This window comes from Perca fluviatilis, chromosome 20 (genome assembly GCF_010015445.1).
Source record: "Perca fluviatilis chromosome 20, GENO_Pfluv_1.0, whole genome shotgun sequence".
Classification (NCBI taxonomy): Eukaryota; Metazoa; Chordata; class Actinopteri; order Perciformes; family Percidae; genus Perca; species Perca fluviatilis.
The window spans coordinates 30,695,618-30,838,887 of record NC_053131.1 but is presented as its reverse complement, the minus strand read 5'-3'; the positions used below and the strand labels follow the sequence as shown (position 1 = coordinate 30,838,887).

At 40.9% G+C, this 143,270-nt stretch overlaps 10 protein-coding genes across 16 annotated transcripts in view; 5 read left to right on the top strand and 5 right to left on the bottom strand.

The window, feature by feature from the left end:
• Positions 1–713, bottom strand: part of LOC120549185 (mitogen-activated protein kinase kinase kinase 7-like) — a 19,993-nt gene extending 19,280 nt beyond the window's left edge. The window contains exon 1 of the mRNA XM_039785895.1: positions 435–713. Within this exon, the coding sequence (XP_039641829.1) occupies positions 435–500 (66 nt within the window). The 5' untranslated portion in view covers positions 501–713. The remainder of the gene's footprint in view (positions 1–434) is intronic.
• A 974-nt stretch (positions 714–1,687) lies between these two features.
• Positions 1,688–32,616, bottom strand: daam1a (dishevelled associated activator of morphogenesis 1a). Of its 2 annotated transcripts, XM_039785893.1 has the most exons (26): positions 31,913–32,615; positions 23,833–24,037; positions 23,594–23,683; positions 22,471–22,542; positions 22,096–22,190; positions 20,391–20,610; positions 18,988–19,101; positions 18,521–18,631; positions 18,053–18,156; positions 17,847–17,913; positions 16,694–16,811; positions 16,459–16,597; positions 15,284–15,342; positions 14,492–14,679; positions 13,705–13,968; positions 12,230–12,337; positions 10,916–11,013; positions 9,635–9,719; positions 9,119–9,225; positions 7,684–7,772; positions 7,279–7,447; positions 7,051–7,158; positions 6,586–6,646; positions 6,297–6,431; positions 5,394–5,564; positions 1,688–4,279 (listed from the first exon to the last, which is right to left on the bottom strand). In XM_039785893.1, exons 2-26 carry the CDS (start codon positions 24,013–24,015, stop codon positions 4,076–4,078), a joined length of 3,159 nt encoding a protein of 1,052 aa, XP_039641827.1. In that variant the 5' UTR covers positions 24,016–24,037; positions 31,913–32,615; the 3' UTR covers positions 1,688–4,075. The 2 variants fall into 2 exon arrangements, with proteins under 2 accessions (XP_039641827.1, XP_039641828.1); XM_039785894.1 differs by lacking the exon at positions 13,705–13,968 and having other exon boundaries at positions 31,913–32,616.
• A 10,232-nt stretch (positions 32,617–42,848) lies between these two features.
• On the bottom strand, positions 42,849–48,168 carry LOC120548655 (G-protein coupled receptor 135). Of its 4 annotated transcripts, none has more exons than XM_039785014.1 (3): positions 48,150–48,168; positions 46,216–46,464; positions 42,849–44,606 (listed from the first exon to the last, which is right to left on the bottom strand). In XM_039785014.1, exons 2-3 carry the CDS (start codon positions 46,374–46,376, stop codon positions 43,253–43,255), a joined length of 1,515 nt encoding a protein of 504 aa, XP_039640948.1. In that variant the 5' UTR covers positions 46,377–46,464; positions 48,150–48,168; the 3' UTR covers positions 42,849–43,252. The 4 variants fall into 4 exon arrangements, with proteins under 4 accessions (XP_039640948.1, XP_039640945.1, XP_039640946.1 ...); XM_039785011.1 differs by lacking the exon at positions 48,150–48,168 and adding an exon at positions 47,318–48,111; XM_039785012.1 differs by lacking the exon at positions 48,150–48,168 and adding an exon at positions 47,354–48,111.
• Positions 48,169–51,030: 2,862 nt separating this feature from the next.
• On the top strand, positions 51,031–61,084 carry LOC120548738 (jnk1/mapk8 associated membrane protein). The gene is made up of 7 exons (XM_039785175.1): positions 51,031–51,137; positions 52,914–52,993; positions 54,313–54,467; positions 56,764–56,970; positions 58,214–58,395; positions 59,229–59,305; positions 59,801–61,084. Exons 1-7 carry the CDS (start codon positions 51,134–51,136, stop codon positions 60,017–60,019), a joined length of 924 nt encoding a protein of 307 aa, XP_039641109.1. The 5' UTR covers positions 51,031–51,133; the 3' UTR covers positions 60,020–61,084.
• A 9,529-nt stretch (positions 61,085–70,613) lies between these two features.
• Positions 70,614–74,780, bottom strand: fam241a (family with sequence similarity 241 member A). The gene is made up of 2 exons (XM_039785169.1): positions 74,535–74,780; positions 70,614–71,423 (listed from the first exon to the last, which is right to left on the bottom strand). The coding sequence occupies exons 1-2, from the start codon at positions 74,682–74,684 to the stop codon at positions 71,127–71,129; spliced, it is 447 nt and encodes a 148-aa protein (XP_039641103.1). The 5' UTR covers positions 74,685–74,780; the 3' UTR covers positions 70,614–71,126.
• A 3,265-nt stretch (positions 74,781–78,045) lies between these two features.
• lrit3b (leucine-rich repeat, immunoglobulin-like and transmembrane domains 3b) lies at positions 78,046–88,657 on the top strand. Of its 2 annotated transcripts, none has more exons than XM_039785179.1 (6): positions 78,046–78,258; positions 78,649–79,023; positions 80,659–80,744; positions 81,020–81,313; positions 82,298–82,357; positions 87,983–88,657. In XM_039785179.1, exons 1-6 carry the CDS (start codon positions 78,173–78,175, stop codon positions 88,453–88,455), a joined length of 1,374 nt encoding a protein of 457 aa, XP_039641113.1. In that variant the 5' UTR covers positions 78,046–78,172; the 3' UTR covers positions 88,456–88,657. The 2 variants fall into 2 exon arrangements, with proteins under 2 accessions (XP_039641113.1, XP_039641112.1); XM_039785178.1 differs by having other exon boundaries at positions 78,046–78,282.
• A 6,528-nt stretch (positions 88,658–95,185) lies between these two features.
• On the top strand, positions 95,186–124,085 carry LOC120549389 (glutamyl aminopeptidase). The gene is made up of 20 exons (XM_039786273.1): positions 95,186–96,124; positions 100,292–100,433; positions 101,331–101,465; positions 101,594–101,714; positions 102,985–103,139; positions 104,498–104,611; positions 104,725–104,859; positions 104,964–105,029; positions 105,153–105,218; positions 105,914–106,074; positions 108,081–108,163; positions 109,690–109,826; positions 110,714–110,769; positions 110,859–111,009; positions 112,564–112,637; positions 113,806–113,910; positions 115,728–115,901; positions 120,833–120,973; positions 121,047–121,128; positions 122,226–124,085. The coding sequence occupies exons 1-20, from the start codon at positions 95,496–95,498 to the stop codon at positions 122,370–122,372; spliced, it is 2,874 nt and encodes a 957-aa protein (XP_039642207.1). The 5' UTR covers positions 95,186–95,495; the 3' UTR covers positions 122,373–124,085.
• A 689-nt stretch (positions 124,086–124,774) lies between these two features.
• Positions 124,775–132,187, bottom strand: rrh (retinal pigment epithelium-derived rhodopsin homolog). Its single transcript, XM_039786272.1, has 7 exons — positions 131,868–132,187; positions 129,754–129,944; positions 129,357–129,456; positions 128,619–128,772; positions 127,267–127,435; positions 125,978–126,156; positions 124,775–125,067 (listed from the first exon to the last, which is right to left on the bottom strand). The coding sequence occupies exons 1-7, from the start codon at positions 131,977–131,979 to the stop codon at positions 124,962–124,964; spliced, it is 1,011 nt and encodes a 336-aa protein (XP_039642206.1). The 5' UTR covers positions 131,980–132,187; the 3' UTR covers positions 124,775–124,961.
• A 3,423-nt stretch (positions 132,188–135,610) lies between these two features.
• Positions 135,611–139,965, top strand: LOC120549387 (cytochrome c oxidase subunit 8A, mitochondrial). Its single transcript, XM_039786271.1, has 2 exons — positions 135,611–135,811; positions 139,616–139,965. The coding sequence occupies exons 1-2, from the start codon at positions 135,695–135,697 to the stop codon at positions 139,709–139,711; spliced, it is 213 nt and encodes a 70-aa protein (XP_039642205.1). The 5' UTR covers positions 135,611–135,694; the 3' UTR covers positions 139,712–139,965.
• A 1,676-nt stretch (positions 139,966–141,641) lies between these two features.
• The window catches only part of LOC120549895 (glucosamine-6-phosphate isomerase 2), a 7,269-nt gene continuing 5,640 nt past the window's right edge, over positions 141,642–143,270 (top strand). For both annotated transcript variants that reach the window (XM_039787095.1, XM_039787094.1), the window contains exons 1-3: positions 141,642–141,776; positions 142,465–142,600; positions 142,709–142,810. In XM_039787095.1, coding sequence (XP_039643029.1) covers positions 142,477–142,600; positions 142,709–142,810 — 226 coding nt within the window. In that variant the 5' untranslated portion in view covers positions 141,642–141,776; positions 142,465–142,476. The remainder of the gene's footprint in view (positions 141,777–142,464; positions 142,601–142,708; positions 142,811–143,270) is intronic.

Here is a 143,270-nt window from a genome sequence, read left to right as displayed (position 1 = left end):
AACTGTATTTTCACTGCACTTTTAGAAGCAGCTACAATTGAGTTTTACCAGTGCACATTTTACGACTAACAGTCTGCCCTTTAACAAACTGAGGCCTTGCACTGCTTGTTAAAGTAACGTTACATGTAGGTTCAACAGCAGATGCTCTGATGTGTCTAAAGGGTTTGCTCGGACCTCAACTCTCACTGTATGTCACATTAAAGGACAGTAAACGGCACAATGTTAGCAGCAGAGTATAGCCTCCTGTGTCTCTCTTTTACCCCAGCGTTGCTCATAAACACAAACAAGAACGTTACAAAAACGTTAGCTAGCTAGCTAGTTGTATTTTAACTCCGAGTAACGTTACCGGAACATTCCCCCCCCCCCCCCCCCTCAGCAATGCAAAGCTAACGTTAATGCCCTCTCTCGGGCTTGTTGTCGGGTCATAAGTTTACCGCTTCAACTTGGATGTCTTCATACTGGATGTCTTCAAACAGACAGCCCGCTGGAGTCTCCACCATCGCAGCACAGCGGAGACACTCCTCGACGCAAGCCGACAACGCTGGAGTTCAAAAGCCCCGAAGCTTATCTTGTGGTTATCGGGACAAAATGATAACGCTGCGATGTCAGTTTTTAGTTGGCTCCTGTTGCTGTGAATTCAGGAAGTGGGGAAACTGCAGGCTGCTTGCGCAGCGCTGTTGCCTAGAGCGGTGAACATCCGGGCACTTTCATCGCCGTTAGCGGACTGCGCTCACATACCGCTGTTCTCATAGGGAATGAATTGAATCGCTCCGCTCCGCAGCAGCTGCCTGTTGAAAAACCGAAACCCAACGGCAGGGCGCTGGGGAACGTCCCACCGAAACGGAGGGGAAGAAAAGGAGCGCAAATGAAGCATTTCTGACACGTTAAACCGTGACTTTGGATTGATTTAAAACTACCGAGCAGACCGTATCGTAAGCCTGTGACCTGCGGTATACATTTTTTTCGTTTTACAGTGGGGTAAATTAGCTTTTTCATCCGAGCGCGCTGCTGAGGCGTGTTCTTGAATGCAGCTTTGTTTTGTTTCTGCATGCACAAGAGCCCCCACAAGGGGCGACAAACAATGTTTCCATAGCTAATTTACTGTACGACACGCACGCACGCACACACACACACAGATACACGCATACACACACACAAAGACACACACAGAGGCACACGCACACACAGACACCCACAGACACACACGTTTGCCTTTAGAATTGCGCAGATCAGTATTTATTCACTTTAATACCATTTCATTTTCCGAGTAAATATTTAACATTATTCAGCAGCTTATAGGCTTATAAGGTTAATTCATCATACATCTTGTTTTAGTTTCAGTCTTGTCTCTCCCTCCCCCTCTCTCTCTCTCTCTCTCTCTCTCTCTCTCTCTCAATTTTAATTTCAATTTGCTTTATTGGCTTGACAAAACCTAGGATACATCTGTGTTGCCAAAGCATAGAAAAACAATAACAGTACAAGTAAATACATGTGTATGCTATTTATATATTTCTGTCTGTTACTTATTTAATTCTTTAAAAATGAAACAGTGAAAACACATCAGTAGATATATGTTGTTATGCACGTTTCCTGACATTAGACATTTCCGTGACATTTAGTGAGCTTAATTGACATTGACAATGGCATTAATTGTTGCCAACAGCACAACATTTTAAACAGACAAAACAAGCATTATATTGTTTTATTTACATTCAATCAAATAGTCCAAATGTCTTACACAGTTGAGCAAGTCGTTCACAATACAAAACAGGTTTTGGACACATTTGGAAAACATTCACTCCTCAGAAAGAAGCATCTTGATCCTGCCTTGGATGCAGGCAGTCTTAAAGCTATAGTGCATAGTTCCTGTGTCCCCCATAAGGAATTCTAAGTAATGACGCAGTTGCTAGTAGCCAAGGAGGACACGGAGGAATAAAAAAAAACATGTTGGACTCTTCAGAAGAGGTCATTATCTTCACTCGATTTTCTGCACGCGAAAGTCGCCGGACGACACCAGTTTCTGAACATAGTGATACTGGGAAATACAGAGAAAGAGTTTTAAAGACGGATAAGTGGATCTAACGCTGACTTGAAGAGGTCTCAAAATGCACCCAGGTGAGTTCTGTTCACAATCAAACCCAGGGCATCATACTCATTGGCAAAATAAGCAGCAACGCAAAAATTCCTCAGCTTTTTCACCAACACACGCAGAGAACTTTACATAACGCCAAGGCCCTGCCCTTTTTGGGGGGATAGAAAACTGAAGCTCCTGCTCCGGGATTTGAAACCAATTTGACATAGCGGCCAAACAATGGAATTACAACTTCCGTGTCCGTCACGTGGTGCCATTGGGGCCAAAAATATTTTTACATGGCGAAAGAGAAGTTTGTAAGTCACTCTCAGAATTTGATCCGTTCGGTCCGATAACATTTGGAAAGTCTAGAAGAGCCGCACAAATAAATAATTTAATCCCCATTTAAGTTAGCAAAGCGCTAAACCGGAGGTAGCCGGCCTGGCCGGCGGGGGTCTCTAGTGCGCCTGCTTTACGGACGAATGCAAGTTGATGTTTTTTGGCTTTATTCGCCACTGAGCAACTCTCATAGGAATGAACGGGGCTCCGCCTCGAACGCTGTGGATCAGTGACCCACTCAATGGCCGCCTATTGGTTATCTGGCCATCTATACATATTTGATTGAAACGCTAGGTAGCGTTAGACGCTTGATGTCTGGTCTGTGGACAGGCTACAGCTGCTGGTGAACAAGCCTTGTTAGGGGACTGTAATTCTTATAAGTAACACACCTGGACTTTTGTATATACTCGTATCAACTGATAATACTGATCCTTGGTTAAGAACCGTCCACACCAAGAACTATAACAATAAATATATTCCTAGACGGCATTACAACGATTTTGCAAAGTGAATCAATGTTTATATAGCAACGTTGTTCTTTTCAAAGTCGTACCATTTAACATGGGTAAATGAAAGTTGTGCCGCAATGTTCAATCACTGTGTGAATTTGGTTAAAATTTTGCAAAGCCAATCGACGTCGATATAGCGGCGTTGTTCAAACGTCTTACTTTTAACATTACATAAACTATAGATTGAGTGTTCTTTTCATTCTACACTGTACACAGTTATGCGTAGTAATACATAGTTTGCAAATGGATCAACATATTCTCAACTCTCCCTGATTCATGGGATTTTCACCTTATATGCATTGTATTGCTTGAAAAATAGTTCTAACTCAAATGAATGGTGGAGTCCACACCCCAACAATAACGACGGCAGTTGGGATCAGTTTCAGAGCAATTTGAAAAAGAAAAAACAAACACTGACCGCCAATCAAAATCCATCTGAACTCTGAGTAGAATCGTTCATCCGTGAGGACGCTCACATCGTTTTCGTATTAGCTAATGTTCTTGGTGTGGACGTCCCTCTAGAGAAAAACAATTATAATTAATATTCTTTTTTATATGCAATCCACCCCAAAAACAAAAAAGTGTTTGGTTCAAAATGATTTGAAATATTAAAAATGAATACATCAACTTTAGTGCAATTAAAATGCAATTTCTGCAGGACACAATTGTGTAGATATTTACAAACTGTTGTTTAAAGTCACTTTAATATGACAGTTACTATATTATAGTTTCTTTATTTGGTAGGTTATAAATTTGATATTGACCAGTTCATGTTTTTAGAGGATGAACAGACAGATTTGCTTTTGTTTACAATTCTGAAAGAACTCACAAATGAACCAGAGGTGCAAACTAGTGCAAATATACTATAAGACGATAAGTTATCACATATCTGAGAACATATATGTCTTTTTGTTACTATTCTCTTTTCTCTTTTTTTAAAAAAAAACATGTATTATTAAAAGAACATAAAAACCCTAAAAACTGTATAATTATTATTCAATAATTATAAAAGAACAAAAAGGAACAGTGTTCTGCTTCATGTCAATACATTAAGATACATTCATGACGGTTCATAAATTACATTGTAACAGCTCCAGTGTCTGCTTTTCACTGTACTAACGAACACAACACATTCAAAGGGTAAAATGGTGTCCTGTTACTGGTTCAGTTTGGTTACGGGTCTCTCCCGGCTGATGTCCACCAAGTTACCTCTCCTCTGTCTCCTACGGTCCATTTTGGACAGATCCTTATCAAACACCTCTCCAGAGCGCAGAGCGGACACCAAGTCATCGAACTCACCGCCCTCCTCCTCTTCATTGGCTTTGGCTTTCCTCGCCTTCTGTTCCCTGTCTTTCTTCAGCTGGAAAGAAAGACACAGATCATGACGGGAGAGGATGGATGGATGCTGTACATGTATCCACGAAAAGAGGTGATCATCAGGCTTTGTATCCGTTTATATAAGCAGGGAAAAGGGGCGATGTCGACTGTCAGAAGTTGGTGTCAAATATTTTCAATATTTTTCTAATGACTGAGTGAAAAGGGTACAACACTTTTTGGTTACACTTAACTTGAAGCTACATAAGAGTGACATGACACTGTCATGAACGTGTCATAAATGGTTATGACATAACGCTTCTTTTAGTTAAGCGTCATTCAGTTTTTGTCATGACAAGTTATGGTTAGGGTTAGAGTTAGAGTTAGGGTTCATGTGTCATACTGTGACATGTCACTCTTATGTAGATACCTTCAAGTAAAGTGTTACCCACTTTTTTTATTCATCTAACAACTGCAACCATGCCTGCAACGCATTCTCATCAACGGGTTCGTGTGATATCGTCTGAAAATTTCGTAGGTTCCAATTTGTTTGATATCCCAAGAAATTAGGCGACCGCCGCGGTCTTTACAGTTAAATTTAGCCGGCAAGTGGTTACTTTCAGCCGCATACCAGTTACCATGAGGTGCCAGTTGTTTCAGGGCCCGTTGCTAGTTGAGCCGACAAAAGGTCACTGGGAGCCGGCTACAGGGCGCCGCGAGCAGCTGCAAGATGACTGTCCGATCGGGGGCTGTGGCAGTTGAGTTTAGCCGACAAAAAGTGAGCGTCATGCGGCGGCGACAGTTATTATTATTACTATTTATTATTAGTTATTTTTAGGCACCAAAAACGACTAGTTAAGTTTAGGGAAAAGGTCGTGGTTTGGATTAAAACACTCCCAATGAATGAACACGCGTTACCCGGGTGAAAGTCTTTTGTTTTCCCCAGGTAAGCGAACTCTGCTCACCGGCTTGAAAGCGTGTTTTTTATACGACCCACCTCCCTACGCGGTCCTCAGCGTTCTTACAGGAGCAGTACATGTGGGGCATACAGCAAGAAATACATGGCATACATACAAATTACAGTGCTTAACTTTTACTTCCGTAGTTATATGTAGGAATGGGTCATCTCTCTCTTATCTGAGCTGATAATGTCTTCTAACCTGTGCCTCCATGAGTGCCCGTCTCTCCTCTTCTTCCTTGCGTCTGGCCATGTTCTCGTTGTCCTGCTCGGCCTCTGAGAAAGCTGTGAGGAAAGTGTCGAAGATCCCAAAGAACGTATCCGGCTGCAGGTTGGACGGGTCTTCTCCAAAATGTCTCAGTGCCTTTTCAAACTTTAAGAAGAGAAAGAATATCTTTATTCTTTTAAAATAGTAAATGGGCCATGGCAATAAAGTGGCTTAGAGTTAAAACATTATAAAAAGTAACTGACAGTAATTTAAATAGTGTATATAACTTTGATGTGAAATGCAGTATTAAAACCTAAACAGAAGTTATCTCAGGACACTTTACAGATAGAGTAGGTCTAGACCACACTCTATAATTTACAGAGACCCAACAATACCCCCCAAAAGCAAGCATTTGGTGCGACCTTGCTACTTTAGCCCAGATGATTCCCAGTTTAGGATCAATTAAGTCATCCATACATATATCCATTTATCCATATACACATCCATATATCCATTCATCCATATATCCATGATCCATATATCTGTCCTTCCATATATCCATCCATATATCCATCCATTATATATCAATCCATCCATCAATATATCCATCCATATATATTGTATATCCATCCCTATATACAGTATATATCCATATATATATATAAATATATCCATCCATCCATCCATCCATCCATTCATCCATCCATCCATCCGTCCATGCTCTTGACCTAATGATGGTGGTGGAGAGCATTGTCTAACACATCATTCAAAATCTCCCATAGATGTTTAATTACTGAGTGAATTTACAGCTTGAGACTGCTTAGTCTTGTGATGGTGCAGAAAATGCGACAAAGGGAACGTGAATAACATAATAAATGTCATCTGTTGGCCACTCACCACTTCTTTGGCCTCACTGAGAGACTCCTCTACATCAGAGAAGCTGAAGGAGGCCACAGTGATGAACTGACTGACCACAGGGACAAACTTATCGGCAGGACTCCGAGAGGATTGACCCTGCTGGTACTGTAGCTCCTGGACACAGAGAGACAGACACATTGATTTGAATATTTTTTTCATACATGTATCTTTTGCGCAGTCTTCACAACGGATTTACAGGTTGTCTGTCTATTAAACATGCTCAGATGATAATGAACAACTTTCAAAGCACTCTACTGAGCTCACTCACCGCCTCAACACTTTTTAGGCCAGATCTCAGATTGCCAATGTCCTTCTCCAACTCTGTCATACTGAATAGACGGGAGGAGAGGTAGAGAGACACAAGGCACATTTTTTAACTGCTTTTTGTTCAAATTTGGAGTTTTAGCTGGGGTAGAAACCGAACAATTTCTTGGGGCACAATCAGGTCAGTGAGTCTTGTTGTCACAGTGAGGTTGCCAGGTTTTGTACCGTCCCATTGATGCTGTAAAGAGCCTGTACACTTAGTTAAAAAGGTGGGATGGTTAAATAGACTGCTTCTAAATATGACTACAACAGGTTCACAATATTTTTTAAAACCAAATTATTTGAACAGACTTCATTGTGCCTGTATTACTTCAAAAATGTGTGTGTGTGTGTGTGTGTGTGTGTGTGTGTGTGTGTGTGTGTGTGTGTGTGTGTGTGTGTGTGTGTGTGTGTGTGTGCGTTTTCTTACTTGACTTTAGCAGCTTCTGGCACACTTTGCAGATCTTGGCTGAAAGCTGCCACCTTAGGGAACGTCTTTTTCACTACAGTGATCATGTAGTGGAGCAGAGTGACGTTTCTACAAAAACATACACACCACATAGTGAACATTTAACTTCACAGGTCCCTGGTTTTGTTAATGCTGGTTTTGCTTTTTTTAAAAGGCCTACGATGTACAGAGCCATGTTGTGAACTGCACCTGTCAGTGCTTGACTTGGTGTCAGCTATCTTGTTGAGACTGGACACTTGAAATCCGTAGGCGTTTCCCCGTTGTCCTTTGTTCATGTAGTTCCCGAAGGCCAGAACCACCTCTAGGAGCTGACGCAGCGTCCCGCTCTGTAGCAACTCCCTGGACGCAAGACTCAGAGCTGAAACCAAGGAGACAAGGAGGGAATGTCATATATGTTCACAGACAGCACTCAAACCAATACTGTAATAGTGAATATCTTATAATATGTTAAGCAGGGAATACAAAACAGACTTTAAAGAAACTTTAAGAGAGAAATGCATGCATCCATATTCATAACATCTACCTTAATTTCAAATGTAACACTCCTCTCAAACATTTTATGTGAACGAATGACCCTTAGGACTAGAAGAGTACCTTTGATTTTAGGTTTGACGTCAGCTACTCTTTCAGCAAACTTCTTCTTGAAGTAGAGAGACTGGAGCCTCTGTTGATAGTGGTTGATGCTGGGTGAAGACAGAAGTTATATGGCAAACCGTGAATGTCATTGGCAACTGTAGGGGGTGAAATATTTTGTACATCACATAATATAAATACCTATGTGATGAAACTAACAAACTTCTTTGCAGATCCTACATCAAATGTTTGTTTAGTTTAACCCTTAAATGCTTGCCTCAGGTCTTTGGCAACCTGCAACTTTATCGCACTCAGTCTGATTCATTCATTTTACTCAACTAAACTACCTGGTATTTCTCAAACCCCCCCTTCACCTCCTTTGTTCGTGACAGCTGGCGTGTAGCGTGTGCAGTTGATTTTGAAGAACTGCCCGATTGATTTTTGTTACGTACCCACTTAAAATTCACTGTTACTCCCTAATTCCTACTTGCGACGCAACATATTTCGTAACACATATATCGCGGATGAGCCTCCAAATATGTTATGCCCTGAATAGGAATTGAGTGTGTAATCGTGGATGTTAAGTGGGTTAAGAGAACAGAAAAATATGTAACAAAAATGTATCAGGCAGAACTTCAAAACCAAAATCAACTACACACGAGACATGCCAGGCGTCAAAAACAAAGAAGGAGAAGAGGGAGTCGTGGGGTCTCCTCCCTTCTTTATCGTACGTGACATATTTGGGGGCTCGTCCGGGATATACTGTATGCAGGGCTTTAAATTGACACCCGCCGGGTAACATTGTGAAGTTATTAGCCAATTTGGCCGGGGATGAATGAGCAAACAACACTGCATCTGTTTGAATCGGTCGGCTGCAGAAACAATGCGACAAGTCACTGTTGCCTGATTGGTCTGTTTTCCGCCAAAAAAATTCAGGCGGTTTTGTGTGTGTGTTTGGCTTGGAAATGTAATCTTTATCTTTACCACCTTTATCTTTATCTTTTAGTACTCATCCTACATTTCCCATGAACACTTTGTTGTGACGTGTGATACAACCGTTGGCTACGTGCCTGGTGTGCGTGGAATCGATTACGAGCTACGCTGAAACGGAGAAGACGAACAAAATGGCACAAAACAAACCAGAAGAGCTGAAATTTTGTTGTAAAGTTAGACAAACGTGTGGCTAGTGGAAAATCTGATTGGCTGGTAACTTAAAAATCTACTAACTATGTTGGCTGGTGATCAAAAAAGTAAATTTAAAGCCCTGACTGTATGTGTAAAGGAATGTGTTATTCCTAGGGACCTGAGTGAACACAGCAGACCTGGAGAAAAGAGGGAGGAGGTACACATACACATCAAAAAATACAAAACCCTAGGTAGGTGTGTGTGTGTGTGTGTGTGTGTGTGTGTGTGTGTGTGTGTGTGTGTGTGTGTGTGTGTGTGTGTGTGTGTGTACCTGCTCATGTCATAGAGGAAGCGGTCAGCTTTGGCCATACGTTCCAGCTCATGCTTGTGTTCTTCTAACAGCTCAATGTCACTCTTCTCAGGAACAAACTTCAGGAGCTTCACACAGACACATAAACACACAACAACTGTCAAATGTGCATTTCATTTCGAAAAGTTCTTGTATGTATTTATTTATCAGACATAAAAATAATAATAAAAATGTTTCAGTCAGAAACAGGCATCATAGTGGCTAAACTGATCCAATATTATCCCCAAATCTTAAAGTGAATTACGCTGCTAAAAGCGTCTACCATGGAACATGTAGTTTTATATCACATTATCAATATATTGTGATGAAGTACATCAGTACAAAAGCCAGTCACCTGACATTGTCTATGGGGAAAAATAAATTGGACTTTTACAGCTGGAACTCTCAACAGCTGACGTGGCCACTTTCTCCCAATATATTGATCAAAATGGAAATGGCCTTTCCATTGTGTTCTAAGATTGTGTTGTGTGCGTGTACCTGCTCCAGCATGTCTTTAGGTAAGTCTTCCTGTTCATCCATGGTCAGGATGGCATGGCGGATCTCCTCATTGGTCAGCCTCAGCCTGTAACACAGACACTGGGATGTTTGTTTTTGTGTGTTTTCTTTCTACTTTTTATTTTTTACATTTCAATGTTCTTTTATACAGCACCTTAGTGGTTTTTGTACAGTAATAGGGATAGGGATCTATCAGAGAGGAGTTTATTAAACTATAAAAGACGGATTAACTAGTTTCTGCTGCTGAGGCTTTTAAGTTCGACTGTAAGGAAATGGTTCAATCAACAACAAAAAGCCTGTTTTTGTTTTTTAATAACTTTTTTAATAACCTCTTTTTTCTTTCCTACTCCTCCCCAACAAAAAAAAAACCACCCCACCCACACCCCAAAATGTTACTGTTGAAAAAACAAATACCATGGCCACTTGGCCTTATAGACACCAAAAGTAGTAGTGCATTGAGGTTGCTCATAAAGTTGCAATTTATTGGCAGGAAATTCCCCTTAAACAGCCAACAATAAGGTAAATACCAAAGGTAAACAAAGGCAAGTTCATAATATCCAAGTTTACGATGATGTTTCACTTCAATATATAATGTGCCTGTAATTTATTGCTGTATCTATTCATTTAAAGTGCTCATATTATGATTTTTGGCTTTTTCCCTTTCCTTTACTGTGTCATATATCTTTTTTGTGCACATTATTTACAAAGTGAAAAAGCCCAAAGTCCCCCCCAAAGGGACTTAGCATCTCCAACAGAAAACCCTGTTCACCAACTGCTCCAAACAGCTCTATTGTAGTCCAGCCTTTACTTCAGAGACAAACGTGGTCACTTTGTAACACATGTTCTAATGCTCGCCTAGCTGCTAGCGTGGCACTCCCTCATACTCTGCTTCTGACTGGCTAGTAGTCCTTACCTAGGTACTGTCAGGGCACGCCCTCATACTCTGCTTCTGACTGGCTAGTAGTCCTTACCTAGCTACTGCGCATGTGTGACTCCCAACAAAGATGGAACAGAAGTGAGATGTCTCACACTGTAGCTAAAACAGAGAGCTCAACACACAGGGTAAAATGAGGAGCTGCAGCAATGTGCAGTACAACAAAAATATGGTGTATATTAAACAATGTAAACTTATTTTAATATAACCTCTAAAGACAATTATGAACCTGAAAATGAGCATAAAATGAGCATTTTAACTCCGATTCCCCTGGAAAACAACCCACATTTAGTTTTTTTCATTCATTCCTAACCCTTTCATCCACTGACCGTGAGAGCAGGATGTTACAGTTCTGTGCTCGGCGACCATCGATTACTGACAGTTCCTTGACCTTCTTAGCTAAAGCGAGGTCGTCCCCTGCCTCCTTCTGTTAATACACACAACAGAGTTAGAAGGCAAAAAGAATGCAATACAATATAGGCTATAGGCTAACATAAGACTGGGAACATTTGAATCATGACAAAATGATCATCTGAAGATAACCGTTTTGAAAAATAAACATTAATGCAACAAAATAGGATACTTTATTCATGAATAGATTGTTTCACTAAGGGGGCTTTCACACCTGCCTCATATAGTTCGGTTGGATCGCACTAGAGTTTGTTTTCCCCCTTGGTGCGGTTCGTTTGGGCAGATGTGAAGGCAGCAATTGCACTCGGATGCGCACCAAAACGTGGACCAAACAAACAAAACTGAACCAAGGGAAAAACGCTCCTCTACAAACTCATCAACTAATTTGGACTAGAGCAAACGAACTACAGGTGTGAAAACACCCCAAGAAGAGAGAAAATGCTGATAAACTCGAGTAAAGCATCTAAAAGAAAACGCACAGAAACCTTGCACACTGATTCTGAAGCGTAGTGATTAATCTTTTGCGAAGATGTTCGCAAAACAAAACAAAATGCGACGCTGATGTCGCTCTGCCTCTCTCTCCTTCTCCCTCATTTCATTCCTCGCTTCTCTCGTTGACAGGATTGTTGCGCTGCTCTCGCTCTCCGTCTCCATCACTACACTATTGCTCTCCTTTTTCTGTCTGCGTTCTCATCTTCCCGTCTTCCATGCTCCTCCTCATCATCATCCTGGATATTACCATCAAAACGTGAGGTCGGATTCCTTTTTTTAAACGTACGAATATTTCGGACTCAGTGTGCAAAGGAGTTTATTTGTGTTTTAAGCCCCCAATGTATCTAGGACTAAGATTAGGCAATGGTTATGGTTATGGTTAAGGTTAGGGTTAGACGCCTTGAAGTCAATGGTCGCACCGCTGCCTTGAAGTCAATTAGGCAATGGTTATGGTTAGGGTTAGATGCCTTGAAGTCAATGGTCGCAGCGCTGCCTGGAATGTGACGTTGGGTTGACTTAAAACACCATTGAGCGTGCAAGGAACCTTAAGTCTTCTCTTGTGTCACAGTGCATTGCTTGGACTTATGTTTGAATTAGTGTGAAGTCTGAATATCTGTGACACAATTAAAAGGCATATATGAATGGATGGATAGATGTGCCAAAGACACAAAGAATGAATGAAAATCAAGAGAGAAGGGCAGTGTTGCTGAAGTCATGGCAGGGATGTCAGGGTGTAATACTTGTGGTTTCTGGTAAGCTGAGAAGGTCCTCTGGAGCTCGTCCAAATCCAGGACTTTAAACACCTTGGCATCGTCGATCTCTTTCCATATGGTTCCATTTATCTTGTTCTGAAACAAACAAGAATGCAGTTTGCCAACATAATGTTAATTCAGGGTCCAATTGACATTTTTTTTTTCCAGAGATTTCAACTGCATCTCACAGCTGTTTACTCCCAATGGAGATTGCCAGCTGCTGTTTGGAGTTCGCTGATTAGAGGATCAGTCTGATGTTGTACTTTCTTACTGTCATTTAATTCCATGAAAAGACCAAAGGCTTTTTCCTAATTTCCAGTTTGTACATCCCTGATTCCTCTCCTCGCCTCCCGCAGTCAATCTTCGCCAGATAAAGCAGGGGATGCTTGTCAACCAGGACAGAAGTTTAGCAATGCTAACCATGGCGCTGTTTACATTAAAATAGACCGGAACCTGTTTTGGGGTGGTACTTTGGGTGTACTTTGACGCTCTCACTGTGTGTTTTCACTTCATCAAAGTTATAAAAATTACGGAGGTCCGCGTCTACTCGCCGCTAAAGGGTTGGGTATACTCGAGCACGACACCGTGCGGGGGCCGCCGTAGATGGTGCGCGCACTACGAGCATGCACGGAGACGTTTAACCTCAACGCATTGTTTGTTGCAGTATTCTCCGAAACACTAGGGGGCGTACAAACAAAATAATCTGTGAATAAGCAAGAAGTAGTAGAGAAGACAAAGAGACCAGAAGAAGTAGTAAAGAAGTAGTAGAGAAGACAAAGAGACCAGAAGTAAAGGAAAGCAGGCTGCCTGGCAACAGTAGTTAGGCGCACATAAATGGAGATTTATGCATTGACATAGAAGGTCCACGGTTGGAGTCCGACCTGTGATGGTTTCCTGGATGTCTTCCACGTCTCTCTCCCCTTTCATATCTAGCTGTCCATTAAAGTGGCAAATTGAATTGAAATTGAATTAAAAATGCCCAAAAATAATCTTAAAAACACCTGGCTTAAAACTCCACTAGATGACTCCCTTCAGAAGGGTTGAAAATCAGCAACCCCCCCCCCCCCTCAATGGTTGTGATTGGTGTAAAGCCCGTATCAGTGGTTGTGATTGGTGCCTCGATTTTGGGGACATTGGAAATGGGTTTCAATGGGCTCTTCGCCAGACTGACTTGCAGAGCAAATCTCAAATTTGCTGGAAGTTGGTCAGGGTTTACCCAGGCCACCACAGCTGGACCCTCTTGTTAGAAAACCGTCACGTCCGGTTTCAAAAAACCAAGATGGTGTCATCCGAATTGCCAAACTCGAGGCTTCAAAACAGCAGTTCACAAACCAACGGGTGACATCACTGATGGTACGTCCAATCATTTTACAGTCTATGTTCGTTATGTAAAACCGATATGTGTAAAAGTATAATGACAGCAGTGACATCAGCACCAATAGACCTGGCAGCAGGAAGTGTACCTCGGGCAGTTTGCTCCAGTTGAACGACTTCAGTGGGTTAGACGGCTGAGGAATATTCTTCTTCTGGGCACTTCCTAGTGAAACCCCGAGTGGAAGAGGTGGAGCAAGAGGAGCCACGCCAAAACCTGGTGGGCCTCCTGGAGGAGGAGGAGGAGGAGGAGGTGGTGGAGGAGGAAGAGAAGAGGAGGAAGACGGGACATGACCAGGACCAGGAGGAAATAAACTACCGGAAGTCACAGGAGGTCCTCCTGGAACACTAGAAATCTGACAAGAAAACATAACATTATTCATTATGAACGGATGACCAAGGCGTGATCATTGTGAAGCTGGGATCTTGTAAGGAAATAAAAAGAAAATATTTTCAACTTTTGTACAAAAGCCTTAAAGGCAGGGTTGGTGATGTTGAAAAGCCAGCAAGATTTGAAAGTAGCATCTCCTCGGGGCTCTGTCTAACCCCTGCGTCGCTACTTCAGAGCGGAAAAAGGGCCGCAATTTTTCTCTACACCCAATATTATCATACCGAATGATGGGAAAAAAAAACTTAGCTTTTGCATTTTTGTTGTGGCTTTTGCATTGGTGTTGTGGCTTTTGCATTGGTGTTGTGGCTTTTGCATTGGTGTTGTGGCTTTTGCATTGGTGTTGTGGCTTTTGCATTGGTGTTGTGGCTTATGCGTTCATGTTGTAGCTTTTGTAATTGCATTGTGGCTTTTGTGTTTGTGTCGTGCCTTCTGCATTTGTGTTTTAGCTTTTGCGTTTGTGTCAAACCTTCTCGGCCACCGTAACTCACCAAGTTGAGCTGCTGCAGCCGAGCCGACAGTTCTTCCACTTGTAGTCGGGCTTGCTTGTGGTCGTTGCTCTCTCGCTCCAGTTTGTCTTTCATCTTGTTCAGCATCGCCACAAGCTCTTCTTTCTCCTCATTCTTGGCCTCACACTCCCTCTCTTTCTTTTCCAGACGCTGCTGTAAGTTCTGATGCTCTAGAGAGAAGAGAAGGGGAGACAGCTAGTAACAAGTGACCTCTGGGAAGTTGAGTCATTCAAAGTAAACGGTCATTCTTGAAGGCAGAGCTGCAGAGCTACAGATAATAGACCTACAAGCATTGTGACTTTCTGCATCTTGACCTAATTACCGTGATGTGTTCTTCTAGATCACATTGCGTGCTTGGACCTTAATGTACCAACTTGCAGGTCTAGTTTGTGTTGTTGATTACATCGTAAAATTAGCAAAGCACTTTCTAAGCATTTATTGTCAGCTGAGTGAGTAAGCAAAATTTTGGGGTGACTTAATTACAACCAAAAGAAAGGATTGTCTTGTTTTTGAGCATTCTTTTGTACACAGTGACCTGCAGTGATTATGGGAGAAAAAACATAGCTTCAAACTGAACAGTCCAGCCAAGCTCTCCATCTTCACCTTGTTCACATGACAGGATGCGTCCGACTGAGACACTAAAGGAGACTTTGTGCATCACTAACCAACGCCAAAGACCCCTGACCAAGCGTTGATTTTTGACGCGATGGGAGCGAGACTGTGTTGGATGTCACAGTCTGATCCCCTCTGGACATGTACAGTGGATGTGTTTACCTTTCCTCATTTTATCAGCTTGTTCTTTCCATTGTTTGACCTCGTTCTCCTGGCTGAGCCTATAGGCACACAAACAGACAGAAAACACACCTAAGTTTTTGGGCTACATCATATGCTGGGGAAATGAACTGCACACGTCACATATTTTCACGTTTCCTTTTATGGGTGCGCTGTAACGGTTTATGGTGCCCGTTTGCTTACTTCTTTACTTTTGCACTGAAACTGAGCAACCATGCTGTACTTATGCCGCGTTCTATTTACCTCGGAACTCGGTCAAAGTCGGAAACACGCCCCCTGACCTTGGATATCCCAGCTCAACAGTTACAGCTGTGAAAGCTGCTGTAACATAATGTTATAAGCACTTCTGTCTTATTTGTGTCAATCAGTCGTTCACACAGGCATGTCCAACTTCTATCTGTGGATATGTTGTTACGCTGTTTGCATGCACAAAAAACGGCGTAATGCGTTGTTATCAACTGGTTGCTAACAATAGCTAACCGGGCTAGAGCTAATGAAAACAATGAAAAGCCGACTTTTAAATAGAACGCATTCAACTCGGGTATGACGTCATTGGCTTCCGAGTTCCGAGGTAAATAGAACGTGGCATGTGGCATGTGTGCGTGCACACGGCCATTCAGTGCCCTTTTATGTGGATAGGCGGGGCGTTTATGCTAATTATGCTCAACTGTCACACTCCTTGAATTATCGAGCACAACAGGATTCATCACTATAGGAACACGTCATGAATCTAGGGCCGCGTGTGATAAATTGTATTTGAGTTCTGAGTTTAAAGTCAGATTTCAGATTTTTTTTCTTTATAAGAATTTTGACTTTATTTTCATAATTCTAACTTGAAACTTTTTTTCACATGTGGCCCTAATCCTCTTCCGTATAAATCTGATAGAGAACTTTTCTGAAGAACAAAAAAATAAAAACTTAGGGAACTTGGTAAATGACGCCCAATAGTTACAGTACAGTTTCTGTCTCTATGTTAGACTTATTCATATGTATAATGTACTTACTTATTATAAACATATCATCAAAAATAACAAAACAATTTGTCTTAGATAGCTATAAGTTTATTCAAATCAATGTTGGGTTGTCTAACTGCAACAGCTGTAGATTTTGGGCACTAATGCTCATTTCCCAAAAGTTAGGAACCCCCGGAAACTTACATGCGTACAATGTTTTTTACGTTGAAGTCCTCCAGCGGAGCCACATCAGGGTTTTCACCTTTGTCCGTCTGCAGAACCAGCTGCTGAATTATCCGATCCAACAACACCCAGTACTGAAGGGTGTTGCGGTGCTGCTTACCTGCAGACAGACGGAGAGATGAAGTCGAGGATCATTTAACGGACATTTAACACAAGGGTTAAAAAAACAAGCAAGGAGGCAGACAGGCGGTCTTACGTGTCATAATGAGACAGTGCTGCAGGGCAGACAGCAGGTGAGGGTAAGCTTCAGTGTGGCTCAGATTTCTCTTTATCAGCTCAAACATCTGGCTGGCACTTTTAGTTTCTATATGGAGCTGACAGGAAAAAAAGACATTTATCAGCAGGTTCATAACTGATTTGCATTTTCACATTCTATTGACATAAAAAAGAAATGTAATGATAAAGATAAGCTTGTAACACATGTGCTTTATTATAAAGGAACACTGGAATATACTATATATATATATATAGTAGTAGTAGAGCTGGGCGGTATGGAGAAAATCAGATTTCACAATATTCTTGACCAAAAACATCGATATTGATATTGTAGGGTTGACTTGAATTGGTGCTTTCACAAAATATTTTTTAGATTTTAGACAAATAATCTTCAATAATGTGGTAAACAGATTCAAGTGAAATTATGGAGACAAAATTAAAAAAAATTCCTGTTATGTACTGACTGTGTTTACATGCGTGCACAAAATTAGTGTGATGTTAAAAAAAATCTGCAATTCTTCAAATGATTATTCCCTCAAAATTTTTCACAACTGATTTTCTGCGAAATTTGAGTTAAAATGTGCTCGTTATTATCAATTTAGACAACGTAGATGTATATCACGATATGTGATTTTATCACGATATGATTCCATTGAAAGACGATGAATTATATTGAGGGTGCCTGGGCAGCTCGCTTGGTAGAGCGTGCACCCATATACAGAGGCTTGCGCCTTGACGCAGCAGCTGCGGGTTCAATTCCGACCTGCGGCCCATTTCTGCATGTCGTTTCCCCTCTCTCTCATGTCTAAAGCTGTCCTATATAAAAATGCCACACAAATTATCTTAAAAAAATAAATAAAAAATGATCATATTGAATTATTGCCCAGCCATACTTATCAGTGCATAGTTGTGAAACTTGGAGCAGTATTATATGCAGCATGTGTTAATATGTTATTTTGATTTCTAAGAATTCATAAAATCCCCCTTAAGGTTGTGTTGTTTATCCAAACTAATGTAATGTTGTTAAAAATCATGTATGTGTTAAGAGCTTGGATTTCAGCTTAGTTACTGAATCTAAAGGATGTAAAGAGAAAACCTTTGGACAGTATAAAGGTTTGTCTAAAATGACTTACAACATCAAACTGTTTGGACATCTGATGCTCGTCTTCGTTCCTCAACATCTCAAAGAAGTCCAGATGTCTGGAAACAACACACACGCAACAAATTCAACTCAAAGTCTGTCAAAGTACACGTACGTTCCCCTGACCTGTTGGTTACTTGTTAGTTCCGCGACACAGTATTCATGTTTCAAAATGCTCCTTCTGGTGCAGCTGTGTACCTGTTCAGGGTGGCGTTGTCATTGGAGTGTAGTTTGTCAATGATCGGCTGAATGCCCAACATCAGAAACTCGTAGCGCAAATGGATACGGAACTCCAGACTGGTCTGAAAACACACACACACATGCACAATGTAATCATCATATTCATCTATTTGGTAGACAATATGTAAAGATAGGACAGGTAAAGAAAGATACTATGAGAAGTTGGTTGAGACAAACACAAAGGCAAATATTAAAACATGATGTCACTCAAAGATACAGTAGTTAGAGCTCACCTACCCTGATGTTTGCTCAGCAGTTATTATTTCAGCTTTTAAAGTACTTGCCATTCAGAAGATTTATAGAGCAGACAAAAAAATATATCATATGGTGTTATGGTGCATCACAAACCAAGTCCTAAAAGAGATTTGACATGAGAAAATGATTGTTTTTAGAAACCGAGAGAGAGACATGTAGATGGTTCTTCACCTCTCCTGCTCCCTGGCTGAGCACAGCATTGATGAAGGACATAATGGCAGTCTTCAGACTGACTTCATCTCTGTAGCGGCCTGTGGATCTGTCCAAGTCTGTCAGCAGGGTCTGCGCACAAAACCAGAACAGAACCGAAAGTTACCCCTTTATAAAACATATGCGTATGGATATGGACAAATGCTTTCGCTGCTGGTTGTGGATTCAAATAGAATGATGTCAATCACTTTCTGTCCTTAGGGGATGATTCCTAATGTTATTGTTGATTAATATAATCATTGCCCACCTAACAGTGATGATATTTCCAGTAATTAAGATAACAATTAAGAACATTTTGTCTATGGGAAGCCTAGAGAATTCTCCTCCCACGGGTCTTCGTGTCAAGAAATGAGAACCCGTTTCATCCACACTTCCATGTCGTTTGTAAAATATTAAATGAAGCACACACAAACAAATCAAAAGCAGACCTGAAAGCGCGTTCTCTCCGAGGCATATTTCTGGTAGTGCATCATGGCTTCCAGTACTTTCTTGTGGCCTCCTGGCACCAAACATACTGCACCAAGGATCTCTAACACCGCAACCTAGGGAGAGAAAGAAGAACAGACAATTACAAATGAGAAGTAGAAAGAATTTCATGATTAATAACTGCAACATGGTGATTTTAAAGGGCCAAGTACAAGTTTGACCTTAAAGAAACAACAAGTCCTCCAAACCACACGACCACATAGGTTGTGTGTTCCTAACTCTAAGGGTGCCAATTGCCTCGGGGGGTGGTAAGGGGTGCGTGGGGGTGAAGGGGTGCGTGGGATTTCCCCCTTTCTGGTCTACATATCCCTGCCTCTGCTGAATTATTTTTTATCCCTGGTGGGAAGTGATTAATGCTACTTCACCAATAGACCATATACCTAAAATAGAAGTATTTTAAACTAAGTAAAGCGCTGTAACGTGAACACATAGTGCCATAGAACGATAAAATCAGAGCGGCAATTGCTGGTTTGGCCGCTACAGAGCTCCAGGACGCCGGCTACCAGCGGCAGTTGTATAGCCACCAATAGGTGACTGCGATCTGGCTACAGGCACCTCCAGATGACGCTCCTTTCAGGGGCCATGGTAGTGGAGTTTAGCCGGAAAAAGTGAGTGTCATGCGGTGATGACAGATAAGTTTAGGCACCAAAAGGACTCATTAAGTTTAGGGGAAAGATCATGGTTTGGATTAAAACACTCCCGAGAAACGAACAAGCATGAAAATATTTTTTGTTTTCGCTGCGAAGTGAAATCCGCTCACCGGCTTGAAAGCGCTGTGTTTTATGTTGACACCACGTTGTGCTATTTCATTTCGAGATTATTTTTCATTGAATATTGAAGTTAAAGCAACACTATGTAACTTTTCCCGCTTCGGTCCCCCTACAGGTTGTTTGCTAGATCGGGTAGCGGATCTGTAGTTCGAATGAACTGGACAATGTAATGTAATGGACAATTCCGTTTCCAACCTGTAGGGGGACCGAAGCGGGAGAAGTTACATAGTGTTGCTTTAATAAATAAGTGTTTTGGCATGGCCGGCCAAGTCGTAATCAAAGGGGGCTTTCATTCTTGCACGTTTTGTTTTGCATGATCATAATCGCACCCTGCCTACCTCCGTAATACGACTCACTGGATCGTTTCATAAATTAGCGCCCCCTAGCGGTGTCAAAGATGATTAGGTGAAATGGGAGGTGCCTGAGCTAAATGTCAAGTGTCATAGCAAATGGTCTGAATACTTGTGTCAATGTGATATTTCAGTATTTTTTTTCTTTTTAATGGATTTGGAAAGAATTCCAAGATCCTGTTCTTTGTTTTGTCATTATGTTGGTACTGAATGCACGGTATGTACCTTGGTTTTGATGCTTTCAGTGGTGAGACTTTGTGCGATGATATTAATGCTCTCGCAGTGACCCAGGACATGAGCTCTGCCCTGAGAGTTGTTCATCAGAGCTTTGATGCAGCCGATCAGGGACGTGTGGACCTGAGAGTTGCTGGTCTCGTAGTCCATCGACTTCAGGAAATTCAGGATGCAAGACAGGCCATCCAGGTCGATGAATCGCGTCACAAACCTGGTGGACATACATCAGAATGGCAGATTAAGATTCTTTAGGTCACTGCAGTCACGGGAATGTGAAATTAAGTTTTGGTGAATCTCTACAAATACAATACAAGAGTGTTGTGTTGATCTTTTGCACCAAAGGGAATCAAATGATGGATGATGATGATATTTACAGGCAGTGCTGTAAGATTTATGCACACGTCAAATATCCTCACATGTAAGTTAAGTATGTGTTCTGATGCTGTAAAAATGTCTTTGTTTAAAGGTCCCATGGCATGAAAATGTCACTTTATGAGGTTTTTTAACATTAATATGAGTTCCCCCAGCCTGCCTATGGTCCCCCAGTGGCTAGAAATGGTGATAGGTGTAAACCGAGCCCTGGGTATCCTGCTCTGCCTTTGAGAAAATGAAAGCTCAGATGGGCCGATCTGGAATCTTCTCCTTATGAGGTCATAAGGAGCAAGGTTACCTTCCCTTTCTCTGCTTTGCCCTCCCAGATAATTTGGCCCACCCATGAGAGAGAGAGAGAGACATCATGGCTTTCAAATGAGCAAAGTGGCAGTTGGTCAAGGCCACACACCCACCCTCCACCTTGCCCCCCCCCTCTATCCTCATCAATAGCTACAGACACAGAAATGGCACATCCTAAGGAAAGCTCATTGTAGGACTGGATCTAGTGGCTGTAATTCTACACCAATGCTGAATTTCGGGAAAGAGACTTCAGTATACAGTACAGTATTAGGGGACCACTAAGGTCTATATAAAAGAGACTTCAGATACAGTATTAGGGGACCACTAAGGTCTATATAAAAGAGACTTCAGATACAGTATTAGGGGACCACTAAGGTCTATATAAAAGATACTTCAGATACAGTATTAGGGGACCACTAAGATCTATATAAAAGAGACTTCAGATACAGTATTAGGGGACCACTAAGGTCTATATAAAAGAGACTTCAGATACAGTATTAGGGGACCACTAAGGTCTATATAAAAGATACTTCAGATACAGTATTAGGGGACCACTAAGGTCTATATAAAAGAGACTTCAGATACAGTATTAGGGGACCACTAAGGTCTATATAAAAGAGACTTCAGATACAGTATTAGGGGACCACTAAGGTCTATATAAAAGAGACTTCAGATACAGTATTAGGGGACCACTAAGGCCTATATAAAAGCATCCAAAGAGCACCATGTCATGGGACCTTTAAAGCGTGTTATCCAACATCAGATTCAGTACTGTTTTTTGTCAGTATCAGATATGAAGACAGTGGCACAAATGTTTTTAACATTAAAGATGATGGATATATTTATATATATTTATTTTTAGATATTTTTATTTTATTATGAAATTGTACTATGCCCCTGGGTTTATATATGTTTTAAGTGTTGTATTGTATTGTGCTGTCATTTTATTGGACCATGAGCCCGTAATAAAGTCTTATGTATGTCTACATTTTCAGAATAACGTGTGTTAGAGCAGGAATTGTACCTCATTGGCTGCGTCCGCAGCGCTGTCTTTAGACCGTCTACGATAGTATGTCTCCCCTGCTCCCCCTCATCCTCCAGTGCCAGCAGAGTCCTCCTCTGGAAAAGAGAAGGGGTCAAACTAAATAATGCCTCACAACTCTTCACATATGAGGCAATAATGAAGAGCGCTGGGCTCTTTCCCTTTGGCTCCTGGAACTAAATGTTGGTTTATAATGTAGGATTGTTGCACTCTGTGATATCAGCTGAAATAAAGATACAATAAACTACAATAGCATTTAAATTAACATTTTCATCAATGTGTTTAATGTTTTTTTAAAGGAAATTGGTAATAAAGCAAAATCTGTGAATCTGTGTCTGTGAATAAACTGTTACTCACAGCAGCCATGGACCTGAGCTGGTCAATGTAATACTCTGGCCATCTGGTTGCTCCTTTATTCTCCTCTGCCTCCTGCAACACACACACACACACACACACACACACACACACAGGTCAGGGTTGTTAATTTCCACGATATTCGCAGGATGTTGCGCAGGATGTCCCTCACCTTCCTCTCTCTATGTGGCGGCGTTCTTAAACTCTGTTCGCTTCGGGAAACAACAATAAATTTCGAGCCAGCAAGCTACACGCTGAAAAGTCTTGGCAAGATTTGAAGAAAATTTGGATGGTGCAACAAGGCAGGCCTACTTGGTTCTGTTGGGGAATGATTCTAAAGATTTACAAAGACTATGTTTACGGCACTTACTCTCTAAGTAGGGCTGCACGATGTGAAGAAAATATCTAATTGTGATTATTTTGACTGATATTACGATTGCAATATGATCCACAATGGAGAGAATTTTATTTTTGTATCATTATTCTTATTTTCCTAGAAAAATATTAAAATATATATGTATTTTTTTAAATGATTATAGTGTGATTTTTTTTCAAGGATCTGTACAAAATAAAGATTTTTTTTCTTTAGTCCGTAGGATACAATTTGTAGGCTGGAGCACCACAATACTTACGTAATTCAGAAGTGTTTGACACGTTATGCCTTAAACAAACATTGCACCCCCCCCTTGCGATATTACTACTATTACTACATATTGCGTTTTCGTTAAAATTGCGGTTAATTAATCTCTAACTGGGACGTTTTGGGACCGATTGGCAGAGATTGCTATGGGCAAACTACACACTCCAAAATAGTCTCGGAAAGATGTATCACTGCTCTCACCTCTCTCTGACTTCAGGCTTTTCACCCCGCGCCTTCCGGTGTGACCATTTATATTCAATTCAATGTTCAATTTGTTCAATAAAAGAATGCTGGATATGATTTCCTTTCATTTGTTTTAAATTCCACAAGAAATGTGTTGTATCTGAGCAGAATACTGAAAGCAACAGAACTGAGCACTTTTATTATCGGTTTATTACTCGCATGTAATATCGTTATCGCGATATTCAACAACGTTATCTCATATTTTCCTTATGTAATGCAGCCCTAGTAGTTTAAGTTTCTTACCATTTTCTTACTACAGTAGAGCTGCCATTTCTTCTCTGCTGGCAAAGAAAACATGGTAGCTCTGTGCTCATCTGTAAGGTCCAGTTCATCCTGAATAAAGAAAGAAAGAAAGAAAGAAAGAATGAAAGAAAGAAAGGATGGGAAGATAGAGTGATGAACATAAGAAAAAAGCTGTTTGAATGGATTTTTGAAGGCACATAAGAATAATGTTCGCAGTAGGAACACGGACTTGTACTCACCACCAGCTCAGTGAACATAGAGTCCAGCTCTTGAAGGGGGGGCATGGGCAGGGTGGGCTCCAGTGCAGCCATAGTGTTCATGTCATCACACACGGTGATCTCTGGTTGGTCACTGTCTTTGTAGCAGCAAGGAAACAGAAAGGACAGGCCACGCCCCTGGCTGGGCTTCCCTCGGGACGCCATGGTTACTTTGGTGAAGTATTGACTTAAAGAGGAAGACATAAAGGACAAATCAAATGTGCTGTCATTAACTCCCTAGTCTCACATTACCAGACCTATCTCTGCGAAGTAAGGTCTGGCTACAACACAGTTACATTCTGGGATAGGAGAAAAAAAAACACTCTGGGTTGTTTGCATTTCTTTAAACCAGGGATGCACCGAATCCAAGATTCGGCTTCGGATTCGGCCGAATATTTTCCCCCGAACCGAACCCTACGCTTGCACTACGCTCGCTGCGCTGTTCGTCGTAATGACGTAATGTTTATGTAGGTGGAGCGTTCAGTGCAGTAGGCTGTGAGAAAGTGAAAATGGAACTGGTGAGCAGAAAATGTGTTGTTTGGCAGTTCTTTTTTCAGTCAAAAGAAGGCCGTTCAAGTCCAGCTACATGTTCAATTTGCAACGCCGATTTGTCTCGTGGTGGCGAGGACCCTAAACTATACACAACATCGCCGCTGTTAAAACATTTGGTATGAAACATCCGAAAGAATATGAGTTGTGCAATGTTGTTTACTTCATTAATGTGTTTACTGTGTTAATGGACTGAGGATGGAGCCGAACCCCAAAAATCTGGATTCGGTGCATCCCTACTTTAAAGGGATACTTCACCGATTAGCATTAAGCTTTGTATCAGTAGAAACAAGGTAGTATTTTTGAACAACCGTGCTTCCCTCCCTCATGTCCCCCTGAGACGAGAGATCTCTGTATTGTGGGTCTGGAAAAAAACCTCAGATGACGGAGACACCCAATACAGAGATCTCTCGTATCACGGGGACATGAGGGAGGGAAGCACGGTCATTCAAAAATACTACCTGGTCTCTACTGATACAAAGGAGGAGTGTTTTGGAGGAACAAATTGGCTCTGACTTTGAATGAAGTGTTGATAAGCTGCTAAAAAAATGTAAGAAAAACAAACTGAGCTAAAGGAGCACACCCACGAACATGCCTCTAACGCTGTGAATGCTGCACAAACAGTTGTCTCCTATCCGTCATCACAAACATGATCAATCACACACACACACACACACACACACACACACACACACACACACACACACACACACTCATTTGGGTGCCACAACTGGAACAGGTCTTGTACACAGCTGAGTCATAAGGTGTGGTTTTGTGCACTTCTTTCTCACAGTCCTCCTGCGTCTGATCATTTATTTTAGGGTTTGAAACAGCACTTTGGTATGTTGGACCACGAAAAATAGTTTCAGCGTAGCTGTGTGAAGAACAGCAACATCCTCAGGTCATACAGCAAGTGCTCAGAGTCCCAAATGAATACCTTTTCCCGTACATTTTCTATCACATCCTGTAGACGGAATGACACAGACTGTGTCCCTGATTAAAATGACTTCTCTGGGTTTGAACATTGTTGGAAACATTTGGACAATGTAAGTACACAACTCAACAACATATATAAGAGGGGTCTATTCGTTTTCAGGCATTTTAATGCGGAAATGTTACATATTAAATTAAAAAGTACAGTACAGTGAATGCGAGTGAATGTACTTGAACCACCGCTGGATATTTCTGCAATAAAATGGAAATAGAGAAAAGGTCGGGAATCTCCACAATCAGTAACATTGATCCATAGTCATCCATAGTCTGGATCAACGGAAGTACATTTCCAGGATAATTGCCTGACATCCGGCGCCGGATGTCCCTCTCCTTCCGCTCTATGTGGCTCCATTTACATTGCTTCGATTTGGTTTAAAAACTAATATCTATATCTATATATCCCCACTGCTCTGGCGTTTCCGAGCCCCTAAATCGGAGACCTTTGGAAACACTTCTGACCCGTTATGGTTTGGAATCTGCGGGGTGGTGTTGCAGTCTCAACGGCCGCAAACGGAGACCTTTGACAACACCGGCACTGACGCCAGCGTTTCACCACCTGATTGGGTCTTATCGGTCATGACGTCTCATTCTCTGAGACTAAGCTACTAATGTTACCATGGCAACTACCAACAACAGGCAGAGTATACATGCTGCCTCCTGTTTACCCCCGCACGCACATGCCCAGCATACCAGAATGTTGATGAGATGTGCGGTTTAGGCGTGTTAGTTTAAACAGAGATTAGTTCTTCTACTGGAGCCTTAAAACACGTGAATGCACGGAGATTGCTTTTGGCTCAATTCAATTTCAATTAAATTCAATTCAATTTTATTTATAGTATCAAATCATAACAGAGTTATCTCGAGACACTTTACAGATAGAGTAGGTCTAGACCACACTCTATAAATTCCAAAACCCCAACAATTACAGTAATTCCCTCAAGAGCAAGAATTAGCAGTGGCTATTGCGACAGTGGCGAGGAAAAACTCCCTTTTAGGAAGAAACCTCGGCAGACCCAGACTCTTGGTAGGCGGTGTCTGACGGGCCGGTTGGGGGGTGATGAACAGTGGCGATAATAGTCACATTAAAGATAATGGAACAGTGACTTCGAAGGTCAAAAGGAGCTCAAAACTCGGCTTAAAAACCAAAACGTAGCGATGTAAATGTAGACTGTGTGTTGCCGTTCTTAAACTCTGTTCGCTTCACGAAAAAACAATAGACTTCGAGCTATCAAGCTACACGCTAAAAATGACAAGTTTTTAAGAAAATTTGGATTGTTCAACAAGGAAGGTCTGCTTGGTTCTTTCGGGGAATGATTGTAAAGATTTACAAAGAATATGTTTACGGCATTTCCTCTAACTGGGACATTTTGGGACCGATTGGTGGGATTGCACTGGTAAGTACACTGGTAAGAGCTGATGAGGTTGAACCATGTATCCACAGCGCTGTGGAAATGGGTCTGGCAATGCGAGACTAGAACTGAGTCGACATGAGATGGCGCTGTGCTCTAATTGCTTCACATCGGACACTAAAGTAGTGCAAAGATTAAACATTAAACACCATGTCTATTCATCATGTCTATACTGTGCATGTGTAGCTATACATACTGTACTTCTGAAACATTGTACCTGTACCCTTACAAAAAACAAACTAAAACTAAATATATAAAAACTAAAACTAAACTTTTCTGAAAAGCTGAAAACTAAACTAAAACTAACAAACACACTCTGAAAAAACTATCTTAAATTGATCACAAATGAAATCCAAAAGAGAAAACTAAAAGAAAAGAAAAAATAATTGAAAATTCAAAACTATTACATGCTGGAACTCGTAGAACTGATGCCCACACTGTGAACCTTTGAATTTACAGCTAACGTCTCGCAGTATCGTACTGTTTTAATGTTATACAAGATCATACTGTAAATGGCAATGCATTCTGGGAGAATATAAAAATATTACAGTGCTATGCGAATGTTACAAATTACAGGTATTTTCTGTTAAAGATCCATTTGGTAAGACTTATAAAACTAACTTTCTGTCATATTTGCTGAAACTGACCCTATGTTCCAGTAGAACTACATGAAGCAGGTCATTAAAAATAAAGAATCCGGCTCCTCTAGCACCACCTACAGCCTGTAGTGCAATTTGCAAAAATCCACAGCTCCCTGTTCAGATGCACCAATCAGGGCCAGGGGGGGTGTGTAACTACGTGTAAATCACTGCTCATGCACACGCATTCATTCTCCCTTGTGGGGGGAGGGGATTAGGAGACCGTTTTGGGCTTCAGCAAAAAGGGGGGGAGGGACTGAGAAGTTGTCGATGTTCAAATTTTTTCGCTAAGTCCTGGATCTTCGCAATCCTACCTACAGCACCTTTAATACCTATGCATCTTGGGAAAATAAAGGAAAAGGCGGGAATTACACTGCAGCCAGTATATTACTGTAAATTCAAATAATACAGTAAGAAACTATGTCTATTTACAGCAAAATAGCTAAAATTTAAATGTAAAAACAGTAGTTTACTGGCCAAGCTGCTGCCAGTATAGTACTGTAAATGTGTCAGTGTCCTTGCCTCAGTCACATAACTGTGTCAAAGTAAGACTAGCAATGGTTGCTACAGGGCTCTAATAACGATCAGCACTGTGTGTGTGTGTGTGTGTGTGTGTGTGTGTGTGTGTGTGTGTGTCCGTGGTCATGTTGTGTATAGAGATCGATGAACTGGTCAGCTCAGAGTTCAAAGGGTTTAATCAATACTTTATGGATCCCTGGAGGGAGATTGTGTTCTCTCTCTGGCCTCGCTTCCACGCGGAGGTCAAAGGTCAGTGTCAGCGTCAGAACAGCACGGTCTCACTCAGGGACAACTGCAGTTAGACAATGTCTGCTTCCCAACAACGATGTGGGTTGTTCAGCGGTGGAAGAAGTATTCAGATCCTTTACTTAAGTAAAAGTACTAATACCACATTGTAAAAATACTCTGTTACAAGTCCTGCATTGAAAATGTTACTTAAGTAAAAGTATGTAAGTATCATCAGGAAGATGAACTTAAAGTATTAAAAGTAAAAGTAGTCGATGCAGAAAAATCCTCCCATTTTAAATACTGGAAACAATCCAAACAGTTGTGTCAATCAACTACAGTGTATAATCGTCTAATCATTTCAGCTGGACTTGTAGGCCGTTATATTGTTGGGTAGTTTCAGTTATAATACAACATCGTGTTTTATAAACTACATGTGTTTTGTGTGCAAAAATCTTAATTTGTAAAGTAACTAGTAACTAAAGCTATGTTTAGACGGAAACAATCTGAAGAGAAAACGAAAATGTGGCGTTGCGCTCTCACTTTTTCTTCCGCGTTTAGACAAGCGTTTTGGAAGGGAAATCTGCGTGCATATGGTGACGCAAAAAGAGACACAACACGACTACAAAAAGACGCAAAAACCCACAAAGAGACACAAAATGTATGGGGAAATTGCATCTTTGTTTATTGAAAAACGTCACATTTTCTTGAGGAAGGACGCCTAAACCCCCTTCTAAAAAGTCTTCCACAAAGCTAGGGAAGACACTGCAATGAGTCATATTTTAGTTACTGTCAACAAATCCAACGAAAAGCCCCAAACCAACACTCTGTGAGTCCGTCCCTCAATACTTTCTGACTTCCCTTCCTTGTCTGTGGCTCACAGCTGGACACCCCAGTTGTTTTTTTTGGCAAATGTTACTTAAACAGGGAAGGAATAATGTATTTTTTGGGCACTATTTTCTAGGGATGTTCCGACACCGATACCAGTATCGGAAAAGCCTCCGATACTGCTTAAAAGCTGGTATCGACAAGTACTCCGACAAGCACCGAACCGATACCATGTAATGTAGACCCGAAGAACAAATCAGTTAAATTAGTTTATTTAGGTTCTTTTTGCCGTTGTGACTGACTGTCAAACTGGATAGTAAAAGAAAGTTCTACGGTTCATTGGTTGTGCTTGTTCATGTTTCACAAAAGGTTTAACCTGAGCCCCGCCAACAACATTTAAAATGAGCATTTAGTTTTTTGTAAAAGAGTAGTAGTAGTAGATAACTTTATTGTCCCCGTGGGGCAGTTGGGTTTGCGGCACAATCGCAAGGCACTTCATGACAAGACATCAGACATATGATACAAACAAATAGTCCTTACATCAGATACCGACAGACATAACATGAAGAATATACATCACACACTACCATACACTATACACCCTTGGGTATGGTCAGGCCAGCTGGACGACTAGCTTATTCTGACCGATTTAAGGCTTTTATGGCTTGTGGTACGAAAGAGAATTTGGATCTGTTCTTGGTCAGAAGGGGTGGGCAGAAACGACGCATAGATGGCAGTAAAGTAAGTAAGTAGTGGGTTGTGCTGGGGGGATTTGGACTGATGATGCCTATATTCCTGAGGTCGTCATTCTCACACACACACACTCTAAAACAGGGGGCCTCAACTTTTTTAAGCCAAGGACCCCTTAACCCTTGTGTTGTCTTCCCGTCAACCTGCAACTTTTAGTTTTTCTGGGTCAAAATTGGTCGACTTTTCCCGACGTTTTTGTCATTTTTTTCCAAGTTTTTTGTCACTTTTTCAGTTTTTCTCAGTTTTTTTGTGCTTTTTGGACTTTTCACACTTTTTTTCATCCTTTTTTTAGACATTTTGTTGTTCTTGTATAATTTTTTGTCTTCAAAATGCTATAAAATTGAAAAAAAAACACCCAAGTTCAATGAAAGTAGTGAACTGATCATTTATTTTACAGAACCATCCACGTTATTTTAAATTATTTTGAAAATGTGGTTGAAAGAAACCCAAATTCTCTGATATAGAAACTTTTTGAAAATGGGTCAAATTTGACCTGAGAACAACAGGAGGGTTAGAGTTATTACTATAAGAGAGACAGAGCAGAACTGGGACCCCTACAATATATATTGTATAAAATTAAGTTGCATATTAAATTGAGCCTATACAATAACATGTAGGGCGGCCTAAAGCCTTTATACATACATGTTTTGTGTGTATGCATAGAATGCTAAGCTATTAAAATAAGAATTGTTGGCATGATTTTATAAATCATGTTTTAAAAAATAAAAAACAAATAATAAAAAATAAAAAAACATCGGAAATAAATTACAAAATGTAGACAAAAATGTTGACAAAATGTCGACAAAAAGCACCAAACGGCGAAAAAAAGTGACAAAAGTGGACAATAATCTCCTGAAGAGTTGTCGGAGCACAAAATGATGCAATTCAAAATGTTAAAAAACAAAAATACAAACCGTCTATGGACAGTTTCTCTTAAAATATACAGTCATAAAACTGATATTTCTTACAATAATAATAATAATTTATACTTTTTATTAATCCCAGTGGGGAAATTAAAATTTCCCTTTGTGAATTGGAATGGAATTGATTCAGCAAATAATTGGTGATACCCAGCCCTAAAGATTATTATTAAAATGTTAAAATGAGACAAAAAAATGAATGAAATGAAAAAAGGTGGGTTGTGCTGGGGGAATTTGGACTGATAATAGTTCTATTCCTCAGGTCGTCATTCTGTACATCAGAGGGGTCAAACTCACTTTCACTGAGGGCCACACTGGACAAATGGCAACTCTAAGGGCCAGACATGTAGTTTATTGACATGCTTTATTTCATCGAAAAAGTCAAATATTTTTGACTGTATGATTGCATTTTCCATATATTTTTACTTACAGTAAAAACAGTTACAGTTACTTACTGTGTACCACACAGCCGACCCACAGCCTGAATATGAAAACTCTCTGCTTCTGTGGGAGTCTCATGCTACATTCCAGACACAATTTTTAGCCCGTAAGTTACGACTTCAAGTCACGACTCAGCGTTCCAGCATGTCACCATCCAGATAAACTGAGATTGAGTTAAAGTCGGTTTAGTTACGTTTATGTGCAGCAGATTTGTGCGTCTGATGATGAAAATAATGACATTTGGCACACCGTCAAAGCTGGCCTGCTAAACATTGTGCCGTTGGCAGGGTTCAGGTTAGGCTAACTAACGTTAACGCTAGCGCTAGCTGATACTAGCGATTTCTAGTCGCCGACATATTTTGGGCTTCATTTAATAAACATAACCTGTAGTAGCACACAATCGTATGTGTATTTTTTGATTACAATGTGCGGAATTACTTTACGTTGCCGTTTTATGTCTATTTATTTCTATTTCTCACCGTTAATCACCGGCGTCTGTACAGCATCAACAGGGGTAGTAAGTTACGCGTTTGACTGCCGTTCCAGAACATGCCATCAAAGTCGACAAATTCAGTTTGAAGTGTTGCACAAATGCAGTTTTAAAAAACACAGTTTTCCATCTTTTTGGTTTGGCGCACATCTAGGTTGACCAAAACGGTATTGTGAAGCTAAAGTGATATTGCGGGCCGCATCAAAACGTGCGAGGGGCCGGATTTGGCCCGCGGACCTTGAGTTTGACCCATGTGCTCTACATTTAATAAAGTGTGTGGGATCATCATGGGTCTCTTACCTTTGTGATCCACTTCTATGCGACGCGGTGAGACGCCGTGTTCAGCTCCGGGCGGTGTGTGTAGTCCATTCACATCAGATCAGATCAGATCAGTCACTCTGCTCTCACTGAAACTCTGATGTCATTCCCAACATTAAAACAGCCGGTCATCACCGAAGACTACTCTGAGTTTCTTCTGAGAACATGTTTGACATGTTCTACATTATGCAACAAATGGATAAAAGATAGAGAGTATGAAACGAGGAAATAAAAAGTCAGAAAGTTGTACTGAAATCTTCCACTCCAAAGACACTGATTTAAACTTTCATAAGATGACAATTACGACGAAAAATAAACACAGATACCAAATCTGGAACTAAAAATCAGCTGGTGGCACTTTCACTTAGAGCTGGAGTTGAATTCAAAATGTCCAAAGAGAAGAGTCTTCAGTTATAATCCACAAGACGTTTGTTCAGTTAGAAAGTGTGTAGCCTAAATACAAAATCCAGAGTTGATTTCTTTTAAAGTTTTGGCAGAAACTTGCAGGTAGGTGTCCAAGAAAAATGTAAATCCTCTTAAATTTAACTCCATGCTATCCGTACAACACCTGCTCTGGTCTCTGTATTCTTCTACTTCTTCCTTTTTCCATTTTTTGGAGTTTGAATCAGTGTCTGCGGTGTGTGTCTCTCTGTCCCTGTCAGGCAGAAACTGACAGTCTGGGCGAGAGAGTGGATTCCTAGTCCCGCCCAGACCTCACCCACTGCGTTCTGTGTGTGTGTGTGTGTGTGTGTGTGTGTGTGTGTGTGTGTGTGTGTGTGTGTGTGTGTGTGTGTGTGTGAGAGAGAGAGAGAGAGAGAGAGAGAGAGACATACGTGACAGACTCTGGACTCCAAAGTATTCAGATCCTTTACTAAAAGTAGGCCTACTAATACCACACTGTAAAAAAAAAAAAAGACTGCTAAAAGTAAACATCCCACATATTTCTCTCTGAAATGTAGCGGAGTAGAAGTAGAAAGTGGCATGAAAACAAAAGACTCAAGTAAAGTACAAGTATCTAATATTTGTAAGTACAGTACTTGAGTAAATATACTTTCTTACATTCCAGAACTGTGCATATCTATTTGTTTTTTTCTGTAATAATATGAAATTGGGAAGAAGGGTGCAGGATAACATAGGCTAGGCATTATGCTTCTGCTTGATCCTTCTTGAACTTATCCTGTTTTCTTTTTCTTTGGTGAAATCGGATTGATTGGTCTACGTTTGTGTTTTTATCTTTGTGTTTTATCTGCTTTTGTTTTCTTTTACAACGTACTGTTGATTGTTGGAGAGAAATACAAAAAAAAAATCAAATTGTTCAGCCTGCTCTCATGTGACCCAGTTGTAATCATCAAACTGCGAGTGATGAAACTGTCATGGGAACAGACTGTCAGTGAGGAAAGAGGAAATGTCTGTCATTCAAAAACTTGTCTGGGCAGCTATGAAGTGTAACGATTGTGCCTCTCCCTTTTTTCCCCCCAGGCCAATAATCTCATTGTTCTGTTCTATTTTAGTCTTGCATAGCCAGACCTTCCTCCCCCGCGCTGCGGAGGAGGGTCTGGCTAGTCGGCACAGCATTCCCGGGATACAAAATTACGAATCCCACTATGGCCACGACAAGACCCGCCCTTCAATAGCATTTATTGGCCAGGCATCCATGCTTACGCAGGGCAACGTAACCTGATTTGTACAGGTCCTATCCCCTGACCAATCGGCTACCCTAACCTTAACCACTCAAGGTGAAATGCCTAACCCCAACCAATCAAGCTGCTTCCGGGATGGGAGAAAAACGTGCTCTGGTTTATTGGCATTTCTTTAAACCAATCACAATGGTCTTGGGCGGTGGTAAACGCTGGACGGAGCCACGGTCTCTTTGCAAAAAAGCCTCGGGAAGGAACTTGTTTTGGTGGAACGTGTGTACGTTCAAAAGTAGTTTTAGTCGTGCAACAGAAAACTCTGATTGGACAGATAGTCTAGCTAGCTGTCTGGATTTACCCTGCAGAGATCTGAGGAGCAGTTAACCATAGTCCTCAGAAATCCACCAGAGTTTAAAATTCCAACATAAAGATAGAGGAAGGTAACGGGACATCCAACCTAAATGAGTGATATCCGGCGGAATATCCATCGGCAACGGAGCAATCCCGGAAGTGGAACGTCGTGGAAGTAGACTACATTTTCATTAACACTTTCTGGACATTTCCTACCAAAAAAAAAATCAATTCAGGTCACGTCATGACAGCTATAATGCCTCCATGAGAATTAAGCAAAAATCCATCTGCAGATAAAGACATCTGACATAGAGCGTGAGCCACGCGCCGGATGTCAGGCAGTTATCCTGGAAATGTACATCCGTTGATCCAGACTAACGCTTTGCTATCTTCAATCAAATGGAAAATAAAATCTGTAAGAACCACTTTTTGTAAGAACCACCATTTTTTCATTTCATTTTGGGTTTAGGGCGCCAGGGTAGCTCACCCGGTAGCGCGTGCGCCCATATGCAGAGGGTCAGTCCTCGACGCAGCGGCTCAGGGTTTGAGTACAACCTGTGGCCATTTGCTACATCTCTTCACCCTCTCTCCCCCCTTTCCTGTCTACAGCTGTCCTGTCTATTAAAGGCTAAAATGGCCCAACATTTTTATTTTTTGGGGTTTAGGCTCAGTGACTGTCGAAGGTATCGAAGGAAGTTGAAAGTAATGAAGGTTATTTTCACTCATTTAGTACCTTATTTTTTATTCATCTGTTCCTCATAAATGCATTATTTCATGTTAAGATTCAGCTGTTTGAATCACTTCTTTTATTTCAAAAGTCATAAGTCTGTATATGTGTATTTATCTGTATATATGGATATGAGTTCATTTTGTATGTCACAACCTGGCTCATGGAAGGACACAGAAAGGGGAGACCACACATGAATTGCAACTTTGAAGATGTATTCTGAGACTATATTCTGAGAAGCCACAAACCAAAGTGAAAACTCTGTAGAGATGGGTCACATTGCAGTGTCTGTGATGCATGATTGAGAGGAATGTTGTATGGTGTAAATATGGAAACTAAATGTTACCAAAACAAATATAGTGGAGGCAGTCAGACCATGTGAGTTAAATTCTGCCCGATGACCCGCAACTCAGCTTTCCATTCTGACAATTGTGTTTCTTCTTATTTGTTTTTTTTAGTCACGTGAAAAAAACAATAACAGAAGTAATCGTTGGCAATGGAAATCTGATAGGCCTCAGGCTCCGCGAACTACGTTCATTAAATAACTAAAAAGAAAATCACACAAGTAAAAGCAAAATCTGAATCTAAGACAAAAAAATAGGATGTTAAAGGGTAACTACTGTTTTTTTTTTCAACCTAGACCCTATTTTCCTATGTTTTTGTGTCTAAGTGACTGATGGGAACAACAATCTTTGACATTGGTCCAGTATTAAGTGAGATCGCTGCAGTCGGCAGCGGAGAAACAAGCTACATGAATGAATGAATGAAGATTAGTATTAATTAGATTCATAGTCTAAGTGTCTGACAACATTATGGAAAGGATTTCTAAGGAGGTCGACCTTTCTGTTAAAGAGTAAGATCCTTTTTTTAAACATAAAAACATCCGCGAAATTGCGTTCGCTAAACCCACCAGACTCCATGTAAATAAACAGTAATTTTAGCATCGTAAAATACACTTCATTCAAAGTCAACAGAAACTAAACATCTTTCCACTTTTTCAAACCATCACAACAAGTTCTGGATGAAATAAACACATAGTACCGGTTTACATGTGAAAATATGTTGGCTCTATACACGCTAAAAGTATTGCTTTTGTTAAATGGAGTCTGGTGGGTTTAGCGCTAGCGACTTCAGAGCTGTTTTTGGTTAAACAGAAAGGTCTCAAAGATGTTTTAAAGGTCTATCTCTGAAGGGATCATTTCCATAATGTTGTCAGACACTTAAAATATTAATCTGAGCCTGTCAGTGGCAAAACGAGCACTTTTGTGAAGGTACAAACAGTACAATTGCCCTATTATTACATTGTAGCTTGTTTCGCTGCTGCCGACTGCAGCGATCTTGCTTAATACTAGACCAATTTCAAAGATTGTTGATCCCATCAGACACTTACACACAAAAACATAGGAAAATAGTCCAGATTAAAAGAAAAATAAACGGTAGTTACCCTTTAAGTTGACTTTGTTTGTTGTGGCCGTAACAGCGTTCATGAGAATGCGTTGCAGGTGCGAAAAATTAATGAAACAGAATGTAAAAAGGATTCCCGTTTCTACACATAGTTTGCCGAATCTACAGTATTTATGTAGACTTTGATATATGTGGGCTTTTGCAAGGCAGGGAATGTCTGATGAAAATCAAATTGCAGTGCTTTGGGAGATTGACCCATACTAGAGAGTAAAAGTTAGAAATTTTTGGCCTCCACTCTTTCAACTTTATCAACATTTTCTTTTACAACTGTCTCTTGCAAGTCTCTCATCTTCATGGAAGTGTAATGGTAAATCACTCTCCTTCTGCTTTATGTTTTTCTGTTGGATGCTGGATTATCATTTCACATATCACACGGGTCCGTTCTGCATAGTGAGCATTTTCAGAAGCATTTTTAATGCAAGACTTTAACTTAAGCATCTTAACACTTCCTCCATAACACATGACTTGGGGATGTACGGGGAATGAGAGAGGAGAGAGGAGGTGGATTTCGTAAGCAGTTCCCAAAATGTTGACTCTTTAACCAAGGCCCTATGGTGAGTGGACACTGACGTCTCACACACACACACACACACACACACACACACACACACACACACACACACACACACACACACACACACACACACACACACACACACACACATACCTTGATGATTCACTCTGCGTGTGTGTTTGTGTGTGGTATGGTATGAAGCCAGGTGACATTCCAACACACTTGTTATACTGATACAGTTGGCTGTTGCAGAGCAGTGCAGGGTGTTCTTCCTTTGTCTCCAGGCTGGGTAATGTCAGCTTACATCGGGTGAACCCATTATCTCTGAACCTGTCACAGAAACATGATGTAGATACTTTACTGTCCTGGGCTAATGGTCTGGTTGTATAACTGCTAAAAAGAAGAAGAAAAAAATATTCTGGCTAAACATGCATTAACTGCAGCTGCTGAAAAATGAGCACAGCAAACTGTTCAAACTGTTGGTATTAGAAAGAGCATTACTATCAAACTGGTCTGCTACTCTTCAAGTTGATTAAGACTGAAAGGCTAAATTCCCCACTAGCGCCCCCTGAAGGACACAGTTTTCATTACAGCCCAAATTACAAAAGTGTTGGGCCAATGCACAACCACAAGCTCGTATATATAAAATATGTAATTGTGCTCTTTTGTTGCATGCAGCATACCTTGCACAAATATTAACATTTGTACTAACATTTGTATTAGACCAGAGATCTTCAACAGGGGGTCCACAGAGTTGCTATATATATATATATGTATGTATATGTGTGTGTGTCTGAAAATGGCATCAACATGAATCCAACATATTATTAGTAAAGATAAAACTATTTTTTACGTACACATTGATCATAGGCTTATTGGCCTATAGCTATGGTAGCCATAAGGTAGCCATCCACAGATACAGTTAAGCTTAAGGATTCACTCTTCCACATTTTAAAATATGATAAATAAATTATAAATATATGAATATGCCAACAGTTTTTATTTTCAAAGCTTAGTATTGTATGCACCATAAAAAGGTAAGCGTAAAGGCTCCAGGCCGCCCTGCACTTTGTTGTAGACCCAAGTTTAACTTGGGAACTCAATTTTATCCAATAAATATAGTAAGGGGTCCCTGCTCCATTTCATTTTTAGTTAAGGGGTCCTTGGCCTAAAAAATGTTGAAGACCCCAGTATTAGACTGTCATTGATAAATCCAGTGCTTGAGTTAAGTCAGAGCAGGCCACTCTGATCCAGCAGCTGCACAAGTGGGTTTTTAAATGAGAGAACATATCCTGGTAGGACTACTGGCCATCCCATGTGAAATGTAGCATACTTTTAATTGTATAACAAGTAAATGTCTTGCACAGTTGGGCAGTTAACTCACAACATGCAGTATGGCATAACAGTACAGCACATGCTTTATAAAGGGTTGCCCACATACATTTTTGCAAGCAGGCTTCAACAAAGGCAAATGAGAACATGTCATTATTTGTTGGTTAGTTACTACAAGTTAGTTAATGTCATTAATAGTCATTCCAATTAGAAAGATTGCTACTAAAGGCAGGGCCAATGTTCAGAAATGTGTGAAAGCAAAAAGGATGTCCTCTTGAATTCCAGTGCGTGAACACTGTACACATATTACCGCACAACATTCACAGGAAACATTTTCTGCATTTTCTTTTATTCACATTTGATACTTTTCGAATCAACTTTAGTAAATAGTTTGGTGATTCTACTTCTGTACTTCTACTTGTGTGTGTGACAATCAGAACAGGTTCAGTTTGACTTGTAATGGGAGTATTTTACCATTGCAGTATACCTGCTTTTATTACTTAAGCAAAGGAACTGAATAAAACAGTGTGCTGTCCTTTTCCGTCCTCTCTCAGATCTCATGTCCTGGCTGGGTTTGTCTTTAAATAACCCTGTTGGGTATGGTCTTCAAAGACAGATGACCTTTAGGGTTCAGTACAGGATGATAAAACAGTTTTCATGACACAGGACAAAAAGTGCTGTCCCTGATCGGGCCTTTCTTATTATTATATTAGTTTGAAATAGTTATGACTTTTAATTTTGGAGCTCCCTAATTCCATTTCTTCATATGCTGTATGTGTGCTGTTTCCCACACATGAAGTGAAAACAATGGGCATGCAAAAGACTGCACCAAAATATCCTTAACATTTCTTAATGTAACTGTTTATTTAACCTTTGATTTTCAGTTTCCTAGTTCCCTGGACTTTAACATTATAACAAACTATATAATTTGGTACCAGGTATCAGGAAAGACAAAGACAAAGTTCGGAGGCAGTTATTAGTTGAGTTCAAAAGCAGCTGTTGATTTAAGAAAAATATAAATTATTGACTTGTTATTATATATGTGTGTGCTTCCCTTTACACAAAATGTACATTCTGCATGTTAGTCAAAGGCTCTTTAGATTATGCAAGCAATTAACTTAAATCAGTTCACTGTAAATCTACCCATTGGACCCTATCTCGTGTACGAAAGTAAAAAGAAAATCGATCAGGAACTTCTGTCTTCTAAGGACATATAAGTAAGTTTTACGCATACTCTTAATTTAAAGTATTACCTATTTTCCATGGTAAGGAGGAATACAAAATTGAACAATCTCTTTATTTTTGACAAAAAAACTTGAGATGAAAATGCATTCAGACCAAAGTGATGACAACATGAATCCCTCTCCCTGCAGCAGTGGCGCAGACAGTGGAGCTAGATACGGTACAGTACGGATACAATGCATGAATACTACAAAAAAGCTTGGTTGAAAAAAACAGACATTCAGGTAAGCCCTACTCTTTTTGGACGGTTGTAATCAGTGTTGTAGTCAAGACCACCTAAACCGAGACCAAGTCATCACCAAGACCAGAGTGTATCCAGACGGAGACAAGACCTAGACTTTGAGGGGTTGAGACTAATGCTGAATCCCAAGTCTCCTATTTCATATTTCCTCGCTTGAACCGAAAGCCGTTCTGGCCCTCTTTCGTGAAGGCCGTCTCAAAGCTCATATTCCTGGCCCGAGGAGCTAGGAGCGAGGATGGAGGAGGGATCTCTGAGGAGCTATGAGCGAGGATACACGAGAGCAGCCTTCCCGAAAGCCGTGCAGCTGAAAGCCGTTGCTAACTCTGCCCAAACAACATAAACCGGAAAACGCACAGGTCATATCCCTGCAGTTGTTGTCTAGAAATAAAATCCCAAATCCTCTTTATCTAAGACAAGACCTTCAAAAAGTGGTCTTAAGACCAAAAACCGATCTCGAGTACGACAACACTGATCCTTCCTGAATCTTAATACTTTTTGCCACTGTGGCCAGATGAGGTCACTAACTCACATAAAGAAATGTAGCCAATCTTTCTTTGGTGTCCTCTAAAAAAATACTTGTTCTTTTGCAGCACAGCCATTGACATCTCCCACACTCTCCTCCATCATGTCTTGGTATCATACATATTAGAACATGGAGATGACCTTATAATGAATCACTCTCACAGCAGACTTTTTCTTTTTTAGACTTGTTTAACTAAACACATTAGTGTGCTGCAGCTATGGAACAGCACATGATGCTCGCTCATTGAACAACAGAGCCATCATCAGTTGTTTTATTTACACCTCTGCTTTTCCTGCTGTGACAAATGATGGAAAATGCTAACCTTTAAAACTTCATCTCTTCATTACATCAAAGTCACAGCAAGACAAGAGACAAAAGAGAGTAACACTACTGCTGGATGGTTGTAAAATGCAAAAAGAAAAGTGATGCTGTGGTGAGCCAGTGTTGCATCAAGCTGAAACATTAGCTTCTATAGCTACTGTTTCCTGCAGCCTGTATAATTCCAACTCTGCATTTTAAATGAAGTTTATTCAGAATCTGAAGCTCTCTCCACCTTTTAGATGGTGTGCTGATGTTCAATAACAGAAGAGGTGTTCAGGATGTGAACAAACATTGGACCATTCTTACATATAGCTACGAAAAGTAAAACAATGTAAATTGGACGGCTGGGTCATACAACACAGGGCTTTCAACTCTGGGAGAAGAGTTTGTAACGCGTGTTCATGTCCTGGGAGTGTTTTAATTCAAACCACGATCTTTTTTCTAATCTTAACTAGTTTGGTGTTTAAACTTAACTGTCGCCGCCGCATGACTCTCACTAATTGTTGGCTAAACTTTACAATATACTGCAGCTCTTGGTGCCATGTACCAGGCTCAAAGTCACCATTTGTCGCCTAAACTTAACTTTAGACTGCCACAGTTCTTGTTGCCCTGTATCTGGCTCAAAGTCACCGTTTATTGGCTAAACTCAACTAGCAACAGCCTCCCAAATATCTGCCAGCGCGCAGTGCTCTGATGCCAGCTCACAGTAACCTTTTTATCGGCTAAATTTAACTGTAAAGACGATTAAACTTAACTGTCATCACAAGACCGGCCGGCAGTCGCCCAATTTCGTAGGATATCATTCGAATGGGTGTGTGCATGGGTTTTCGAACGATATCATCCAAACCCATTCACGAGAATGTGACAGGACAAACTAATCTTTCAAAATGAATCTTCAAGCTGAACTGAATCATCATCACTGACAAAATCAGTAGCTTTCAACATAGGGGAGCTCCATGTCAGCTTGCCTCCACTTAATAATGTATACAGTTATTTCCTGGTTAAAACCATAAAATCGATGATGGCCATATGATGGGATAGCTTTGCTGCAGGTGGTTGCTGAGCCATCTAACGTAATTAACAAAGCTTATCGGCTGAACTGAACAAAACATTTGAACAGTCCTCACATCTTGACTCACAATGTTCAATCTTTCACCGTATTTGTGAGAAGGTCACTCAAAACCTGTTGAGACATATTCAAGCTGACACCTTTACACAGATTAATAATCATAAATGCAATAAACATTAATTTTTACCTAATAAATACAAAATAATGCAACAACAGGCTAACATACAGACATGCATGGTAAATGCAACAAGTCGTAATACCTAAATGACAAAATATGTAGTTAGTTGCTGCCTTCTGAAACGATCCATATGACTGTTTACATGCACAGCTTCTGATCTACAACCTTTAAGGTTAACGTCTCGGCTACGGCATCGCTCCTACGGCGTCGTGACCCTTTCAGAATTCTGCGTCGGGGTTGCTTTGCATCGCGGTGCCTTTCACCGCCATAACGCTACGGGGGTGTCGCCTGTGTCTGGGTCGCTTACCACCGAAACGGAACTCAGAATGGCAAACCCCATAGACTGTCGTGCTAAAATATTAATCTTATTTGTTTGGCCTTTTCTTGCTTAGATTTTGTAACAGACACAGTAAAATCCATTGTCCTAGTTACTGTAACCAGAAAATAAGTCTGAGGTTATCTGCGAGGTGTCTGCCAGCCAGTTTATGATATGTTAGCAAGCAAACTTTAGCACAACTGCCCACAAAGTACTGCTTGCTTGCTTTACAAATGGATAACCCCGTCATTGTAACCAAAATATGTCTGAGTTTATTTGCAAAGGTTAGAGGCCAATGAACTAGCATGTTGCTACTCCCCACAGTAGGCTGCTTAAAACACTGACTATCAACAGACAGGACCAGTTGACCAATCACAGTCCTTGCGGTCTGCGTCGCCTCGACGCGAAGTTACACGTTTTTGGAGGTGCACGTCGAGCTATGGCGGAGGGCTCGGAGAGGGGTTCCAAACACTGCCTCGCGGTCCGCTTGAAAAGAACCAATGAAATGCCTCCAATGAAATGTGCGTACTCTACCCCGCCCGTGTACGAGCCTGAGCCTAACCCTAACCCAAATGACATGTACAGAACATATATGTTCTAAGCATGTTAAGGTTTAGGATTAAAGGATTAAGGAAATGCTCGATCCTTCATAGTTTTCCATATCCATATGCTGCATTTACATATGATATGACATCAAGCCCTTTTTTTTAAAGGAATACGCCACCGTTTGTTGAAATAGGGCTTATCGCGGTCTACCCTGGCTGTAGATAGGTGGGCCAATGCATTTTTTGTCTCAGCGCAAGTAATTAGGTTGTTTTTTTGTCTTTTGTTGGCTCACTTTTACTCACAAAATGCTAACCGGCAACATAGGATTCCATTCACTACGCTAAGCTAACTAGCGGCGGCACTGCCGGTGTTGCACCGGACTAAAACAATGCATGCACAAAAAATGCGTTGGCCCACCTATCTACAGCTAGGGGAGACTGTGATAAGCCCTATTTCAACAAATGGTGGCGTATCCCTTTAACACAAGCCCAAACTCGTCACAGTTTTCTACAGAAATGTTTTGCATTCCCTTCCATTAATCATTGAGGGGTTTCCAGGGGTCCGTCAGGTGGTCCTGTGGATCCTTGAGAGGACTTAATGGCGTCCTCCAAAATTAGGAAGGAATTTCTTTGACCCCATCTATCGTACAACAGCTGCTTAAATTAAGTTTTCACCGTCATAACTTGTTGTCCTCCCACATAGTTCTGTAAATGATCCTTTTGATTCCTGACAAAAGATTTGATTCCTAAACATTGTGATCTGAAAGACACATGAATACTATCAGGTATTTCGTCTCTAGATCCACAACAACATATTAGAGAAGATGAAAACAATCGTTAGATGGTTCAGCGCTCTTCCAGAACGTCACAGGCTGGTGTCCGCTGTCTTCATCTTTGGCCCAATGACAGAGTTAGGAAGTGTTACAGTGTCAGGCTGGGCGTCCCTGCAGAAGAACACGGCAGGGTTTTTACAGGCCCACATTGCCACCTCTCCTCCCCCTCCTCCTTTTCCAGGACTTGAATTTGACAGCCGGCTGTTATTATTCACCCCTACACGACTCACGTAGCGGTCCCTGATCCTCTCCGCTTGGTTAAGCCGAACCTCGCGGTTCTGGGTTTGGCTGGAGAGGTACGCGGCGATATTTCTGGTCCGATAGCCCTCCTCTCTGCTCCGCCCCAGTAACATGGATATATTGGGGTTCCGCAGGGCGTAGATCAGAGGGTTGATGGCTCCGTTTGCCCAGGCTAGCCAGATGGCCACTGTGTCCATTGCCGGGTTGAACGTGTAGTCCCCCAATGCTGTAACCAACCCCATTAAACAATAAGGCCCCCAACAAAAAATTATGAAAACAATCATAATCAGAACTGTGGTGGCTGTTCGCATTTCACTGTAGAATCGCAGTAAGTATGCGTACGTGGTCACCGGCCGGACTCGGATTTCAGAGAGACGAACTGTCTTACAGATGTTGTAATGACAAAAACACATGAGGGCGAAGGGCAGTAAGTAACATACGACAATGAGGCTGATGCTGTAAGCCGTCCCCATGCGTGAAGTCCTGGAGTGGAACACGTACATACAGTGGTAGAAACCTCGCTTATGGATTTCTGTAGGTGGTCGAACTAAGAGATACCAAGGCAGAGAGAAAATTACTGCAGTTAACCACACAGCGATCAACAACTGAGTTGCTTTCTGGCGCCCTATTTTGGCCTGCGGCTGTCTGACTATGGCGTAGTACCTGTCAAAGGAGATCAAAGTCATAGTCAGGGTGGAGATGATACCAAAGCAGGTGTTGAAAAAGCCGTTGGCCACGCAGAAACGATCCCCGAACATCCAGGTACCATCCTTGCTAAAGAGCATGACGAAGGAGAACGGCAGACACAACACAGCCGTGAGGAAGTCGGACAACGACAGCGACATGATGAAAGCATTGGTCACTGTCCGAAGCTGTCTATGTTTGATGATGACCACGACGACTGCCGAGTTACCGAGGCTGGAGAGGAGGAAGATGGCGAGGAGTACCAGGGCCTGAGTTGCCACGGTGATGCCCTGCAGGACAGACTTACTCTCGGCGGCGCTCAGCACCGACGGAGTCGGCGCCGGATGGATTGGACCGAGCTCGCTCCCTCTATGGTCTCTGAACGTCGACAGGTTTCCTGTGTTTCCCAATGTGGCCTCTATAGTGGTGGCGGTCACTAGGCTGGTCACTATGGAAACAACCCTAAAGAACCAAAAAAGAAGAAGAAAGAGGCAGAAATAATTGTACAACCATCACAGTCTGCATACAATATTTTCTCACAAAATGTTTAAAAAAAATAAACCTATTCAATGGGGCTGGTTTTTTATACTAGTGCGATAGATTGAAGTAGTTTCAATATCGGAACCAAAACAAAACTGCTTTCAATACTTTACTCGCTTTCAATATTACTTGCTTTCAATATGGCCTTAGGTACAGTAAATTAGCTAAATAAAAGAAGTGTAAAATTGGCATAATCTTTGACGTAAAAATATTTTGTAGGGTGTTGCAAGGGAAAGAGGGCGGGATCTCCAGCTTCTGACCAATCAGTGTCTTTGTAATCGCTGCGCACAACACAGCTGGCTAGTCAACCCTGTAAGTTAACCATCTTTCAGTCAACTCCCTTGGGGCTGACCTGTGTCTTTTGCGACACCCTGTGAACAAACCATTACTACATGTTAACCTGTCAAATATCCTTGAGCATGCGCATGCACACGTGTGTAAATATTCTTGCCTCACAGATTGTGAAAGTGAGCTGTGTTTGAATGCACAGACTTGCAAAAAAGGCATCAGTCTACTGCTACATTTGAGATAATGAAATCAATTCCCCTCGCTAATTGTCTTTTTTGACAGTTAAAAATGTGTCTGTGTCAGCTATATGTCACTGCAGCTCCAGGAAAGGGTGCATGGACGGCGCTGGTGCCAGATAGCAGGTGCTCCACTCGTGGATAACTTGCTTCCTCAAGTAATTCAACCAGTTGCTATATTGTGGAGCCACACACAGGTCCAAAATTAGCACCATCTACCAGCCAAATGCTTGTAAAATAAAACAACGGTAATGTATTGAGTGGCTGGTAAAATTTGAACATTTACTAGCCAGTTGGCTGGTGGACAAAAAAGTTAATTTTGAACCCTGCACACACTTGCACATTTGCACAATGCAACTTGAATGTTAAAGGCTCTGAACGCCCACACAGGTGTTTTATGTTCATCTGGCTGATTAGACCTCCTCAGGACAATCTTCCTGAGCCTCCTGTTAGCTCTGTTGACCCTGTTAAGGCGGGGCAAATGACAGCTTTACCAATTCTTATTGGTAAATGAAAGGGGGCGGTGACAAAAAGCTGCGGTCAAGTCGGACACTTTCCAGCTGTTTCCAGCAAGTGACTAAGCGAGCATCCAGAAAGCGTACCTCCTGTGGGGAGATTCTGATGCTAACAAGCCATCACCTTCCGTTAGCATTCCATTGACTGCCATTCATTTTGGCGTCACTTTGACAGCGAATAACTTTACATCTGAAGCATTTAAAGACTCAATTTGTCCATTGTTTATTTCTAAAGAAACACAACAATGTATAAAAAGCTCCATTACTTTGTATCTCACGTTATGGCCCCGTAGCAGCCGTTTTTGTAAATATAGCACTATTATTTTACTACTATTATTTTTGCAAAAATGGCCATAACGTGAGCTACAAGGTAATGGAGCCTTTTATACATTGTTGTGTTTCTTTAGAAATCAGCCAGAATATGTTACATCACCTGTGTGGGTGTTCAGATGCTAAGGAACGATTGAAAAGTGAACGGACGGAGTGGATTACCTTGGCACAACAGATGAGGTAGTACCCAGCTGGCTGGTGAAGCTCGGACCCGAGGTGTCAACTGTGTAGTTGCTGCCACTGCTGCCCCGCAGGGCGGTGCTGACATGCGAATCCATCGACGAAGCACAAAAACAGTCACCCCTCGTCTCACGCACATCCATTCAGGTTACAGTCAGTCCGTGTTGGTTTCATGGATTCAAACTGCTGGTAACTCCTCCTCATCCATTTGTAGGGTTCTATTTTCATTATCTCCAAATTCATCAACAGAAGGAAGGAAAAAAAAAAAGGGAAGTCAAATCCATGTTCAGCGTATTAGGCTGGTTTGAAATAACTGTCATATAGTGCCACATTTAGTAAGTTAACATGGGCAGTACAACAAAAGTGTTTAAGATCAGTAGTATATAATAATAATGCCTGATGCCACACTTGATCTATGAGCACATCATAAGAAGTAGACTACATGTGTACAGATTTAGTTACTTCTGAATAGATTTTTTTTAGGATTTACAACTCTGATAGGATTTAATTGTTTCTTATCTAAAGTTGTTGCTCTTTTTTGTCTCTTCCTTTTGCTAGATTCCTTTTAATTATCTTATATATTTTCAATGCCATTTACATATGCACTTGTCAATTTTGATGGCATATTATAACATTTATCAAATTAGTTATTTCAAGATGTTGCTATATAATGATAGATACACTACATTCACCACTGCATATTACTTGATACAGGTGTGATGGTAGAGTAATACTGTAGCTACAGTGATTATAACATGACACACCTATGGTGTCCTTGAGTGCCGAGAAAGGCGCCTTTAAATAAAATGTATTATTATTATTATTATTAATTATTATTATTACTATTAATGTAGCCTACTCTCTGATATATACAGATACAAAACAGCAATGTAAATGTTATAGCTTTTTGCTATCGACCACTTCACAGACGTAAACATCCTAAACCCAACTGACAGGAAGTTAACAAGGGGCCAGGCTGTTGCCTAGCAATGGAATTCCATTGAAAAGGTCTATAGGCGACTAAGCTAATTAGCAAATGCAGCTGTTTTAGGTTTAGCCAAATGTTACCACAACAAGAACTCACTTTGTTTCTTCACCAGACGGCAGTTCAATAACTTACCCGGGAGTTATTGGTTTACATTCCATAAAAGAAAAATTGGCCAGAGTCGTAGGCTATTAACATTTTTGTTAAAGCACGTTTGTTAAAAATGTGCGTAAGTTACATGCCCGTTATTTTGGCTGTGAAACGTGGTTTAGCCTATTTATTTCCTTCCTTCCTTGTGTTATCTCAGACTTTGGTCATTGTATCTGTCCACGGTAACCTCCACACAGACAAGCTATGTCTCTCCATCAGTCATGTAGCTCCACTCGCTGGTTTTATTCATGTTTCGGCATACCGTATACAGCGTTTCCTCTGGATGTTTTTGAGTGCACGTACGCGGCAGACTGCAATAAAAAAAAGCCCATGTAGCCTATACTTTATAACTCCATGTCGTTAATGCCAGTAAGTTACTGTACGTGTGTTGTAGGCTACCGATTTTTTTGGCCTTTGAAATCCTTCGTAAGGAGAAGGGAGAAGAAAATCAGTCCATTTCTTTTCCCATATAGCTGCTTCAACGCCGCTGGGAGACAAAAGAAAACATCGTCGGAGAGTCGTGTGCGGTGTTAGCTGTCACCCTGTTGATTTCTGTAAGGAAAAAATAAACACGTAGCTAAGCCTCGATTCTACTGCTCTAGCTATATCTCCATGAATAACAGCTCTGAAAGCAGACGAGACCAGCTTCGGAAATCCAAGGTGTGAACCATAGACTTAATATTAACAGTCTATGGTGTGAACGCGATTCATCTCTCTCTCTCTCTCTCTCTCTCTCTCTCTCTCTCTCTCTCTCTCTCTCTCTCTCTCGGGGTCTCTTTACCTGGCTGCCTACAATCCCAGTTGCTCTGGAGTCTCTACCTCTCTCAAACCACGCCTTTTATATGACCGTGCTTACAGCTTCATGTGACGTTTAATGCAGTTGCCATGGTAACTGGCGATAGATTGATAAGTAATAAGCAGGGCCTGAAATGGACCTCACTTTCCTCAATGGAAATGGTCCTCACCACAATTGTTCTGCTTTTTGTCCACATGAGTACCCTTTCTTCTTATTGTTCTTATCAGTAGGCCTATTATTATTAGCCAAAATAGGCTATGATTTATTGGGAAAAACAAAGCAATTCTATGTAACATCAGACACTTTTAGAACCCCCTATATAGCCCGAATGAAATTATCCTTTTTCAGATACTGCGACGATTCCACTGTAGTGTCGTATTGCCAGACCTTTAATTCCACAGCGCTGTGGAGATATGTAGGCCTAGGATGTCTGGGCTGTTTGCATTTCTTTAAACCAATCACAATCATCTTTGGGCGGCGCTAAGCTCCGGATGCAGTGACGGGGGCTCTGTAAAATAGTCTCGGGAAGGAACTTGTTTTGGTGGAAGATTTGCACCCCGCAAAAGAAAACGCCACGCACAATATTGAATTGAGTTCACTGTTCACACAATTAAAGCTTAGATCGGGCCCAAAAAACCAACCAGACCCTACCCGAGCCCGTGCACGGCTCGGCCCAACACATAAACTGTAATTAAGAGCCTGAGCCCGATTTTAAACCCGACAATTTTTTAATACGTGGGCCGTTATAACTGACGTTCTCAACTAAAATTCCTTTTACCTGTGTAACAGATCAAGGCAGTAACATAATCAAAGCCCTGGAACCATATAGGAGACTTTCTTGTCTCGATCACCTAATTAATACGGTCCTTCGTCACGGTCTGCATGCCGACGCACTGGCCAACAACGCGCCGGATATAGGAGAGACCACATCTGCTGTTAAAGGACTCGTGAGGTATCGGAAACAATCTGGCTTGGTTGCGCAATTATCGAAGACAGTGCTACAGATGGTTGGAGACACGATTTAGCACAGTTTACCTCACACTCAAGACCCAGAGCTAGGGGACATGCTGGGACATAGCTTTCTCCCCACCCGATTAGGCCAGTAAAGTAATGGTTAAAAAAAATGGCTTGATGAAGGGCCCTGCCCGCGGGTCGGGTCGGGCCGATTTCGGGCTTGGGCAGAGAATCTAAACTCGACACACAATACAGTAACGCAAGCTATTTAAATTAGCTGGATACATGGTTAAACGTTATTTGCTCTTACCAGTGTATCTCCATGTGTACTTCGTCCACAGCAATCCCACCAATCGGTCCCAAAACGTCACAGTTAGAGAGGAAATGACCTAAACATATTTTTTTGTAAATCTTTACAATCATTCATCGAAAGAACCAAGCAGGCCTGCCTTGTTGCACGATCCAAATTTCCAGAATGTTGTGATGAGATCAAACGAAGTGGGTAAACTTTCGTAACAACAGGTGATTCCTATAGGACACAGGTCAGGGGAGGAGACGATCTGATGAGATATACTCCAACACCAAACCTGTCCTGTGTTTGAGTATGAATTTATGTGTCGCTATAGAGATTTAGGGAGTCTGGCTGCTTCATGATAAGGGAATGTGTTGTGTTCCCGGGACTGTCCATTTTGAAGGTGGGCGGAAAACAGGGTAAAGGGGCCTCACATCTTATTCTCAGAAAGAGAGATAGACTGAACTTGCAAAATGACAAGATTTGGGTGAGCGTCTGTGTTTGTGGTGCCTATGTTATGGTGCCATCAATATCTTTGCATAACTCAAACTTGACAGCTTCAGCAGGAGATATATATGTCTCTTTGGGATGGCTCTACACAACAACACATTGTGGTTTGATACCGTTTAATCCTAATTCTCCTCGATTAAGATTTCATCTGTGTAAATCATCGAAGTCTCCCGAACCTTCGTCACGTATCCAGAGTTTTTCTATAACAATGACTTAAAGAGTAACTTCAGTATTTACCTGCACCCTATTTTACACACACACACCATTAAAGTAGCCTACATTAAGGTTTTGTGTCAGCAAAAGATGTAGGCTTTTTGGATAATGCATCATTTACATAACTTTAAATTTACATTTACCGTATTGCACAATACATCAATAAATGCAGTACTTCTAAACAAAAGTATAGATTTAATAATAACACACAGGCATGTGGAACTTTTATTGCACAAATGAGACTAAAACTATTCAAATCAGAGAGGCGTTGTGTTTTCGGCCGATCTAGAAGGGCTGCTATACGTTTTGCAAACCACCAGATGTCACTGTGTTTGAAGCCCCACAGCTTTAAATATTTTTCAGCACAAAGGGATAAAGCCCTCAAAAGCTTAATCTGCCCATTACTTGAAAAGTCAAGAATTGAGTTGAGGAAAGGAGACCAGTTTAATATACACATGATTATTTAGGTAGTAGAAGGCTAGAAGGGAAGAATGGTTGTTTATTTATTATTAATTAATAATAGCTGGAAAAATGGTTATTATTTCCAGCAGCTGGCGGCCTTGCAATAAGAAGGATGCAGGCTACTTGATGTCAATCTGTATTTTTCAAATAAGATTACAATTTAACACGGCTACTATACCTATAATAAACTATTTGAAACCCCTTGCATGCATGTTCCTTTTGCAAAAATGTCATTCAACATGTGTTTTTGTGCGCACTTTTGGACCAAAATTGCCTCAATAATCTAAAATCTATTTTGTTGTTGAGTCCAACAGCACTTAAATTCTCAATTCCTTTTTAATTTGTATGTTTTTTGTTTCTATTTTTTCAGTGTTGTAAAGTTATTGTTGTTTCAATAAAGCGTAAAAAAACAACTTAATTTCCGGGTTGTGCTAGCTCATTTTCGTCCACATCCGGTTTGCTTAACAGCTGACTGACAAGTGAAAATACTGTAGGACTGAGGCGAGAAACCTTGTTTTAAAACATTATTGGGCACAGAATGGGTAAGTTAAAGTTGCGTTCAATTGTCACTTTTCATAGCTTGTTGAAATAGTTTGACGGTAGCGTCGCACATCCTAGTTAGCCATAGTTTGGCTCTAATAACGTTAGCTGTGAACTAGCTAGCTAGCTAACGTTTAGCTAGCTAGATAATAACATCCTACTGCACTGGTTATAACGTTACTATCACACATTATTGAGTAGGAGTTAACGTTTTCTCTTTAGAAAAAAGACGAGTGTATTCATGACAATTTAAACACCGACCAGTGAGAGTAGCTAGCTAATGTTTTGTGTCGCTAGCGGCAATTTGGTACAATTATCTCCGAAACTGGCTTGTGTTTGTGTTGGTCACAAGCTAATGTAAATGTTATGGTTCGCTCCAGAAAGCTCTGAACGTTAATTTGATATAGCTAACCGCCAGCTGTATCCCTTTTGAATTGTTTCATTAAAGGTCCACATGACATGGTGCTCTTTGGATGCTTTTATATAGACCTTAGTGGTCCCCTAATACTGTATCTGAAGTCTCTTTTATATAGACCTTAGTGGTCCCCTAATACTGTATCTGAAGTCTCTTTTATATAGACCTTAGTGGTCCCCTAATACTGTATCTGAAGTCTCTTTTATATAGACCTTAGTGGTCCCCTAATACTGTATCTGAAGTCTCTTTTATATAGACCTTAGTGGTCCCCTAATACTGTATCTGAAGTCTCTTTTATATAGACCTTAGTGGTCCCCTAATACTGTATCTGAAGTCTCTTTTATATAGACCTTAGTGGTCCCCTAATACTGTATCTGAAGTCTCTTTATATATATAGACCTTAGTGGTCCACTAATACTGTATCTGAAGTCTCTTTTATATAGACCTTAGTGGTCCCCTAATACTGTATCTGAAGTCTCTTTTTTTTTTTTTTTTTTTTTTTTTTAATTATTTTTTTTTTTTTTTTTTTTTTTTTTTTTTTTTTTTTTTTTATTTTTTTTTTTTTTTTTTTTTTATTTTAAATTTTTTTTTTTTATTTTTTTTTTTTTATTTTTTTTTTTTTTTTTTTTAAGAATCAAGAATAGGTGGAAAATAGTATCAAAAACTTCAAAAACAGTGACCTAACTTCGAAAAAAGCGAGAAACACACAAATCAACACAAATGTCACATTTTTGGCAGGAAAAAACAAGTCTACATAAAGAGACAACAGATTAAACATTTTGTTAAATATCACACATACCCCCATTTTAGAAACACTGCTGTAGACTATTTCCCATCTCTGTAACTGATTTAGAGACAGTGTGTATGTGGATTCTGACGGGTCAATATTAAATGCTTTTAGATGCAGAATGCATGGAAAAGGTGAAGGACAAGAGCTTCAAAAATGTCACGCACCATGTTATAGCTACATATTAAAGTTAGTTACGAGAGAATACCGTTGACCGGAACAGCTACATTCCACGTTAACGTTCAGTGCGTTACTGTTACAGCTCATCTCCGCTTCCTCGTGGAAAATCCTAACCACGAATGGACAGCTGAAGCCTTGAACTCGCTTACTTGTGGTTTGATTAACTCGGGACACTTTAAAATCAGCTCTAGGCATCGTTACTTTTTTTCGTCATCTCTGGCACACTCTCTGGAACGACTTAGCTAGGAAAAACAATCCGACTTACACAGAAACTAAGAGTTTTAAATATTAATGTTTGAAACCATAATCTAAAACTAAACATTTGCCTATAGCAAAGTGATTGTGCTGCCAAACGGCTGTGTGACTGGTGTGTACGGTGTTTGTATGTCTTTGCAGCTGTGGCCATGAGTTTAACGTGCCCAGGCACATACTGTGGCAGGATGATGGTCAATGGATCAGTGGAGGGAGAGTGTGGCGTAAGTACTGAAGATCAAATTTGTGTCTGACTGCTGATGGGTAACATTTATGTGTGGGACTGTGGGACATTGCCTGTCATCCATCTAAGGCTACATTTACACTGCTGTGTTTTGGTTTTTAAGCAGAGTTTTGAGGTCAAAGTGATCTCCGTGCACACGAGTGTTTCTGGCTCCAGTAGAAGAACTAATCTCCGTTTAAACCAAGACGCCCAAACCGCATAACTCATCAACATTCTCGCTTACTGGGCATGTGCGTGCCGGGGTAAACAGGAGGCAGCGTGTATACTCTGCCCGTTGCTGGTAGTTGCCATGGTAACATTAGGCCGGCTACACACTGCCTGCGTGTCGTGAGCGGGGCGTTTCTGTTGCGTGTCAGCTGTGTGGTTGCTGCGTGGATTTTTCTATGTCTTTACACACCAGAAGCGTGTCTGACGCGGCGCTGCTGCTGCTAGCCTTGTCTGGACACATGTATGTTTCCTATTGATAAAATGAAATACCATGTTAAACATAAATATATACTGATTTGATTACAGCAAAGACGTCGGCAGTATTGACGGCAAAACAGGCTACACAATATTTCGTTTAGTATTGACAGGTGCAATATTTGAAAATCTATTTATTTATTTTTTTAATTATATTTATATCTGCATTTATGTCAAAACCTAGATACTTTCAAACATCAACATGTCATTTATTAATATGTAGTCGTGTCAAAATGACATATAAACATCTTTTCCTATTCTATTTTGCCTGGAAACGCTTCCAACACGCTCACGTGTCGCTGAAAAATAGGCTTCTGTTCTATTTCTAGCATGCACGCATTTTTGAGACGTGCGTGTCACGCAGGCAGTGTGTAAGCTCTAACGGGTTAACACGGGAGCCAAACTAAAAACCGACGCGCCACGCAGCTGACACGCTTACGCCACACAGGCAGTGTGTAACCGGCCTAAGTAGCTTAGTCTCAGAGAACGAGATGTCATAAGACCGAATCAGGCGGCGAAACATTGTCGCTGTTAAAGGTTTAAACCGTCTCTGGCGTTGCCAAAGGTCTCCGTTTGCGGCCGCTGAGACTGCAACACAACCCCCGCAGATTCCAAACCAAAACGGGTCAGAAGTGTTTCCATTGTCTCCGGTTTAGGGGCTCTGAAACGCCAGAGCAGTGTGAATGGGAGTTGTAAACGTAGCAAAAGATATTAGTTTTTAAACCAAAATGTAGCCTCAGAGAGCCGGGATTGTTGTAACTAGCATTCCACTTGCCCTAACGGCGAGCATTAATGTCGAGCCCTGCTAATCACTGCCATCTCGGTCCATCCTGCCAGGTTTGTCCTCGAGGAGAGCGGGCCAACCACCAGAATGTGTGCCAACGCTGCACTGAATCCCCCGAGCTCTACGACTGGCTCTATCTGGGCTTCATGGCCATGTTGCCCTTAGTGCTGCACTGGTTCTTCATCGAGTGGTACTCTGGAAAGAAGAGGTGAGGAGGATTACTCGCACTCACAGAGCACCGAATAATATCCGTGGAGTAGGACATTTCCAATGCTTTGTTCCTTCAGAAGTAGAGCCCGACCGATATATCGGTGGGCCGATTTAAGGCAGTTTCCAAACTATTGGTATCGGCATTTATAATAAATATAAATTAATATTTATAAGGTAAAATAAAAACGGACGAAACCCCCTTCAACCATGTTCTGAGTGTTGGCGTTGCATAGTCTGTCCACCAGAGGGCGCTCATATCGTCCCTGTTGGCAACACTCATGTTTAACCCTTTAAGTTTCATATCTTAACCTTTGTGTTGACTTAGGGTCAAATTGACCCGTTTAAATTTTTTGTTTTATATCAGAAAATATGGGACGTAGAAATAAGCGCTGAAAATGTAAAGAAGAAAAATTCTACAATTTAAAACGTTGGAAAAAGCAAAAACAAACGTGAAAACGAGAAAGTGTTTTGTTTTTTTCCAAGGTTGACGGGAAGACCACACAAGGGTTAAGTTTGTATTTTTATACATTTTATTTATCAGAACTTTAATATACAGTATTTTGATGTTCCTCTGTTCTGTTGTGACAATAAAACAAACAAATTTATTTTTAAACTGCATTATCCTATTATTTTAGTGAGGACTCAAATAACTACAAATAACTAATGTTAGGGAAATCTGTTTGTTTTGTTACGCGTTTCTGGATTTAAAAATAATGTATATAAAAAATATCTGATTATGCAGACAATCAGATATCACTGTATGTTTGGCCAAACACCTCATCAATATTGTGACGATAATATAGGGTTGACTATTGGTGCTTTTAACAAAAATATTTACACAATGAGATTTCAGATAAATAATCATCAATAGTGTGGATACAATGGAGGCAAATAATAGAACAGCTAGAACAGTCTGGTAAGTTCAGAAAATGAAATTACTTTACTGTAATGCAGCCTTTAAAACCAGAAAAAGACAAAACTATCGTCAAAATATTGATATAATATCGATATATTGCCCAGCCCTAGATCAAAACCAACATTTTTCATTAAGAAATATTACAGTAAATCAGTAAACCAGGCTTATTTTCAGGAAACCATGTTTCATTAACCAGGTTCAGGCTTTTAATTAAATTAAAGAGAATAATTAGATTTGACCGGTAGCTGTTGCCTCACAGCAAATGCTGCATTTTCACAAATTTTTTACAAACAAACAAACATATTAAACATATATGAAATAGGGATTGACCGATGCTGGTTTTTCATGGCCGATACTGATTATTAGTAGTTAATGAAACCGATATTTGATACCGAGACCATTTACAGTGAAAATGAAAATCTTTAAGTCAAAATTTAAATAAGTTTAAATGCTTTAAACAATTATTTAATAAATTAGAAACTTTGAACATAATACACAGTAAAAGACAGTCAGACAGTGTTGGGGGCGGGACATTAACTCCGGCCGTTTTCACACCTACCTCATTTGGTCTGGACTTTCTGACTTTTCAGTTTGGTCTGAACCAGAATTGCAGGTGAGAAAGGTGCCTCGGACCATGGTCCGGATCAAAAGACCAAATTTTGGTCCGATCAAAAGAGGTGGCCCTAATATGATTATAAACAATAAATACAGAAAAACAGACATTGCATAAGAAGTTGCTTAAAGTGCTCATATTATGCTTGTTGGCTTTGTTTACAAAGTGAAAAAGCCCAAAGGGACTTAGCATCTCCAACAGAAAACACTGTTCACCAACTGCTCCAAACAGCTCTATTGTAGTCCAGCCTTTACTTCAGAGACAAACATGGTCACTTTGTAACACACGTTATAATGCTCGCCTAGCTGCTAGCATGGCACGCCCTCATGCTCTGCTTCTGACTGGCTAGTAGTCCTTAATGTCAGGGCACGCCCTCATACTCTGCTTCTGACTGGCTAGTAGTCCTTACCTAGGTACTGTCAGGGCACGCCCTCATACTCTGCTTCTGACTGGCTAGTAGTCCTTTACCTAGGTACTGCACATGTGCGACTGCAAACAAAGATGGAACAGAAGTGCGATGCCTCACTCTGTAGCTATAACAGAGAGCTCAACACACAGGGGGAAAAGAGGAGTTGCAGCAATGTGCAGTAGGACAAAAATATGGTGTGTTTTTTTAAAATGAAACCATGTAAACCTATTCTGATATAACCTTTAAATACAATTATGAACTTGAAAATGAGCATAATATGAGCACTTTAAACCCACCATTACTGGCGTTTCTGTGGTCTGATCTTGTGTGTGTGTGTGTGTGTGTTGTGTGTCCAGTTCCAGCGCTCTGCTGCAGCACATCACAGCCATGTCGGAGTGCAGCGTGTCGGCCGTGGTCACCTTGCTGGTCACGGAGCCGGTGGGGGAGCTCAGCATCCATTCCTGCCGAGTCCAGATGCTGTCAGACTGGTACACCATGCTCTACAACCCCAGCCCGGACTACGTCAACACGCTACACTGCACGCAGGAGGCCGTCTACCCGCTGTAAGTACCGACAACAGACCCACGTTTTGAATTGATTCGACAATTAAAAGACAAACAATGAAAACCGAAATGTATTTCTGGCAGTGTGGAGAAGTCTTTCAAACAGCATTTAGATTTTTGGAAAATAAAATAGCTCTGTATGTATTTAACTCTCTTTCAGAAAGTTAAGAAAGATCTTGCAAAAACGAAAAGGGAAAAATAAAACTAAAGAAAAATCTGAATAATAATTAAAAAACAAACAACTGGATACCTTTTTTTCGGTCTGGAGTTAGGGGTGCATGGTGTGCTTGGGCTGAAGACCTACGCTGCCAAAAAAGCCTAAGTGCTAATAAAATAAAGACATGTTATTAATACATACAAGTACCATATTCCAATAAAAGGTCAAAGGAAGGAAAATTACCAACTATTGTATGCCGACACATCATTTGAACAGTTTCAGACTACAGTGGACTTACTTTAAACTCTTTGTACTAATTTTGTGGCCTGTGCTACAAAACCTCTCATGTGCAAGTAAATCAATACACTTGAGTATCATGATATTGTATTTTGCAATACTGTATCAATTTTATATATATATTTATATATATTTCTTTTATTTATTTATTTTTTTAATTATAAAATATTCATGTAAGACAGTGGTTCACATTTATGTTGCGTTTGAACACCCTACCATTAGATGGCTATGCTGAGACGCACCACTAGTGTCCTTGCCTAACAGTCCCTAACAGTACCTAACAGTCCCTAACAGTAGCTGACTTTTAGCTAGAAGCTAACAACGTAGCTATGGCTGAACTTTGGCCTACTTTAGCATATCAACATTAGCTCACTAAGAACCTGGGAACCACAATCCCAAACTGGCAGTTTGATTTTCTGTGTACTGAATTGTTTACCTAAAGTAAACTTCTTTGACTGTTATGCACATCATGTCTTTTTTTAAATATTAGTTTTTCTAAAATTATACTTAAAAAAAAAATCCCAATATATCACCTTACGCACAGTATAGCAATATATTGAATCGTGACCCATGTATAGTGATACGTATCGCCAGATTCTTGCCAATACCCAGCCCTATATGAGGTAGATGAGCAGAACAGTGTTGATTGACTTTGTTCAGTGTTAGGGTGGATGTCTTTTTCCACCTCATGTTCATGTTTTCTGATATTTGTCGCTCAAGTGTCCTCTGGTTTTTTGTTTATCTCTCATTGGGACTCATTTGACTGCCTCTCGTTTCTCTCATCCTCAGCTACACCATCGTGTTAATCTACTACGCCTTCTGCCTGGTGCTGATGATGCTGCTGCGTCCTCTGCTGGTGAAGAAGATAGCGTGCGGCCTGGGCAAGTCGGATCGCTTCAAGAGCATCTACGCTGCCCTGTACTTCTTCCCCATCCTCACGGTGCTGCAGGCGGTGGGCGGAGGACTGCTCTGTGAGTGTAGAGGCGCAGCAGCAAGAGAAGCTGGAGGCTTAACCCTGCTCACCGTTATTCAACACCACTACTCGCTGACTTTTGGCTATGGAACTTTTTTCACGGCAGACATGTTGACATGTCATAGTAGGAAAAGCACAGGTGTATTCAAACCCATTACTGATGGCTGCATTCCACTTAGGAGAGGTCCTGGTATTAAACCATTAATGATGGCTGCATTCCACTTAGGAGAGGTCCTGGTATTAAACCATTACTGATGGCTGCATTCCACTTAGGAGAGGCCCTGGTATTAAACCATTACTGATGGCTGCATTCCACTTAGGAGAGGTCCTGGTATTAAACCATTACTGATGGCTGCATTCCACTTAGGAGAGGTCCTGGTATTAAACCATTAATGATGGCTGCATTCCACTTAGGAGAGGTCCTGGTATTGTGCATGCTGACTCACTGAAATATCTTACTGGGACACGTGATGGAACTGAGCCATCGTTAAGGTTATCAATTTCAGCTGTGCTTCTCCTACTATGACAAGTCAACATGTCTGCTGTGAAAAAGGTCCATATGGGATGGATGGATGGATGTTTTATTCATCCCAATTCTGGCTGTGATTTAGAGATAACGTCGGCAGGGATCAGTCTATGACCCGGCCGTGATTTAGAGATAATGTTAAGTGGGATCAGTCTATGACCAGTTTGACGCTTTCCATGGGAGCTTCTATTTTCAGTTCTTGCTTTCGTTGACATTTTTGGACATTGTTTTTATGCTTTTGAAATGCTTTTTTTAAACACCTTTTAACACTTGTGCAGCTGTGAGTGACCGTTTGTGTGTTTCAGACTATGCGTTTCCCTACATCATACTGGTCCTGTCTCTGGTCACACTGGCTGTTTACATGTCTGCCTCGGAGATACAGGTAACAGCACTCGCTGCACTCTCGGCCTTTCTAATATGTAGCATGTGGTGCCATGTGTCTTAATATTACTGCAGGAAAGATTGCTCACTAATATTAAAAACAGTCCAGTGTTTACAAGCACATTTAGTGTTTACTGGAAACTGATCACCTAGTATGATTCATTCTGACTTGTGTTTGTGTGTTTTGTGTGTCTGTGTCTACGTGTATGTGTGCGCGTGTGTGTCTGTGGGTCCGTTTGTGTGTGTGTGTCCGTTTGTGTCTCTGCATCCACATGTCTCCCCGTCTGTGTCTGTGTGCACGTGTGTCTGCGTCCACCTGTGTGTCTGCGGTGCGTTTGTGTGTGTGCCTGTGTGTTTCTGTGTGTGTGTCTCTATGTGTCTCCCCGTTTTTGTGTGTGTGTGTGTGTGTGTGTGTGTGTGTGTGTGTGTGTGTGTGTGTGTGTGTGTGTGTGTGTGTGTGTGTGTGTGTGTGTGTGTGTGTGTGTCTCCTCCACAGTCCTTTAAGAACCTTGTCACTAAGAAGAAGCGTCTGGTGGTCCTGTTCAGCCATTGGCTGCTCCACGCGTACGGCATCATCTCTATCTCCCGATTGGACAAGCTGGAGCAGGACCTGCCGCTGTTGGCCCTCGTGCCCGGTCCCGCCCTCTTCTACATCGCCACCGCCCGGTTCACTGAGCCCAGTCGCATCCTGTCGGAGGGCGGCAACGGACACTGACATTGTTGACCGACCAATCAAACATCGCTAAAGTTTTTACAAACGTCTCCGGTGCCAACCTTCAGCTCCTCCCACCGAGAGGTGGGGCTTCAGTGTCGGGGTTAATGCCATCAAACGTGCTCAATGGTCATAAAGGGATGACATCACGAAGTGCAATATTTAACATTGGGGAAACAACTTCATCATCTGCTCCAAATGGTGTGCAAGTATATAAGTGGGGCTGCGACTCACGATTATTTTCATCGGCGATTAATCTGTCGATTATTTTTTTCGATTCATCTATTAGTTGTTGCTCTGTAAAATGTCAGAAAATGGTTTAAAACATGTGGACCAGTGTTTCCCAGAAGCCCAAGGTAAAACGTCCTCAAATGTCTCGTTTTGTCCACAACTCAAAAGACATTCAGTTTACTGTCTAGAAACTAAAACTAGAACATGTTCACATTTAACAAGCTGGAATCAGTTTGACTTTTATTTCTTCGTAAAAAAAAATGACGCTTAATCGATTATCAAAATAGCTGGCGATTAATAGTTGACAACGAAGTATATTAATAGTTATATTAAAAGTTGGACAATAGGTGATAAACTACTCCAGGTTTGGTCCAGTCAGGATTTCTGAACAGGACTGATGGTCTGGGATCTGTTCCCAGATCAGTCGAGTCCGCTGAAGGCCGACTTCATGAAGTCATTTAACACTACATCTTCCTGTTGGAGTAGGACTCCGTGCTAACGTTCAGAGTGCTCGTACAACTCTTCACATTTCATTTCATTCATGGTTTCAACTCCTGATTCTAGTAGACCAATCAGGGTTCAACAATAAGGCCCGGGGCAAGTTAAACGCCACTTTGGGCCAGTAAAGTAACAACCCACTCATCGTATCATAAATCATTTGATTTGAATCTGCCATTGGCCAATCAGGAATTGAGTTGGCACTTGATGCTTTTTACATTTTTTTTTTTTTAAATTTTTTCAACGTTTGTTACACTTTTGATGTAACGCTTTTGACATTTATTTTTGACCATTTTTTTTATTTATTTTTTTTGTCCACATTTTTTATAAAGATTTAGTTTTTTTGGGGGGTGGGGGCTTTTTCCCATTTATTTCCAAGTGACAGTGGATAGACAGGAAAGGTGGGAGAGAGATGACCTGGACTCAGCCAACACGGGGCACACGCTCTTACTGGGTGAGCTAGAGGAGACTTTTTTCCCTGATATTTTTTGATTTTGTTTTTCCCAAGACTTTTTTTTTTTTTTTTCAACTTTTTTTCGACTGTTTTCCTCGGTTTTAGTTTTTTTTTTTACTTGCCCGACCGGACAATTGAAAAAACCCTTAGCGTTGAACCCTGCAAATCAATGATCATATAGTCCCTAAAAATAATGCCCAATGGCGATGGCAAGTTAGCACACAGTGATGTCTTTAAATGACTCCTTCAGATTGAGATTACAGCGATGCTAAACTTTTCAGCGTTTTCGTTGCTTTTCTGGGACATTCTTGACTTTTTTATTTTTTTTCTCGACGTTCTTTGACGCTTAAATTATTTGTTGCTTTTTTTCAATGTATTTATTGGTTTTTTAATTTTTTTACATGCTTGTCTATTTTCTCTACTTTCTTGATGCGTTTCTCTCTTTTCTCGACGTTATCAAGTCTTCCCAGAGTTTGACACTTTTTTCAATGTGTTTATCACTTTTTTTGACTCTTCCTTTTCTGTAAATTCTTGTCTTTTTCTCTACGTTCTTTTCGTCTTTCTCTGTTTTTGTCACTTTTCTCGATGTTCTTTTCACTTTTTTTCCCCCAAAGTTTGACGCTTTCTTAAATGTTTGCTTTTTTGCAATATATACCTCTTGTTTTACATTTTTGTCACTTTGACGTTTTTAGGGGTTGTATCAGACTGTATATTTATATAATTGTAAATATATGTATGCTTGTAAATATGAGTGTGTTCAGTAGGATTTGCTACATGCATGTAAGCTCAAATTACAAATGGATGTTTACAGAAGTGTGTGAGGTCCAGTCTACCTACCTGTATCATTTCATGTGCTCTGTATTTATATTGGAGTCTGTTAAGTGAACCCTGTCAGCATTATCTCGGAGTCCTCTTTATGGTTCTCTTAAACATAAACCTGCTGTCAAAGTCAGACAAACGGTGTGGTCTCATGTATGCGAGAGGAGATGTTCTGCCCTTCCTGAGGCAAAGAGCACGCCCATGTCATTGAAAGAAGTGCACTTGTCTTATTGGAGCTACACACACACCTTGGGGAAAGAGAGTTTGTGTGTTATGTGGGAAAAAGAATCTAGGACAGCAGCTGAGGAATGAGTGCAGAGGGAGGCCATCTTCACATTTTAACCCTTGTGTTGACTTTGGGTCACATTGACCTGTTTTCAGTTTTTGTTTTAGATCAGAAAATATGGGACGTAGAAATAAGCGCTGAAAATGTGGAGAAGAAAAATTTTACAATTTAAAATGTTGGAAAAAGCAGGAACAAAATGTGAAAAAATATGTCAAAAGGTTGACGGGAAGACAACACAAGGCTCTGAACACCCAGTTAATCCGGCCGATTGGACCTTTTTCACAGCAGACATGTCGACTTGTCATAGTAGGAAAAGCACAGCTGTGATTGATAACCTTAACAATGACTCAATTCCATCACGTGTCCCAGTAAGCGGTTTCAGTGAGTCAGCATGCACCATACCAGGACCTCTCCTAAGTGGAATGCAGCCATCAGTAATGGTTTAATACCAGGACCTCTCCTAAGTGGAATGCAGCCATCAGTAATGGTTTAATACCAGGACCTCTCCTAAGTGGAATGCAGCCATCAGTAATGGTTTAATACCAGGACCTCTCCTAAGTGGAATGCAGCCATCAGTAATGGTTTAATACCAGGACCTCTCCTAAGTGGAATGCAGCCATCAGTAATGGTTTAATACCAGGACCTCTCCTAAGTGGAATGCAGCCATCAGTAATGGTTTAATACCAGGACCTCTCCTAAGTGGAATGCAGCCATCAGTAATGGTTTAGAACACACCTGGGCTTTTCATGCTATGACATGTCAACATGTCTGCTGTGAAAAAAGGTCTATTAGGTCTAAGGGCATTTTTAGATATATTCTTAAATTCTCCTTTAACCCTAGTGTTGTCTTCCATTGGACCGTGCACTCGTCGAAGCTTTTGTTCCTTTTTTTTCAATGTTTTTGGCATTTTTTTGCCGTTTTTACACTTCTTTTCACTACCATGTCTAAACACCACTAACGCCAACTCATTACTAGACTTACACTTTTTGGATTTCATGGTCAGTAAACCTTAAATTTATTAAGGAAATGATACCTAATCCTTGAGTTAAAAAAGCTGAAATTATTAATTATTTAGACCAATATTAAAGGAAGGAAGGACAATCACAGAAGGGAAAGCTAAACAATGTAACAAAACGCCCCAAATTCAATGAAAGTAGAGATCCGATCTTCTGTTGTACTTGGGAAGCGCGTTGTGTGGAATCATCCGTCCTTGTTATTTTTGGTTAATCAAAATGAGTTGATGTTAAAAAGAAACCCATGTTTCTGAGATAGACATTTTAGAAAATGGGTCAAACTTGACCCGAAGATAACACAAGGGTTAAGGGCACTTAAATATAACCTGATCCCCATGTGTTTCGTTTCAAAAATGTTCAGAACAAACTCAGCTTTCTGTCTAGTGACGCCCAAAATTGTCCCAGAGCAATGTGTAAATAGATAATTTGGCCCTAAAAATGGAAATATTTCTACACTCAATTGTTTTGGTGCTTGGAATAAGTTTACAGAAGACTTGGGTTCACATAGTAAATAAATGTCTAAAATGAAATTTTGTTAAATCGCTTTTTGAGTAGGAGTGTGGTCAAACTTCGCTTGGACTTGCCGGTGCGTCTTTTGAGGGTTAATCTGATTGATTGACATCTTCCTGAGCGTCCCGTTAGCTCTGTTGCACCTGTTAGGGGCGGGACAAGTGGCAGCTTCACTATTCTTATTGGTAGAAGAAGATTTGTGACCTAATAAATTCCCATTTCCAGAAAGCTTGGAGGCCAAGCAAATTTTGAACAGACACTGCACTCATGTCATAAATACAATCAGATGATCAGCACCCATTAGCCAATTTTTATTGTTTAAACTCAAATCATGTTTGGATTAGTCTTGCGTTGCCAGACCTTCCTCCACAGCGCTGCGAAGGAGGGTCTGGCTAGTCCACACAACATTCCAGGATGGGAGAAAAACATGCTCTGGTTTATTGGCATTTCTTTAAACCAATCACAATGGTCTAGGGTGGTGCTAAGCACCGGACGGAGCAACGGCGCCTCTGCAAAATAGCCTCAGGAAGGAACTTGTTTTGGTGGAACGTGTACGTTCAAATGTTGATTTAGTCGTGTAACAGAAAACTCCGATTGGACAGATAGTCTAGCTAGCTGTCTGGATTTACCCTGCAGAGATCTGAGGAGCAGTTAACCATAGTCCTCACAAATCCACCGGAGGTTAGAATTACAACACAAAGAAACAGACAGCGGGGCTTTGGCTCGTCAGAGCATCGGCACAAGACTGGATTGTTACTGTAATGTTATAACCAGGGATGCACCAAATCCAGGATTCGGCTTCGGATTTGGTCGAATATTGGTCTTTTTGACGGGGTTCGGTTTCTGCCGAACCTTCGAATATTTTTCCACTGAACCCTACGCTTGCACTCCGCGTGCTACGCTGGTCGCCGTAATGACACCGCCATCGATAGGAAGGTGTTTACGTAGGTGGAGCGTTCAGTGCAGTAGGCTGTGAGAAAGTGGATATGGAACTGGTGAGCAGAAAAAGTTGTTGTTTGGCAGTACTTTCAGTCAGAAGAAGGCCGTTCAAGTCCAGCCACATGTTCAATTTGCAACGCCGATTTGTCTCGTGATGGCGAGGACCCTAAACTATACACAACATGGCCGCTGTTACATTTGGTATGAAACATCCGAAAGAATACGAGTTGTGCGCGAAGGAATCTCCAGACAGCAGCCAAAATGCTGCAACTTCAGGACGGCAAAGGAAGGACAGTCACAGCTCAAAACTGGTGTTAACCAGACGACCATACAGTTAATATATAATAAAATGAAAAATACACTACTGTGGACGTTGTTTCCTTCATTAATGTGTTTACTGTGTTAATGGACTGGGGATGGGAGGAGGATTTGGTGGATTCGGTATTCAGCCGAACCCCAAAAATCTGGATTCGATGCATCCCTAGTTATAAATCGACCTGTGATTAGAGATATAGGATACCACAGTCCACTAATCTCACGCTATACGGCAGGGACACAGTAGTAGGGGTGTAAGAAAAAAATCGATACACTTGAGTGTCGCCATTTATATATATTTAAATAATAATTAAAAAAAAGTTAATGTTCAAAAATATTCATGTAAGACAGTGGTTCACGTTGTTGTGTTTAAACCCCCTACTGCTTGATGGCTATGCTGAGACGCACCACTAGTGTCCTTGCCTAACAGTAGCTGACTCTTAGCTAGAAGCTAACAACGTAGCTATGGCTGAACTTTGGCCTACTTTAGCATATCAACATTAGCTCACTAAGAACCTGTTAAACCACAATCCCAAACTGGCAGTTGGACTTTCTGTGTACTGAATTGTTTACATTGTTTACTTTGACTTTTATGAACATCATGTATTTTTTTTTATATTAGTTTTTCTAAAATTATACTTAAAAAAAATCCCAATTGCCCTGTTGCTGAAATGTGCTATACAAATAAAAAATAAAGCTGCCAATATATCGCCTTACGCACAGTATCGCAATATATTGAATCGTGACCCATGTATCGTGATACGTATCGTATCGCCAGATTCTTGCCAATACACAGCCCTGCACAGTAGTGCACAGAATCCCCATGGTTACAAAGCATTGATCGCCTGGCGTTTAATCGCGGAGCGTTGTCCTTCACGAGGAGCGTAGTAGACCCGGCGGATCCACGAGACTTTATAGCCCTGGATAGTCACTAGTGTGGTCTTTACAGCCATCCAACCAACGGTGCACATACTGTAAATAACAGACCTTTCTGTAGACCTCAATGACAGCCAAACAACATTTTCAGGAAGTTTAGTTTTATTGATAGACCTTTGCAACACATTGAGTCAATATTTCTACAGTAGGTATGCATAGGACTCAAAGTGCAAACACCTTATCAACAATAATTTATGTTCATAGTAATGAATTGCAGTTGTTTTTTTTTATTTTATTTTTTTTTAAACGAGGACATTGTGCAGCATGTCGACAGTAAGTCGGTGAACTTTCTTATGTTACATCACCATCAGCGATGGGGTTTGCCCTGGAAAACGTTTATTCATGCTCAGTAGTAAACTTTAAAACCAGTGTGGCGACTACAGGTCTGCTCTTCTACAACAGTGTGTGGTCAGTTAACCTGGACATCTGCACATTCAAATTATACAAATAATAGAAGAGTTCAAATATGTCCCGATGTTTAAAAACTACCTGAGACTACCAGAAAAATCTCAAATCCAAACAAAAATCCACCTTCAGATACTCCCATACGGTTAGGTATTAGGTTTTTTTTTTTACATTACAAATTAATGTTGAACATTCAGAAAGTATTCATACCCTTTCTCACTTTTTTTCACATTTGTGTTGCAGTTTAATGCGACAATCGTCAGATTTGTAGATGACATTTGCAGCTTTGGATTTATGCGTTTTGTGATTGTGGACACATGGATTATTTAAAGAACAACCTCTGAGCCTGAGAAGGCTTCCACAAGATATGAAAACCTTTAAAAAGGATTTTGAGTATGATGAGAAGGCATTTTGTGTTAACTGCACTAAACTAAAAACGGTCTGATAGATACAAACACGTGTGCAACTAATGCTATGCAGACTGCAAATTGAAAGCACAGTATTTCATAAAACAACAACAACCCCGATACAACATGTAGTCTGATATGTTGATAGGGTATCTGTATTGTGACAGCTCTACGCAGTAACTTACTCAGTGTAGCTGTTTTGCAGCAACAACGTTACGTTTCAGCGTGTCAGTTTGACTGGCAATTTATGAAATCACACTGCAGCTCCACAACAGCAGCAGAGACAAACTGGAGTACTACATCAGTATAAAAAGGGTTTAGTTTTGTCGCTCCACCAGAACCCTATTGTATCTGTTGAACACATTTAAGCTACGTTCAGACTGGAGGCAGAAGTGGCCCAAACCAGATTTCTTTTTGGGGTCAAGTGACCAGTAGTGGGACCACTCAAATCTTGCCCAGATCAGATTTTTTTTCAAATCAGATTTAGACCACTTCCGTATGTGGTCATGAATCAGACCCAGGTCTGAATTTACATTTTTTTTTCCAATGCGGCTGCAGTGTGAACAACCGAGGCGGATTTGATGCGACTTTTACGTCAATCTACATCGACATTTGTCATAATTCTGCGCTGGCGGGAGTTAGCCCGAGACACAGACGGTAACATTAAAAACTGGACTAGGCTACAACATGGAGAACAGTGATGGAGCAAGGGAGGTGTTAGACCTCATTAGTGTATGCTCATTAATATTACGGCTGCCATTACACAAACATTTTGAAATTAAAGTCAAAATGCTGACTTCCTCCATGACCTCCCTAACTTTAGTGCGACAGCGTGCTGCGTCTGATGCCATTGGTATTGTTCTTTTGCGCATGCGGGTCAGTTTGAAACTGCAAACCGTTCACACTGGAATCTGATACAGGCCACATTTTAAAAAGGTCACCTAAACAGCCCAAAAAAGAAAATCGGATCTGAGCAAAAAAAAAAAAGAAAAAATCAAAATTAAGCATTAAGACTTGCGGTGTGAACGTAGCCTTTGTTCACAATACAAAGTGGAAGTTTTATCCCAATTTATCTTTCCATGAATGAGAAAAATCACCAGTTACACACCTAACGTGTCAGTTCCCTTGAAACGAAGCTACAGTATAACCAATCAGATGTGCTCGGTTGGAACTCCCCTCTCTCCGATGGAGATGGAGATGGGCGGGACGGCGCTGCAGTGGTTTTTTAGCGTTTACACTGTATAAATTAGCAGAGCGTCTAGCTTAATCCCGACAGAACAGAGCCGCTAACATTGGTAGCGAGAGCAACAAGTCACCCCTATTTTCCACCGGGCGCGTCTGCGCTGTGTTCCGGATGCGCCGCTACCTCCCCCCCCGCCAGCAATCGCAGCCATTCAAGGCAATGCTTGATAATCCACCAGCCACGGCGCGTCCCGGGAGCTCCGCTAAAGATCCGCGCCAGGTCTATTTTCACGCGAGAAGAATTCTTTACAACAGCAGATATTGTTGGCTTGTCCAAGACAAATTTCCTCCGGGATAATAACAATCTATCTTATCTTACAAAACATCACAGATCTGCCAGGGAGGAGAAGGCATGGAGTTTAACGGCAGGAGTTAGGGCTGCACGATATGAAGAAAATATCTAATTGTGATTATTTTGACTGATATTGTGGTTGCGATACGGTTCACGATATTGGAGGGTATTATCGTTTTTGTATCATTAGTCTCATTTTTAATGAAAATTAACATTGAAAGAAATTAAAATGATTGAAGTGTGATTTTTGCGAGGATCTGTACCAAACAAAAATTTTTTTCTTTAGTCTGTATGATAGGATGTGTAGGCTGGGACGTCTCTGCAGCACCACACTACTTTATTTTAGAATGGTTTGACACATATTTAGCCTTTAACAAGTATTGCGCCCCCCTGAGATTTGGATATTGCACTCATTCATATTGTGATTTTGATAAAATTGCGATGAATTGTGCAGCCCTAGCAGGAGTGCCTGGAGCTCATAAACACGGGATTGTTCTGTAAAGTATGAGTAGAGAGCGGAAAGAAAAACCGTGGTGGAAAATAGGAGTCAGACTCTCACACGGAGCGGGCTGGAAAGTGTGCCGCAACACCGGCCTTTCATTTATATTTAAAAAGGTATTCCTTTTCAATGATTCGGTTTTTCCACAATATTAAAAACAAACAAATATCCCAATCACGAAATTGAAAACCGAAAGCCCAACGGACAAATGTCCGAATTGTCAAAGGACTCAGTACTATGTGATGTCCTAGTAATAAAGTTATGATTTACAGTTATGGCTGCCATGCAGTTTTACCCCCTTCAGAAGAATTGACATTGAAATATGGAAGAAATACAAATATATACCGTGATAAATACTGTTACCGTTCGTGCTGTAAATGATACCGTGATATAAACTTAAGGCCATACCGACCCAGCCCTTACATTCAGAAATGTTACTCAAGATTGATAATTGGAGTTGCATTACTGCTGCACTTGCACACCACATCACACACGCAGCGTGTTCAGGAAAGATCGGTCGTCTTCTGAAGTGAAACCCTTCACTCACACACACACACACACACACACACACACGGCAATATATCGATATTATATTGATATCGTGATATGAGACTAGATATCGTCTTAGATTTTGGATATCGTAATATCGTGATATGACATAAGTGTTGTCTTTTCCTGGTTTTAAAGGCTGCATTACAGTAAAGTGATGTCCTTTTCTGAACTTACCAGACTGTTCTAGCTGTTCTATTATTTGCCTTTTCTCCACTTAGACATTATGTCCACATCACTGATGATTATGTATCTAAAATCTAAGTGTGAAGATATTTTGTTAAAGTACCAATTGTCAACCCTAGAATATCGCCGCTATATCGATATCGCGGTATTTGGTCAAGAATATCGTGATGTCTGATTTTCTCCCTATCGCCCAGCCCTAACACACACACACACACACACACACACACACACACACACACACACACACACACACACACACACACACACAGTTTCCTGAGTGCTGGGACTCCTCCTTCGCTCGGCTGCCTCTGATTCAAACAGAAACAAACAATTTCCCACAATGTCTTCCCGTTTTTGTTTTTTGTAAATCAGCTGATCAATACCATTAGCAGCAGGACGACACCAGTCCTGTTACCGAGGGAGACGCTACAGACCAGACAATCCTGAAGAATGGACATCGCTTGTTGGATTTCCTCCGACTGATCAGTCCGTGTAACGCTCATCAGTGGGCTCAATTTTCTAAGCACAAACGGACATTTGGAAAAACGGAAAAATGGGTTCCAATATCCAATTTTTCATGTTTTTTCCACCTTGACAAATTAAAAAAATTGGATCTTTAAACTGTTTTTCCAATTTTCTGGAGGATCAGAAATTTAGAAAATTACAAAATTGCATCTGGGCTCCAATTATTCAATACTGCAATGGTGTTCTCTCCCTCGTTCCGCCTAGCTACACCCCCCCCACCCCACCCCACTCAAAACCATCAGTTGCAAGCACCTCTGACCCCAAAGTCTATCAGTTTTTCGTTTTGGTCCATATGCAGTTAATGACCTACATATTCCGCAAAGTAGAGGGAGAGAATACCGTCGCAGTGTTGAATAATTGGAGCTCAGACGCAATTTTGTAATTTTCTCAATTTCTGATCCTCTGAATAAAAAATTGAAAACTGGAAAAAAACTGGTAAAAGATCAAATTTTTTAATTTGTCAAGGTGGAAAAAAGTGAAAAATTGGATCTTTGAACCCATTTTTCGGTTTTTCCAAATGTCCGTTTGTGCTTAGAAAATTGAACTGATGAGCGTTACACTGACCCTGAACAAGCTTCAAACAAATTTCTAGAAACCTTTTTTTTAACACTTTTGTTGTCTCCTGGACCTGTTCAGTTTATTTGACATGTTCACATTGGCCTGGCGTTGAGCTTCGGGTCCCCCGGTGACCCTCGCGTACTATGTGATGTCATCTCACATGAACTGGTACGGGGGTTCCCAGAGACCTGTGCTGCGATCGAATGCGTTTGGACAGGCTAATACAAAATGTAAATAAACTAACCAAGTCCCCATGACACGATGGACAACACAAGGGATAAGCCACTGTCGCTACAGAGCAGTATAGCCCTCTCCACACTTGCTCCTCTTCTAAAAGCACCGACTCACTGCAGATTCCAATCCAAATGAGCGTGAAATGAGTCCCGCGGATGTAAAGCTTTAAACAAAGAAAACAGCAGGCTTCCCACTCGGATCGTCCGCGCCCGTTACTTCTGGATGTAGATGATGATGATGCACAGAGTTCCCACCAGTCCCAGGGCCTGGATGCCCAGGAACCAGAGCAGCAGCCAGAAGAACACTATCACTACGGGCTCCACGATCTTGTCCCCAAAGTACATCTGGCTGAAGCCCATCCCCCGCAGACACTTGTTGAGCATCCCAAACAGAGTCCCCATGCGCTCGCAGTCGTCCAGCTGGGGCTCTCTGGTGGTGGGGTCGTCCACGTGGGGCCATCTGGCGCCGGGATCAGTGGGAGGTCCGGGTCGGGTCTGACTGCCGTCTACCTGTGGAGGCAAAGTTCGGCACGGGGTTACAAATGCACATGAACGTATCCCACACAAGCATTTGGCCATACTATCGCCATCAGTTATGAACAGAGCAGCTCCTAAACGGTTCATGATCCTCTTAAAAAAAAAAGGAACACTAATTTATTGAATCTTATTAATTAAATCAATACATACATCTCATTTCGGTAGTTGTAACTTTACCAAGCCTAGCACAGATCTATAACCGGTTAATCTAGTCCTACTGCTCCTATTGTGACAAAATAACTCAACATAGCCTTATTTCGCCAGATTTGTAGCATTAGCGCAAAATAACAAGGTCACATGACACAGCCGTCTTCTAACCATATACATACTGGGAACTATATTCTCAGAAAGGCGAAGCACTGCTACTTCTGCTACTTGGGCGGAGTGATTTGCTAGCAGCACCTGAGAAGCCCCGTGTTTAGGAGCAGAGAGTAACAACGGTGCTTTTCAGGTGTTGCGCTAATCACTCCGCTCAAGTAGCAGTGCTTCGCCTTTCTGAGAATATAGTTCCCAGTATGTATACGGTTAGAAGACGGCTGTGTCTCATGTGACCTTGTTATTTGTACACGCTGTGACTATACAAATCACAACATGGAAATAGGAAAATGTCGGCGTTATTTTGTCACTTATTGGGAGCAGTAGGCCAGATGGATCCGGTTACCTCCAGCATCTGTGCTAGGCTAGGCTAGCAGTGGGGGCGTCAGACAGAGTTACAACACGCACGGAGATGAGAAGGGTATGTATGGACTTATCTAACTCTGGGGGATGCGGTGAATAAGACAAGGTCCCAATAAGTCGGCGTGTTCCTCTTAAAGCTAGGCGTAGGGTCGTCACCACTTCTGTCGTTTCCAGTGAAAAGTCTGCAAGTTATCGACGTGCGAGTCATGCGGGAACTACGCATGACAGTAAGCATGATTGGTCCCCGTACAGTAAAGGCCCTGGTGATTTTCCTTTGGTGCTGGCTAAAACCTATTTGGAGGGGGCAGGAAGAACCCTCAGTACAACTATCATGACCTCTCTCATATCTGCTGACGGAAAGCTTTCAGTAAAACACAAGGTCACACCGATCCCAGCTGTAATTCTAACCTGGATGCTGACAGTAAACTGTAAAAGTCAGACAACAGTAATTACAGTGACTTCCGTATTGAAGCATTAACTCCCTAGACAATTCCCAGAATGCATTGTAAAAAGCAGTGTGGCCGTTTCCTCACTACGTGCAATGACTAGAAGTGACATCACTACGCTTCAGGTTTAGGAGGGGCAGTTAATGATTGACTATCACCTTATCTCATCTTTTCAGACAGGCTCTGATTGCTTGTTTAATGTATTGAGTGTTTTATTGCTGATTTTGTAAGGTGACCTTGGGTGTTTAGAAAGGCGCCTATAAATAAAATGTATTATTATTATTATTATTATTATTATTATTATCTAACCTGTTATTTACTTCGTTAACTACATTTAGCCTCTGGGAAATGTCAAATATGGATGCAGCTACAAACAGCTTGTACGGTTCTCTTTTGTTGTTGTTGCAATGGTACACATTACAGTTGCTCTAAGGAAACAATGACTGCAGACTGTCAACACCCTCTCTTTCCTGAATATGAACTTCTGCCATCAGGGAGAAGATTCTGTGTGCCAGTATGTAAAATAAAAAAAAAAAAATCTAAATTAAGTTATCGTTTATCCCAACCTCTATCAAGCCGCTGAACTCCCAACAGTAAATCTTAGCACAACAGGGCAAAGTGCAATAAATACACCAGCACTTTGTGCCACATAGCACTTTAATTCTTACTTTTTAAGATGTTGTTTTGTCTGTACGGTTGCATGTGTCCTTCATTTATGTCCTAAGATGTCTAATGTTGATTTAGGGTCGAATGGTTTCTCTGGTACATGTTTGTGTTTCGAAGCAACACATTGTAACACAATGCTGAAGACAAATTTCCCCTCGGGGACAATTTCCTCCTATTTTGGTTAGGCTACATTCCACCTGCTGTCTTTCTGAACTGCTCACATCCCATAAGGAAATCGCCACAGGCAGGAAGACAAATTGACTACCAGAAGGCAGCACAGGCTACACAAAAAAAAAGACAAGTCTTAAACTAAAACCTAAACCTTCATTCTGGGAAAGCGTTACCACTGTGAATTACAAATAGCACTTAATATACATTAAAGACAGCAACAATCAATTGCGTGTGTTAAAAACGTGTTAGCGTGAAGGAGTAGCAAGCTAGTGCTTTTAGTTACAATGTAAATCTCTCCCCAGTTTTTAAAAAAATTCAACAACTAGCAAAATGGTTGTACAATCACAAACTTGGGAACTGTAGGAACATAATAAAAGATCCAATTATCCAATAATTCTATCAAAACAGATAGTTATTGTATAAATGAATAGGCTAACATGCACCAAGACTTTATTGTTGTTTGGTGTTAGCTGTCTGAACCCAAAAAGTAGTAAAGCCGTGCTACAGTAGGTTGGGTGAAGACCAAATTCACTGAACCCTACATACACAACTGAACCCTACATGTAGATAAGGCTTGGCCCTGTCACATGACGCCACCAAACTACATTGAAAATGCGTTTTATTTAAAGTTGCTGTACTGCCCCGCCGACTCATAACATGAATGCATAAAGACACACCTAAGTCATCCCTTACTTGGGTGTGTATAAGCTTCGGTATTATATTGTATATATTACACCATGCCGAACTGAATACTTGATCCTGTTCATTATTAATATGGAAAAGTCATGTTTTTATCAGGTATGTGTCGTTTGCCTTTGAAAATAAACATTTAAGTCAGGTCTTTTTTAATTCGAGTTTGGCTCAGGCGCTGGTGTTATTATCAGTTTGTTACATATGATATCTACCGTTGACGTTAACGTTAAACTGTGGTCGTAGTAGTTGACGTTAGTTAAACTAAAGAGCTCTTTTACTACCACGGGACCTCACTGAGTTTAGCTCAAACACAGTGGAACCACTCCCGAATCTCGGTCCATGAATGTCCTGCGTCAGGGCGTCACGGTTAGCTTGAAATGTAACGAAGGGCTACAGCTAGCTTGTTAACGTTAATGTGCTTTCGCTTTACCCGGTGCCGCTGGTGTTGTAGTGCTGTCTGCCTTGGACCGGGGACATGTGGAGGTGTTTGCCATCTTCTCTGGTTTGCTGACGGCAGCTCTTGAAATTCACGTCGACGGAAAACATACTGGTCATTTGCAGGTTGCGTTAAAGTGGACATTTTACAGCTAGTCCACTGACATTAACTTTCAGGAATCAAAACACGCGAGCGGAGTGATTGACGGCACGCGGTCCAATGCTCGCCCTGACAGACACATTCCCGATAAGGAAGCGACAGCTCAACATCATCCAATTGCAGCGCCGCAATTTTATTCATGTCATCAGGCGCCACCTACAGGCTAAATTAGTCATTACACCAGTAAGTTACTGTTTATAAAACTTTATACACAGTCTACTACGTTGCAAATACAGTACACTTTAGTTTCGCCTTTACAGTATGGAGCCATAGTGCCAGAAATGTGTAAATATAAAGAAAAATAAATTAAAGAATAAATAAGTTAATACAAATTTGTAAATGTTAAGACAAATAACAAAAAAAGATTAATTATAAGCATTTTCATTTATTTTCACATGTATTTGTTCATTTATTTCTGTATATATTTATTTATATATTTTTGAAATATTTATTTATTGTTTGCATATGAATTATTCTATTTTTATTCATTTAAAAAAAAAATAATATCTTTTACATATTATACCTTTATTTTTCCATATAGGGACGAGCTGTCAATCAACTGGGTTTGAGCGGGTCTTCCTGCCAAGGCTGAGTAGTCAATTGGCTCTGTGCGACTTTGTGTTTTCTTTCAGTATCCAAGAGAGACCAACCCACAGATGTAGTGTGATGTAGGTTTGTTACTGTGGTTGGTAGCATTTGGGTAGCACATCCACATCAAATTTTGCCATTTTCGGCGTGTAGCTCACTAGCTCGAAGTTTGTTGTTGTTTCCCGAAGTGAACAGAGTTCGATAACGGCAACACACAGAGAGCGGAAGGTCAGGGACAAAGCATGGCATCACGCACCAGATGTTAGGCTTTATCCTGAAGATGTACTTCCGTTAACACAGACTAGTAGTGCGCTAGCCTTGCTTTGCCAGACCTTCCTCCACAGCGCTGCGGAGGAGGGTCTGGCTAGTCCACACAGCATTCCGGGATGGGAAAAAAAAAGTGCTCTGGTTTATTGGCATTTCTTTAAACCAATCACAATCATCTTGGGCGGCGCTAAGCGCCAGCTGGAGCCACAGTGCCTCTGCAAAATAGCCTCGGGAAGGAACTTGTTTTGGTGGAACATGTGTACGTTCAAAAGATGTTTTAGTCGTGCAACAGAAAACTCAGATTGGACAGATAGTCTAGCTAGCTGTCTGGATTTCCCCTGCAGAGATCTGAGGAGCCATTAACCATAGTCCTCAGAAATCCACCGGAGGTTAGAACGCCATCACAAAGAAAGCAGAAGGTGACGGATATCAGGCGGAAATTCCGGCGGCACCTGAACAATCCCAGAAATGAAAGTCGTCGATATTATAGACTAGTAGTGAACCAACAGGGAGTGTCTCTTGACGCAGAGAAGGTCAAAGTGTGATGGATTGGCCCCCACCCACTACTGTATGTACGTCTCTTCCTCGGTTTTGTGGGCTATTACAGAGGTTTTATTCCTGCTCAAAATTTCCTCGGGGACGACCCAGAGACCCTCTGCCTGATATCCCCCCCCCCCCAATGTTGAAATGAAACCTACGCACCTGACTCTCACTTCCATTTGCTCACTTATTTCCACTTTCCCTCATGTAAATGTAAACGTAAATGGACTGTTATTATATAGCGCTTTTATAGTCTTAGCGACTACTCAAAGCGCTTTTACATAGTACAGGAACCATTCACACACATTCATAGTCCCTTTCCCGAGTAATTTTTAAAACTTCAGGGTAGGGTCTTTGCAATACCCTTTTCTGCATCTTTACTATTGTATTACTCCACCATTTAGCATGTCGACTTTGTAAACAGGTCTTTTACTACAGTTATTTGTACATGCACACATGAAGGTAGGCCTACCTGCTTGCTTACTGTAAAAAGAGCAGCAGCAGGTTAAATGGCTGTGGTATCAAAACAAAATATTGTGGTGGTTAGATGGCTGTGTTAACAAAAGGTATTTTGTCTTCACACAGCCATCTAATCACACCTGTTGACATTCTTGTGAAATTTTTGTGATATAATCACAAAAGGTCTACACTGGCATTCAGACAACTTTGTCTGAACTCCCTTACCCTTCCTACCAGTTCCTATGGCCAGTGCGAATGCAAATGGAAAAAACTGTTTTGGGGGAGAGTGGTTAGTAGAATTGTTTAAAAGTGGACTGTTCCTATAACTACGTTTCTGTAACTACTTGGTCAGAAAGAGGCTATACCCTGTGGGCTGCCGACCGTACAAGGTACCACCTGCTCATCAGATAAACACATATACACTCCAATGGCGCAGCATCGGGAGCCACTTGGGGTTTAGTGTCTTGCCCAAGGACACTTCGACATGGGACTGCAGGGCCAGGGATCAAATCATCAACCCTTCCAATTAGGCAGGCGACTGCTCTACCACTGAGCCAAAGCCGCCCCATCTGAGCCACAGCCTCATCAGCCCTGCAGTATATTTATCGGCCTATTTCCACTCATTCCTGGCCAGATTGACAATATTGCTCCGTGCCACCTCTAGCCTACAACCCGGCCTCTTGCCCTGCGCTCCTTTCCTTCCTCCTGTTCTGTTATTCAGCAGTTCCCCTTCTCAGCACCCTGCCCCGACATGCAGACCAATCTTCTGCTGCTTGCCTCTCTGAGGAACTCCGCCTACGCATCAGGCCTCTCTAGGTCTCTGTCATGTTTAAAAAAAAAATAATAAAATATATATATATATATATATATATATATATATATATTATTATTTAACCTTACCACTGAAAACAGATGATGGCCTTATAAAATACAATACATAGATAAACTACTCAACAGTAAAAAATAGTCTTTACAGATAATTGCAGTTTGATTGATAAATAAAATACTGTAATGCATAATGAGTACTTTTGCTTTTGGCGCAGTTTACTCATATTATGTCAGTACCTAACTATTGTCACAGAGTGTTTTGTGTGTGTTTTTAAAAAAAACATTTTAGGTTTATGCACTGATGCCTTAGACCAGTAGCCTATTCTCGGCAACAGAGACACTGAGTGAGTAAGCTATTTGTAAAAAAAAAAAATTCATTTAATTTGGCTGTAATTTGTAATACACTGCTCATGTAGGAGGTACTTTTGTTTTTGGGGGGATATTTTGGCAGTTAGGTGGTCCGTGAGTTTTTGGTCTGAAAAAGTTTGAGAAACGCTGCCTCATGTTATGTACGTGTAATGTTAAAAACGAAATACTCCGCAGGGTGGGGTGCATGGTGGAATAATTTTTTTGTCCTCAAGGCCCAAAAAAGGGCTTGGTCTTACCCTGATGTTGTGATTCGTTATTCAGACTGGGAGGCATGGGATTACATGTCACTTGTAAGCAGTGTAATCCCAGCTAATCTGGGATTCCGTTTCACGCTGCACTGTGGACACAACCTCAGACTGGAGAGGACTGGGAATATGGAGAAACAAAGTGCCCGTCTAAGTATGCGGTTTCTCTGATGAAGGATGTATCTGCTGGTCCTCGTTCACATCCTGCAGTCCACTCTGTTGGCGGTCCAATCCTGTCCATCTTTATGCGCCTGCACATACGGGTACAGTGGAATAGCAGAGATCAGGTTGAGTGAGGCTGATTTCATTCCCATCTTTCTGCATTTGTGTGTGCAAGTGATTTGTTTCTGCCGGAACACAACTCATTACAGTGGATTGTATTTGAATAATTATCGTATTATTGAAGCTCTACGAAACCAACACAGCAGTGCTAACGCACAAATGTTATAGGTGGTGATGCCATCATTTGACAAATTTGGTTATAAGCAGGGGTTAAAGTTTGATCTTGCAGGTCGTGGAACAGAGGATTGGTTAATTTTTTTACAGCATTTGATGATGCATTGTAAAAGTCCAAGTAAAAAAATAATACATAAAAATATGATGTTTGTCTGTCCAAACTTCAGTCCGTAACAATTTTGTTTTTAACATCGCAGGTTGGTGCAGTGCAGCGACCCTGGCATCTCGGCTGTTCCCATCAACGTCCCAGCTGACACAGTCAAACTGCGTCTAGAGAAGACCTTGATCTCCAGGGTGCCCCGGGCAGCCTTCTACAACCTGTCCGAGCTGCGTTTTTTGTGGCTGACCTACAACTCCGTCACGTCCATCCACCCCAGCAGCTTTGTCAACCTGAAGGCCCTGCGAGAGTTGCGTCTGGATGGCAACCTCCTGACCTCCTTCCCCTGGGAGGGGCTCAGGGACATGCCCCGCCTCCAGACTCTGGGTCTCCATAACAACCGCCTGTCCAGCCTTCCTGCCCACGCTGCTCTCTTTCTTCCCAACATCACCTACCTCGACCTGTCCAGCAACAGGTGTGTTCAGATACCACAGAACCATGGAGCCTAGAAAGCTACCGAGCTGCCAGTAGCCTTGTTTGAAACTGTTCCCTTATTCACTCACTCACTAGTCCATATATACCAACCCAGTCTCACGGCAGTTTGTGAAATGGTCACGTTATTTAATCTATTGATTCGTGTTCACAGGGACGTTTTTTCCGTGGTGGCCAGCACGAAAATGTAAACTAATGTATTTAAATGGGAAGCATATGTCGTGGTCACAGCACGACTATGGTAGCGAGTAGTATGAAATGCCGAAAATCCGCGTAAGGATGTTGGTTGGTTGGTTGGTTGGGGTGGTGGATGGGTCAAACAATTGCGGACTTTCACCCCGGAGGCCGGGGATCGCGTTTCCCTGTTAACCGTCCTGTTATTGTCGCGCGTGGCCTTGTCCCGGCGTGTGAGGCGTCCTCCCCCAGGGTGTGGCGTGTTGTTTCCCCGTTAACCGTCCCGTTATTGTTGCGCGCGGCCGTGTCCCGGCGTGTGAGGCGTCCCCCAGGGTGTGGTGTTTGCTTTCCCTGTTAATCCCCCTATAGACCAGTCCCTCCAGAAAAACATGATTATGTGATCGCATAATTCAATGCATAATCAGCCAAAGTCCGCATATTTATTTTTTAAAATACGCTGCACTTTCGCCGCATAAATTTCATAATCCCCGCATTTTCATTGCAAAAAAAGTCACATATATCGTAGCAGAAAGTTGAAAAATGTTGCGTTTGCTTCACACAAGAGCAGCCATTTTCCACTGTTGCCATGGGAACGTTATAAAGTGACGTAATTACGCGACGTGAACATCATCGAAAAGCAGTGTGTTGGGGGAATCACTTTTTTTTTTCTCTTTTTCATCAAACCGCAGTTTTTCCAAGTTCCCGCAATTTCATCACATAAAATTGCATAAATATCCCGCATATTCCATCGCATTTTTTAAGAAAACGTGGCGCATAATCAAGGATTTTTGACAGAAACAATCACAAAAAAACGTCCCTGTGAACACATATCAATAGATTCAAAATAACGTGACCATTTCACGTACTGCCGTGAGACTGCGTTGTATATACTGTTATTAAATAATGAACTGTATAGGGAACGACGATTTCGGACCCTCACTGAAAATATCGTTGCGCATAGATGCGTCGGTTATGTGTGTGACGGAGGTGGGCGCGCCCAGCATCATGTAAACAAACCGAAACAAAAACTACTTCGAATTCTTCCCTGAAACATTTCCGCTGTTTAGAAACAATAGCCCGCTCCATTTTTTCCTCGTCGGTTTTCTCGGGTGCTTCTGCTTCTTCTTCTCCTCTGGGGAAAACACGACAGTGTTGCATTGTGGTGCACGAGTAAAATAAAGGAGTAGTGAATGAAAGTTACCACGGAGAATTCTAACACCAAAATGGTGAACACATTTCCGTGATAGGGAACGGTTTCCAACACAGCTAGTATCTTGAACTTATCTCACTTCTCTACTTTTCTCCTTGTCTCCTCTCCTCTCCTTGTCCCTCTCCTCTCCTATCCTTGTCTACTCTCCTCTTCTTGTCTCCTGTCCTCTCCACTCCCTGTCTCCTCTCTACTCCTTGTCTCCTGTCCTCTCCACTCCCTGTCTCCTCTCCTCAGGCTCACTATATTACCTGCTGAGCTGTTGGACCTTTGGTTTCCTCTCCCAGGACAACAGGAAAGACCAGAACAAAGAAGAGTTTTGGGTACAGTAATAGACACATTATATTCTAATCCTTTCTAAATGAACTACACTTTATTTAAATCAGCAAAGAAATAAAGACGCCCAATGTGTACCGTTACCCGTTTTTGGTAGAAAGTAGTTTCAAAGAACAACACTACTGTTCAATTATAAATCAGCAATCAGTTATTATGTACAATTGAAAACCTGCCATTACAACAATGTTTTTCCATCCGATTTATGACACATATTAAAAACATGACAGTTATGTAAAGGAGTCAAATTGTCCTGGATATCCAGGTCTCCATGACAACCCCTGGCTGTGTGACTGCCAGATCTCCATGGTGATGTCCCTGTCCACGTCCCTGGCGAGTCCTGTGGTTCTCATGGACCAGCTGCTGGTATGCCGCAGGTCTCTGGGTCAGTCAGGGTTGCCGATGACCCAGGCTGAGCTGTCCCGCTGTATGAGGCCTTCGGTCCAGCCCGCAGCCACCAGAGTCATCTCTCCACTGGGCAGCAACGTAATCCTCCGCTGCGACGCCACCGGCTACCCAACACCAACCCTGACCTGGATCAAAACGTCAGCCAACACTGGTAACGCCCGCTCAGGCTTGCGACACATTCTCATTCCCAACTCGTCAAATACTGGCGCTTGGTCAGGATCCCTTGGCGCCACTTTTTAACACTCTGGGTAACCCTCTTTGGTGTCATTTTTCAATGTCCTAGGTCTGGACCCTTTGGCGTAATTTTTCGGGAAGTTCGGTCTGGACTTGATCCGTTGTGGAGCAACTATGCTCGAACCAGAACTGTTCGGGCCAATCAAATTGTCAGGGCGGGCTTTATACGATGATGGACAGATGATCAACAGTAACGTAATCAACCACCTCACCAAAGAGCGCTTGGGTTGAATTTGTTTACAACAAAGATGGCTGCCACTGGAGAATTGAGATGTGTAGATTCCACCATTGCGTCTGTTATAGAAGATATCGACAGCACATTCATTTTAAAAGAGGAACAGTATCAGATTCATATTCTGACTAGAATCTGAGTATAACGACGTCAGGCTAGGTCAGGGCCCATTGGTGTCATTTGTCAACGTCCTGGTTTAGGACCCCTTGAAGTAATTTTTGCCCCTCTGGGTATCCCTTTGGTGTCATTTTTCAACGTGCAAGGTAAAACCACTTAGTCAGGGTTAGGAAAAGATTGTGGGTGAGGTTAAAATATGAACGTTAATGTGACAAAAACCCAGATCTCTTGCGTGAAAGTCCTGTGTTGTTTGACCCACCCATTTCTTCAACCTACCTCCTTATGCTAAGTTTTGGTCTGAAATACTACTCCTTACCACTGTCGTACTTCATACTACGTCATCTTACAGCACTGTGGTTGAGTTTCTCTGCCCGATGCATGCCAGACAGACACTAAAGGGTGCCTCAGTGTCGGCATCCGACCTTGAGGGCCACTGACCAACCGCTGTATGTGACGAGTTGGGAGCGCCAACGGCTTGGCTCAGGTGATAAAGTGATATTACTAAGATCCGAGCATCGCTCAAGTCATGTTGTAATTTGGTTCTCCGTGCAGATTGTTGCCAACAAGACATCCTTGAGAACTCTTACCAGCTACCCAGGAATTTGGAAAGTTGTAAGTTGGTGCTATCTTGTCTCTTTTAAAATCCATGTGTTATAGCATATTAGTCAGCTGCAAATATGCCTTGACCCCAAACAAATTCTAACAAAAGATTTCTCAGTGGTTTACAGTAGTATCAGATGTACTTAAAACCACACTAAAAGTTTACCAAAGTTTGACTCCAAGAAAGGCCCCATTTTGAAAATGGCGGCCGTGAGGTCCTTAAAATGACCATTACTCCTTTGTATTCCTCCTAGACAAGGAATACTGGTGCCTGATACATGATTTGGCCATGTAATATTGTAATTAACACATTAGCATGATAGATAAGTGATTACAAGTACAATTACATATCAAAGCAATTGGTTACAAGCATATGTATGTGAAAAATAAGGGCGAATCCAATTACATACAATTTAATAATACAATTTCCCTTAAGTAACTGCATATTTCTCCTTTCTCATATCGTTTTGCCTAGTGTTGGTGGTTTCTGTGGTTCATAACCATTCTTTTGATTCCAATAAAGAATACATTTATTAGAACTGTGTGATACTGTAAAATTATTCAAAACAGGGCTGCCACGTGAAGGCTCAGTACCGCTAACCCATTTTATTTTATTTTTTATATTTTTTATGAGTTTTGTTTTTTTGCCTTTTGTTTTTTATATAGTTTTTTTAATACTTTTCTTACGTATCTTTTTTTTATATTTTCTTCAGTTTCCTCTTATTCTGGTTTATTTTTTATACTTTTTTTGCACTGTGACCTTCACTAGATTTACCATTAGTCTTCACACTCTTCCTCCCATAGAGGTTGATTATAGCGATTCTCACAATTCCCAACTTGAAATGGTCCACAAGCAGGCATGCTTGGTAGTCCATATGCCCTACAACTGGGCCGTTGTGTTCGGCAGGCAGTTGTGCAATTACATTATCATCTGCAGGAGGCTTTCTGGGGCAGAAGTCTCACTGGTCATAACTGGCAGGAACCGGTTGTCCACCAGTTTCCATCCCCAAGCCACTGTGTTCATGTCACCTTCCTTTCCAATCCACACCATGATCTGGAAGTAAACACTTTGGCAGTGGTATTTGGTTGAGGGAGACGTTCTGGGATTAATGATTTGGCGGTAACGATTTTCTTGCTAAACAAGGTTGTAGCACAAAGAGGCAAGCGAATCGGTATTCTTTCCGCCAAACAACACTGCCACTGCCTTAGTCCCATGGTCCTCTATGACATTCCTTGCTTGATGTGGGAGCAGAAAAACATTTGCAGAGGACTGGATGGTTGATTCACCATTCACAAGTTTCTGGAATGCTGTCTGTTTGCCAACACTAAGTCAAAAACATCTTCACTGTGTGAAGTTGTATCACATCCCAGTGTTTCCCACACATAGACTAATGTGTGGCGAGAGAGATAGATTCGTTAGGCATTGAAGTAGGAGAGGAGGACAGCATCCATTTTTGATACTTTGTTATGAAAATAAGTACCCCACCCCCCCCACACAAATTGCTTTCTAATCTGTGGGAAACACTGCAGTCCGACCAGTGTAATTAGTTAGGTTATATATTTGTTTACAATATTTTCAGGCTTCAACCACTGAAAGACAGGGTCAGGGAAAGAAAGAGAGATTTGTTAGGCATTGAAGTAGGAGAGGAGAACAGCATTCAACAGCGTGTCCGAAAGTATTCCCCCCCTGCCAAAAATTGCTTTCTAATTCTGAACGAAAATGGAGGCCTCCAGTGTTTCCCACGGATTAGAAAGCAATTTGTGGCGGGGGAACCTGCGGTTCAGGCTGGTCCTCATCCTCAATGTGTCCCTTTTTCAGTCGCGGAAAATACTAAACAATACTCCTCTGGATTGAAGCAGCAAACGTTCAGTGTAAGAGTAAAAAATGACATAACATTATTCATAATATGTTCATTTGATTCACAGCTGCTATATAGTGTTTTGACCTTGACAACCCAACTGCATTTTACCGCAAAATTGCAACTAGTTAACTTTCTAAAGCAGGCGCAATCGCTCGTTTGCTAAGGGTCGGGTCTCCAACATTAACACACTGACAACATTGTATTCAGAATATAAAATATTTTTGCAGGACTTTTTAATGTGCGATTGTGTAAAGGTGTTCACGAGATAGATGCCAACCTTTCGTGAACTTGTGAATTTCGACCAGCCGTCTTCTCTCCATTATGGAGACAGACGCTGTGTGCACAGTGGAAGGAGCTGTGTGTGGGTTACATTTGTTTTGTAATAACAAAACGCAATGTGTGGCGGCCAGTGTTGATAGTGAGGTCACACATTAGTCTATGTGTGGGAAACACTGGGCCTCTATTGTTCATCCCAGAATAGTAGAGGAGAATAATGAGGCCTTGACTGCAGCTTTGACAATGTCCATGTCTGCATCACCTGATGTATTGATAAGCGTGCAGCCCTTCTTCTCCAGCTCCTCGTCATAAGATTGCTACGTCCCTGTTTGTTGCAAGATCTGGAATGGAAATCATCCTTTCTTCCCACAAACTCAGTCTCCACATTGAAGTTAACGATGGGGTGAGTGTTTTCACCACCTCTCTGATGCGTATTGTCTTTGATGGGAGGACCTTCGCTATAACCATCAAAAACGATGTTGCTTTACCATAATGGAGTATGGTAAAGTCTGCAATGGCACTGTAACTGGCACCCTTTTTCCATGCCAAGCGGTGAACCAGGGAGCCACTGTCAAGGACATAATGCTCAGTTGGTGGGATGGAATCCAGGACAGTTTTGTTAGATTTCTTGCTTGAGAACTCCATGAGACTGCCTGCGCTAGTTGGGGCTTGTTGACTTACGGAAGATTTCCTTGCCTTTGAACAGAGCTGCAGGAAATGAGCAGAGCTCACAGCTCATTACATCTTCCAGTGAAAACTGTCCAGTTTTCGACATAATTAGGAACCGTTGGAACAGCAAAGCAGGATCAATGGTTCTGTCATTTGCAAGGGTTTTTGCCGGTCTTTCCATTTGAAGGATATTCCAAAAACGGGTTTTCCATTCATCTTTTCAATGATCTCATTGCCAACAGTCTCAAACTCATGCACATTCACCTCCTCTTTGGCAACGATGTTTCTCAGAGATGGGCCTGGAGAGAATGGTGTGCAAATGCTAAGCTTTTCCTTGATCTTTTCTAGATCAGAGTGACCTCTTTTCATCCTTGCTTCTGAGGATTCTCGGTGCTGCTCGCTGGTCATGTAGGTGAGGTCATTGAATTCCTGCATGGCGTTGTTGTAAGGCAAGGCAAGGCAAGGCAGCTTTATTTGTATAGCACATTTCAGCAACAGGGCAATTCAAAGTGCTTTACATAAAACATTAAAGAGCAGTTAGAAGACAATTAAAAACAATTTAAAAACATTAATAAACAAATTAAAAACATTAAAAGACAAGAATAAAATTGATAGCGCAGTATAAGAATAAAAGTTACAGTGCAGTATAAGAAATTAAAGTTAATAAAATCGATTATTTAAAGAAAAGCAACATTAAAAAGATAGGTCTTTAGCTTAGATTTAAAAGAACTGAGAGTTGAAGTGGACCTACAGGTTTCTGGGAGTTTGTTCCAGATATGTGGAGCATAAAAACTGAACGCTGCTTCCCCCTGTTTAGTTCTGACTCTGGGGACAACAAGTAGACCTGTCCCAGACCACCTGAGAGGTCTGGGTGGATCATAATGTAGTAGCAGATCAGAAATGTATTTTGGCCCTAAACCGTTTAGTGATTTATAAACCAGTAAAAGTATTTTGAAATCAATTCTTTGAGGCACTGGAAGCCAGTATTGTATTCAGATGTGAAGGGTGTAGACATGGTCCACAATGCAGTCCACTTCTGTGGGTCAAGCCTCCACTGCTTTTCAAGGATTGCATTAATGTCTGCTCAATGAGAAGGTCAGAGCAAAGTCCTGCCCAGTACTGGTTGCTGTGGCTGATCACTTGTAATACCCCTGGAAAACTTGTCATATACACAACATCAGGGTGTCTGGTCTCAAGTAGGCACATTTCTTGGAGGTAGAAATATGCTGATTTCAGGTAGTTGTAGTGCCCAGCGGCGGCAAATATTGGCAGACAGTCCAACATTTCAATGAGGTAAGCGATATCAAATGTCAGTATTCCCTTCCACCATCTTCTGAATTGCTGAAAATTGTGAATTTTGTTTTGCTGAGTTTAGTATAATCCCACCTTTATACTCAAAAACATCTATAGAGGATGTATTACATATGTATTACCTTATTTAAATTGAAAGGAGTGACCATTTTAGAGGGTTCACACACACAGGCCTCTGTTCGGGCTGATTCAGAGTTGTTTATGATCAAAGACATACAACTCTAATTTAAGTTTATTTTGGGTGCAATAACTTTTACGTTGAATGTCAAGTTTGTGTTTTAGCAAAAATGTGTCCAAAAACACGTACTGAGTAGGAGTTACATGACATAGGCTAAATTGTTTACATCTCTGGTTCACCATAAACAAAGCTAAAACCTTACAGTAATCTCACAAAATAATGTATTCCGTAAGTATGTCATCATGTCAGTGCAATTTAGACAAGTCCAATGGATTCATAGACCCAGAAAACAGGGGGTTAGACACCAAGATTACTTGGCTAGGTAAAATAATGAATGAGTAGGGATATTTTAAGGGCTTCCTGCCCATCTTCAAAATAACACCTTTCTAGTGGTCAAATCTTTGTAAACTTTTTGTATGTTACTAAGGACAATACTACAAAAAACAGCTGAGAAACCTTTTGTTAGGATTCTTTTATGGTTAGGTGTTTCTTTTTCATATATGCAGCCGCCTATATAGGGATTTTCTCCTACTACCAGTGTTTCCCCAGTATTTTTACTTCTGTGATGCTTTCACCATGTCTTTAAAACTGGCTGTGTAAAACGCTAAGCCAGAGATCTTCAACAGGGGGTCCAGGGCCCCTAGGGGGTCTGCAGGGGGGGGGACACACACACCAAATTATTGTTAATTGTTTGAAAGTTTGTCATTACAGAAAAATACTTTGCACATCTATAATGTGAGACAGGTGCGTCGGAGGTGGATAATTAAGTTTTAAGTTGCAGAGAAACTCCCGCACACTGTCTAACTTGCAAAAAATAAATTTAATAGTAGGCAACGTTTCCGTACTAGACCATCATCAGGAAAAATTTATGAAGGGAGTTTCTTTGCAACTTCTGAAACTTTTTTCAAAAGTTAAAATATCGTAACTATTATCCACCAAATTTTAGCAAATATAAATCAGCCTATTTGTGAAAAACACATTGATGACAGGCTTAATGGCCTAAAGGTAAGGTAGTCACTAAGGTAGCCATCCACAGATTCTGTTCATCCTAAGGATTCACTGTGTCACATGTATGTTTAACATTAAAACTTGATTTACAAAATCATACCAGCAATTATTTTAATAGCTTAGTATTCTATGCACTAAAAGGTACGTATAAGGCTTTAGGCCGCCCTACACAATATTGTAGGCCCAACTTTATTTGACACAGTATGTAGTAGGGGGTCCCTGCTCCGTCTCTCTCTCAGTTAAGCGGTCCTTGGCTTAAAAAAACGTTGAAAACCCCTGCTCTAAGCCAAACTGGCATAGAATGCTGAGATTTTGCAACTTTGTATGTTTCAGTTATGCAGGAATCTCCTCGAGTTGGAGTTCGCTGGTCGATAATCAGCCTGAATGGGTTATCATACAAGGACGCTGGTGAATATCGCTGCCAGGCACGGAACATGGCAGGAACATCTGAAGCCCCAATTAAACTGAAGGTGGTGGGAATCTCAAGACTATCCCCTCTGCCAAAAAAGAAGTCCAAAAAGCCTCGACCCAAATCATCAACGAAACACATGAAGCCAAACAAGACTCCAGCTCCCACTAACACCCCCCCAGTAAAGGATAATCAGATACACCAAAACATTCCACCACCTTCCATTAACAAGACCCAGACGGCTCCTAATCTTTCGCCCAAAGTGTTCCCCAAAGACAAGTACATTAAAAGGCGCAAAATGAACTTAACAAATGCAAAGGCCCCAACATCCATCAGGTCTACACCTGAGCCCCCAGGAAACTCTACAACTGCTCCATTGTCAGAAAAACTTGTATAAGATACGCTCAAGTTGGTCTGCATCAGTAACTTGGTTGATTTTAAAAAGGTTATTGGAAAGCAAATCAATCATAACTGTTTGGGAACCTCTAGTTTTAGTGTTCCAGGCTTTTTTGGGGTCATTCTGCACTGCAAAATAAAATTGTTGATAAGCTGTCCTGTAAATTGAACTTGTTTGTATGAATAAAATGTTTGACACAGGATTTTTTTGTGAGTTTTTCCTCTTTCTGTGAGGACCAGCAGTCTCTTTGGTGAAGCCCCAATCCTACGCCAGTCCTTGGGTCAACATTCATTCTCACTATGGTCTTGATCTTAAAGGCCTTGGGTCCAATATATCACATTACATACATTTTCATTATCACAGCCACCAGAGACAAAGGGAGGAGCAATGCCTACTGTTGAATGAAGGAGAGAGCTGCTGTTTTCTACCATTACAGTCTCAACATACAGAGGGGAATTGTAGGCACAACAGAGTGGAGAGAGAGAAAGGAGAGTTTCTCTCAAGTTTATATAGCTCAAATGTATTGTTGAAATAAATGTAACTGTAATTTCAAGCAGGCCCCAGGAAGAGAGCAACCTGGCTTTTAGCCCCAAAGTGATTTGAGTTTAAGATCCCTGGTCGACTGCTTTCCACCATTACCACCACTACTTGAGCCAGAAAGTACCTTGCCGAGCCGTAGCTCAGGCGCAGGCTACCGGCGTCGCACTGAAGCGCTGAATTCCCTGCGGTCGAGCCGTAGCTCAAGTGATACACACATGTAGCTGTCCAAACATTAAGCGCCAAATTTCCTTTGGGCTAGATTTCCCAATTCATGGTCCCCAGAGTATGAAGCCTACTGATTTTATGTTCCACTAACGTTTTCTCAAGCACCACGTTGATATTTGTGGTTTTGAGTGAAATATAGGTTGAACAGATAGCTTGACACAACATCCTGAGCACTATTTCCCTGCACCATTTCTACAGGACACGCAGAGGAACTCATTAGCTTTGTCCCTAAATCAGTTTATAAGCTGTTTTAAAGCACAGTGGTTCTAGACCATTTCAAATGGAGGGGCCAGGCTGGGCCCACACGCGATTTTAGGGGTACCATATATATATATGTATATATATATATAAATAAGTGTTACATACCACCAACCCTCCATACGTTTGGTTCTAAAAAAAGACTTATTACGTGCCTAGACACGATAGGGACGTAACACACATAAAACAATAAACACAAGAATACTCATTCACTGTTAACCTACATTTTATTTATCACTGCACATGAATAATATCTCCTCTTTGAGGGTAAAGGTGGGGTTAAAAATGTATGCAAATATTTGCCAAATTTAGGGAGGCCAGAGGGGGGTTGGGGGTCGGGGCTTAATATTAAGGGGGCACTGGCCTCCCATGCCCCCCCCCCCCCCGAACTTCCCCTGCAGACATGACATCACTGCCCTAATAAATCTCTGTGAAATCTTTGCTCTAAATCTACTATCTGGTGAAAATAGATAGAACAGATGCTTATCTCCTACACAGGAGATACGATCTTAAAGTGTATCTCCTCCTACGTACAAATCTACACTCCATTAAGTTTTACAGTGGACCTTGTAGTCATCTGAGAAGATAAAAGCTTTTGTTCATGCTGCATTTGGCTGAACGTTTACTTCTTATTGTATAATAGCCTAATTAAGCCTAAAAGTTTATCTCGTAGGAGATGTTATCGCCTGCGTAGAAGTACATTTTCTGCTGGATGTGTAAATAGTCAACTGTTTGCTCACATGTTCACCGTGTCAACTTTATAAGGTGGCAGCATATCAGTGTTGTTTTTACAGCCTCTGCTGCCTCTAAATGGCCTAAACAATCAGTTAATGATGCGTTGCTTATTTTACTGTTCAAGCTGCCTGTCCCCTGAACACACAGTAAAAAAAAAATGCAGTCTCTGTAGACAGCCCAGGCTCCACAAACAGCAACAAAAACAAACTGTGCCAACCTGCACGACCAAACATAACAAACCAGCCAATAACCGACAAGAACGATTTGGGGGTGGGGGTTGGGGGGGGGGTTAGTGCGCGGAAGCACAGAAGGGAGGGGGACGGGACGGGATGAGGAGGAGGGAGGGGCGAGCTAGCCTCGTTTTGTTTGAAAATACTTTGAAAGTCAACAAGAAGTGCTGTCACCCAACATCGCTTAGAGCACCTTTAAGTAACAGTTTGGAAAAGATCAAAGTAAATTGTCTTATTTTTAATTTGATTTCCCATGTTTCACCCCTTTTCCCCTTAAGGTATAGTGGTAATTTACCAGGAAGTAGTCCATGTTTAGTTAACAGTGTTTCGGAATGAAGTTATTGATTACCTACCAATCTTTTCCTCTTACGTGTGACTTCTGATAAAGTAGTTATAATATAAGGGTAATTCAATAAAGACCTTCAAGAACACAGTATCAGCTACTGATAGGCTACTGTAGATTGTTGTCTCCCTGCCTGTTAACATATTCTGGCACACCTGAGTGAGCGGCACATGGTGTAATATAAGACAATTAATTCAGTAATGATTCACTGAACATTATTTGGTGAAAGGTGATGAATATGCTTTGTTTGTTCATCATGCTACCCCATTTGAACCTTCCTTCTTTGTCATTTGTTGTTCCTCAAAGCGACTTTTTAAAAAACATATATTTTAACGATCTGAAACGCAAGTATCAAACGTGAAGTGACGCAAGTAGCTTTGTGGGCGGATCTCACAAAGATCTCGCTGTTGCTATTATACTGGCGGGATAAATGAGTCTTGCGCGCGACGCAAATCTAAAATGGGTTGGTCTGAAGTAGCTAGGTGTGGTTTGGGCGTAACGTGCAATAAACCAATCAGAGCGTCATCTCACATTCCCTTTAAGAGCAGGCGCGCTTGTTCCATGGTGGATTGCTATTATGACGGCGAATTTGCCTGGCGCACGCGGTGCTGTCCAGGATGCAGCAAAGTAATAAATGCCCGTCTTGACCGGGTGGCGATGTTGCTGCGGCCTCTCGGGCGCATCTCCTCAAGTCTGGAGAGGATTGCTGCAGCCATGGAGCGTGGGCCTCCAAACGCATCACCTGCACCTGTTGTGCCCCTTCCTCCTCCCCCCACTCCATCTCCGTCCACCCGCTCCACCAGGAGCGCATTGCCACTCCCGGACCAGATTCCGCCGGAGTGTCCAATCCCACCGTAGTTCAACATCACGTCTCCTTAAGTCCTCTAATATTTCCTCATTTATGTCATCAACACATCCATGATTCATGGAAATGTGTAAAACACAACAAGCCACAAAGAATGCTGCGACTTTTTGAGGACTGTACTGTAAAGTGCCTCCTGACCTATCCAAACGCCTGAAGCGCATTTTCCGTCATATTTTTCTTTGTAATTATGTATGGTTTGCAAAAATGGGAACTGCTGCGTCCGTGTAGATGCAAGAAGCAAAGTGTATGCGCGTTGTGCACACGCTACATTATGGCCAAGCATGCGCCCCTAAAATAGCATCTGAATAACGCGCCACTGACTTTAGACTAGCGGCACTGACTTTAGACTAGGTTTCTCCTGGTCAGTGGCGGAATTGTTTTCTGAAACTGCAAAATAGCACCAGGGAACGTTTGCGCCGGAACACGCCTCCTCTTTTCGCTGAACCGCCCCCGGGGTGCAAATACATTCCCTAATTTACCGACGTGCGTCTGTGGAGGGAAAAGTCTGCTGTTCGTCGGGTGCAAAATAGGAATGATACATGCGTCGGTGTACAAAGTCAATTGCACTGAGTGCAAGATAGGGCCCAATGACTTTGTGCTTATTTGTACAAATGTGCTTATTTGTGCTAACAAGTAGAATGGGTTGGGAGTATGGTTGGGCATCGTTTTGATTTGAACAATTCTGATTCCGATTCCGGTTCTTATAGATTCCGATTCTTTGAAGGGTGGAGTAGAAACGGGCCACATGCTTATTTCAAATATAAAAGGAAAATTGTTTTGTGATTCAGTGGTGATTTAAAGTTGTACCGGGATTTTTCAATCCAAAATAAAGCCACACTTTAAAGCGCTGCTTACTGTGCTCCATGGCTGCAACAAGCGCTGAAAGTACGCTGGCCACTACGGAAACCAAAACTTAGTTAGTTTTTTGTGTTAAATTTGGAATTTTGTCTTGTCCATGAGTATTGTAAATGTACAGCATTTATATAGCATCTCAATGACTACTCAAGGCACTTTTACATAGTACAGGTACCATTCACACACACACACACACACACACACACACACACACACACACACACACACACACACACACACACACACACACACACACACTCTCTGTCTCATCTCATCAGATACATTCACGAAGCGATAGCGCAGCATCGGGAGCAATTCGGGGTTCAGTATCTTGCCCAAGGACACATGAACCACCGACATTCCGATTGATAGACGACCGCTCTACCACCTGAACCACAGCCCCCGCCCCATGTGAGGATAAAATGGAGTGTGAGATCAGCAGGCGGATTGGTCTCGATTTACCAATCCATGTCCAACCCTCACCTGTGGTTTTATGCTTTGGGTGATGACTGAAAGACTGAGATTGCAGCTGAAAGCCAAGATTTATACTTGATAATCACAATTAATAAGTTACCGTTTGCTTTAATGGATCCTGGAGTACCATAAATTAGTCCTACATCTTCACTAGTGAGCACTGGAAATATTACCATTTATATTTTTGCACTGTTAGCATGACTTTAGGCTTTTTGTCTACTTATGTACAATGTACAATACAGTTGAATCTCATCATAGCAGTTTCTATACCACAACTGTCAGTATGCTACGACAAGTGCTTGTCAGATGGTCAAACAGCATCTGAAACCCCCTCCCCCAACACCTTTCCCACATCCCAGGCTGCCCCTGTCTTTGAAGCCATGCAGGTTTTTCACCCTGCCCTTGAGTGTGGCTGTCTTAAACAGGTATAAACACCTTTGCCCTTCATACATACCCCAGCCCTAAAACACCCGGAAAGGGTCAAGGTATGAGGTCCAGACGTTGAGTATATCTCAAGACAGAAGTGTTCAAATGTAAAAGTTGTTGTATCTCATGCAGATGTTAAGTGAAGGTCAGTGATAAAGGAGTCATAACATTTATGAATGTCTTATCTCTGTCAAACTTTAACAATAAAGATACAATATGAGGAAGAAGCTCAGGGTCAGAATAGTTGCACAAGCTGGTTTGGTGAGATCGGCTCTAGGGCGGACCAGAGATCTTCGGTTGGCAGCTGTTGCGCCTCTATTTCGGCCAGACGCAGGCACCAGCACCTGGGGTCTGATATGGTCTGTTCCAGGACCTCCCCGACGGATCAGCAAACGTAATTGCCGTAAGCGATGTTTGCACCCAACGCTGGGGTTTGTGCTGGCTTGCTTTGGGTTGCTGTAGTCGTTGGCTGGGGGCTGACTGGGCTGTGTCCCCGGGTCTGTTGTCTGCTCTCATCCCGACTGAATACCTTAAGCGCCGGGGATTGAGACATACAGACTGGAGTGTGCTAGCTGGCTAACTTAGCATTAGACTTGTCGACTACCCGTACAGCTGACGTAACATGGCAAATTTAATTATGGGTTAGCCCAACGCTGTTAACCGTGGTCAAAACAATCCTACTAAAAATAACTGTATTAAATGTTGTTTTAACCTTATAATGTTACCGTACAGTTTAGCCACCAAGTATTAGCATGGGCCTATTATCAACATGGCACTTTGATTGTAGTAAGCTGTGTGGCTATTACTGTTACTGAGTATAATTATGTGACATTGTATGATTTACAATGACTCTGGTGTTACTCCTCCACCACCATCTGGTATGCTGCTGCCACTGCCAAGGACAAGGGCAGACTGCAGTGTATCACTCGCTCTGCGGAGAAGGTGCATGGCTGAAACTTGACCGTCCCTCCAGGACACTGAGGCGGGCAGTAAAGATCGTGTGTCCCTCCCACCCTGGACACAAACATTTTGAACACTCCCCTTCATCTGCAGCTGGCCTCATCAATAAAGCCCGGCACCCCCACTGACATTGACTCCCATCCCACCACGTAGACACTAAAGGCATGAAGTATCTACATCTCTCCCAATGTGTTACATTAGGGCAGGACAAAAACACTGCACAAAACGGTTCAGGTCTTTCATTTTAAAAAACAGATATATTGTATATTTTGTACAGTATTTTTTTTTTTCCACATTTTATCGCAAAGTTTTTCATTCTATATTCTTGATTTTTGCAGTACTTATATTTTCACGTTACTATGTTTATTGTTATGCACCAAACCACCAAGTCAAATTCCTTGTGTGTGAAAACCTGACTTGGCAATAAACCTGATTCTGATTCTGATAGATGAAACATCAGGCGGTCAACAAAGTAATTTGGGATCGTCCTCTGGGGATCATGAATATTCATCTTGCCAACCGCAAAGCATGTTGCTTTGGACCGACTTGCTGGACAAACATCTGACCACCTGCCGGACCAACATCATCATCATCCTCAGGCGCTGTTGATACTGCAATAAGAAAGAAAAGAATAATCTTTCTACAAAGCTAATCCTGCTGCTGTGCTGCAACACAATACTGACATTGTTTTGCTTTTCTATTCACACGCCATTCTGTTGCAATCACTGTTGACCAAAGAGCAAACGCAATAGCAAGTGCAGTCAAAATAGACCCTCCCCCATTTACATGCATATACACAGAGAACAACATGTAGCATTTTCAACACAAGTTGAACTTTAGCTGTTGATTTACAGGCAGATTGTAGATGTTTAACAGGAGGAGGCGTTTTAACATCCCTGCGGACAGAATAAATCTCTTGCTGAATGTGTGAGATTCTCTTTGCTGTCTTGACAGATTCTCTCTCCACCCCTCAGCACCACAGAGGCAAGCTCTCACACAGCTAATCTAAATACCGTAAGAGCCAAAGCCTGCAGCTCTTGACTCTGACTCCAGGTCAGCTGCAGAAACCTGGAGAAAGTCGTGTTTTAGTCCTGCAACGTTTTTTTTTGCAGGTTTGGGAGTCACCGACATGGATAGCATGGACATGGATAAGCCACAGAAGCGTTACTGCATCCGCGGAAAGCATGCGGTCATCATCTGTGCGACGGTGGTGGTGTGCTCTCTGGCAGTGGGCCTCGGGGTGGGCCTCTCCAAATCAGGCACCACTCCTACACCTTCCACACCAGCCCCCACAGCAGGGCCTACTGTGCCGCCGCCACCGCTCAGAGGGCCCTGTGCGCCTTCCACTGACTCCAGTGGAGACTGGAAGAATTTCCGTCTGCCCAGCTACGTGAACCCGGTCCACTATGACCTGCACCTGGAGCCAGACCTGGACGACGACACCTACACGGGTACCGTGGACGTCCACGTGGAAGTCAGCAAGCCCACCCGCCATCTGTGGCTGCACATTAGGGAGACGTTTGTCAGCGCCGTGCCCAGGCTGACGATGCTGAACAGCCAGCGGGGCAAGAGAGAGGTGGCAGTGAAGAGCTGCTTTGAATACAAAGACCATGAGTATGTGGTGGTGGAGGCCGCAGAGGAGCTGCCGGTCACCGGCCCAGGAGAAGTGTACGTTCTCAGTCTGGACTTCCAGGGCTGGCTCAACGGCTCTGTGGTGGGATTCTACCGAGTCATCTACACCGAGGAGGGGGTCACAAAGTGAGTTCTATGATTTGGTTTTGTCATAAACATATGAATAACTCAAATGTGTTCATCAACAAAACAAATACAAAAGAAAGTGACATGTCTTGATTGTGATTTGATTTTTTTATTAATCTCGAAACAATCATTAGTATGCTGTAAAAGAAGAAAAGAAAAACGAAAACCAGATAATAACACAAAGATAAAGCACAAAGAAACAAAAAAAATGGATAAGTTTGATAGGAGCAGGCAGAAACATAATGCTTAGTCCTGCCCCTACGTTACAATATCATCTTATTAAACAAAATGAGATGTAGACAGCTTCAGTCATTTAAGGAAATTGTTGCTAACACTTATTTTATCTCACTGTATTCAGTATTTATAAGCAAAAAAATAGATCTTTATAACACTTTTATTCGTTTGGAATATGTATTAAGCAGCAAAATATATAAGACAGTTTTATACCCACCTGTGAATGATTTGTACAAAGTTTTATGGTGCATCTGTTTCAAATGTTATCACTCCAATGAATGGGCGTGATCAGCGGTTATCAGCCTCATAGATATGGGTAAGATAGGGTCTGCTTCACATACTATTAGATTCAGAAAGCCGTTATCATATATATTCATTGGTACCGATCGCCGTTAGCTTGGTCTGGTACGCCTTGGCGCTTGGCGCTCTCGGAGTCCAGTTGTGAATTCAAACAAAACTAACGTTACTTGGTTAGGTTTAGGCAATAAAAGAACATGGTTAGGTTTAGTAAAAGATCGTGGTTTAGCAGGGTTAGGTTGGGGTTAAAACGGATAGGCGCTATGCTTTATGAACGTGACGTTCATAAAGTTTAAAAAAAAAACTCACCATGGTTGCAGTTTGGTTATGTTTAGGCACAAAAACTACGTAGTTATATTTAGGCACCAAAACTACTTAGTTAAGTTTAGAAAAAGATTGTGGTTCAGGTTAAAATACTTACATTTTTTTGGCGTTAGTTAAGAATGTTACATAAGTACATAACGTTGCATTAATGACCGGTCCAAGAACTCCAATAACATGAACAGTATTGAGTCAGATGCTCCATGCAACATGCTGTTATCATTTCATTGTATATTGATCAGATTTCAGTTAATGATGATGTCTGCTGTGCATCAAATGAATGGAAAACACCAGCAGAGTTTCTGTAACTGTGTTGACTGAGGTGTTTTCCATATCAAAGGGCCAAATCCCACTCTTGCCTCGGTTTCCCTCTTTCTTTGGTCTATTTCTCCTGTATAGTTGATTGATTGAAGTAAGGATTAAGCAAATCCTCACCAAACTTCAGATATACTTTTATCAAAAGCCAAGTCAGGCTAAAGGTTTGTCAGTGATCTGTGATGTAACACTCCAGTCTCTATTTGGAAATGACAGCACAGCATTTTTTTTTCTTGCTGTACTTTAAAACCAAATACATATAACACCGGTAACCATGTAAGATTTTTTGTGTAACAGCAATCATTAACTCCCAGTCAAATATTAAAAAAGAATTATAATGGCCATTAAAGTTAAGGTATATCTTAATAACATATCAAACAACAAGTGACAGCAATTTTTCATAACCTTACTTTTATTCCAAGCTTGAAGGTTCATTCTTAATCTTGGAAATAATAGTTTGACAAATCAATCCCATCTCAAGGTCCACTTAGTGGCATTTCTGGAGCTTTAACTGTATCACAAAGCCTTCTTCACTGGATGGAATCTTCTCAGGTGTCATGGACATGCTAGTCTGGATCAACGGAATTACATTTTCAGGATAATTGCCTGACATCTGGCGCATGGCTAACAAGCCGGATGTCCCTCACCTTCTGCTCTCTGTGTGTTGCCGTTCCCAAACTCTGTTCGTTTCGGGAAAAAACAGACTTTGAGCTAGCAAGCTTCACGCTGTTTTGAAGAAATTTTGGCTAGTGCAACAAGGCAGGCCTGCTTGGTTCTTTCAGGGAATGATTTTAAAGATTTGCAAAGATACAGCATTTACTCTCTAACGGGGACATTTTGGGACAGATTGGTGGGATTGCTGTGAAGTACACACAGCGATACACTGGTAAGAGCTAATGAAGTTTAACCATGTATCAAGCTAATATAAATAGCTCACGTTACTGTATTGTGTGAACAGTAAACTTCATTTAATATTGTATGTGGCGTTTTCTTTTGCGGGGTGCAAAAGTTTCACCAAAACAAGTTCCCTTCAGAGACTTTTTTGCAGAACAACTGTCACTGCGTCCGTAGCTTAGCACCGCCCAAGACAATTATGACTGACTTAAAGAATTGCAAACAACCCAGAGTGTTTTTTTTCTCCTATCCCAGAATGTATCTGTGGTGTAGCCAGACCTTACTCCGCAACGCTGCGGAGATAGGCCTGGCAATGCGAGACTATGGAGATGCTATAGATGTGCTATGGATGAAATCATAACAGCTACTGAGCTAAATGATCCATCTCCATGAGCAAACTCCATCTACTGATGACTGTGTGATATGGTAGAAAGCTCCAGGAAAAGCTTTTACGTGGACCTTTAGTTGGGATTGTTTTGTCTGACTATAAATATTTGATCAAACAACAACACATTGCTACTCCTGTTGAATTACAACTTGGCTAGATTTTTTGGAGTTAGTACAAACTTATATTTTGGTTGAAGTGATACTCCGTCCAGAATCTCTTTTGAGAAACAACAACTCTTTGGATGCGACGGTTGAATGGAGAGCAGCTGGGCTCAGCTTGGATTCATATCAGTTACAATGGATTCCAATGGTGACACATTGTTTACACTGCAGAAATAAATGATCCGTCTACAGAAACGTTTCAAACCTCTCCAGAGACACAATCTACTTCAGTCCTGTACTGTATGCTCAGTATGTTCCAAACAGCCATTGTTTCATTGGCTAAATACGCTACCTCAAACATACTGAGCATGTAGAAGGACCGCAGGTATATGAATTATGCTGCATTATGGACCTTTGGATACCTTTAAAAAAAAAAAAAAAAAAAAAAAAAAAAAAAAAAAAAATTTTTTTTTTAAAAAAAAAAAAAAAAAAAAAAAAAAAAAAAAAAAAAAAAAAAAAAAAAAAAAAAAAAAAAAAAAAAAAAAAAAAAAAAAAAAAAAAAAAAAAAAAAAAAAAAAAAAAAAAAAAAAAAAAAAAAAAAAAAAAAAAAAAAAAAAAAAAAAAAAAAAAAAAAAAAAAAACTTTTTACCACCATGAAAACTTAGCTGACATAAATTCAGTATCGCTTAAAATTTTAGAATTTGGTAAAAGTCCTTCCTAAACAGTAAACCCTGGTTTAATCATCAAATAAACAAATTATGTCAGTCAATTTAAAAGATTATTTTCCAAGTCAAGAAGTTTGTCGTAAAACTGTTGAAGTATAAGACTAAGAAGCTACTAGGGTGACCAGACGTCCCGAAATCCAAGCAGTTGTCCCGAATCCTGAATCCTGCCATAACTGTCCCGAAAATTAGAGCAAATTCTCAAGAGCAGACTCTCGAGTAGTAACCGGGAGAGTTTAACTAGGCCTACATGTCCCTCCAGCCACACAGAAATCTAAACCTGTGTTCAGTAGCCTACTCTCAGACATGACGTGACCCAACCGTTTCTACCGTTGATATCTAAAGCAGCTGGGATGCTCTCCCGGCTGCTGCAGTCGAGTTGTCATTGTGTTTGTTTTGTTTGTTTCATAAGGACACTTGAGTTCATAATTTTTTTTAATTTTATTTGTATTTTTGGGTTTACATGACAGACAGTTGAGTTTCTGAATAAAAATAATTTTGGTGGCTTGGTGCGGAGTTTTGAAATTCATGTTAAGTGCATGCAGCCACGAGAAGGAGTGATTGGATTGGATGTTGCTGATGTTAAAGCGCAGTCATTGTATTTGTTTTATTTGTTTCATAATGACACTTGAGTTCATAATTTTTTTTAATTTTAATTTTATTTTCGGGTTTACATGACAGTTGAATTCCTGAATAAAATAATAAATCACTTTAGTGCAGAGTTTTGAAATGAATGTACAGCATACCCTCCCTCTGATGCAAAATGCAGAGGTGATCTCATCAGAGATGACAAACTTGCATCTGAAAGTATTGTACTTGTAGAGTATTAATCTAAACAATGTTTGGGGTTAAAAATTCCAAAATTGCAATAATCTGTCCTTCTTTTGATCACCAGAAAGATTGCTGCGACTGATCATGAGCCAACAGATGCTCGCAAGTCATTTCCCTGCTTCGATGAACCCAACAAGAAGGCCACCTACACAATCTCCATCACTCATGATGCTAACTATGGAGCTCTGTCCAACATGCCTTCTGAGGTAGGACTCAAGTCAGCAATGCTAAACATTAACATTTTAATACATAGAAATTAGATAAAGGTCACCTATATTAGGCATGCTCACCAAAATGAGTTAAAGCAGGGGCTAACTGTTAGCTTAACTCAGTTGAAAGTAAACTTTTTTTTTTAACAAAAACCCTTGTAACAACTCCAGCCTCAAGCCTCAGACTTTAAGAATTCTATAGTGTATGTGTGCAGCCATCGTGTGTATATTTAGGACAGTTATTATTTTACAGGTTTCTGGCTTCGACACTATTCTGTATCCAATGGAGTTAGCGGTAATCAGCTAGCTAGCCTGGTAGAGCATGCGCCCCATATACAAAGGCTCAGTCCTTGTTACAGCAGCTGCAGGTTCAAATCCAACTTGTCATTCCCCCTCTCTCTCCCTTTTCTTATCTTAAAATGCCCCAAAAATCTTTAAATCTTAAAAAAATTTAAAGTCTGCCATGCATTGCCTTTTTATTGTGTAAATTCAAGTCATTTTGACTGGGCTTCATCAGCAAAGGGTTTCATTCTAGACAAAAACCCATCTGGTTCATCAACTAAATTTAACATTAAGTCTCAAAATTCACAGCTCCACTAATAACTACTAATACTTATTGGCTATGAATTTCTTGTACGTACAGAGTTACTAACTGTTAAGCAATCCTGTTGGACTGAAGAATGGTTGCTGTAGGTGAAAGGAGCATCATTCCTCAAACTTCCCCATGGTGGAGGGGAAAAAACAACAAAAAAGAAAGGGGAAGCCAGGCTTGGAAGTGAACACGTTGAATACTAAAAACAGAGAAATCAATCTTGTCCCTCTGTTTTTGGGCCAAGCTCTACAGTCTGAGTGACATCCCCATTAACCCATTAGCCTTTTCCTCTGCCTCTCCAGGGCGCCCCTGAAGAACTGCAAGGCAATAAAAAGAAGACCTCCTTTAAGAAGTCCATTCCAATGAGTACCTATTTGGTATGTTTTGCTGTGCACCAGTTTAGCCATGTGGAAAGAACTTCTGCCCGAGGAATTCCTGTGAGTTTACCATTATGCATCAATATGAATGCTATCACTTTACAACAAGTACTGTTGAAAAGATTTTAAATTAACTTATACTATACTATTAGATTTATTTTACACATGTGTTCTGTCTTCCATTATAGTTGAGAATCTACGCCCAGCCAACTCAGTTAGGAACTGCTGAGTATGCAGCCAACACAACCAAGATAATCTTTGACTACTTTGAGGAATATTTCAACATGTCATTCTCCATCGATAAACTTGGTACGTTAAGACTGTATGACCCTAGAGGGTTAAGCATGTCAGATTTTAAGTACTTACATTTAATTCACAGTTAGATACATACTTTGTTTTTGGGGTCCCAGTGTTTTTCAGATAAGAATGACTAAAAGGTCCCTGCTATGGCCCTCTGGTGGCTACAGGTTTATTTCACTGGGGGCCAAGTACATCTTTGAGTTTACTCAAACTCACAGATAGAGCAGCTGTAAGAAGTAAGAGCACAATGCAGTTGGGACAGCTCACTGTCAGAAAGGTTTATAATGCTCACTGCTATAATTAAGAATTGAAGAGATTCAGGTAAGAAACACAGAATCTTGAATTCACTAAAAGTAAATGGCAGTTAAGGCAGCCATTACCTAGTCCATATCCACGACGAGACTAGCCGTTGCCAAATCCAATGGAATAAATCTTCCAAGGAATTTTGGCGAAAAAGACACAGGCCCGAAGGCCGAGATATCTGACTCCAATTACTCTAATTCCCGCGTATTCGTTGATAGGACTTATGGATACCAAAACTCAAGGATCAACTCTGAGACGATTCAGGTTAAGAAAAGTTGACTGAGTCCAGCAGTTAAGTTGTAATCACATATGTGGGTTCACAAAAGACACCAAGTATCCCTAGATTCAGACAAAGGAGTCGGAGCTCGGGCTAGAAAAGTTTCTGTCAAGTTGTGAGCTTCGTTCTGCAATATCCCTCAACCTTTAACCTTTTCCTCCATGGGGTGCATACATACATACACACTCACAGGGTTAGGTCCTCTGTCTGGTGCAACTTCCTCTTCTTGTTCTCGTAACCTTTAAACAATTCACTTTTATGCTATATAAGGCCTAAAGTTATGACTTAAGCTTCTGTGCATCAAGAGGTCACCCGGAGTACTTTTAACCACTTCCTCAATTTGACAACACACAGCTCTTTTGCAACTAGCATATACACACACACTCTCTTAATAAAATATTCCAACAGTGGACATCATGAAAAATAACTGATGGTGGGAAAGTGTCTTGTGAGCACTCACAGGTTCTTTTCCAGAAGTATCTCAACAAACACATTAGAGGAGAGAAAGATGTCTTTTTGTGATGAGGGAGGGAATTTAGTTTTAATAGTGGTGCTGGACGAAATACCACGTGGTTTTCTAAATCCAGTTTTTGAATATCATTTAATAAAATGAGGAAATATCTGGGGATAAAGAACGTCCATTCACAAGAATTATTGCAATTATAGAAGCGGTGACTTCTCTGTGCTGTTTTGATCCAGATAAGATAGCCATCCCTGACTTTGGTACTGGTGCCATGGAGAACTGGGGCCTCATCACCTACCGGGAAACCAACCTGCTGTATGATGAGAACCAGTCCTCGTCCTTCAACAAGCAGCGAGTGGCCAGTGTTATCGCCCACGAGCTGGTTCACCAGGTACCACTATCTAGTTCCTTATTACCTTCTCTGCTTTGTTATTATTTTATTTTGTTCAGTCAGAACTTTGAAGGAGTATGCAAGACTATACATCACATACAGGTTCCTTTTTATCCGCTTGGTTGTGTTGCATAGGCCTATTATAGGACAACGCATTCTCATGAACAGGTTCGTATGATATCGTACGATAAACGTTTTGTTTTTTATAATATATAAATAAAAGTATATATAATCCAAGTTACCTTTAACCTCATACAGAGGTAATGAAGCTCACTTAGACCAATGTGTGACGACTGAGTGGTGGAAAATCTTTTATCTCCATTTCCCACACGGATGGAAAGATCCATCATTTAAAATGGAAATAAAAGAGAGTTCAAAGTTCAGAATTGTAAATGTTTAACACCCTTCATGTGCTATTGTTCAAGCTTTTTATGATGCACATCTTTCCGAGACATCAGCTGCTTTACTATGATGGGAGATAAGAGGCCTTGAGGCTGTCAATAAAGTTTTATGAATTCTTCAAAGTCACCTGAGGGATCAGCAGTGGTTTAGTTGTCAGAATATGATGATGTACAACAGTCTTCTGCTTTTATGAGGCTCCCTCACATGTACTGTGAGAGTAAACCTTTACAGTTAAATACTGTATACACAAAAGTCATGGTGGGGTGCCAAAGTGGGCACCTGTTGACAATCAGAGGCCTCATAGGCTCAAAGTCTATTCATGTCTGTTTTGTGTTATTGAAATTATTTCAATTCAGCACTTTCTCTTTTCGAGCACAAATACCATTTCAACTTCCGGTTAGGCACGTGATGGCGCAGAATGTGAGGTAGCTCCGTTAGTTCCGTAAAGTTATTTTTAAACAAGACAAGACAAGACCCCCAGTCTCCTGGGATGATGCTTGAATAATCGACCTATGGGAGCGTTTTTCATGGGGAGGACAGTCTCTTTTGGCTATATGATGTTTTTCCAGTTTTCCAGTTACATTATTTGGTGAGGAGTATTTAGAAAAAGTTGTATTATTGTAATTTTTGTTTCATAAGTCATTTTTATTTCAGTTGTACATTTCTATATCCACACGGAGTAAATAATGCATTTTGTGAAAACTAGCAAACAGCTAGTTAAAACATGAGCAGATCAGAAAACAGGGAGGCTTCTTACAAAAATGATAAAAAATTGTTTGTAAAACAGGGGAATACGAAATATAATATCTGTCTCTCATAACTACCTGATTCTCTCTGCAGGCAGTCGTAAAAATGGGGCCCATGGCTAATTTTAACACCCAGTAATCCCCTAGCAGGTTAATTTGTCCCTTTAAATTTCCTTTGTTTGGAAATTCATGTGAATGGTCTTCTTCCAGTGGTTTGGGAACATTGTGACTATGGATTGGTGGGATGACCTCTGGCTTAACGAAGGCTTTGCCAGTTTCTTTGAGTACATCGGTGTGGAGAAAGCTGAACCTAGCTGGGGCATGGTGAGTTCTCCTTTAAAAAAGGCACAACCAATTATCCCACTGACAGTAGTGACCAGTGACTTTGAGGACTTCAGTACCCTGAAACTTGCCCTGTGTCCTCCTGTGGTATACAGCGAGACATCATGATCATCAGTGATGTGCTTCCTGTCATGGTGGATGACGCCCTCCTCTCCTCTCACCCGATCATTGTGAGCGTGTCGACCCCGGCAGAGATCACCTCTGTGTTTGATGGCATCTCATACAGCAAGGTACGACTGCTGGAAAACCTCAAATCAGTTACATTACCAACAAGATACACGCATACCAAGCAACAAAATACTATTTGTAACAACAATGATTCCATTTCATCCAGGGAGCGTCCATTCTCCGGATGTTGGAGGGTTGGATGGGTAAAGACAAGTTCAGAGACGGCTGTCGAGTAAGTCACACTGTTGCAGCTTCATGACCGAAATTTAACAATGGATGATCATACAACTTTCAAGTGGTTCAGCAGCTGATTGGTGAAAGCCTGTTTGTTTCTTCTTTTGTCTTCTTTCACCAGAAATATTTGAAAGACTACTACTTCAAGAACGCCAAAACCGCCAACTTCTGGGCATCTCTCGCCGAAGTATTTTTGAACTTTATCAGTTGTAAACCTTAAAAACTGTACAAGGACAGATTAATACCCAATTATTAAAGAAAATATTCCATATTTTGGGAAGAAATGCTTATTTGCTTTCTTTATGAAAGTGAGGTGAGAAGTAGTGACGGCCAAATTAAACTTCATGAAGCTTTAAACCAAGAGCGCCATATAGTTCAATTCAATTTATTTTAGTGTCAAATCATAACAGAAGGTATATCAGAACAACTTACAGATAAATTAGGTGTAGACCACACTTTTTAATTTACAAAAACCCAACAATTCTCCCCAAGAACAAGCATTTGGTGCAACAGTGACGAGGAAAATCTTCCTTTAAACAGGCAGAAACCTCGAGCAGAACCAGGCTCTAGTGAGTCTAGTAGTGTTTGTGTACAGAATAAACCCACATGTCATAAAGTGTGTTCATTTTTAATATATAAGATTTTGAAACATTAAACAGAACCAGGCTAGTTGTTTCCCTGCCTCCAGGCTGTATGCTAAGCTAGGCTAACCACATCCTGACTCCAGCTGTCTAATTAACTCACAGAGAGAGATTGATATTGATCTTAACATCTCACTCTCAGAAATAAAACAAATGGGCTTGTTTCCCAAAATGGTGGAATATTGCTTTAAGTTTTGTGAATTTGTCTGAACAGTATCTAATTTCTTCTCTCTGTGCCCAGGTGAGTGGGTTGCCAGTTGCGGACGTAATGGATACATGGACCAAACAAATGGGTTATCCTGTGCTGGACCTGTCTTTCTCAGACATGAATGCCAAACTGAGCCAAAAACGATTCCTCCTGGATCCTAAAGCTAATCCCAGCCAGCCTCCTTCGCCTCTTGGGTCAGTGAAACCAACAAGATGAAAATGCCTGAGAGCTGTCTAATTAGGATTAGAATGACAGTGTCCCATTTTGGCATCTTTACCCATCAAACAATACAAAAAGTCCAAAGGCTGCCAGATACTTCGTCAGCTTCAGCTGTATTTCTATTATGACCTAATCATTAGGTTATTTCCAATTAACAACTTTTCATCTGATTTACTATTTCAGGATGGTGCTTCCTTTCTGATGTTTGCTTTGTTGTCTTTCACGTTGAAAGAAATGATGGCCAAATAAAACTTCATGAACCATTTCTTTTATTATCTGAGCCCACTAGATGGCGCTCTCTGTTCAACAAAGGGTTGAAAGCACACTGAATTTACATTCCTTGAGCCTTTTTGTTTAAACCAAGTCCGCCATCTAGTGGGCTCAGCAAATAAATAATATGATTAATGAAGCTTTGAGGCTTCATTTGGACATGACTAGTTAAAAGCCACACTATAGAGTTATTAAGACATTTAAGTTTAATTTTATATTTTATTATAAAATATTATAATTAGATTGTTTATTCAGGATTTCAGGCCTAAAAACTAAATACTGTTTTAGAACCATCTGAGTGAGGTACTACAATATCATAATTTAGTTTTAAGAGGTAATGGAGTTTCCATGTTGGAATTTAGATGAATGAGATGATAAAATGACACAATCTGGTCTTCTAACAATCTGTAGCTACATCTGGGTTCTGCTTTAAGTCCAGTTCAGACCAAAGATGAGGAGTTAAAACTTGCTGCTACTTGCAACGCGCCGGTCTGCAGCGTTCTAAAACCTGCCAGTTCACACCAATGCGGTGAGACGAGATGAGTGTCATTATCTCCATAGCAACGACTCTTTCTACTAACAACCGACTTTTCAGGCTTTTTATAGCTGGATAGGTCATTTGTTGTGTCTTAAAATTTGAATGAGGATAGTGATAGTGCGATACTTGCTACAGTTGCATTTCTAGTGATGAATTGGCAAAAACAACGTGTTATGTCTCAGATTCACTGCTTTGTTCAGTCACTCTCTAGCTCGCTCGACCCCATGCCATGCTCGTAGGTACTCGTGGGTGCTTGTGAACCCAAAACTCTGCCATTTCGACCAGTTGACAATTTGTAACATAGAAATAAAATGGATTATGGACCATTTTATTTCTATAGTTTGAAGCTGACTTGACCAGCTGACTTCTTTATTGGCTGTTGAAACAGCTGACGTCTCTTACATTCTAAAACCAGCCTCTAGAGACTCGAACAGCTGAGACGCCATCTGCTTGGTTCGAGCTGTGACGGGCCGGTTCAGAACGTTCTTAACCCTCTTGTTGTCTTCGGGTCAAATTTGACCCATTTTCAAAAGGTTTCTACATCATAAATTTGGGTTTCTTTCAACCACATTGTAAAAAAAAGAAATTACATGGCTGGTTCCATACAGAAGTTAAATAAATGATCAGTTCTTTACTTTCATTGAATTTGGGTGTTTAATTCAGATTTATAGCATTTGAAAAAATAACGGAGAAAAAAATTTGAAAAGTGACAAAAACGTCGGGAAAAGTGACAAAAGTTAAAAATGTAAATAAAAAAATCAAAGTTAAAAAAATATTTTACCCACAAAAACAAAAAGTTGTATGGTCGACGGGAAGACAACGCAAGGGTTAAACAGTTTCGTCTTGTTGCGAAACTTCTGGTCTACTGGTCTGAACTGGATTTTTAAGCCCCTAACGTTACTTTAATCTGCGATAAAGCCACTACACTTCCTGCTCAGCAGCAAACAGCAGACAGACACAATTAGAGACTAGCTGGTGAACATTTAGTAGCTGAAAAGACAGATCTTTCCTCAAGAGTTGGTGGAGACCAAACCAGAGCCAAAGGGAGTGATGATGAGGGCAGCTTTAATGAATCAAATGCAATTGTAATTTTTAAGATGGCCTAAAAAGATTGTATATGTGTAGGTTGTGTATGTCAGTGCATTAATCACAATGAATGTGTTTTTGTTTCAGGTACAAGTGGACCATTCCAGTCGAATGGCACTCTGTGAAAAGCAATAAAAATATGTTGACAATATTTAACAAGCGTGACACAGGTATAGTATGCTCAGCTTAAGTATTTCTTAATTGTGTAATCATCTTCAAAACATTGAAAATAATCAAAAACATTTAAATCAGCACTTTGCCTTTAAGCCAGCTTCTCACTAGGATGAAAAAAATCCATGACCTATTTTTAACATATGTTTAATTGGCATTTAGTTCTTTCATAAAAAAATAAGACCTAACGCTCTCAACTCACATTGAAACTTTTAGTTTGTTCAGCACATCACGACAAATACAATTGTAAACAGGGTTTCTACAGGTTTCACCAAGTCAATTTTAATACTTTTTGAGACCTTTTTTAGACCATTATGAACCTACCTATAATATATAACCTATAATCACAAAATAACAAAAATTTCAGAGTCTGGAAACATTGTCTGAAACAATTCCCTGATTTCCTCAAAATTATTATAGGACTGGTGTCTAGATTGGCTGCATAATAAGTTGCATGTTGGTGTCATTTGTAGTCGTAATACAGCAAATTATATTTGGACTAGTGACAGAAAGAACTACAACACCACAGAATAAAAAAAATAGCATTCTAAAGATCACTGCATTGACGTAGGAAAATTAAGACATGTTGAAAGTTATTTAAGACTTTGAACACAATACTTCCGCGAATTTAAGACTTTTTAAAGGCCTAACATTGTGAATTTCAAATTTTAGGCTTTTTTTGACTTTTAAAGACCCCACGGGAACTCTGTGTAAAATAAATAGATGACATTTGATATATGACACCTAATAGATCTAGGAAAGAAATAAAATTGCAATAAAAAAAAATATGTACTCATTTTCTTAGTAAATAAACTCTGAGGGTTTCTATTTTTTAGCAGAAATTGACCAGGCTTTTTACACGGGAAGCGATTGTCGAGCCTCGTAATTCATTTTCAATGAGAAGCAAGCCAGCGGGTAGGTAGGGAGGCGCGGGCAGTTTGACAGGCGACGACAAGCGGCCGCAATCCCGTGAAACTGTCGCATTCGTGCTCGTCAAACGCACACGCCCGCCCGTTGCAAGAGTTGAATTGTGTTGAACTTGTCCCTACGCGAGCGACACGCCATGCAAATCAATGAACAAGTGACTGATTCTTGCGGTTTGTGAGTTCACTAAAATATAATTTGTGAGTTCTAAACAGGACATAGACAGCGGGACTTTGGCTTGTCAGAGCAATCGGCACAAGACTGGATTTATCGGGTAACATCCGTAATTCCGACTAGGCTAATTTAGCTAACTTTAGCTATCAACAATAACCGTCCGTGGTTAGTAAAGACTAGGGTTGCCACTTATGTTATAAATCGACCTGTGATTGGGGATATATGATACCACAGTCAGCTAATCTCATTCAGTTGTACGACAGGGATACAGTAGTGAACAGAATCCCCATGGTTACAACGCATTGAAGCGTTGTCCTTCACATGAGGAGCGTAGTAGTACCCGGCGGATCCACGCGACCACGCAGGCGAAGTGTTGCTCCCCGTGTGAAAAGGCCTTAATACCTTCTTGATGACTGTTGGTTTTCAGAGCTTGTCATCAGTAACTACTCGGTGTCAGTGGACGGGCTGCTGAAGGTTAACAACGATCACATCGGATTCTACAGAGTCAACCATGACGAGCACATGTGGAACGCCATCAGTCAACAGCTTCAAAACAACCACTCGGTAAAGCTGTCCTCAGAGACCTGCAAACACACACACACATTCTCAAGTTTAGTTATTTTGTTTTCGCTGCAGACTATTTCTAGCTCGGTATGTTTAACTGCTGACGTTGGTCAGCCTCATCCTCACATTGGATTCAAGTCTGCTTGAAGGTGTTTACATAGTGAACTTTGGTTGATCGCACTGTTAGGGGGCTTTCACACCTACCTTGTTTGGTCTGGACTTATGGACTTTTCAGTTTGATCCGAACCAAAAATTTAAAAAAAGGTGTGAAAAGTCCCCGGGGGCCACTTTCCGGACCAAACCGCCGGAATTTGGTCCGACGAAAAGAGGTGGTCTCTGTCCGGATCAAACTGGGCGAAAAAAAATGCTAAAACATAGCCTAAATATGTAATCTATTTCATCCAAACTACTAATAACATGCGGAAGTTTTTTCTTGAAGCAACAGTATTATACTGTGACTTATCTCATGATTCATAATATTACAATTTAGAAATTTCAATTTTGTTCAATTTCAAAACTCTTGAAACTACTACTTTATTTTTTAAATATTACAATCATGTTTTATTCTTGTAAAATTATATATATATATATATTTTTTTTTTTACATACTTCTAGATTTTATTATTTTATTGTGGAAATCTCTGTCGCACTATTAACCTAACCCAATCTTACTTTTTAAAACTGCCAGAAACATTATTGAAAGTTATAGAACAAACATTTTATATGATGCTTTTCACCTTTGATGCTAACTTCTTTGAAGCAAAACAGTAAGTGACCTTTCATGTGTCATTGTTCCAATATTTCTTGGAAAGGTTTATTATCACCACACTCGTCAAAGAACTCACGGTGTTAATCTTTGGTTTGACTCCGTTATATTTCTTCGACAGGAGTTTGATGCAGCTGATCGCACGAGCTACATTGATGACGTTTTCGCTCTCGCAAGGTAGGATTCCACCCCCAAAACACGCTTTATGAACATTCATGACATCATATATATAGATATTGCAACTACTGTTTCATTTCACTGTTCAGGGCAGATGTTATAGATTATGGTAATGCCTTCAATCTTACCAAGTACCTGAAAGATGAGACTGAATACATAGTCTGGGAACGCGTGGCCTCCTCTATCGCGTATGTTCGGGACATGCTCTCAGGCAATGAGGCGCTCTACCCAAAATTTCAGGTAGGGCAGCTACTAATCCTTCTATGTGTTGAGCTATCACATTTGGAAAATTAAAAACTCATTAACTTTGAAGTTGATCTGTGATCTAAAGTTTCAAGAGGCAAAATCAACCCAAATGTCTTTTTTTGCTGTCTATGTATGTTACATTTAAACAATTAAATCATAATAATAATCATAAATCAAGTCAATCAATCAATCAATCAATCAATCAATCAATCACCTCAAGACTAAAGGTAACCAGGCTTCAGTCAGAAGCTGCAATTTTTTAATTTCTTAGATGCTGTTTTTAAAAGGTGCTATATATATATAAATATATAGTTTGTATTGTTATTAGTAATACTTATGGATCACAAGTTATACTTGCATTTTTTTAATTTTAACTCTTACTTACTTAGCTGTGTATTTCAAGTGTGATGTCTAATTTATCTTCCTCTTATTAAATCACACCTGATGAGTGCAACATGCAGTGTCATGTGGGACAGGCTTTTAGTCTTCTGATTGACGCACTCATTTGCTTAAAATCGGTTATACAGTACAATAGCATCTGCCTGGGGTTAAGTGAAAGAAACTGCCACAGGAATTAAATCCCAAACAGGGCACAGGCTGGATTCTCAGTTTTCAAATGTGAGCATTTGACTAGTCGCTTTGGTGTCTAAACTTAACCTTAATCAGCGTAAACAGTCACCTTGTGTCGGCTAAACTTAACCCTTACAACCCTTACAGAGCCCTGTACCCTGCTCACAGTCACATTTTCTTGGCTAAAATGAACTGTCAGTTTGTCGGAGGGATTTTTTTTTTCATTGTTTACCATAGTATAGTTTTACATGTACAGTTGTCTCTGCTCTCTGGCTGTAGTCAAGTAACTGTTGAGCCATCATACTATTAAAGGTCACATATTATGCTTTTCCGTGTTTTCTGTCATATCTACAATGTTATAATGTTGGATTTTCATGTTAAATGTGGCCAAATAATGAGGTTAATATATTTTAGACATCCCTATGAGCTAAAACGTTCTATATATAATTTAAAAAAAGCCTTTATTGGTGATTTTTCACGGTATAAAGCCCTGCTATATACTCCGTGTCAGTAGCTCCAGCTTCAACTAGTGAAACACAGAGCGGAGGCTCCGGAGATTCCAGGAAGCGCGCTGGCCAATCAGAGCAAACTGGGCTTTTTCGGGAGGAGGGATTAAAGAGACAGGCGCTCCTACAGAGTGTCTCATACAGAGGGTGAATACAGGTGCAGCAGCCATGGGCAGTATGAGAAAAATAAAGTTCTTTTTTTTTTAACATTAAAGCATGTAAACATGTTCTGGTACAAACCCAAAATGCAAGAATAATCCTGAAAAAGCTATATAATAGCTGCCCTTTAAAAAAAAAAAAAAATCCATTAACTGCAAACTGTAAAAGAAAAAAAATAAACTTTGCATATTAGTGTCTAATGGTATAGTAGAAACCTCACTTCTTGTTCCTTTAAAGATATAAAGTGTGTCAGTAAAGGTTCTGTTTAGTTCCTTATTGTTAATTAAGAATCATGTTTGCTTGTTTTCTCTAGAGACTGTTTCGTGACCACGTAAAAGTAATCACCACCCAACTTGGATGGACTGATAACGGCACACAGACGCAGAGGTACCGCAGGAACAGTGTCCATTAGAGTTTTATACTGCGTTACAGAAAACACCTTAGGTCCTTCCCTGATCTCCTCTACAATGTACAGTAGTCACTTACATAGACCCATTTCTTTGTCTCTTTTTTGGAATTATCTGAAGTTCGGTAAAAAAAAAACTCATGCGAATAAAGCTGGTGAAAGTGTGTTTCCATCCAACAGCTTGAAAGCGAATAAAAACCTGTGCGTAATGACGTCACATGCTGTTTTGCGATTAAATTGGTATATCAAATTGATTTGAGACATTTTAAGATGCTTCCATTCATTTACGCACTGAATCGCACAACATTCAAGCAAACATTTGCGAACAAAGTTTTGCTAGACAAAAGTTGTTGTTGATGTTGTTGTTGATGTTGTTGTTGTTGATGTTTTTGTTGATGTTGTTGATATTAGAAGCCAAGGAAGCAGTTCTGATCCTGTTCATTAAAAAAGGTGGAACTTGCCTTTTATTTTCCCTCCGGCACCGCTGCGGGACCACTCTTTTTTGAGACATGCATCGCTGTTTGAGCGCCTTCCATTTACGCCAGAGGACGTCCCACGGCTTGTCATAACCTTTGTTGGTAATTTCATTCGCGAGTTCCTGATAAATTATGGCATTTCTTAGATTTTTGCTATCTAAAATAGCGGTTATATTTTGCTCGTAAATTAAATTCAAAAAGTATCTTGTCTCCTCGTTCGTCCACTTACATCTGTCTTTGTTGATGCCTGTCATGTGTGCAAACAGAGCGGAAATACTGGGCAGAAATGAATTAAAACTAATTTACTCGGCAAATAATGTTTCCATCAGCATTTATCGCATAAGCTGTATCGATCAAGAGAAATCCGATGAGACCGAACGTATTTCCTTTGAGTCGATGTTCATGAAATTCTATCGAATTTTACTGTTTCCATAAGGCATATTTCATTCGATCTTACTCACTTAATTCGGATAAAAACATGTGGATGGAAACACAGCTACAGACTTGGTGCAACATTTAACCATTTAGACCACTGAAGATTTTGCTCCCCCCCTCCAAAATACCACACGAACACACCGAGATCTTGAGGAACACCATAGAAAAACCCCATGCTGTGAAACCTTTGACATTTTGAGATTTTCTGCAAGAATTGCATTTTTCTGTGATTTGGCAGGTTACTGAGGGAGACTGTGCTCAGCATCTCTTGTCAGATGGGAGACCAGGATGCTCTGGACGAAGCCTCTCGCATTTTTGACCAGTGGATTGATGGAAGTCTCAGGTATCACCACACCAGTCTTTGGGTTACTTGTGCTCAATTTTCTTCACAGCCAAACAATTGAGTATTTTAGCCCTTGTGTTGTCTTCCCGTTGGCCTGCAACTTTGGGTTTTTCTGAAAAAATAAAAAAAGTCATCGTTTTGTCATCTTTTGACACTTTTCCCGACGTTTTTGAAGCTTTTTTTCCCAATTCTTTTGTCACTTTTTTCCAATGTGTAGAATAGATGTTTATTGTCATTGTTTTCAACAATGAATCAGTTTTGCAGCTATCAATATGACAGTTAAATCACAGACAAACAGAAAAAAAAATACATAGTAATATATAAAATCACTACAAAATAGAAATTTAAATATAAAACACAATAGTGAAATAAGTATTTTTTCTGCGGATTTTTTACGTTTCTCCCCCCCCCCCACGTCCTTGAAGCTTTTTCCGACTTTTGTCACTTTTTTCACCGTCCTTAATTTTTTTTCAACAATTTGGTTGAAAGAAACCCAAATTTCTGATATAGAAACTTTGACCAGAGGACAACTGGAGGGTTCAAAGGACAAACCTACAGTTTAATTATAGTGGGTTTTTGTATCAATCGTGTGTATAAGCAGCAGACTGGACATCAAGACTATGTGACATCCAAATATATTACAAGAAACAATTTCTCTTTGATTCTGACACTCAAACCAAATATTTACTGTTGATGTGTCAAGTAGCAAGAATATTTTAGCTTAAAGTGATGGTTCGGAGTAATTCACCCTAGGGTCCTTTGCACCATGACCTCGAGCCAAACACCCCCCCAGAAGCTTTTTTCACCTGGGTCTAACATTGGGAGAGTTAGCTAGAGTAGCGTTATCAGCTGAATAGCTTAGCGCAGGGGCTAATGGACCCACGTTTGTATCTTGTAAGTTACCCCACTAATAATGCCCGAAATGATACCAAACGTCTACAAGTAGTACAAATAGGTTATGCTCTCATAAAACGATGGATTGTAAAGTTTGTAAGTACACCAGAAGTTTATGAACACTTGCCTGCTCTCTTCAGCTCTCTGTTGCTGCTGCTGCTACCTGCAGTTAGACGAGTGCGTAGGGCCGTCTACAAATTACTACACCGAAAAGATATTTTTTTACCATAAAATATTTATTAATTCAATGATTAAATAAGGTAATGTCTCCAAACTTACCTCAATTATCACTTGTCTCCTGCTAGTTATACTACAGCACTTACTTAAAAAAAAAAAAGTTAAATTATTAAATATTTTTGTTGCATCTCTTTTCGGTGTTGTAATTTGTAGACGGCCCTAAGCACTCGTCTCACAGCAGCAACAACAGCAGAGAGCAGAAGCCAGCAGGCAAGTGTTATTTACATAAACTTCTGGTGTACTTACAAACTTTCCAATCCATCGTTTTATGAGTGCATAACCTATTTGTACTACTGTAGACGTTTGGTATCATTTCGGGCATCATAATAGGGGGGAAATTCGACAAACGATAACGGGTCCATTAGCCCCTTGCGCTATTCAGCTGATAACGCTACTCTAGCTAACTCTCCCAATGTTAGACCCAGGTGAAAAAAGCTTCTGGGGGAGTGTTTGGCTCGAGGTCATGGTGCAAAGGACCCTAGGGTGAATTACTCCGAACCATCACTTTAACTCCATTGTGTTGCAATATGATTACACGGTGCCACCCTTTTAACATTAAACCAGTTTTCTATAAGAACGAGAAAAGCAACACCACGAACAACATATTGTGAACACAGCTGGTTTTAAAGTAATGTTTGTTTTTCTCTGGTAATGACATTCCAAGTTCTTGACCTTCTGTCCTGCAGCAGTGTAGCAGTGAACCTGAGGCTGCTGGTCTATCGCTATGGCATGAAGAACTCAGGCACCGAAGCAAAGTGGAACGTCATGTTCCAAAGGTACAAAGATACTTCTTTGGCCCAAGAGAAGGAAAAGCTGCTGTACGGACTGGCATCTGTGGAGAACGTGCAACTTCTAAACAAGTAATTGAAACAGCTCATTTTACAGAGTGGTTTAAAAATGCATTTAAGAATGTTTTTATTTATAATAACTTTTATTTATATAGCACCTTTCATGAAACCCAAGGACACTTTACAGAATAACTGGGGCTAAGTTAAGCTAAAGGAGGTTGTAGGCTGTGGTGAACAGGTGGTGTTTGAGGATTTTTCTTTTTTTTTTTTCTTTTTTTTTTATATGTCCAGGGATGTAGCATTGTGGATATCTGCAGGGAGGGGGTTTCAGATTATTAGGACAATGCACATTAAATATGTCTTTGCTAGGAGATGCCAGGCTTCACACAGATTGGTGTTTGGGGTGTAGTTGCTGAGAAAACATCACCATGGCTCTACAACCCAGGTACAGGCCTAAACAAATATGGGATCTCGTCACAGGTCTGAGCCGAGTTGGATCCCCCGTCCGGGTAGGGCCTTTCTGTGTGGAGTTTGCATGTTCTCTCCGTGTTTGCTCCGATATCCTTCCACCATAAGGACATGCATGCTAGGTAACTAGGACTACAGTTGAAGAGCAGCTGACTGGCTAACACTGGCGCATTCACAGAAATGTTGATTAACCCTCTGAGGACAAAAAGACGCACCGGCAAGTCCAAGCAATGTTTGACCACACTTGTCAAAAAGCGATATTACAAAATTTCATGAGACATTTATTTACTATTTTATTCATACATTGCCCTACTTTTGTGAACCCACTACTTTTGTAAACTCATTTGAAGCACCAAAACTATTGAGTGTAGTAGTATTTCTTCACAACCGATTTGAGAAATTTCCAAAAGCTAACATCATCTTTTCAGCTTTAGGGCCAAATTTTTTCTTTACACATTGCTCTGGAACAATTTTGGGCCTCAGTAGACAGAAAGCAGAGTTTGTTCTGAACATTTTGAAACACATCGGGATCAGGTTATATACAAATACCCTTAAAAGGTGAATTTAAAAAGATATGTAAAAATGCCCTTAGACTTTAAAGCAGGGGTGGGGAACCTTTTTTACATCAAGGGCCATATCAGTTTTTATGACTTGTTTTGCGGGCCACTTTTCTTTTTTTTTGCCGCAGAGCTGAGCACACACAGACACTTTTTAACCTAGGGGTAAGACCACGACAAAAGAAGGCATCGAGAGGTTGGATTTTAACTTAAATGTGGATGAGAGAGTGTGACATGGGACCAAGTCAGTAACGCGCAGATGTTGTATGTTTACAACGTGTTCGAGTGCTGTGTTGCAAAGTAAAAATGGCCCTCTCAAGGGGAAGAGGAAGCAGCCCTTTTATTTGGACACCTGCACACAGGTGCAGCTCATCAGCTCATTAGCTCCTGAGGCCTCCTGACACACCGGTACACAAGACAGACAGAAAACGAGCAGAAGGCCGTCACACAATAGACCTTTTTCACAGCAGACATGTTGACATGTCATAGTAGGAAAAGCGCAGGTGTATTCAAAACCATTACTGATGGCTGCATTCCACTTAGGAGAGGTCCTGGTATTAAACCATTACTGATGGCTGCATTCCACTTAGGAGAGGTCCTGGTATTAAACCATTACTGATGGCTGCATTCCACTTAGGAGAGGTCCTGGTATTAAACCATTACTGATGGCTGCATTCCACTTAGGAGAGACCCTGGTATTAAACCATTACTGATGGCTGCATTCCACTTAGGAGAGGCCCTGGTATTAAACCATTACTGATGGCTGCATTCCACTTAGGAGAGGTCCTGGTATTAAACCATTACTGATGGCTGCATTCCACTTAGGAGAGGTCCTGGTATTGTACATGCTGACTCACTGAAATAGCTTAGTGGGACACTTGATGGAATTGAGCCATTGTTAAGGTTATCAATTTCAGCTGTGCTTTTCCAACTATGACAAAATAGTCAAAATGTCTGCTGCGAAAAAGGTCCATTGTTATGGTTATATTTAATGTTTTTTTTTGTTAATGCCTTTAATGCTGACGTTTAAAATAAAGCACTAATTTACCTTGATCTTCTGTAGCCTGGCACCATCGCACGCCTGCACGCGCCTGCTCTCTAGTGAGATGGCTGGAACTGCTTCTCTTTCACTAGGCCTCCGATGTTGGATGGCGCTGATGATGCTGATGATACTCGCTGAGTTGATTTTCCAGGTTTTGGTCTGTCAGTCTTGAGCGGAACCGAGATTTTGCAAGAGTCAGTTTTGAGAAGAATTGCTCACAGTAGTAAGTTGTGCCAAACAAGGACGCAAATCTCAGTGCATGTCTCCTGAGACCAGGAAATCCTTCAGCATGCACATACAGTTTATAAAACTCAAGCAGAGGGAGGTTGTTGTACTTTGCTTTGAGCTCGTCATTGCTTTGCAGCTCAGTGATTTCGTGTTGCAGGTTCTCAGGCACGTCAGCTGGTTCCACATTAAATGTTGAGTTCCTTTACCTTACTTTTCATGTCCTGAAACCTCTCACCGAAAGCATGAAGGAGTTTGGCGCACTCAGCTGCATATTCAGATGTTACAGCAGGCTTCTGGTCTTGCAAAGTAGGAAAATGCACGCTGTTGCCCTTTACACAGGGCAGCTTTAATTTAGCTTCAAATGATTTCACATTGGAGACCAGAGTGCTGACTTGCTGGTTGGGACCTTGGAGTTTGACATTCAGCTCAGAAAGGTGTTTGGTAATGTCCACCATGAATGCCAAATCACACAGCCACTTGCCATCACTGAGTTCATTAACAGGCTTGCCCTTCATATCCATGAATTGTTTTACTTCTTCCCTCAATTTCTAAAACCGTGCGAGCATCTCTCCACGACTCAGCCATCGAACCTCACAGTGGTACACCAGAGCTCCATATTCCGACTCAAGCTCACTCAAAAGTTCCTTGAACTGGCGGCTATTCAGCCCTCTACTTTTGATAAAATTGATCGTGGAAATGACGGTCGACCCTACATTACTGAGCTTCAGGGAATGCGCACACAAATTCTCTTGATGTATGATACAGTGGCACACCACTATCTCACTCGGATCAATATTTTGACGGCTCAATTCTCTTCGGATAAATGCGGTTAATCCCCTTTGACCGCCGACCATGGCTGTGGCTCCGTCCGTCGCAAGGCCGTTTAACTTTTCAAATGGAAGTTCAAACTGGTTCATAGCTGACATAACTTGCCCAAATAAATCTTCACCTTTAGTAGTGCCATGCATGGCTTGCAGTGAAAGCAAGTCCTCCGTTGTATCGAACTCCGAAGTAATCCCACGCACAAAAATGGCTAATTGGGTAGTATTTGTACTAGTATTTTAGTATGTTTGTTGTTTCATCACAGGCTAGCGAAAAAAACTAAAAATTCTGTGTTGTGTCCTTCAGTGTTTTTTCAATATCCACTGCCATATCTGTAATCCGATCACAGAAAGTTCTTCGCGATAAACTCACGCTTTGGAACAATTTCACTTTGTCACTCCTTCACAAATTCCCCATCTGAATAAGGTTTCAGCTTCTTGGCGATTACCTCACTCACCACATAACTTGCATGTACAACGTTATCTCTGTCCAAATTCGGTCTGGTGAAAGCTGCCTGTTGGGCAAACCAACTTCGCAGAAGTGCGTTTGTTTTATCTCTGCGTACCTGCCCTTGCAACTCACTTATCCTAGCATGTTTAGTACTGTAGTGACTTTCCAGGTTGGCCTTTTTCAGTACAGCGAGCGACTCTCCACACACAAGGCAAACTGGCCTGCCCCTCACTTCAACAAAGAAGTATTCTTCGGCCCATTTTTCTTGGAAAACACGACGTTCATTATCCACCTTTCTCTTCTTGACGGATGCCATGCTAGCCGTCAGCGCAGCGGTTAGATTTAGTCTGTGACTGTGACACTGCGTGATGTGTTTAGGGCACGTGACGTGACTCTCAACATTTGAAACGAAAAGGAAATTAAATTATTTTTCTCCTTTATTTCGGACAAAAGTAATCGCCTATGCTTATAATTTGCACTTTATTTTTTTAGGATTATTTGAAAATATATATTTTTTTCTTGAGCTACTTTTTCCCCCCGCCGGTCGATCCCCACCCTAGCTTTAGAGGGTTAATCAACATTTCTGTAAATGCACCAGTCTTAGCCAGTCAGCTGCTTTTCAAATGTAGTCCTAGTTACCTAGCATGCATCTCTTTATGGTGGAAGGATATCGGAGCAAACACGGAGAGAACATGCAAACTCCACATAGAAAGGCCCTACCCGGACGGGGGATCCAACTGTGTGAAGCCTGGCATCTCCTAGCAAAGAGATATTTAATAATTTTTTTGTGTCATGTGATGAATGTGTCTATTATAATGGCACCAGAGATGAGCCAATAGTAGATGGACACTGGGACACCCTGTTGTTACCTGTAGATGTGAGGCTTCAAATACATTTGGTTTTGGGATTTGGCTTCACTTTAAAGCTCTACTTGGCTTAATCACCCAAAAATTCCGTGGCTGAGATCTTTGAACACAGAGACATTGCTATTTGAGCAGTCAGACGGGTTTAAACAAGGCTAGCTTACCTCTCAATTTATTTGAGATCAAACTGAGCCGGTTAAATTTCTAAATGCATCATTTTAGCCCTTCATACAAACTAAAACAGCAAGCAAAAGACAGAATTTTTACGGTTTACGGTTTCCAGGGTGTAAATCTCAAATAAAAAAATTGGCTCAGTGTTTCGATGTGCACAGCAAGTTTTTGTAAAACCATGACGTCAGCCAGCCTAATGAGGGCAGATGCTAGATCACACCCAATACAAGTGTCGACTTCAACACTTGGGCTTCCCTTCCCGTCCATCATTGCAGCCGAAGACTGAGTGTTACTTTTTACTTTTTACCGTGATAAATCACCAACAAAAGCTTCTTAACCGAAAACTACACAACTGGACATGCTCCAGAATGTGAAGAGAATAACCTGTGCTCTGTCAACTAGGCTCCTGGAGGCTACTAAAGATGAGACTGTAGTGAGGAGTCAGGATCTGTTCACTGTGGTGCGATACGTTTCCAACAACCCACTGGGGCAAGTCATGGCCTGGGACTGGACCACACTCAACTGGGACTACCTGGTCAACAGGTCAGTGCAACAAGGTCTATGACTATGTTGTATTTTGCTGATCATGGTACTAAATTTTCTTTTTTAACGACAGGTACACCATCAACGACAGGAACCTTGGTCGCCTACTGGGTCGACTCAGCACCACCTACAACACAGAGCTCCAGCTGTGGAAGGTTGGCACTGTCCTTTGTGTAACTTCCTTGCACTTTGGTTATCATTATTTAAAAACTACTGGTGTCTTTTTTTTTAGCTTTTTGATTTGAACATGTTTGGTTTTAAGCAGTTTTCTGCTTAAAGCTGAAGAGCGGGTTATTGTAAATTTATCTTCACGGTAACATGAACAGTTGTAATTATTCTATTATTATTATTCTATTTCTTAAAGAAAAACTCCGCTAAAAATCTTTCTTTAAGTAATAAATACTCCCAGTTGGCCTCAAAGGTGACTGGTCAGCTCGTATTATATATTACGTCACAGGGGATTACAGTCTTTGGCAAGTTTTTCTTGCAGGATAAATGAATCCAACGATCCATAGAAACTTCCCAAACCCATCACTTCTCTGATATGCTCAGTATGTTTCTAACACAGATAACTTTGTCAAAATATGGTTGAATACACTGTTTCTGTGATGTCCTGTTGCCTGCCATAACCCTTTAATGTGTTCAAGCCCATTTCCAATTTTTCCAAATCGAGGCACCAATCACAACCGTTGAGGCGGGCTTTACACGATGACCATAGCGCAGCGACGGCGAGCAGCTTTTTGTTTACATTCAACATGACGGCCACCGAAGCGCAGCAACCCGTGGATGCCGCTGTCGCTGCTATGTCACCCGAATCTTTAGTCTGATTGGTTGAAGGACTATCCAATTGCGCCCAGAGACATTTGAGCGGCGTCCGTTGGTGACGCCCCTTTGGAAATGGGCTGTGAATGAAGCTTGCCCTGACCCACTCTCAGTTACAACTGAGAAGGGTTTGGTTTCAACCAGGCTAGTTTTTAAGTCATATTTTGGAGGAAATTATTATTTTATTATTATTATAATAAAATACAAACTGAATGCATTGAAACGTTTGTATGGTCATTGTGATACTTTTGACCAATTGTTAAAAGTTGGACCATTGCAGTTATGAATTAAGGCCTTTTTTGGATGAGTATTATGATTGCTGAACTGTAGATACGTTTGGTTTTGTGACATAGTTGGATTCAAAGCAAGTAGAGGTTGACAGTTTTTTTTCAGGCTTCCTGAAACATATTTCTCCGTGCTGTTCTTGTAGATGGAGAATTTCTTCGGACTAACACCAAATGCCGGTGCTGGGGAGATGCCTCGGCAGCAGGCGCTGGAGACCGTGAGGAACAACATTGAATGGATCAGGATGAATGAAAACGAGATCAGAGGGTGGCTGGAGACCAACTTGGCCTGAAACGGCACCAGCTTTAAACACTGCAGGGATACAGAGATGCTGTACCGGTACAAAACCAGAGAATCCACAATCCCCTGTTGATACATTTTGTCACTGTCGGTCAGAAACCTGGTATCTCCATAAACATTTTACGTCTGTCTGTGGGTTTAACAAATATTTAAACAGTGACGAGGCGATTCCCGATGACTTTGTTTAAAGTGAATAACTGTTTAGGACATACAAGGTTTTCACCCGACGGCGATAAGATTTCCTTTCCGTAAGTCCAGGGTGAGGTTGGGTTTGTGTTCTTTTTGGAGGGCCAAAGCAGGGGACTGTTGATCTGAATTACCTATTGAAAAACAAATAATCTTACTTGTAAGTAATGATATTCATAGGAAGCTTCATGAACCATTTTCTTTATTGTCTGAGCCCACTAGATGGCGCTCTCTGTTCAACAAATGGTTGAAAGCACACTGAATTGCCATTCCTTACAAATACAAATACAGATAGTGATTCATGAAGCTTTGTTTGGCTTCTACTGCAATATAAACTGACTCTGATAGTTATTGATCCCCATACTGTGGCCTTAAGGTCCGTCCACACTGCTGAACGATAACTATAACAATGTGAGCATCCACACTGATGAACGATAACGTTCTGTAAACAGGGGTGTCAGGCAAGCACGCAGTGCGCGCTCCAGCGATGTGAGATTGCAGGAATGTCTGTAGTAATATCCTATAGCCTATATTCGTGGATTCAGGTACATTTTAGGAACCAAAAAAGTCTACCGGCAGTCCCTGGGGCGCGGAGCATGCTGCCTTTTTCTGGCAACAGCGGGCACACAGCGCTACATAGAGCCGGAGATCAGAGTAGGTGGGCGGGTGTCAGATCTGCATGAGCACCGGAACAAAAACACAGACAGTGTGATAATAACACCCAAAACACAAGATTCAATCACAGTGAATTTGAATTATCAGTGGTTTCTGTGACATGAGACATAGTTAAGAAGTTTAAAATACACAGAGCTGAAGGATCGTAGCCCCGTAGAGATCGGAAAACTCACGTCAAGTCACTACTGCACCTGTGTGAAAACAAATCTCTCCGCAGTGCCTCTCTCCGCCTTGCCATGTTGTAAATTCAGATGGATTCTGATTGGCTGTCAGTGTTTCTATCGTTCATCAAATCGTCTCTAAAAGTGATCCCAACGATATCGTTCGCCACTGTCGTTGTCGTTATAGTTGTGGTGTGGACTCCGCCATCCACTGGAGTAAAACGTTTTTTGAAACTATATATTTATAGTCATCGTTATAGTTATCGTTCTTGGTGACGGCCCTTTACAGTTCAACATCACCATCATGTGGCTGGGAAGGCATCAGCTGCCCTTTTTATTTCATGAAGCCCTTTCCATTTTCGGTTCATTTCTGATCTTGTGCTCATCACATGAAGGATATTTGTGTATCCCTTTTTGTCCCTGTACTTTAAACATTTTTTATTAAGAATTCATCAATATATTTTTGTAAATTTTTAACTTGTGGCATTGATTTATCCTCAGAGAGTGCAACCATGATCCTTCCCTTGGTGGGCAGCACACAAAGACTCAAAGTACACCCCACTCTCTGTGCACTAGTAATTTTTTTGTATTGATGATCAATAATGCAAGTGTAGAAGTCTTTACTTGCTGGAGATGAAGAGTTGAATGTATAAATATTTACTAAAATTACTTTGTATGCATCATTACCTTTATTTCTTTGTCTCTCCATATGTTTTCTTTAGCGCTCGCAGCTGTCTGTACAACTCTTGATTGTTGGATTGGAGCGCGAAGAGCATGTTTGCATGTGGAGTATGTTTTATGAGCTCATGAGTACTGACATAAACCTAGTCTATATCCACGATGTTCCACTTCCGGGATTGCTTCCTTGCCGCTGGAAATTCCGCCGGATGTCCTTCTCTTTGGCTGGATGTCCGTTACCTTCCGCTTTCTTTGTGTTGGCATTCTAACCTCCAGTGGATTTCTGAGGACTATGGTTAGCTGCTCCTCAGATCTCTGCAGGGTAAATCCAGACAGCTAGCTAGACTATCTGTCCAATCTGAGTTTTCTGTTGCACAACTAAAACAACTTTTGAACGTACACATGTTCCACCAAAACAAGTTCCTTCCTGAGGCTATTTTGCAGAGGCACCATGAGGATTGTGATTGGTTTAAAGAAATGCCAATAAACCAGAGCACGTTTTTCTCCCATCCCGGAATGCTGTGTGGACTAGCCAGAATGTAATCCTAATGTATGTGATGAAAGAGCTGGCACTTCTGTATCAGCATAGAACATGTGAAATCAAAGCAATGGATTTTCCTATTCTTGCGTTGGCCTTTTCTAACACAGGATATGCTTCTGTCAAGCAGTTGAAGAATGCATACAGATACACAGAAAGCTTTCCATTGTCAGTTTGTTATTGAAGTAACTAGAATGCAAACAATGACTACAATGTCACAGGAGGTGGAATGTAAGGAGAAAAACACTGACAGTGATTCTTGTTATTTCATCATATTAATCTTCTACACATTGTTTTAATGTCAGGGTGTATTAATACAATGAGATACCGATGCAATTTCACCTCACTGGGTCAGGGGTTGTTGGGAGGTTGTCATGGGAACCTGAGTATTGATGGTGATTCTCTGCCTGGTTTGACATCGGATCATCCCAATGATGGCTCTTCTGAACCTGCAGGGAGAGATGGTCCACTTACTATCACAGCAAAATGCAGTACAGCTTTAAGGTGGCTTTCACAACTGCCTCATTTAGTTCGGCTGAATCACGCTTGAGTTCGTTTTCCCCCTCGGTGCGGTTCGTTTGGGCACATGTGAATGCAGCAATCGCACTCGGATGGGCACTTAAAGCGGACCAAACAATCGTACCGAGACCTCAAATAAGAGGTGGTCTCAGTACGCTTACAATCGAACTCTGGAGTGGTTTGTTCGTGGTGAGAATGTGAGCCAACCTGGAACCGCCCTAACTATGTGTACTCCGCAAGTCCGAGCTAAATGTCTCCTCTGGTCAGGTGTGCTTTGCAATTTGTGTTGCGTCAGAGCAGAAAACTGTAGCAGCTTGCTAGTTTCTCTCACCGAAAATAGCCAGCAGTCCTTCGCATCTCCGTGATCAAACCAGCCGCCGCCAAAGTTGGAGACAGACACCGGCAGAGCAGAGCGAAGTCTCGGTGAGCAGAGCAGACGTTGTAACGTCGCTCGCGAAACAATGTCTGATTATTGAAATGAAATAAGCTGGTTTGACCATTGAGATACAAGGAATACACACTAGTCCAGAACACAGGACCTTGTTCCCGCCCCAGACACATCTGACCAATATGAGGAGTGAACGTTCTTGCGTGGTTTGTAGCGATGCATTTGGTTTGCTTGAATTTTTGTATGTGCGACACAAAACCGAACCAAGGGGATATCACTACATGTTTACAAACTCATCAGCTGATTCCGACCAGAGCAAACGAACTATAGGTGAAAAAAAAAAAAAAAAAGCCCTGAAAAATTAAAATAACACACATCCCCTTTCAGATGTAAGAACTACATTTGCACACACAACTATTACCAAAGCAAAATGATGCAGAAAAAAAACTCACTTTTTGTTGGCAGCAACATAAATGCAGGGGTTGTAAAAGGTGGAGGACTTGGCAAAGAGTGGAGCGATGATGGCCATGGGGGCAGGGATGGTCTTGGGGTCACCGAATGATGCCCAGAGACACACGATGGAGTACGGAGACCAGGCCACCAGGAACATGACAATCATTACCATGGACATCTGCCGGCCACAAACACAACAACACAGCATCCATATAATATGAGCGGAATATTGTATATAGTATAAAGGACAGAGTTACATTAAGGACATAGTAGTGATGGCCTCATGAAACTTGGTATTTCTTTATTTTCTGAGCCCACTAGATGGCGTTCTTGGTTTAAAGAAAAAGGTTCAAGGAATGACAATTCAGTGTGCTTTCAACCCTTTGCTGAACAGAGAGCGCCATCTAGTGGGCTCAGACAATAAAGAAAATGGTTCACAAAGGTTCACGAGGCTTCATTTGGCTGTCATTAGGAGATAGATGCATGAATGAAAAAATGAATAATTTTATTTCGAACAACATACAAAAAATAAATAAACAAAAAACTTAAAATACAAGACCCAAAGTATTTCACTTTGAGAAAAAGCAAGAATAAGCAAAAATAAATAAATACTCTTGTCTGAAAAGGAGTGTGAAGAAGCAAAATGCTTTTATGGTCCTACCATTTTTTAAATGTCCGTACCCTTATCAAAGTGCTTTCAATATATTGTTTTTCAATAAACAACCATACAAGCCTATAACCGAAAACCTCGTCAAAATTCAGTTTTTGCAGATCACTTAATCGATCAAGTTACTATTCCATAATTTTCTTAATTAAATAATTTGTTCATGTGCCATCCTTAAGCTACTGTCCATCCATTATATTTCTCAAGCATAATTAGCTTCTAAATAGATCAGAACAAAACTGAAAAATTTTAATACAAAATGATACACTACCCATCAATAATTTGAACATCTCTACTCATGAGGTCCAACCTCCCTCCTCTTTACTGTACCTTTCCAGAATTGCTCTTTTGTATTTCATTTTAAACTGTATGACATTTTTACTCAATTTGATTTCGTCTTCCAAACTATTCCAAAGAGTCACCCCACGAATAGAAACACACTTGCTTTTAAGAGTAGTGCCGGCATACGGTTTTGGCATTTGCCAACTGCCTCTGTTTAAGTTTTCCAGATCAAAAAGACCCACATTAAGGTTATTTTCAAATTAAGTTTAAAATACAGATGCTACATCAAAGCTGCATGCTAACTCAGCCGATTAGAAGAAGGAAGAATGGCTCCGTTTTCACCTTGGTGACATCCATCTGATCGGACCAGTCGATGTTGATGCTGTCCAGGCAGTTGCTGGCTTTGTATCTCTTCGCAGTGACGGACACGTTGTAGTAGCAGTAAAACATGACGAACAGAGGCAACACAAAGTTCACAGCAATTACAGCCATGGTGTAAGAGACGAAGGAGCTGTGGAGGAAAAGCAGAGTCAGTCATAGCGTCTGCTCAAAGAACAATAAACTGGGTTATGTTTTATCTTGGGTCTGGCTGACATTCAAATCCTAATCATTTGCATTCAATTACTATTACTGGTACATTTGTTCTCCCAATTTTGTCGCATCCTAGGAGGCGGACTGTCTGCTTTTGTTCCGTTAAAACTGTTTCTGTGAGTTCTATTTTAACTTATGATGCTGCTGTGACTTGCCTAACTGCCTGCTCTATGACAGAAAGGCCCCAAGTTATCAGATGAGCTGATAAAGAGCTTAAGCTAATACATTCTTTACAGTTCAGCAGTGTAACCACAAACTGTAAAAATAATGGACGAAGCTTCCGGGGACTGAAAAGTGAAGCCAATGCTAAAGTGCCTTAATCCTGCATTCTATCTAATATCCAGCAGGGGGTGACACCACTGGCTCCAAAAAAGAAGACTGTATCTAGAGAAGTCTATGAGAAAATGACAAAAGTGGATAAAGACATGAGGAATCAGCAGGAAGAATGGGGAGACTGTGGGATCCTGACACTAACGATATGCCTGACGTAACTCGTGTTAGCTGAACAGCAGCTTTTAGGCATTTTTCTGTTGTTTGCTAGCAGAGGCACGTTCACTCAATACAAGTCAATGGAGAGTTGTTTTCCCCTGCGGTGGGCTTGGCTTTCTCAGTGTCACGCAATGTGCTCTGTCTCTATTGCCGTCAATTGTGAAAAATGCGTTAACATCTGTAGGTTATCGATAGTCTATATCGACAATGTTCCACTTCCGGGATTGTTCAGGTGTCCCACACCTTCCACTTTCTTTGTGTTGGCATTCTAAACTGGATTTGTGAGGACTATGGTTAACTGCTCCTCAGATCTCTGCAGGGTAAATCCAGACAGCTAGTTAGACTATCTGTCCAATCTGAGTTTTCTGTTGAACGACTAAAATGAACACGTTCCACCAAAACAAGTTCCTTCCCGAGGCTATTTGCAGCGGCTACGGGGCTACGTCTGGCGCTTAGCCCCACCCAAGACGATTGTGATTGGTTTAAAGAAATGACAATAAACCAGAGCACGTTTTTCTCCCAGTCCAAAATGCTGTGTGGACTAGCCAGACCCTCATCCACAGTGGAGTGGAGGAAGGTCTGACAATGCGAGACTAGTCCAATTGATAACTTACGCATCATTCTGTCTCCAGTTGATGGTGCATGTAGCTCCAGTGGGGTCGGGGGCATAACCAGACCAGCCCACTATAGGCATGCAGGACCAGAACACAGCGTTCAGCCATGCTGCCAGAATAACAAGGTTGTACGATCGCATCGTCATTTTCTGTCCTGCAAAGATAAATTACAAACATTCACACTGACGGTCAGGAAAGTCAGTAAACCGATGCTGGTTTCATTACAATATTGTCATTGTGATTATCATTACGACCAAAAAGGTTCATCCCATTGGGAACATGGGGGTGTTTCGTAACTTTCGTAGCAATCTCTCCATTACAATTGATATAGATGTACAAGTAAAGTACTGTTTGGCCCGATGGTGGCACTATAAGAAAGGTCTGGGATCACCAATAACCCTGCAGATTATGAATAGATATCAGATCACTTAAACAATTATTTTAACCCAGCCCTTGCAGACATTATTCAATATATAAATCCCTTGCTGACGTTCTGAGGAATGCCTTTGCATCTCTTCGGTCAGGACGTGTAGCTTTCATTTTTCTTTTTTCTCTCTGCCGTTTTTCTGCCTACTGTGTCCTTGGCCCAAAGGCAACATTTACACTACACTTATAATTGCAGTTATGTATCTATATACAAAAAAAAGGATTTTGAAAAGTGAGGGGGGCATGCCCCCCCCCATCCCCAGCAGAGATTTACACCCTTGTTTAGAAAGCAGAAGAGCAGTGAATAGATACCTATGTCTGGTCTGCAGATGGTGAGGTACCGGTCGATGGCCACCACAGTCAGCAGGCCGATGCTGGCCATGCCAAAAAAGATGTTGAGAGCTGCATAGATCTGGAGGCAAAAAAAAAAAAACATAACAGAAAGTTCATAAAATTTAAACAATCCGATCACGATTGCTTTGTGGGGTCGTTCGATTTATTAATTAGCTAAATATTTGCTGATCATTTTTTTATTAATGGACTAATCATTTCTATTTGTGGCAACAACTTAACAGAATTGGCAGAACATATACCGCCCCTACTATCAACATCAACTTTGGTTCTATTTACATGAGTTTTTAATGTAGAAGTAGGTTGTTTTATCGGCAAAATAATGTACACGTAAATAATGCACTCACATTCCACCCACCTGACACCCAGTGTGGCCAAATTTCCAGCTGCCGTGGATGTCTGAGGCGGCTGACATGGGGTAGCCGATACCTGCCACTCCGATGTCGGTAAAAGCCAGGTTGATTATAATAAAGTTGGTGGCAGTGCGCAACTCTTTATACTTCACAAACATTAGCAGCACCACAATGTTGCTCGATAAACTTATGACACCTGAGAAGTGAAAAGAAGACATGGAGTAAAGCAAGGACGTAACTTTGAGTTCAACATGGGGGGGTTGAGATCTTCAACTATATAGGAAGGTCCCGGAAACATGTATACATATTTTTTAAAAGCTGCAAAAAAATCCCCAAAAAATTGTCAGAAACATCAACTAGATAAAAACGCCCCAAAAATCGCCAAAAACAACTTGAAAAAGGTGACAAAAATGCCAAAAAATAATCGAAAAAGTCTATAAAAAAAGAGCAACAAAAACGTTTAAAAAACGTTTAATCTTCTACTAACAAGATGACTGCCAGCCACGCGTCACTAGTGCCAACTCAACTTTTGATTGGCCAACGGTACATTCAAATCAAATCATTCATCAAGCATATTCCGACGTGGGCAAGGGAAGGGGGGCAAGATAATGATCACAATATTGATCAGAAATGATTATTAAAACTTTTTTTTGGCCAATTGCAAGTTGGTTGTTAAATGTATTTGCCCGATGTGGCGTTTTAGGCCAATCGGGCAACCCATATTGTTGAACCCTGTTCTGATTAGCAAATATCTGGTCTATATCCACGACGATCCACTTCCGGCATTGCTCCGTTGACGACCGGATTTAACTAATTTAGGCCAGATATCTGTTGCTTGGGCTTCTTTTGTGTTGGCATTTTAAACTCCGGTGGATTTGTGAGGACTATGGTTAACTGCTCCTCAGATCTCTGCAGGGTAAATCCAGACAGCTAGCTAGACTATCTGTCCAATCTGAGTTTTCTGTTGCACGACTAAAACAACTTTTGAACGTACACATGTTCCACCAAAACAAGTTCCTTCCTGAGGCTATTTTGCAGAGGTGCCGTTGCTACGTACAGCGCTTAACATGACAATTTTGATTGGTTTAAAAAAATGCCAATAAACCAGGGTTAGGGTTAGGGTTAGGGTTAGGTTTTTCTCCCATCCCAGAATGATGTGTGGACTAGCCAGACCCTGCAGGCAGTGCGAGACCAGCATATATGTTACAACTAGTGATGCTCTTCATCAAACAAGTATAATGACATAAAAGTATAATAAAAATATGAAGAAGCCCATCTTGTTTTCAGTCTAATATATTTGGTATCCAAAGGGGCTCATGATAGAAAAGGTTTTGTAACTGCACTGACATTTTTAGAGTTAACAGGTTAAACTTGTTTATGCTGTTGATTTATATTTCACTGTCTTGATACAGTTTCCATGAGAGAGATGCAAAATTAAAATTCAGAAACAAAATCCTTTGAATGAATGGAATACAGTGCCAAGACCTGGATAAGTTACATAACGCTATCAGAACAGTTTTTCAGAGGATAACAATGGACTCATTTACTTTTACCATGAATGGCCTCGAAAGCCCAACTTCAGCGGGCTATTTATTTGATTGTCATGTTTTCTTTACCCCTCATTTTCATTGTTAAGTGAAGTTAGTTTCAAAACTAATTTCAAATATATTTCATAAAAAATAAAAACAGCTAACAGAAATAGATACTGCTACTCTGAATAACATTATCCACATTAAACCGCAACAAAACAAATTCCTCCTGAGATAGTTTTCCCATTACTCTCGAAAATCCGCAAATTTTTCATATCCTTGGGAAATGCAGCAGTATTTTGATCAAATCCATTAAAACCATTGCTTTATTCATCGGTGTTATTCTTTATGATGGATGTTCTTAATTCAACCAATAATACTTCAAATTTCCATATATCCTCCCAACGTACTATTGATAGTTTGAAACTTAATTGTGAGATGTGTTGAGTGTGCCATTGACTACTGAGAGTTACACCACTGGACACGTTTATACAGAAGAACATCAAGCAGCTAAATCACACTGCATTAACACAATATACACATTATTCATTGTCTATTGATAATGCCATTGGTGGTCTTGTATTTGTTACCTGCGGTTATAAGATATCCAGCCACTATGTTGTGCTCCAGTTGGGTAAAGGCACTTTTCCCTCCGTAAGGTGCAACATCACCTGAAATATTGACTCCAGAGTCAATCCCCATTTTCTGACGTGTTAGAAAACGACAAACAAAAATGACCCTTAATTGAAGTAAGTCTTCCCACTAACAGTCTTGGAAGGAAAATGACTCAACAATGCAATAAAACAAAAGCAAAATCTGAACAAAAGAGATGTAGAGAGTCAGTATTGCAAAATGTTTCGTCTAACTAAAATCTGTCGGGTATTGTTGTGGAGGGATGGGGTGAGGGGGATTATTGCATACCACTGCTCCCCAGTCCCCAGTTAGCAGGAGGTAGTCGGGGGCAACAGGGCTGCACAAGAGAGGATTACCACTCACGTGGATTTGCTTGCAGGTTGGGCTCTGGCCAATAAGCTTTGATTACAACACTGAAGTTGAATTATTGCCTGAGCCTTAAAGAGTGGTAAACACCCAAAGAAGTAAATGTGTAATAGCTACTACTCAGTGGTGTAGTCTAATGTGTTGTAGTGGGTATACTGTACTGTGTATATATATTGGTCAGAATCTACCTTCTTTTTTTTATTTCATTTCCTGCATACTGACACACTTTTATGCACCAGTTAAGGATGGAAATACCTTTTTATGTGAAGATGAAAAACACAGATGATATTTAAAAAAATATTAAAATTATAATGGAAAGTATGTGCGTGTCATTTGGCATTTTTAGGTGGGTATATGGAAATCCTGGAGCTTTCTAAGTGGGTATAGTGCATATACCTGCTTATCACGTAGCCTACACCACTGCTACTACTACTGAACTACTATAATGTCTTACTTGTCACACAGATTACAGAATATAAAATGACTAATAATGTGAAAGTTTTGCCTCAAAATCTGTTTCAGTGCGCCGCCCGGTGAATCAAACCAGTAGAAGGAGATCCATCCGACACATATCAAAGCAGATTGATGAAGCCGTGGCCAACACTTGGTTGTGGTGATCTGCTCTCATATTCAAATTACATTGATTCATAATTTATCACTTTTGATTGGCGTTTTTTTTTAGTTGCTTTGTCTGACTTAGAAGACCTAAGATCATTTAGCCCGGCTCGTAAACATTACACTATTTGTTGTAGCTGCTTGAGCTGGAGCTAAGTTAAATTTAGATAGCCTAGTATGTTATATTTGGTAACTTAGCCCAATAGTTCCCAACCTAGGATTTGGACCCCTTCAAAGGGTCACAAGATAAATCTGAGGGCTCATGAGATGAAAGATGAAAGAAGACACAACAAAGTTCTGATACACATCTGTTTTCTTTTTTTGACTTTTCTCTAATATTTACTTTTTTAAGGGGGTAAAGTTCTCATAGATATCTGTCTTATGTTTTTCATATACAATATATTTGTCAAATAAAGGTAGTGCAGTAAAAAATAGATACCTCTAAAATGTAGTGGTAAGTATAAAGTAAGATAACATAGAGTTGAAACTCTAAAGTAAAGTACAAGTACCTCAACTTTTTATTTAACCCTTATGTTGTCCTGGGGTCAAATTTGACCCGTTTTCAAAGTTTCTTTATCTGAAATTTAGGTTTCTTTCTACTGAATTACCCAAAAATAACACACATGGTTCCCTACAACACTATTCACAAGTAAAATTAAGGATCAGATCACCACTTTCATAGAATGTTGGCTGTTTTACTCAATTTTTTTAGCCTTTGAAAACAAATTTAAATGGTTTCAAAACAGTGTTCGGACTAAACTTTGACAGTCTGAGATTATCCAACAACGTTCCTCTGATCTTAACTGTCAAAATAATGTCATCATAATTTTTTTTTTTATTCTTAAAGGTCCCATATGGTGGACACTTAAACTTATATCTGTACCGTTCACATGTGTCTATTAAAGGTCATGAAAATGGCATGAAAAATTCACTTTATGAGGTTTTTCAACATTGAGTTCCCCTAGCCTGCCTATGGTCCCCCAATGGCTAGAAATGGTGATAGGTGTAAACCGAGCCCTGGGTATCCTGCTCTGCCTTTGAGAAAAAGTAAGCTCAGATGGGCCGATCTGGAATCTTCTCCTTATGTCCCTTTCTCTGCTTTGCCTGCCCAGAATATTTGGCCCGCCCATGAGAAAGAGACATCATGGCTTGCAAACAAGCGAAGCATCGCAGTTGGTCAAGGCCACACCCCCACCCTCCACCTTGTGGCTGGAATTCTGCACCAAGGCTGAATTTCGGAAAAGAGACTTCAGATACAGTATTGGGGGACCACTAAGGTCTATATAAAAGAGACTTCAGATACAGTATTAGGGGACCACTAAGGCCTATATAAAAGAGACTTCAGATACAGTATTAGGGGACCACTAAGGCCTATATAAAAGAGACTTCAGATACAGTATTAGGGGACCACTAAGGCCTATATAAAAGAGACTTCAGATACAGTATTAGCGGACCACTAAGGCCTATATAAAAGAGACTTCAGATACAGTATTAGGGGACCACTAAGGTCTATATAAAAGAGACTTCAGATACAGTATTAGCGGACCACTAAGGCCTATATAAAAGAGACTTCAGATACAGTATTAGGGGACCACTAAGGTCTATATAAAAGAGACTTCAGATACAGTATTAGCGGACCACTAAGGCCTATATAAAAGAGACTTCAGATACAGTATTAGGGGTCCACTAAGGCCTATATAAAAGAGACTTCAGATACGCAGTGGGGGACCACTAAGGTCTATATAAAAGAGACTTCAGATACAGTATTGGGGGACCACTAAGGTCTATATAAAAGAGACTTCAGATACAGTACTAGGGGACCACTAAGGTCTATATAAAAGAGACTTCAGATACAGTACTAGGGGACCACTAAGGTCTATATAAAAGAGACTTCAGATAGGCTACAGTATTGGGGGACCACTAAGGTCTATATAAAAGAGACTTCAGATACAGTATTAGGGGACCACTAAGGTCTATATAAAAGAGACTTCAGATACAGTATTAGGGGACCACTAAGGTCTATATAAAAGAGACTTCAGATACAGTATTAGGGGACCACTAAGATCTATATAAAAGAGACTTCAGATACAGTATTAGGGGACCACTAAGGTCTATATAAAAGAGACTTCAGATACAGTATTAGGGGACCACTAAGGCCTATATAAAAGAGACTTCAGATACAGTATTAGGGGACCACTAAGGTCTATATAAAAGAGACTTCAGATACAGTATTAGGGGACCACTAAGGCCTATAAAAGCATCCAAAGAGCAGCATGTCATAGGACCTTTAAACACTAATTTAATAGTGTTACAAAAAAAAGCGTTGAGTTGATTTTCCCTCATAGAATCCCATAAAAACCAATTTTCACCATATGGGACCTTTTTTAAATAAAAAAAAAAACTTTATATAATTCCGTTGAAATATGGTTTAGTGATCATGAATTCTAAGAATACGTATACAACTAGTGGTGGTAGTGGGTAAAAAAGCGACAAACGTAAAAAATAAATGCATTAAAAGACTGTTAATTTTCAATTTGGACCCGGGAGGACAAGTGCATGGTCGACAGAAAGACAACACAAGGGTTAAGTAACTTACAGTTCTTCAGTTCAATGAAGACAAAATCCTCATACCTCCATCCATGTACATCAGCATCCGGGACAGTAGGAGGCACTGTACGACCCGCTAGTAATCTCCTGTTAGGCGGAGAAGAAGAGAAAGGACCTTTGCATAATCCACTTCCTCTTCACACTATCGCATCTTCTTCATTCGAGAGAAGACACCTCTTCACCGTAGCAGATAAACATGTCGGGGCTCCTGAGGACCATCGCCAGCCGTGCTGCTCCTGTGCTGCGGGGACACACAGTCACTCAGAGGGCAAATCTCTACGCTGGCCCGGCCAAGGAAAAGATCGGCACTGTTGTAAGTCTGTCGTTATCGCTAAACCACTTTGGGCTCATGCTAGCTGCATGGCTAGCTAGCGGCCGTTAGCTTAGCTGTCCCTTAGCTGTCCTTGGCTGGCGAGGTCAAAATCAATGTCTGTAAAGTCAGGGGTGGGGGCACTGTGTTTAACGCGTGTGTTTTTGTTTTTAAAGCCAATGTGTCTAAATAACCCAAGTTAAGTAACGGAATTCAAGTCGGTAAAGGGTTTTAAGTCCCCTCCACGCTCATTATTTTCATATCAACAGTTCCCCTTGCTTCACCCAAGCTAAAGGTAAGCTAACGCCAACCGTAGCCATGGTATCGCTTGCGCTCTTTATTGTAACGTTATGAACGTAACGCCAACATGTGTGAGTGTATTGACATTTCCAGGGACAGTGGCAGACTAACGTTAGGTTGAAACTAGTAACGTTGAAAGGCTGGACCGTGAATGGTCAATGTGCTTAATTGGGGTCAAATTGTTACAGAGATAGTCAGTCAGTAGTATCTATAATGTGAATTCCTGTAGTGGCCCCAGTAATATTTGTTTATTGTACAGTACTGAGCACATGACGTGATTAAGGCACGTTTGAGGACTGCTTTAATGTCAAGAATTCAGCAATGCCATTTCATGCTATTCATCAAGTTGTTGATTCCTTATCCGTGTTGTGTAATGAATATGGATGTGCCAATCAGCGTTTTTTTTTGCCACCGATCCGATTTTTAATGATTTAATATTGAATATCTGCCGATTCCCGATCCATACTTGTATTTGCCAGATAATAGAGCTGCACACTTTTTTATATTTACAAAAATAACTTAGCAAACAAAGTAACTAAAATATGTCTTCATCTTAATACATTTAACTTAGTGCTGCTAGCATTTTGTAAAACTCACATATAAAATCAACTTCTGCTCAAGAATGGTGTAGAATTTACTTACTTACAAAAAAAAAAAGCCAATATCAGCTCTGATCCGATCGGGACATCCCTAGTAATAAATATTACTTTGTCAACCAGACCAGACCAGACCTAGGTTACAACCCATGACAATTATGAACCACAGCCTCAAATGTTGGGCTTGAGGAGCTGCAGCATTTATTCATGGACAAACTGAAACTAACACTTTACATTTACTACCACCCGACAACTTTACTGTTTATATACTGTTAAGTTGTTTTTTATATAGTCGTTTTTTATATATATATATATATATATATATATATATACACACACACACACACACACACACACACACAACGAGTTTATAATAAGTGTATTTGATATAGCACCTTTTTTACAAAGTCACAAAGATAAAATTGTTAAAACAAGACCCAAATAATGATACATACAGTGAGGAAAATAAGTATTTGAACACCCTGCTATTTTGCAAGTTCTCCCACTTAGAAATCATGGAGGGGTCTGAAATTGTCATCGTAGGTGTCCACTGTGAGAGACATAATCTAAAAAAAAAAAATCCAAAAATCACAATGTATGATTTTTTAACTATTTATTTGTATGATACAGCTGCAAATAAGTATTTGAACACCTGTCTATCAGCTAGAATTCTGACCCTCAAAGACCTGTTAGTCTGCCTTTAAAATGTCCACCTCCACTCCATTTATTATCCTAAGTTAGATGCACCTGTTTGAGGTCGTTGGCTGCATAAAGACACCTGTCCATCCCATACAATCAGTAAGAATCCAACTACTAACATGGCCAAGACCAAAGTGCTGTCCAAAGACACTAGAGACAAAATTGTACACCTCCACAAGTCTGGAAAGGGCTACGGGGAAATTGCCAAGCAGCTTGGTGAAAAAAGGTCCACTGTTGGAGCAATCATTAGAAAATGGAAGAAGCTAAACATGACTGTCAATCTCCCTCGGACTGGGGCTCCATGCAAGATCTCACCTCGTGGGGTCTCAATGATCCTAAGAAAGGTGAGAAATCAGCCCAGGACTACACGGGAGGAGCTGGTCGATGACCTGAAAAGAGCTGGGACCACCGTTTCCAAGGTTACTGTTGGTAATACACTAAGACGTCATGGTTTGAAATCATGCATGGCACGGAAGGTTCCCCTGCTTAAACCAGCACATGTCAAGGCCTGTCTTAAGTTTGCCAATGACCATTTGGATGATCCAGAGGAGTCATGGGAGAAAGTCATGTGGTCAGATGAGACCAAAATAGAACTTTTTGGTCATAATTCCACTAACCGTGTTTGGAGGAAGAAGAATGATGAGTACCATCCCAAGAACACCATCCCTACTGTGAAGCATGGGGGTGGTAGCATCATGCTTTGGGGGTGGGTCTGTTTTGCACATGGGACAGGGCGACTGCACTGTATTAAGGAAAGGATGACCGGGGCCATGTATTGCGAGATTTTGGGGAACAACCTTCTTCCCTCAGTTAGAGCATTGAAGATGGGTCGAGGCTGGGTCTTCCAACATGACAATGACCCGAAGCACACAGCCAGGATAACCAAGGAGTGGCTCTGTAAGAAGCATATCAAGGTTCTGGCGTGGCATAGCCAGTCTCCAGACCTAAACCCAATAGGGAATCTTTGGAGGGACCTCAAACTCCGTGTTTCTCAGCGACATCCCAGAAACCTGACAGATCTAGAGAAGATCTGTGTGGGGGAGTGGGCCAAAATCCCTCCTGCAGTGTGTGCAAACCTGGTGAAAAACTACAGGAAACGTTTGACCTCTGTAATTGCAAACAAAGGCTACTGTACCAAATATTAACATTGATTTTCTCAGGTGTTCAAATACTTATTTGCAGCTGTATCATACAAATAAATAGTTAAAAAATCATACATTGTGATTTCTGGATTTTTATTTTTTTGATTATGTCTCTCACAGTGGACATGCACCTACGATGACAATTTCAGACCCCTCCATGATTTCTAAGTGGGAGAACTTGCAAAATAGCAGGGTGTTCAAGTACTTATTTTCCTCACTGTAGATGTTGTGGAAATAAAACAAGATTTAAATAGAAACATTTTGAATCACAAATTAAAATCCAGGAAATCAGATTGGGTGAAAGTCCTGTGTTTGACCCATCCCCCCCCCCCCCTCACCCACCAACCTCCCTACGCGTATTTTCGCCTTTTCATATTACTCGCTACGGCGTCACTTCACACGCAATCGCAAAGATAATGTTAGTCAATGGAGGCCAAACGGCGTCGATAAACACGCTAAAAAGCGAGTGTGCGTCTTTATAACACGCCAATAATGGCATATGAATTGACGTGCCATACAGACACCACTTCATGAGATCAGTCTGAAAAGCCAGAGAATAAAAGTGGGTCTTCAGGTGCATTTTAAAAGCATCCACAGGCTTAGCCTACTAGCAGGCTATTGAATCAAGCGGAGGGGGGCCCTTTTTTTCCCCTTTTTTTTTGTCCCTCCCCCCCCAACAAAAAAAAAAAAAAAAAATTTTTTTTTTTTTTTTTTTTTTTTTGTTTTCTAAAAACTAACCCTTTTTTTTTTTTTTTTTTTTTTTTTGTTTTTCTTTTTTTTTTTTTTAATTAAATAAGAAACCGGGTTTAGAGAGCAATTCTCAACAAGGTACAAGGGAGGTACATAATCCTTGTGTTGTCCTTCGGGTCACTGGGACCCGAAGGACCACACAAGGGTTAAAAAAATCGATATAAGAAAAATGACATAAGGATTGCTTTCAAATTGGGTCAGCAGGATAAACAAAGCCATTGGCACACTTTACAAGGTGTGAGGAATTGATCTTGTTTTATGTATCAGTGAAGATGCTTATTGGCTGTCAGCTGACTGAATCTCTGCTCTGTCTGTTCCAGGAAACGATCATTGGACTGAGCATGTTCTCCCTGGCCATTCTGGGACCATCTGGATGGATCCTGGCCCACTTGGAGGACTACAAGAAGAAAGAATAATGTGGACATTTTAATAGTGTCATACCTCGTGCACCCATGTCTCCCGTCTTTGTTGACAACCTGGGACCATCATCATTATGTTCTGCTGCAGAGAAGAATATGGAACAAGTTTTACATTCACTCTTCTACCTCTCCGAAAGATTCACTCCACATCCCAACTGTTTCCAAACATAGACTCCTAATACATTGAAATTTGCATTGCAGATCTTCTCTCTTAAACAGTATGTTACAAGATTAAATTTTAAACCCAACTATGTTGCTTGTTGTGTGTATTTTATGTGTGTATATCCTTGGGCTAAGGCTATTCATTTAGACCATTCCTGATAATTTTTGGGGGATTATTAGGTGAGTTGAAACTAGGGCTGGGCGATAAGAAGAAAATCAAAAATCACGATATTTTTGACCAAATACCTTGATATCAATAGCGCAACCATATTGTAGTGTTGACTATTGGTGCTTTCACAAAATATTTACACAATGAGATTTTTGATAATCATCAGTAATGTGGCTATAATGACTAAGTGGGTAAAGGCAAATGATAGAACGGTTACAATAATCGGGTGAGTTCAGAAAATGACATCACTTTACTGTAATGCAGCCTTTAAAACCAGGAAAAGACACTACTTATCCCATATTACGATATTACAATATCCAAAATCTAAGACGATATCAGTCTCATATTACGATATCAAAATAATATCAATATATTGCCCAGCTGTAGTTGAAACTATAATTTTGAGATGGAATTGATGTCCCCATGTTTCAAAGTGTTGAACAGGAAATGCTCTGCTGATTAAAAAGGAAGGAAAAAAGAGAATAATGGGAAAAGGTCCATTGATAATGCTGCAGGAGAACTACATCATGTAGATAAAAGGAGGACACTGGTCAACAGTGGTCAAAAGAAATCTACACTGTGTCATTGCTACTTTTATCTAAGTCGATTGAAGTAACAAGGACAATGTAGATAATCCATTACAAATAGTCGTGCATTTAAAATCCACTGCAGAAGATTAACGACAAAATGTACTCAAAAGTAAAAGTACTTTTCAGAATATCCTCTTTCACGGTGTTATTTATTATATTACTGGATGTTTTTAAATTTAAAGCAGTGACAAGGCATATTATAAATCTTCAAGGCATATGGTTTTTTGGTCAAAATTTAGAATTTGACTAGTAATGAAAAATGTAGCAACGTAAGAAGTTCCATATTTTTTTCTTGACTATTGCATCATTGTGATGATGTACTTTATTTGTGAGGTATATTATTTGTTATTGACTAAAACTGGTCATAGTGGATATTTGTCTACAAATCAAACTTTATATCAAAAGGCCATTGATGTGCAATATGGATGTAATGTACACAGGCAAGAGAAGCCCATACCAAATCTGTGTTTTTTCAAGTTTACTTATCCATTGCAAGGGACCAAACAGAACCAAGAAATTGTGATTAATGCTGCATCTTTCTGGTTAAGAAAACAGATCCTCCCAGGTGCATGCTGGTCCTATAACTGCCTATCTACATACAACTTTAGTACCTAAAGTGCTGCCCAATTTTATACAAAGCAAAGAAATAAAAACAACTCCCGTGATGCCAAGCAACTTCACGACCGTCATCAAAAAGTCGATTGAGCGACCCCCATGGAGAAGCCTATGAGTTTCACCTGAGTTTTTCCTATGACAAGTCAAAATTACTGCCGTGAAAAAGGCAAATGCCATGAAAAGACTGTTAATATATGTATCCTGAAATAATTAAATTAATAATTAATTTAGTACACGTGGTCAATAATTTAGTCATACCCTTTTATAACAATTTTAGAATGTATTATTTTTTTTAATTACGTTATTTTGGCCCAAACGGACTTCCATACTTCCCGCACGGTGAAGAGAATGTCTAATAAGGGGAGAACTTCCACTCTCGGGAAAATTCCTGGTTGGTACAATGGGGCTTAATAGGGAGTGAGATAGGGAGTGAATAGGCTCTCCATAGACAGGCTCTGGTGAAATCATTTGACCAGTTTATCACGTGACAAAACACCGACGTCTGACAAACTCCGTATTTTAACAGGTAAAACATTTGAACTGTTGAACTGTGTAATTCATGCTAAAAACTAACCAACTAACTAACTAACTAACTAACTAACTAGCTAGCTAGTACTTTCAGATTAACTCAGCTGAGTGACATGAACCGACTTGTCAGCAGTAACGTTAACCGTAGCTACATTCCGCTTCTGTTCAAGTTGCTTCGCTTGCTAACATTAGCCACTGCCTCAAGCGATACATCCATCTGATAAGTAACTAACTAACGTTGGAGTCCTGCTGCTTACGGACAATGTCAACTGTGATGGTAGATAACAGCCAACCAAACCTATATTATTTGCGAAGGTATTTTAAATAATTGACGCCTTGAACTGCAACAACTTCGATAACCAGCTAGCAAAGAACACATTCAGTTGGCAGTTTTTGAATGGCATTTTCTCATAACGTTACTACTCTCTCTCTCCATCAGAGCGCCAGAAAAGAAAAGCTGGTGACCGTTAACGTTTTTTTAAGCTGTAACTTTTATATAGACCATTTGACGGTTGTAATCATTCAAAATGGCCCTAAAGTAATTTCCTGTTGCAGTGCATAGATACAAATACGTATATGGTTGCAGTGTAAGTGAAATGACATCAACTGATTTAATAAGGTGCCAGACTGTAGCCTATATCAATTGAATTCCATTGAAAGGGTCTATATTCTTCGTACTCATTTAGTAAGCCAATACAATGAGGCTGGTCATTCTGGAGGACTATGACCTGGCCAGTGAGTGGGCAGCAAAATACATCCGCAACAGAATCATCCAGTTCAAGCCCTCCGCTGAAAGATACTTCACTCTGGGCCTACCTACAGGTGAGCACCATTCACACAGAGAATACTGTTCGGGTTCGTGGGCAAACTTTTTCTGTAACTTTGTCAACGTTAAGCGGAACGTATATTAATGTGTCCCATTTCTTCCAGGGAGTACTCCCTATGGCTGTTACCAGAAGTTGATTGAATTCTACAGAAGTGGAGATATTTCATTCAAATATGTGAAGACCTTCAACATGGATGAATATGTAGGTGAGTTAAAGGCTGACTAAACTTCTTCTAACGTGTGCAGTACGTTCTTACTAAAGCTTTTGTGATGATGCGTATCTCTCAAAGGCTATAAATAAACCAATGTCCTGTGCATTGTGTAACTTTCACACTTCTGTATACACATGCTTACTATAAGGTTCCACTTATGCGTAGAAGACAAGAGTAAAGTTCCTGCATTAACTGGTTTATTAAACCACTCAAAACATTGCGAGAGAATTTACAGATGTATTACAATTTGTCAAAGAAAACAGCACTCTCACTGGTAGCCATTACTTGAAGTACACGCTCAGTGTTTCCTCTACGTTGATTTGACTGTGGCGGCCCGCCACGGCAACATTTCCGCCCCCCACGGTATCAGAAATAGGGCTGTATTGTTAGAGTGCATGTCGGAGAATAGCGCGGTCACTCGGCAGAAAAAGGGAGAAAGGAAAAAGAGACGCTG

Coding starts and splice junctions, on each gene's coding strand:
- daam1a (XM_039785893.1), bottom strand. CDS start 24,015: ATGGCGTCCCGAGGGAAGCCCAGCCAGGGGCGTGGCCTGTCCTTTCTG. Junction 16,598..16,693: donor GCACTGTCTCATTATGACAC/GTAAGACCGCCT, acceptor GTCTGTCTGCAG/GTAAGCAGCACCGCAACACC. Junction 9,226..9,634: donor CTAAAGACATGCTGGAGCAG/GTACACGCACAC, acceptor GTCTGTGTGAAG/CTCCTGAAGTTTGTTCCTGA.
- LOC120548655 (XM_039785014.1), bottom strand. CDS start 46,376: ATGGATGTGCGTGAGACGAGGGGTGACTGTTTTTGTGCTTCGTCGATG. Junction 44,607..46,215: donor ACCTCATCTGTTGTGCCAAG/GTAATCCACTCC, acceptor TTGGTTCTTTAG/GGTTGTTTCCATAGTGACCA.
- LOC120548738 (XM_039785175.1), top strand. Junction 56,971..58,213: donor CAGGAGGCCGTCTACCCGCT/GTAAGTACCGAC, acceptor TCTCATCCTCAG/CTACACCATCGTGTTAATCT. Junction 58,396..59,228: donor GGTGGGCGGAGGACTGCTCT/GTGAGTGTAGAG, acceptor TGTGTGTTTCAG/ACTATGCGTTTCCCTACATC.
- fam241a (XM_039785169.1), bottom strand. CDS start 74,684: ATGTCCACTTTAACGCAACCTGCAAATGACCAGTATGTTTTCCGTCGA. Junction 71,424..74,534: donor TACAACACCAGCGGCACCGG/GTAAAGCGAAAG, acceptor TTGCCTCCACAG/GTAGACGGCAGTCAGACCCG.
- lrit3b (XM_039785178.1), top strand. CDS start 78,173: ATGTATCTGCTGGTCCTCGTTCACATCCTGCAGTCCACTCTGTTGGCG. Junction 80,745..81,019: donor AGAACAAAGAAGAGTTTTGG/GTACAGTAATAG, acceptor CTGGATATCCAG/GTCTCCATGACAACCCCTGG. Junction 82,358..87,982: donor ACCCAGGAATTTGGAAAGTT/GTAAGTTGGTGC, acceptor TGTATGTTTCAG/TTATGCAGGAATCTCCTCGA.
- LOC120549389 (XM_039786273.1), top strand. CDS start 95,496: ATGGATAGCATGGACATGGATAAGCCACAGAAGCGTTACTGCATCCGC. Junction 103,140..104,497: donor CCCACGAGCTGGTTCACCAG/GTACCACTATCT, acceptor GTCTTCTTCCAG/TGGTTTGGGAACATTGTGAC. Junction 121,129..122,225: donor CAGAGCTCCAGCTGTGGAAG/GTTGGCACTGTC, acceptor CTGTTCTTGTAG/ATGGAGAATTTCTTCGGACT.
- rrh (XM_039786272.1), bottom strand. CDS start 131,979: ATGGGGATTGACTCTGGAGTCAATATTTCAGGTGATGTTGCACCTTAC. Junction 129,457..129,753: donor TTGGCCACACTGGGTGTCAG/GTGGGTGGAATG, acceptor TTTTGCCTCCAG/ATCTATGCAGCTCTCAACAT. Junction 125,068..125,977: donor TATGTTGCTGCCAACAAAAA/GTGAGTTTTTTT, acceptor CTCTCCCTGCAG/GTTCAGAAGAGCCATCATTG.
- LOC120549387 (XM_039786271.1), top strand. CDS start 135,695: ATGTCGGGGCTCCTGAGGACCATCGCCAGCCGTGCTGCTCCTGTGCTG. Junction 135,812..139,615: donor AGGAAAAGATCGGCACTGTT/GTAAGTCTGTCG, acceptor TGTCTGTTCCAG/GAAACGATCATTGGACTGAG.